This window comes from Suncus etruscus, chromosome 3, assembly GCF_024139225.1.
Source record: "Suncus etruscus isolate mSunEtr1 chromosome 3, mSunEtr1.pri.cur, whole genome shotgun sequence".
NCBI classification, from domain to species: domain Eukaryota; kingdom Metazoa; phylum Chordata; class Mammalia; order Eulipotyphla; family Soricidae; genus Suncus; species Suncus etruscus.
The window spans coordinates 90,989,720-91,111,615 of NC_064850.1; the positions used below are offsets into that span (position 1 = coordinate 90,989,720).

Below are 121,896 nucleotides of genomic sequence, written 5' to 3' on the forward strand. Positions count from 1 at the left end.
AATAAGTACATCCAAATGGCCAATAAACACACAAAAATTTGCTCAGTCTTATTAGTCATCAGAGAAATGCAGATTAAAGTCACAATGGACATTGGTATCTACACAGCAAATTACTAAATTAAATAAATAAATAAACACAAAGCCAACATGTAATTATGTGGAACACTAAAACAGTCAAATTTTTGGTATGGGAGGAATTGGTGTAAACTATGTAGAATTTTAAATATATATATATATATATATTTGAAAGCAATATATTTGAATAACCTATGACCCATAAGTTCCATACTTTAATGCATACCTATGAGCCTGTGGAAACATCTCAAAAGAACCTAAATGACATGGTCAAGGTCCTGTGTTCTGTTTCCATGTTTTGTTCCCAAGTACCCCACACCAGCACCTCAGGGTGCTGCTCTGGTGACTCCCAAGGAGCAGTGAACAGTAAGGTAAATACCAATAGGCTGTTTATAGACTAGAGTGGCCTCCAACACTGCTGAGTGTGGCCTCTATCAAAACATGAAAACCATCAAAAATATCTTTGTAAATACACTAGCATCACACACAAGAATATTCATAGCACCATTATTTATAATAACTAAAACCTGGAAATGATCCAAAATGTCCATCAATGTCCTATTGGGCAAGAAATTGAATAAGAAATAGTCACACGATGCAGCACAATAATGAAGTAGAGTGAATTATCACTAAATGAATTATGACTAAATGTCATAATTTTAAGAGGGAGCATCAAACTGAAAAATATCGTGCATTTTCTATGATACTGTTTATATAAAGCTTTAAAGGAAACTATTAATTTATGTTGTCTAATTGAGATTCATGGCAACCTCTGGGAAAAGGCGTGAGGTGCCTTCTTCTGGGTATTTAACTGTCAATTTTTGATTTGGGCTCTGGGCACAAGGGTGCATTCACTTCATCACTCTAGTACTTCCAGTGCAGCCTGAGGTTGTAGAGCAGAAGGGCTGGGAGGGAAGAAAATAGAACAGGAAAGGGGCAATGCGAGGACACATCCTCAAAAGGCACAGACATCAGCCAGACCCACAGGGAGTCACAGCAGGAACTGCACCATAAATGTAGTCTCAGCCTTGAGTAGAAGGACTGTTCCTGTATCCCTTGACTAGTCAGTGATTAGTGAGGAGGTGGAAGGTGTAACTTCCCAGGTGAGCTCTTCACTGGGACTAGGCAGCTCTCTGGGGCTAGGTGACAATTATAGGTATTAAACCACTTGAAATCCATGGAGGGAATGCAGAAATTGTGAGAGAATTGTGAGAGTTCCCTGAAGTCCCCACTGCATCATCCATCTGTACAGTCAGAACCCTTCCTTAAATAATGGATCATTCAATCCTAAAGTGTATTTGAAGACTACTGTGGAGCCAGCCTATATTTATTTCTTACCCTCTCTGTCTGTCTGTCTGTCTCTCTCTCTCTCCCTCTCTCTCTCTCTCTCTCTCCCCCACTCACCCCATATGTACTTTCCTGATACAAGACAGATTAAGAATCTGTTCTTTCCCTCTCTCTTCTCTCTCTCTTTTCTCTCTCTCTTTCTTTCTCTCTCTCTCTGTCTCTCTCTCTCCTATCTCGCTCTTATAGTGACTTAGGCTCCAAACCCAACTTCTGTCTCACCCCTCTGAGTAAATACAATAATGAATCATAGTATTCCTTGAAATTTAGCTCAGACTTACTTCCTTCTCTCTCAAAACCCTACAATGGCTCTGCATTTCATTTAAAGAGGAGAAAGGTCATCACCATAGACTGCAGACTCCTACAGTGTGATCCATCCCATGATGTTCCCAGTTCCTGTGATTCATTCATAACATCCATCTCATCTTATGCCCCAGCCATGGGGCCTCTTGGCTATTCCTGTAACATAGCAAGCCAATGCCTGCCTGGAAGCTTGGTTTCATTTGACTGAAAAGACTTCTCCCCAGAGAGCCACAGCACAAATTCCCCCACTTCCTTCCTAGAGAGCTTTACTGTAATACCACCCACACAGTGAACCCACATGGCCAATAATTAATAATCAGGTCCCACCCATCCCTGTGCACCCCTCCAGCCTCCTATTCCATGGACACTATATTTTTCCCATGGCACTTATTATCTTCTAATGGACTCCATAAATTACATAGAATAATAAACATGTAGCTCTTCCTCTCCCCTCACTCCACTCCTACTCACATACTCACTCATTTACACATATACTCAGATACACTCATATTCTCACACAAACACACTCATACTTACACATGCTAGTAGAGGCATTGGTCTTCTTCATGTCTGGACACCCAAAACTAGCACCTGGAAGATCTAGCACAATATTTGAGGAATTCACATGCCTTCTCACCATTTTAGTGGGCAATGTTCAGAACTAGGCCTCCCAATTAACTCCTGCAGCATGAGTCCTCTCAGCAGCAGACAGATGCCCCTGACATTTCATCCTCCAGCTGTATGAAGCTCTTGGCACTCCCAGTCTCAGTCACTCTGGTTCTGGAAAGGGTTATGCTTGCCAGTCCACTGAAGATATCACCTCTCCTCCCTCTGGCTTTAGCAGTGTTGGGCATAAAGCATAAGTGTGGTAAGCATTTGCGAGAAGAATGAACATTTAATCTGAATTTAGAATATACCTTCTGCAATAACTTTAAAAGAGCTAATTAAGGTATGTCATCTTCCTCCCTAAGGAGAACCCATAGGACTTCCACAAAATTCCCCCTTTAACTAGTAGGCTGAGGATAGTAATGATAATAAACTGATTGCAGCTCTGGTGAGTTTGTCAGCCCCTTATTGCTCACTCTGAGCGACCAGAGATAACCAATGGCCTGAAGCAGAGAGGTGAGGTCACTCCCAAGTCTTAGCAAAGGTGGATATAGTGTTCCCCCTTGCCTTGATGGATGGAAGCAACCTTCAGTTTTTAATTGCTCCCAAAAAATTCATGTATGACTCCAGTTCCAAATCACACATGAGGGAAGAGAAAGGACAGAAGCCAAGGCAAGAGGTAAAGTCAGCAGAATTGGAATTACTTGAGAAACAGGGAGGAGGAACCCCCATCTCAGCCTTATAAAAGCTTAAGTGATGAATTTTCTTCCCCTGGTTAACTTTTTGTAAGTGTCTCTCTCCTAAGTCATTAATAACTAATTTCACAATCGCTGCATCATGCGACAGTCATAAAATATTGCCTGCGCTTCTCCCAGCAAATTCTAGTATTGAGCCAATAATTGAATCCAAATTATCTATTAAGTTAATTCTTTAGTAGACAATATTTTACACTTGAAGTCATTTTTCACAAGTACTCTGGAATGAAGTAATTGTGGAATTAGCAATGACTTTTCCCCCTCCTGAACAAGTAAAAATAACATCCTGAGTTCAGCCTGGAGGGTGTCAGGATTCTTTTCTCCTAAATGTTTTCTCTTCTCACCAAGAAGTAGTTCTATGTCTTCACATGTCACCAACAGGCCTTTGTGAGAAGACTCTAGGTCCCCAGAAAATCCTGGATTCTCTAAAGTCTCACTTGAACAGGCACTGGTGGTGGGGTGGTGGTGGGATTGAAATGTCACATGCATAAAATTGCATTAATAAAAAACAGTGGGCCCGGAGAGATAGCACAGTGGTGTTTGCCTTGCAAGCAGCCGATCCAGGACCAAAGGTGATTGGTTCGAATCCCGGTGTCCCATATGGTCACCCGTGCCTGCCAGGAGCTATTTCTGAGCAGACACCAGGAGTAACCCCTGAGCACCGCCGGGTGTGGCCCAAAAACCAAAATAAATAAATAAATAAATAAATAAATAAATAAATAAATAAATAAATATAAATAAAAATAAAAAAATAAAAAAACAGTCCTGGGCCCGGAGAGATAGCACAGTGGTGTTTGCCTTGCAAGCAGCCGATCCAGGACCAAAGGTGGTTGGTTCGAATCCCAGTGTCCCATATGGTCCCCCATGCCTGCCAGGAGCTATTTCTGAGCAGACAGCCAGGAGTAACCCCTGAGCACTGCCGGGTGTGGCCCAAAAACCAAAAAAAAAAAACAAAAACAAAAACAAAAAAAAAACCAGTTCTGTAAATAATGGTGCTTCAAAGAAAAAAAACAACATATTAAAGTAAATAATATAACAAGTTTTTGAAACACTGGTGACGTGTGCAGTGGTTCTGGGGGTATAAATTAACTTAGATCCTATAATAAACAATAGTCTCTCAATAAACAATTAAAAAATAAGTTCCAGAAATACATCAATAAATAAGTTTTCCTGTAACCTGGCTTTTAGGCTTCTGTTGTATCTTGAAACACAGTGAAAAGACAACCCCCATGTTTAATACCACAGACCTAAAGATAAACAATAACTATGGCTAAAAGATCCCCTTTAGAGGACTAAGGAAAGGGGCCGAGCTGAGCAAGGTCAGATGCGTGTCTGATCTAGTTCACATTAGCCTTACCCTTCTGCTCTGTCACCACTTCTTCCATCCTCTTCCAGGCACTTCCTAGAAGTATCTGGAGACCGTTGCACCCTTTTTTTCATGAACCCATTGTCTCCACTGTCCCCTCCATACTCACAGGTGGTGAGGCCCACTCATTCTCACATATTAACCACACCTTTGGTGCCAATGGCAAGACAGATCCTTGTTCATACCTGCTCTGGAGCAAGAGGTACTGTCTGAAAAAAGGTACTTGTCTAAAAAGAGGTATTTTGAAGCTAGGGATACAATTTAGCTGGACACAAGGTTTGAGTGTAGGAGATCTGGTTGTGTCCCTGATTCCCAGCACCTTCAAGATCTATTAAGCACCCAAGAAAACAGTAAACTAAATTAAGAAGATACTGAGACTGGAGCAATAGTACAGTGATAGGAAGTTTGTCTTGCACTCAGTTGACTCAGGACAGACCCAGGTTCCATCCCCAGTATCCCATATGGTACCAGAACCTCTGAGCACAGAGCCAGGAATAACCCCTGAGTACCACCACCAAGTGTAGCCAATCCTCCCCCAAATAAAAGATACAATTTTTTCTGTCAACTATTTACAACCATGGCCCAGTTTCTGCAGTTTCTAAAGTTGATTTAAGTGAGTTTGGGTTATAGTCCAAAGATAAGGACCTGCTCCAAAGAAAATTCTAAGTATCGCATCCAACAGCATGAGAATTGGGGTCTGACCTGGTGCATCTTTTTTCAAATAAAATTGAGGGCCTGCTCTTCCCTCCTGTGGGGTGTCACCTTCTCAGAGTCAGGGCAGCTCCTTCCTAGTCCTTCCTAGTCCTAATTTACTGAGAAACTGGTTCCATTAATGGTTGTTGTTGTTCTAAATAAATGTTTAACTTCATCTATTTTATTATTACTATTATCTTTTATTATTATTATCCTTATAAATAGATATTGAACTTCATCAGAAGCTCTTTTGCAACTCTTGTGCTAATCATATGATTTTTTCCTGTTTTTGATCCATTAATGTGGTGAATTGCTAGACTTTGGTTTTATACACCTATGTTTTTCACATAAACCTAATATGATTATAGCAATTGTTTTTAATACAATACTGGATTCTGTTAGCTAATGTTTTATTTAGTATTGCTTTCATCTATTTTTGTAAGTTAAATGTTCCTATAATTCTTTTATCCTTGTTTGGTTTAAAAGTAACAATTAAACTACCTTCATAAATGCATCAGCTAGCTTTTTTCTTTCCCTATTTTGTAGAACAGCTTCTGAAGCATGGATGTTATTCCTCCATAAATGTTTTGTAGAACTCAGCTGTGAAGTGGAATGGGCCCAGGACTTTAAGCAGAAGGATTGGCTACACTTTTAACTTCTCTACTTATTTCTGGTCTGTTTGAGCTTTCTTTTTATTATTTGCCAAGTTTTTGGCTTTTCTTAGGAAACTATCTTGTTCATCTCATTGTTCAAATGTATTCATGTTTCGTAAGTTGTTCATAATACTGTTAAATTATTTCCTAAAAAGCTGTAGTGTCTGTCGTTTTCCTTTTTTATTTGGTTTTATTATGCTTTTTTAGCACAAATAATCTTGCCAAAGTTTGTCCATTTTATTAATCTTTTCAAAAGGCCTACATTCAACTTTTGCTAAGCTTTCATTATTTTAATTGTAAATTGCTATTCATTTCTCTCTGCCTTTGTAACTATCATTTTCTACTTTAGACTTGCTCTGCCACTACTTTTTCAATTTCTTGAGACAAATGCTTAGCTTCTTTATTTTCATATTCTTTGTTTTCTAATAAGTGGATTTAAGTGTTTTCCTACTTCTACTTTATCACAAATTTTTCCATGTGGCTTATTCATTTATTTAGTTCTAAATAATTTTTCAAAGAGATGCATTATTTCTCTTTTAATCCAAAGTCGTCTTATTAACATCATTTATTGTTTTTCAATTTTTTGATATTGCCTTTGTGACCTAATTTATGATGATTTCAAGAATATTCTACATATAATCAAAAGCCTATACATAAAGTTATATTTTTTAGTGTTTTTTTTTGGGGGGGGGCCACACCCGGTAATGCTCAGGGGTTACTCCTGGCTATGCGCTCAGAAGTCGCTCCTGGCTTGGGGGACCATATAGGACGCAGGGGGCTCAAACCTCGGTCTGTCCTAGGCTAGCGCAGGCAAGGCAGATACCTTACCTCTGGTTCCACCACGCTGGCCCCTAAAGTTATATTATAAACCTATTTAAACTTATTAAAATAATTGTTCCAATTGTACTTAAACTTAAGTTTTGTCCTCTATCAACTTGTATGAGGTGTATGTTGAAAAACATTTTTGATTTATCTCTTTCTCCTTACTTTGTTATGGCTACTTTTATATGTGTTCCCATATGTCTACATACCTACATCTAAGCAGGTATGTATATATTTTATGTAACATGTATATATTTTTCATGGTTGTTATAATTTTATGATCTTTTGTTATTTTTGTCAGATGTTTTTATCTTTTTTTATCAATTTTCTTGTGTTTATATTTAGCTACTATGTCTACTTTTACCCATTTATTGCCATCCTCTTAATTTTGTATAAATTTCTAAATCCATACATGCTTTTTAATCCAATTTAAGAGTGGTATTTTGTGTTTTGTTTTTGGGGGGTTGGTTTGGTTTGGTTTGGTTTGGTTTTGGGACACATCCAGCAATGCTCCTTGTTTAAATGTATTCATGTTTTGTAAGTTGTTCATAATACTGTTCATAACTCCTGGTAGGATTAGAAGACATATGAGATTCCGAGAATCAAACCGGAAAGACCTCATGGAAGACAAACACCCTACCCACTGTGCTATCACACCAGCCCCCTCAAGAGTGGGTATTTTGATTTATGAACTTGAGCTCATATATTATTGCAAGTTGATGTTATATTAAAAACTACTTTTCATTTTACTTTACATTTTACACTACCTAGATTCTTGCTTCGCACTAGGTAGATAAAATTTCCCTGTGGGAGGGAAAACTCTATGTTCTATTTGATGGACTAGTAACAATGAGTTCCTCTAATCTCTGAGGTCAAGTTCTCAGTCTCACAATTTCCTGACACCACCAATTATGTTTCCCTCCCCCTTTTATTGGCATAGTGCTGAGGAACATCTATCATTCCACTAGATGAGTTTGCCAATACTGTCACTATTTCCTTACTCCTAAGAATGAAAGCCTCTGTTCTTTGTTCATTGTGCCCATGAAAATGTGCTGCTGGGGTTCTCTGCTGCAAGATGGTAGTCAATCCCCAGTCTCAGCCCTCTGGAAGTCCCTCAACCCAACACCCACACATTTACTGGCTACAAGATGCTCTCAGCTAAGTAGGGCAGGTTCCAAGGCAGGAAAATGCAAAATCCTCTACAACCAATTTTCTTTGAGGACTCCCCCACCAGGTCAGAACCTCTTTTTTTCTTCTTTTACTCCCTCTGCATCTTTTGCAGCTGTCAGGCAACATGACAAGGTGAAGGCTATCTCTGCCTTTTCAAGATCCTGAGATACTATCAGAAGCCTTACTGCTAGGGAGCAGGCGGGCAAACAGGAGAGAGGTACATTGTTAGTGCTCCAAGAAGTGATTAACCAGGTGGTCATCCACTCAAGTGCTCCCTGAAGGGCAATGAGCATGATCAGCAGCAGAATGATTCTTCATGCTGTTAACTAAACAGAGTTAACTGAATAGAGCTAATGCCTTTGAAGCCCAGAGTAGAAACGACCAGGCCCTCCTACTGTTCATGCAGGTCAGATCTCTGACTTCTGGGTCTGCATGTGTCCATCCAGCTCCTCCCACCCAGTCTCAGTGTGCATGCCCAGTGGCATCAGAGCTTCCCAACCAGCCTGCTAGTGGTGCATATTTCAGAATCAGTGTAGGTACAGCACCTGAGACCCTGGTCTCAATGCCTCCATTGTCCATAGGAGGTTCTTGCCTCTGACTGTCCACTCCCATTTCTTCTTGAGGGTTCTACTGTCCACCCTGATGCTGAGAGGGAGGAAGCTGCAGGAGGGAAGGGAAAGATGTAGGGCAGGGCTCTAGATCAATCTTGCTTCTTCCCCACAACTAACATCCACCCACCTGCCATTCATTCAATCATCCAGAGCACGAGGGGTTAAGGGGATGTTACCACCTGCCAAACACATTTCTTATATCTGCTACAAACTCTGCTGCTGCCTATGGGGGGCATCTGTCACCCAGGAGCTGTCCAATGGGGGACCTCAGTGTCTACACACTCCCAAAGCCTGAACAATGTTATGTCAGGCCCCGGTACACATGCATTTTCCAGGATGTTGGAAATTAACAGAATGTCTACACTCCTCCCCAATTGTCCTCTGTCTTCTTCCTGCACTGTCCAGTGATCTGATGCTTAAAGTCTTTGGATACAATTTCCCAAAATTGACTTCTGGTCTCTAAGGTGTCAGAAGCTTAGCTTTGGGCTCTGAGAGGGACTCTGGTAGCCTAAATAAGCATTCTAGACCCTTCTTTCTTTCTAAATGATGCCCATTCAGATACTGGAGAATTCACCTTAAGGTTCTGAGGAGAGAAGAAGGAGTCCCACAGCAATTTCAAGGTGGGTGTCTATGGTCCGGGACAGTGACAATCTTGTTTCTGGAAGCAGCAGAGGTGCTTTTTTCCACATCCCATAGTTAGGCCTATATTTCAGGGGTGTCCAAAGCAAGTGAGGTCCCCTGAGGCCAGAGGTGAAAAGAGAGTGGCTGGGGGGCGTCTGAGACCCTCTTGGCCCAGGCAGGATGGGCACCTACTACTTTAAACCTCTGGGCCCAGAGCCCTTTCTGAAATGAGCTGGAATGGAGAATGTGCCAGAAAATGTCTGTGCCATGGTAGGACTCCCCAGTCAACCAAATCCCTGAAGATTTCCCTCTTAGGGACCTTTCAGCAAGCTTTGTCATTTGCTAGGGTGGGTTCTCCATATGGTCCCTGCATCTTCTCAACATTCTTCCACATGGTATCATTCACAGTTCACAGGGACTACACGAAGCTCTGCCAGCAACAACTCTCCTAACCAAGGGCCTACTAGTCAGCAGTGACCTCCAACCAAACCCTGTCCACACCCCTTCCACACCCCTTCCCATTGAGCCCCACACTCCACTTGTCCCATCACTGAACCGCACCATAGCCTACACCGTATATATCCCATCACTGATTCCTACTAGGCCTGCACACACCTATCTCATCAATGAACCCCACTAGGGCCTGCACCCCACTTATCCTAGCACTGACTCCTACCAGGGCTTTCAAGCCATCTGTCCTTACACTGATCTAGATCAGGCTACTCCCTTGCCCAGGCACTCTTCTCTTCAGCACCTCCTCTAACTGCCCTAATTTTGCCCAAAGGATGTGAGGCAACCCAAGTTCCTGTCAGGGAGCCCACTCAAGTCCCCCAAGGACCTCCTCTGTCTCTCTTGACCTTATTGTATAGCTCTAACTACCTAACAACTGCAATGTAATTACAACCCCCCTTGGAAGCAGCCTGGCTGAAGCTCCCAGGGAATTATGCACTACTTACAGGGAAAGTGCTGCTAATAGAAAACAGTAGATGAACAGGACTGTTGCAGGCACCTCGCTTCCTTCCCTTAATTTACAACAAACCTCTGTTTATTGAGCTGGTAACATATTTGAACACTGACTCATAAGAGGCCCTTCTCGCAGACACCGTATATCTGGCACATAATTCCCCTTCCTCTGAGGTGTGTATAGAATTCAGCCCAGGCAATTTACAGGGCTGTGTGAGGAGGGGCCTGCAGGGCACATGGAGGATTAGGACCAAACTGCACAGCAGCAGATACCCAAGCTGGTGATACTGATTTCTACTTATCCCGTGGGCAACTCTCTGAGGCCCTGTTCTCACACAAGTTGGCGTGGAGTGGGACAGAGCAGGAGGCCTGTCTGGAATGTGTTCCCTCACCCACACACTGCTGTTGGCTTGGTGCTTCCATTCTTTCCTCTCCCAAGACCATGGAAAGGTCAGGTCAATGTGATCATTGCCATTGTACAGATAGCAAGATCGAGACTCACCAGCCACACATAAGAGCAACTCAGAGTCAGAGATTTTATCCTTCATTCTGATCCACCACACCCTGTCTCCTTTCGTTAGATCATGCAGGAAGAAAAAAAAAACTTTTTTTGCCCTCTCCCATTGTGACTGGCCACAGGACACACAACAGTGTGGCAGTAACTGGCTGGGAAGGTGCTACAAAGATGGAGGATAGAGTGACAAAGGCTGCTGACTGACCTGAGAGAGTTCAAGATGGAAAGATGGAAGCCAGCTCTGGCCAGAGTATGGCCTTTAACATTCTTAAAAGACACCCCAGAGGTAACTTTCCTCCTTAAAATGATAGGATGAGAGGACATCCAGGTCCCCAGTCCTGTTTTCTATACACACACAAACACACTCACACACTCATACATACATGTACCCTCACATTGACACACAGATACACAGAGACATTCACATACCGACACTCATACACATATACCCACACCCCGACACATATATCCTTATGCACATAAACACTGTCACACACATCCTCACATAAACACACACAGAACCACTTGCACACACTCACAGACACTCACATACTCACATATACTCACACACACCCCTTCTGAGTAGAAGCAAGCACCGTAGGCTCATCTGTGCCTGGGGATGTGAGCTCACAGCTGCCTTGGCTCATGAGAGGCAATAGAAAGAGAGTGGGTCCCTTACTGGCCTCATCATCCTCTAAGTCATTTAAACTCTCTTCACTCTGCTGCCTCTGCCAGAGCAGTGGGCAGGAAGCCAGCAGTTTTCTAAAGAATTGGGCAAACTCTTAGAGAGCTAACACAGTGTGTACAGTTTATATTTACATACAGTGGGTGATTAATGACACGAAATCCCTCCTCTTTCCTCTTCTTTTCTTGCTGAAAAAAAAAAAATAGCAGCCCATTCTCCAGAATATTTTTCCCAAACCAAAGCTCCCCCAGACACACTTGATATTCTAGGCCAGGAAGACAAAGCAAGAGTACCTGGGTTGTTAGTTTCTGAGAAACTTCTAAGTCCCTGAGAAACTTCTAAGTCCCTGGAAAGGTCCCCTCAGCAGGTCCCATGGGGATATCCTGATGGTGACACCAAGAGCCACATCTCCACTTCAACTTACATGCTAATACCAAGAGCCAGGGGAGGACAGATGAGTCCTGAGCCCTAGGAAGCTTCTCTTATCTCCCAAGTTGCTCTCCAAGAATGGGATAAGAGATCTAAGCTAAGGCTGCAGTAAAGTTTCAGCAAAGACTTCAGTAATGAAACCAAGAAGAAGGTTCTGAGGGGGCATGGGAGGAGGGGATCCCTGCTCTTAATGGGGGCTGACCCATATTCCTAAGCATATAGAATGAATTTGTCCCTGCTATTCGGTGGGGACCATGCCAGATCCTGTTTGGCACTTGGGAAATCTCAGCTTCTCCAGTGATACTAGCAGGAAAGAGAGAGAGAGGCAGAGAACACAGTCTTTCTTGGGAAAGAAAATGAGGTCCAGAGAGGTGAGACAAATCATACCAGGTCACAGAACTAATTAATAGCAGCTTAAATCCCAGATTCCGGATTCACAGTACATGCCTCCTTCCAAAAATAGGATTCCAGTACACCGAATGCATATACACGCAGCACACACACACACACACACACACACACACACACACACACACACACACACACACACACACCATTTGCCAATCATCTCTAATGAGATCTTGTCTGCTTTGAAGGAGTGAGGTGTGGAATGATGACTCAAAAAAAAAAGAGACCCAAGAAGGTCTTTCCCTGCAGGACATGCAATTCTCAGGGTTTCTTTGAATGAGATTAGAGTGATGGCGGAGAGAACCATCTGGACTGGGACTTCACACCTCATTGTGAGTTTCTGCCTTTCCCTCCTCCAAACATCAGGAGAGACAGGGAAGATGAGCTTATTGGCAGAAAGCAAGACTGCACGCTCACTTGCTGTTTTATCCTTTCTTGTGAAGGCAAGTTGGAGACACACTTGGTGCCTGATCCTGGGGACACACAGACACACACTACATGTTGTTGTAAGCAAGCACATGAATATTGGCAGTAGTGATGGGGCCTGGGGTGCTGTGGGAACTAGGGCTATGTCAGCAGGCATGAGGAGCACAGCTGAATTTAGGAACAGACAGAGACCCTGAGAGGCTGTGAGAGAGGCACAGGGGAATAAGGGAGGAGGCCTTGAAATTATTCCTGTCAGTCTCAGTTCCCCTAAATACCATACCCTGTTAGATATGAGATACCTGTTAGGTATCACAGGACACTTCTGGTCTTCTATGAGCTCACCTTCCGGACCTTAGTTCAGCAATGGAGGAGAGGAAAGGAGACCCCCACATATATTGGCTGCATATTCTCCTAATGCTTTGACCTTGGAACCCAGAGGAGATGCTGTTCCTTCCAGGAAGAGGTGAGGGGTGACAGGAAGACGAGTTCTGCAGAACTTAAAGTAAACAGAAGAGGGAGGAAAGCATTTTTCACACCCAGGAGTTAGATGCTTGAAGCTTGTTTATTCTCCTTCGTGCTGCACTGCACAATAGTGCTGGGAACCAGCATTCCACTGGCAGCATCATGTGATGGCCTGGCTGAAGCTCTCCTCTACCCTCTCTACTGGCTCTCTTGAAAAGAGCAAGCCTAGGGACAACCAGGAGGAAATCCTATCACTAGTAATGCAACTTTGTCTCCCTGAGATCCTCCCTCCAAGCTCCCCAAAGTTCACCCCAGAGAGTCTGGGAGAACAGTAGTTCACTTACTAAGGGCAGCTGGCCCTGGTAAGAAGCCCTCAAACAAGAAGCATCATCTCAGTGAAGATGGAGGTGCAGTGCTGGGCCCCTGTCAGAACAGATAAGTGCATAATACTCCTCAAAAATCTGCTCTTGCCAGCACCCTCCAACCCAGACCTGCCCCATCACCTGGGCCAATCTAATTTCCATATGGTTCCTCCTTGTAGACAATCTATCAAAAGCCCCACTGCTTACTAATATATTTCCCTAAGGATACAGAAAGTAAACAGTGATGAAACAAACATTTTCCTCCTGATGCAAAAAAATAAAATAAATAAAATTAAAACTGACAAATAATGGCCAGTAATCAATTCCCCCTACTCCATAGCACTGAACTCCAGTGGCATAGAGAGCCTTGCTCGAGCTCCTTCTATTCCTCCAGGCAGCTCTCAGAACATTCAGGTATCATTTCTTCACCAACCAATGCCTAACTTCCAGAAAACAACCCTGGACAGGCTTTGCACAGCAAAGCACCCCAGAACAAATATCCTTGTACTGTGTCAATAAAGGAAACAGCTGGTGTCTCTAGGACACAGCCCAAAGGACAGCTCCAGAAGGAACATCCTCCAGGGCCAGTAACTACCAGGGTGACCCATAGCTGGTCTTAATATGCAAAGACAACAGAAAGTGACAACTGGCCTTTAGTTCTGGAAGCTTATCACTGTAGGGGAGTGGGGTTAGGAGGCAGACAATGGGACAATGGTGGGAGAAGCTGACACTCTGACAGAGTGTGTGATGTTGTATCAAACCCTGCCATTATCAATATTGTAATTCACAGTGCCTAAATCTTTTTAAATAAACATATACAAGTGCTTCCAGAAGGGGAGGACCAGAGAGATTGCATCACTTTGTGTGTGTATGTGTTTTTTCCCCCAAGGTATGATGGTAGGAGAGAACTATTCTGTGTGTGTGTGTAGATTGAGCTGTATTTTAGAATCCCCAGAATAACATGAGGAATACCATGGGGGGGGTTGGAAAAGATATTTCAAGACTGTACAAAGATTAACTCATGTCATTTCAAAATTCAAACTGTGATCAATCAACCCACTAGGATATTTGGATCTAAAAGTGTTGTGATTCTTTTTCAGGGCAGTAAGACCAACACCATCTTTGACAGACAGGATGCTCAGGCAGAGGAAAATATTTGCAGGCACATGGACAATGGTGATCCCAGGTCAGACTTTTACAGGGATGACGCTCCAGACTGACTTCAAGTCTCCACCAGGAAGGAGATCTCCTGAAGAAACACTCATTGCAGGGCCCCTCCACTCATAGGGACTGGATATATGTACTAGAACAAGCAGCCCACAGGTTCTTTGGATTTAGTTGCATTAGAGCACTGGTCCTCAAACTATGGCCCATGGGCCACGTATTGTATTTGTTCCTGTTTTGTTTCTTCACTTCAAAATAAGATATATGCAGTGTGCATAGAAATTTGTTCATAATTTTTGTTTTTACTATAGTCCTCCAATGGTCTGAGGGACAGTGAATTGGCCCCCTGTTTAAAAAGTTTGAGGACTCCTGCATTAGAGGATACAGACTTCTAGGACAGGTCAGGTAGTAGTACACCTGTATCCCACAAAAGCCCAACTAGATGAAAAGGTACACCCAGAGATACCTTGTTTCTATTTCCTCTATGCCCATAGCAGAAAGATAATCCTTCAAGCTGGTTTGTGTTTATTTTTAAATGTTTTTTATGTATATACAATGTAAATAAATATATGTTCTTATGTCTTCCCTTTCTTTCACAAGGAATATTATTCTATTTATGTACTGTGTACCCAGCATTTTTCACTTGATGAAAGTATCCTGGAGCATCCAACATATCCATAGCCAGAGGCAAATCTGTTTCTGTCCTCCCACAGCACTGTCCCACTACACTTCTCCCACCTAGGAGCTGCATCCATTCATTTGTCTGCACTCTGTTTCTGGTCCTGTTGCCAGCCTTTATACAGCCATAATGTCAAGACTGTACAGGTGTAGCTGTTGGCAGATTCCCTGGGAAGAATAATTAGCACATTTGTGATGTCCATCGCTCTTACCTTCCTCCTTAAGATGCTTCCACTTTACCCTTCACTAGCAACAGCAAGACCCTTTGCTTTCCCACCATGGGGTCAGCTTTGTGCTCTATTCATATTTGGAACTTTTGCCAATCTGACAGGTGAACAATACTTTCTCTCAGCCTAAGTATCAATTTCCATCTGACTCTTCAATGTGTTGAACATATATTGAAAGGGCAAAATATCATTTGCATTTTCTTTGAAGGAACACGGTGTTTTTGCATTTTCCCACTTTTCTATTGAACTAAGGACAGTCTTGATTCTATTATACTTAATATCAACAAAATTAACTCTGTACAAATTACAAATACCTTTCCCTCAGTTTGCCTTTTGTCTTTGCTTATGCTCTTTAGATCATGCATACATTATTTTATATAGAAAATGTATTATTTTATGTAATTTTATATGGCTGAATATATGTTTAATACACCTAAGTGTAATAAAATGTTGACCCATAAATATTGTATTTTAAGTTAGAAATAATTTCAAATTAATCTTTGCAGAAATTTTTATAAAAATAATACCTATGTGTTTATATAAATAAATAAAAGGAATTATATAACACCCTAAAATAATTTGTAAGTGACAAGAAAACTTCCTAAGTGTTATTTGTAGATGAGTAGAACAAGAAGACATTGCTGTACATGTTAGAGCATTATTCAGCCATGTAAAATCATAGAAGTGCCTGTGTGTACATCAAAAGATGGACATTAACTAGTAGACTAGTAAACCTCCAGGAAATCAAAGTAAATTTTATAATAAAGTGGAAACAGGAGGCGAGATCACAAGCCAACTATGGGTTCTGGAGGCAGGTGTATAATGAACGAAGTGCAGTGTGCTCCCCTGCCAATTCCTGCCAGCACACACCCCAATGTTGGTGATTCATTCTGTAATTTAGGATTTGGAAAGGAGACTGGGAGACTGATTAGATTCAGCCAGCCCCTCTAAACATGTCATCTTACTTCAGACCCTAAACATACATTTAACGTTGGCCATTGCCAGCATCATTATGAGGGCACAGGGAGGAGAACAAAAGCAGGAAGTTTCAAGTTTTGGGATACTTCTTCCTGTGTGCTGACTGAGGAGAGAATTTATAAGAGCTCTAGAATCTCTATTATCCACAAGTACATGTGAGTCTGTAACTTGTGACTTTATAAGGCGGGGCTGGAACATACAGCATTGATTCTGTATCCAAATAAACACAAAAAGAGCTATAAGATTGAAAGGCACTCAAGGAAAACTGAAGAGGGCTTCTGCAGGGTGCTGAGATCACAGACACCAACATGTTCTGCTGTCCTCAAATGCCTCCTCCCCAACAGCCTCTGTTGGTGTCAACACTATAGACTTACCACACTGGATTCCTCTGTCTGGGTATTTGCACACACTTTGATCCACTTGACTGCCTGGCATCCTCTACTCCTTTACTCAGACTTAGCTCAAGCACCATCAGAACCAAGAAGTCACCCTAATCATTTCCTGTAAGCCACAGCAATGGGTACTGAACTGTTATGACAGGGTCCTAAGGTTTGCCCCAAGAAGACTCAACTGCCACCTGACCCAGACTGTGCCAACATGCTGTCCTTCAAAGGCCTGCCCTCTGGACTTAGCTTCTCTCGAGCATGTTTCAGAACTAACACACAGAAAACTCAAAGTGTTCATTTATAAAAATGAACCAGGTAACCAAGCAATCAGCACATAGCCCAGGGTTCAAATCCCCAGCCCTCCACTACTCTTCCTTAGTACAACAAAGCTTGAATAAGGTAAGAAAAATTTATCTGCCTCAGTTTCCATACATATTAAATAAAGAGAAAGTAATTCTTTTTCATAGGATTAAATAAGTTGCGGGGCTGGAGAGATAGCATGGAGGTAAGGCATTTGCCTTACAAAGGTCGGCGGCTCGAATCCCGGCATCCCATATGGTCCCCTGAGCCTGCCAGGCGCAATTTCTGAGCATAGAGACAGAAGTAAACCCTAAGTGCTGCCGGGTGTGATCCAAAAACAAAAACAAAAATAATAATAATAAGTTGGCACATGAAATGCCTAGAGTTGTCATGAATGAAATTTGAGTTCATGAGGTTTATAGGATGAGCATTACATTTAAGAGTAATCTAATGTTTTGAGCTGATTACATCTACCACAATCTCTCTTTCCAATGAAAGTCCACATTTTAGTGGTGGCTGAAGCCAGGTGAGCTGGATTTGAAGTTTGCCAAGACAAGAGTTTTCCTGAGATGGGAGCCACTAAGCAGAGCACAAAAGCTCTCAAGTCTGGGCTGACAGCAGGCACCCACACAGTTTACAGTACCATGGCATCAGTACCGTACCACCATCAGAAATGCTTACTGAACAGTAAACTCTACTTCAAATGGTCCCATTGGAAAATCGCTGACAAAGGCCTAGTTATGTAACTGAGATGGCAAATAATTAGCACAAATGTTCCCAACAGAAGTGGAAGAAACACCCCCTAAGGCCTGAGTCATTCTTCAGAAGCGGACCTCAGAAAACATTTCTTGCATTAACCCAAGTATCAGAAAAGGATTTTCCTGCCTGAAACTGGTTTAATTGAAAAACTCTGGAGAACAGCCTCCATTTCCAAAGGAGATAAGGGAAGGCCTGGGATCTTTGTAGATAGGAGAAAGGGGTTGCTGCCAAGTCTTTCTTCACTACTTGGTAGTGGGTGATAGAGTGTGGGTAATAGGTGCCAGTACCCCTGCAGGCCAGAGCCTTATGAAGCCTTCCATGAAGGGCCATGTCAGCTTTGAAGAGCCTCTGGAGTATGTGCAAAAGCATCCTGTTTCTTCTCTAAACTCTGTGAGAATTTCAGCTACATGAGGATAACAAGCACATCACTTCCCCTAGGAGGGACCCCAGCTTCTCTGAGTTGTAGTAGTACCCCCAGACATCCTTGTCTCGGGGTAGTGAAAGTGAGATTCCCTGACCAGGAGAGATTCTTTCCCAGAAGGGTTAACTCTCAGCTCTTGCCCATGTGGTATGAGTTACCTCATAGATTATAAATCAGCAAGAGCTTCATAAAAAGCTGCTGAATAAATAGGCAGTGCTTTAAAAGCCCGTCAATGTGGATTTAATTTTATACTGTGATTCACATTTGGAAAGTTGCTAAATGCCAGCCTGTGCGTGTGTCTAGGAGCTGCTCAGAAAGGAGAAGGGAGCGTATTCATGCGTGTGTGTGTATATGTGTGTGGACACATGCACATGTGTGTACATGGCACAGCTTAAGAGGCCAACTCTATTCACCACAAACAGTCCCCCTTGCCAGGTTACTAATATTATCCTTGCAATGTTGCCTGTCAAAGCTTTAAACTTTGAATCCAGCTCCGAAGGCCTTCAAAGTTACCCCCCTGCTTCCCTAATGCAATCATCCCAGGTGAGCCCTAGGCAGAGGGGCCTCACCCAGAAGCCAGGCAACTGAACAGTGCTGGTGTGGAGTTGTTCTCCGACCTTCTTTAAAGCTAACTTGAGAGTATTCCAGGACTGAACACAGCCCTACATAGTCCCACCAGGCTCAACCCCAGGTCCTAGACTGTACTTTCCACCCCAGTTCAGAGGGACTTTCGTTCCATCACTTAGATTCTCTGGCCCTCAGCTTCTAACAGAAAATCCAGAGGGAAACAATCACCTGGCCTACTTCCTTTCACTCCCTCCAGTGACTGCTACTGTGAAATAGCATTGAGAAAGCACCAAATACTACTTCTGGGCTGCAGCACAGACACCATTACACTGAATGCTCTCTGGACCCATCTTCAACATCAGGCTCCATGGCCATCCCACACCTCTGCTGTGCCACAAGAGACAATAGAAAGGAGGGAAAGGTAGGTTTTGCTTGAGATATGGACTGAATCACTGGGGCAGATGCCTGGACAACCAGTTCTTCGCTGGTAAGAAAAGAAGTGAAACTGCCTAACCTTAAGGTCCCTCCCACATCTATGTGAGCAAGCCTAGAAACCAGGCTCCCTGTTTGCTCACCAGGGTGTTCAGAAGTTCGTATATGAATTTGCTGGGCTAAAAAGCCCAACACTGAACCAGAAAATCAAGATGATCAAAAAAGAGCATGAGGCAGAATCTTATCTCAAAGGACTTAATGTCAAGTTCAAATGTAAAGATATATCAGACCATCAGATCTCTGTGGCAGTATTGTGTTTGTACTCATCATACAAATTTGTTAGACACAGTCTATGTGCTATGTAACCTATTACACATTTAATTGCTTAAAACTGGACTTTTTAATAGAAACTCTGCTTTATAAGGAAAATATCATTTGCTCCCTTTTTATAAATAAAGCAACTATAGATCAGAGAGGAAAATAAATGTACCCAAGTTCACACAGCTATGCAAAAAAGTCAAGGAAATTTGCGTAGTCTAATCCCAAAGTCCATGTTCTAAACCACAGCCTCAAGTCATCAAAGATCGTTTCTTTGAAGAAGTAATAATTTATTCATTCATTCATTTACAGCCCCACCCCACACAATTTCAAAAAGCTCCAAAGTAGTGTTGGTAATAAGAGATGTGCAATGACTGCAAATTATCTAAATGGAAACATAAAAGCCCACACACAGAAGGAAGATGATCCCAACACCTGAACTTCATGCTTTATTTAACCATTCATACATCTCTTCATTTGTGGTGTATCTATTAGCAGTAAAGTTCCAGATCAAGTGTTTATGGCTAGATTGTTGAGCTGAAAAGAGTTAAAATTGTTTGTTTTGGTTTTTGGATCACACCCAGGGACACTCAGGGTTTACTCTTGGCTTTGCACTCAGAAATCGCTCCTGGTAGGCTCGAGAAACCATATGGGATGCCAGGAATTGAACCATCCTCAGTCCTGGGTTGGCCGTGTGCAAGGCAAACACCCTACCACTGTGCTATTTTGAAAAAGAGTTAAAATTATGCTTTTACACTAGTGTATGGGAACATGTTGAAATATGTGTAAACACATGTCTCTTACGACTTTCATCCATCTATATGCCCTGTGTCATGTGACTTGTGCTCGTGGGTGTGCGCTAAGAGGAAGGGAGTAAGACAACTCACCTGACTCTGTGAGAAGGAGCAGAGAAATACAGGAGTACTAAAGTAGTCTCTTTTCCAGACTTCTAGAATGAGGTTTTCTTGAAGAATAAATAAGAAAAGTTTGGTAGTGCAACTATTTCAGACATCATAGCCTCTAGAGCACATTTAATTGAGTTTTCTGGCAACCAAGGCAAAATAAAAAGGAAATATGATCTGCTTCATAGTAGTCTGACATCAAGAAAGAGTTTGTTTTCCTGTATTATCCTCATACTTACAGGATGTTTTTTATAATGGGCTGTATTCTCTAGAATACAAACCTTCATCAAACAACTGTGACTTCTAATGACTCCCAGAGAGTGAAACACGAGGCTAGAAAATCTTCAGCACCCAGGAAATCAAGCTAACATAATCCTTCCACATGACTTTCTAATTCTCAAACTTGGTGCCACAATTGAGCAAGAACAATGTAGGCAGGAAGAAAATAAGAAGAGATTTTGCTTTTTTATATTTTTAAGAGATCTTGCTTTTATTTTTTAAGCCTCCAGTGTCACAGATCCTGCACTAACCCATTCATGTACATTGATTCAGTCAACATTTCCGAAAGATCACCTGACCTCCCCATCCCACCCCATTACAGGTAAGAGATTGAGTCTCCCAGGAACTTTCATCCCATCACTTAGATTCTCTGGCCCTCAGCTTTTAACTAATACTGTCCTTGCAATGTGATTTTCCTCTCCTGGATACTGCCTTTGAGAATAGTCCTGCATAGAATTCGCAAGTGGCAAACATATGCCAGACCCACAGAAGAACACAGTGCCCAAGACCCCATCCATATTCTAGTATAAGACCTTCTCCACCTGAAGGAATTGGGGAAAATGGAAGGTCCTCCCACTGGCCTCTGCAGCAGCTGCTTCTCTTTCTAGAGGCACTTCCTTTAATCTCTCTTGGACTGTGTGTACAAGAGTAAATGGCATAACAGAGGCAGGTGGGGGGAGAGGGGATGGAGGGTAACTGGGGAAATTGGTGGCTGGAAATAAACGCTGGTGAAGGCATGGGTGTTGGAACATTGTCTGACCTAAACTCAATTATTAATAACTTTTAAACTCTATCTTACGGTGATTTATTAAAAAATAAATAAGTGTAAAAAGAAAAAGAGTGGGTGGCCTTTTCAAAATGAAGGAGGCATAGTGAAATTCTTGGCTACTTGAGAATGATAGCAGAAAGGAGGCTATGCCAGGGGCCACTGAGGAAAGTAGACTTTAATCAATGGGGTCAGAGGACACCCTGCAGAGTTCTTTCTTCCCATCCACTTTCAGAGGCTGCCTGAGATCCTGAGCAACTGGATCAAATCAGGACTACTTTTTGTAGCCCAGTTACATTTCTAACTACCTCAGTGTGATTTATTATCTTCCCACAAAGGAACTTGGGTTTGGGTTCAGAAAATTGTAAAAGATTAATCAGTTTTAATCATCCTGTAGATTCTGTTAAGAATCTCTCAAAGTTGAGGTGATAGTACAATGGGTAAAGAACTGACCTCGGATGTGAGCAACCCAGGTTCAGTCCCCAGCATCCCATATTGTCCCCTAAGCACAGCCAGAAGTGAGCCCTGAGTGCAGAACTTGGAGTAAGTAGATCCTTGAGCACCATCAGATGTGACTCCCCTCCCAAAAATATCTTTATTCCCCTACGGCAAGGTTCCCCAGGGCCAGTTTCCTTGGTGCAATTTCAAGGTAACAGTGTGAAGGATCCCCACTCCAACAGCATTTCCCAGAACCCTGCAAAAATCATCTGAGTTCCCACATTGTTAGGGAGAAAGCAAAGGCACACCAAGACCACCCTCCGCTTCAGATGTTAGTCATAAGCCCAGGCTGCTACCTTCTAACTGGCTCTGATTCAGAGGTTTCAGGAGCCTCACCTCAAGGGCAGCTCATTGAAGTCAGAAACCCACTGACTCATTAGATGACTAATTTATTCCAAAGCCTCAAACTCCAGAACAATCAGATAGAAGAGATGCGTGGGGCAGAGATAAGAGAAAGGTGTGGCCCTTCCTGCCCTCTCCAGGGGCATATTCACCTACTTACAAGTTCTTTGAAGGCCCACTTGGGGAGATTTCTTGGAGATCTCTCCTCACCAGGCACTACTGAGGAACTCAGTTGTCACTGACAACTGAACCCCTTCTTTCCCAAAGGTCCTAATGGAACTGGATCCTTCCCCCACAGTTGGGCACAAAACATCCACATTGGGCTAAGACACAACTTTACCACTCTTAGCACTTAAGAAACCCTGAAAGCAGAGAGCCAGAAACTGTGAATAAAGACCCAACATGTGTAAGAATATAATCTAGTCTTCTGAATAACAAAATATGGAAGTCACATCCAGCCTTACAGGAACTTTTCTCAGTGCGGTGCAGGACTCACAACCAGTACCCGATATGGAACCAGTGTCTGTCCCATGCAGGACAAGTGCTTAATATTGAGTCATGACTTAGTTCCCAAGTTTCTGTTTCTTCTCAGTACAGAATATGGAGGTGCTACCTACAGGGGGCAGGGTGCTGAAGGAAGGAGAGTTCTGGGATGGGTGTGCCAACTTCAAGCACAGGCCCTCATACTCTTCCTGGAAAAGACCCAGGGATCTGCATAAACAATGTAGTTTCCAAGTGGAAGACGATCTGGAAATTTAGAAAGACTGGGGGCAAGTATTCCTGGGTAACTCCCACACCCAATTCTCATTCACTGCAGCTTTGTGACCCCTGAGCTAAGGCAAGGATTATCTGAAACTTCCTTGTGTTCCTCTGTGCTTTTCCCACTGCTGGTGACTTCTGACCCACCCACCCTGGAGCCCTTCTGCTCCAGCACCAATGGCAAGGCAGATCCTATCATCAGGAAGCTGCTCTCCCAAATAGTCTTTTCATGAAGTTGTGTTTGTTCACCGGCACACATTGGAATCTTTCAATTTTATCGTCCTCCTGAGATTGTATCTATTTCCTCCCCATTTCGAGAGGCAGCTGTTGATCTCGGTTATAATGGCCTGGTGATTTCTAACAAGCTTCTCGTCCCTCGGCTGATGGCCTTTCTCAATCACATACTTGAACAAGCAAGACTTGATTTCCCCCTTTATTATCGGTAGCTCTGATTTAGAAAATAAAGCTGCCTCTTCTCACTCTGTATTTAAGGCCCTGCCTTAATCATGCCAAGCTCAGGCCTGCTGGGCACTGTGTGGGGGTAGGTTTCTCCTCCCCAGCCTCCCAGCATTTTTTCCAAGCCATCTGGCCACAGTTCAAAGCAAGCGCACTCTCTTAGTGAAACTTGGGAAGGCTGAGTTTTTAGAGATGGAGCATTGTTTTTACTGGAAGATTGAGGCTGGATAGCCCAGGACACAGGGGTGGAGAAGTCCAGCTGCCTTCAGCTTGATTCCCAGACAAGCTCCCTGCTCAGGAACTCAGCTGCAATTTGCTCAGACAGATGTTTCATCTCCTTCTGGAGCCATGATGATTGGCTTCAAGCATCATCATTCTTTCTGACCATGTCTAGATTCTGTGTCTGCTGATGCAGCCCAGAGCTCCCTTCCTCCTACCCACCAGAAAAAAAGTCTTCTAAGCAAATTCATTATTTTAACTAGGAAAGCAGGAGCTGCTTGGGGGAGGGGAAGGACAGATTAAGGCACATGTGTCAAGTACATCCAGCCCAGGTTCAATTCCTAAAACCATATATTGTCCTCCCACAAGCACCAGCAGGTAGCCCTGGTGGCCCACAGCACCATAGAACCAAAGCAACACTACACTCTTGTATTATAGCACCAAACCATGCCCCAGTATGGCCAGTGGTGACCACAGGGTCTCCTGAACATTATTTGAAAGATTGGGCCAAAATTAAATGAGATTGCAGAGAATGAGGGAACCACCTCAGAAAATAAGCCATTTCTTAGGGTAGGAAAAGGTGCTAGAAAAAGAAAAGAGAGATCTGAATCACCATCTCTCCTGAGAGAATTTCACTCCTACTCCCAGAAAGTCAGTCAACAAGCACATGCTAACGGTTCCCTCTGCCAGCCACTGTTCGTGGTACTAAGAAAATTGTAGTGGGACAGCAGTGTCATAAGCAGATGCTCCTATATCTCAGAGGTTACTTTATGGAGGGAAGCATCAGGTCATAAATTCTCAACACACACACAAGTTTATTGTCCTTCCAAAATGCTAAGTGCTTTGGAAAAGTTAAGTCCTCAAGTAGGAGGCAGGGAGAGGACCCTGGGCAGGAGGTCTCTAATTAGAAAATTCCACTGGAGTTGGAGTAGAGCTGCCCTACAATGACAGAAGAAAGGGGTCCTCAAATGCTACACTATGAGCATGGCTCCTATACTGCCTGCTTTCAGACCCCAGATAGAAGAACCTCTTTTCTACTTTGCTATTCTCCAACTGGTGTGTGAGCTCATCCCACTGTCATTAATGGCATCTCACTCTCAGGTGATTTTTGCCCCATCATTCCACTCCCTGGTCAAAGTGCTGCAATTGGAAGTTGGTTTCAGAGAAAGTTTGAAAAAATCTTCCAGAATGTACCTGTATGATCCAGGGTTGTTTTTATAAATACAGTTTTATGGGCACAGAACCAGGCCTAGAACCTCCCAACTGCTTTCAAGTCTCAATGGCAAATTGACTTAGATGGCCTAAAAAGTCTATATGGCATCTATTATTTGGCACTTCACCCTAAATATTGCCAATCTGAGAATGGTACAGAAGCCATGCTGTTTTCACCTGCCTGAGACTGGATTTCATCAGCGTTCCTGCAGGTGATCCTGCCTGCTTCAGAGGTGAATGTCAATTTTCTGGATGACCCTGGAGACCACAGTGAAGGTTTTGAAGGCTTCAAGCTCTTTCACCTTTGTCAGTAAGAGGATGGGAAGCCCCAACCATCTGAGGGGATTACCCATTTCAGACTAGGATTATATTTCTAAAGGATTTCTGGGAACTCAGATGCCAGCACCCCTATCTGCCTGTCTTCTGTGCTGTGCTCCATTTTTGGCCTGATTTCATCCTGTGTGTGGCTCATCTGAGGACTGCTTGCCTTCCCTGGAGCCTTCCCTAGAAGTGAGTTTACACGCCCAGAAAGGGAGGAGCCAGAGGAGCATGGCCACTCCGCTTTGCTTCCCGGCTGTGCACATCATTTAGCCAATGAATACAACCATAACACTTAGAAAAACCCACAATACAAGTGTGACAATGGGGAAACAACGCAGGCCAGTGCCAGACATAGAGAATGACGATGGCAACTCTGATGACTTGAATATGACCAACCAACTAGTCAGTCCCTCAGATAAGGAGTTTAGAATAACAATATGGAAGATGTTCAAAGAACTCAAAGAAAGTATAGAAGAGAACACTAATAAGAATCAAGAGAATATTAAGATAGAAATCAGAAAACTACAAACTGAAATTTCAAGTCAAATATCAGGTCTGAAAAACTCAGTAGGTGCATTAAAGAAAAACATGGTTGAGCTTTCCCATGGGTTAATAGCAGCTGAGGATAGAATTACTACATTGGAAGATGAGATGAATAACAATTTCATACAGCAGAAGAAATTGGAAAAAAGTCTTAAAGCAAATTATCAAACAATGGAAAATTACTCAAAGAATGGGAACAGATGAAAATAGAAGTCTATGATAAGTTCAACAGAAACAACTTAAGAATCATTGGAGTCCCAGAGACCCAGGAAGAAAATCTCCAGGAAGAATCAATGGTCAAGAACATCATTAAAGAGAAACTACCAGAGCTAAAGAATACATGCAATCAAATCCTGCATGCCCGAAGAGTACCAACTGAAAGAGACCCCAGAAAAAACACCCCAAGACACATCCTAGTCACAATAACAAATCCCACAGATAGAGACAGAATTCTGAAAGTAGCAAGATCGAAAAGAGAAATTACATTCAAGGGAACATCCTTGAGATTTACTGCAGATCTGTCACTGGAGACACTCAAGGCCAGAAGGCAGTGGTGGGACATAGTGACAAAACTCAATGAAATAAATGCTTCGCCTAGAATACTGCACCCAGCAAAACTCACTTTCAGGTTTGAAGGAACAATACATGGTTTCACAGACAAACAACAGCTCAGAAACTTTACAGACTCAAAACCATTCTTAAAAGAAAAACTGAATGGCCTACTTTAAGACAAGACTGAGCAACAGACACACCAAACTTTGATATAAAGATGGCACTAACTCCCAGGACAATTCTTTCTCTCAATGTCAATGGACTAAATGCACCAGTTAAGAGACACAGAGTGGCTAAATGGATCAAAAACCTCGATCCAACCTTCTGCTGACTACAAGAAACGCACCTGAATAGTCAGAACAAGCATAGACTCAAAATAAAAGGCTGGAGGAAAATCATCCAAGCAAACAACACCCATAAAAAAGCTGGAGTGAGCAGAGTGCACATGCCAGGAAAGGTGTCCCTTTTTTTTTTCTGGTATGTTAGGGTCGCTGGTCAGACAGCGGGCCACAGATCTCCTGGACTGAACACTTGGTCCAGGAGACTGAGACCCCCCCCACGCCAGGTGGGTCTTCATGGCCGGCCTTGGCAACTCAGGCCCTGGGGGGTGGGCGGAGGAGAGAAACCCCTCCCCTATGTATATTGGACCCCCTGTTTTGTTTGCTAGTAATACTATTTTTCAGAGCCGTGCAGGCGCAAATGCGCCCGCACGACAAACATACTTTTTAATCGTTATCCAAAAACGTTCCTGATCCTAGACTGTTCTAGGAATAGAATCAGGATGCCCAAGATTCTGATAAAACACTCAAATTGACCTTTATTGTCTAGTCTTTCATGTATTGCCTCTCCCCTCACCCATTTGTCTCTCCTACCTCCTCATACCCAAACCCTGAACCATTATCTTCCCCTTATTCAACCCTCCTTATCCTCAGTTCCTAATTGGGTAGACACCAAAACTGACCTTCTGCCCCAACACCACCATCCAGCTCCTCATTGAATGACACCCTCTCGGTCCCCAGCTCATGCCTACACAAACAACTACAACCAACATGCCTGTTGACCCATGCTTGGTGGCCCCTCATTGCCCATCAAACTATGGACTATTACATGATACCAGAATCAGCTTCAGCATAACCCCTAGTTCAAGGACAATATAGGGTTCCGTAATGCCGCAAAACATGTCTCAAACTCAACTATCACCTGTTGTCTTCAAATACCCTTGTTTTCTTTCTTTTTTTTTAAGAAACATAAAAGGGTCACATGTATCTCTTTTGTATATCTCAGATGTATTCCCTTAGCATTATAACTCTTTTCAAATATCCTCATTTGTGACAATTTTGCCCACTAGATTAGTTATTTGATTGTTTGATTTTCCCCCTGTGAGATCTGTTTTATAAGCAATACTGGTAGAAGAGTAACTCTGTATAGATTTCACGTTTATACCAAGTTACAGGAAATGTTGGACTTTATTCGTTGGCCCCCAGATGCACCAACAATATCTTGTGGCATTGCTTCTTTTTTGCATAGGCACATTAAAATGGGAAAATAATACATATGCAAACAAGTTCTTATCTAATAGAGACGGGAACACAAATTTGGTAATGTAATTAGGCCTTTTACCCTGAACATTGGCATAATGATTTGGCTCAAGCCCCAGAAGAATAGGCATCGCCCACACACACCTGATCTATGGAAACAACCACAATTGTCTTTAACATTCCCAGGATCCAAGCCTCTACCAGAGAAGACCTACCACTGCTTTGGCATTGACTTACTCCAAAGAGTACTCCCAAAACCCAGGCGACTCAGCAACAGTCTGCATGCAGGGCAGATCGCTCTGCATTTAATGATATGCTGAAACTAGAGGATGCTCCACATCAGCCTGACATCAACGAAAGAAATGCACAGAATCCAGAGTCTTTAAATATAAAATTCTGATACCAACTATAGCTAAAGTGTGAAAAAGTTTCACCGGGACCTTGAGAATGACTGGAGTTGGATAGACTGGTATGCCTGGAACCCAGAGTCTGTCTTATGCCAATAAACTTCTGGGGTGAGGCCTTTTTGTAATCAGGTCAAGGATTTTTTTTTCATTTTCTCCATTTTTCTGGACCTATGCAAACATTGGCGATTGCCACTATCACACCTTTACTATATTGTTTTACTCTTATCCTTTAAGGAAAAAAATACAACTTACTGAACTTCAAAACAAATTACTGTAGTAGAATGCCTGTCTCGAATACAGGCAGGGGATGGGAAGGGGGAAAGGGGGTAATGTTGCACTGGTGAAGGGGGTGTTCTGGTTATGACTGTAACCCAAATATGACCATGTTACTTAAATAAAAAAATATATTTAATAAAAAAAGCTGGAGTGGCCATACTAATATCAGATGATGCAAACTTTATACTTAGGAAAGTTGTAAGGGACAAAGATGGACATTTTGTATTAATCAAGGGATACATACAGCAGGAAGAAATCACTCTCCTAAACATATATGCACCGAATGAGGGGCCAGCAAAATATTTAATAAAATTGTTGACAAATCTGAAAAATAATATCAATAACAACACAATAATTGTGGGAGACATCAGCATGGCATTGTCAACACTTGACAGGTCAACCAGACTGAAACCCAACAAGAATATACTAGACCTGAAAAGAGAAATGGAAGAAAGAGGCCTAGTAAATATATACAGGACACTCCACCCCCAGAAGCCTGGATACACATTCTTCTCTTATGTACATGGGACAATCTCCAAGATAGACTACATGCTAGCACATAAAACATACCTCCATAATATCAAGAGGATAGAAATTTTGCAGGCTACTTTCGCTAACCACAAGGCCCTGAAATTATATGTGAACTACAAAGGGACACAGAAGAAAAACTTTAATACCTGGAAATTAAACAGCCTAATACTGAATAACCAGTGGGTCCGAGATAAAATCAAAAAGGAAATCAAACCTTCCTAAAAACAAATGACAATGGAGACACAAACTATCAGAACCTATGGGACACAGCAAAAGTGGTACTGAGAGGAAAATTTATAGTTTTGCAAGCACACACCAGGAAAGAAGAAGGGGCATTCTTGAATAGCCTAATGATGCAGCTCATAGAATTAGAAAGTACTCAACAAAAGGACCCAAAAATAGGGAGTCAGAAGGAAATAACAAAGCTGAGAGCAGAAATAAATGAAGTGGAAACCCAAAAACAATCCAAAAGATCAACGAAAGCAGAAGTTGGTTCTTTGAAAAAATAAAGAAGATTGATAGACCACTGGCAAAACTAACAAAAAAAGAGAGAGAAAGAAACTTGATAACTCATATTAGGAATGAAAAAGGAGAGATCACTACTGATATGGTAGAGATTGAAAGGGTAATCAGAAACTACTTTGAGAAACTCTATGCCACTAAAAATGAAAACCTGGAAGAAATGAATAAATTTTTGGACTCTTATAATCGTCCATGGTTGAATGAAGAGGATGTAGTATATCTGTTTTTTTTTCCAGGTCACACCCATTAGATGCTCAGGGGTTATTCCTGGCTAAGCACTCAGAAATTGCCCCTGGCTTGGGGGGACCATATGGGACCCCATGGGATCGAACCGCGGTCCTTCCTTGGCTAGCACTTGCAAGGCAGACACCTTGCCTCTAGTGCCACCTCACTGGCCCCAGAATGTAGCATATCTAAACACACCCATCACTATTGAGGAAATTAAGACAGTAATCAAATGTCTGCCCAAAAACAAAAGCCCAGGCCCATATGGATTTACTAATGAATTCTTTTAAACCTTTCAAAAGGAACTACTACCAATCCTGGCAAGACTCTTTCATGAAATCGAAAAAACAGGAACACTTCCAAATAGCTCTTATGAAGCCAACATCACCTTGATACCTAAACCAGACAGAGATGCTACCAAAAAAGAAAATTACAGACCAATAACGCTGATGAATACAGATGCAAAGATCCTCAACAAAATCCTGGCAAATAGATTCAATGTCTCATTAAGAAGATCATCCACTAATATCAAGTAGTGTTTCATCCTAGGAATGCAAGGCTGGTTTAACATCTGTAAATCTATCAACATAATACACAACATCAACAACAAGAAAAATAAAAATCACATGATCATATCAATAGACGCAGATAAAGCATTTGATAAGGTCCAACACCCATACTTGATCAAAACTCTCAGCAAGATGGGAATAGAAGGAATCTTTCTCAATATAGTTAAGGCCATCTACCACAAGCCAGAGGCAAATATTGTCCTCAATGGAGAAAAAATGAAAGCCTTTCCTCTAAATTCTGGCACAAGACATGGCTGTCCTCTCTCACCACTCCTATTCAACATAGCACTGGAAGTCCTTGCTATAGCGCTTAGGCAAGAAAAAAGATATCAAGGGAATCCAGATAGGAAAGGAAGAAGTCAAGCTCTCGCTGTTTGCAGATGACATGATACTCTACTTAGAAAACCCCAAAGTCTCTACAAAAAAGCTTCTAGAAACAAAAGACTCACATAGCAAGGTGGCAGGCTACAAAGTTAACACACAAAAATCAATGGCCTTTCTATACACCAATAGTAATAAGGAAGAAATGGACATTAAGAAAACAACCCCATTCACAATAGTGCCACACAAACTCAAATATCTTGGAATCAACTTGACTAAAAATGTGAAGGACCTATACAAAGAAAACTATAAAACTCTGCTCCAAGAAATAAGAGAGGGCACGCAGAAATGGAAGCACATACCCTGCTCATAGATTGGCAGGATTAACATCATTAAAATGGCAATACTCCTCAAAGCATTGTACAGATTTAATTTGATCCCTCTAAAGATACCCATGACATTCTTCAAAGAAGTGGATCAGGCACTTTTGAAATTCATTTGGAACAATAAACACCCTAGAATAGCTAAAGAAATCATTGGGAAAAAGAATATGGGAGGAATTACTTTCCCCAACTTTAAACTGTACTACAAAGCAATAGTTATCAAAACAGCAATGGTGGGGCCGGGCGGTGGCGCTGGAGATAAGGTGCCTGCCTTGCCTGCGCTAGCTTAGGACGGACCGCGGTTCGATCCCCCGGCGCCCCATATGGTCCCCCAAGAAGCCAGGAGCAACTTCTGAGCGCATAGCCAGGAGAACCCCTGAGCGTCACAGGGTGTGGCCCAAAAACCAAAAAAAAAAAAAAAAAAAAAAAAAACAGCAATGGTATTGGAATAAAGACAGGTCCTCAGATCAGTGGAATAGGGTTGGATACTCAGAGAATGTTCCCCAGACATACAATCACCTAATTTTTGATAAAGGAGCAAGAAATCCTAAATGGAGCAAAGAAAGCCTCTTCAACAAGTGGAGTTGGCTCAAATGGCTAGCCACTTGCAAAAAATTGAACTTAGACTCCCAACTAACATCATGTATGAAGGTTAAATCCAAATGGATGAAAGACCTCGATATCAGACCCTAAACCATAAGATATATAGAACAACACATAAGTAAAACACTCCAGGACATTGAGACTAAAGGCATCTTCTAAGAGGAAACTGCACTCTCCAAGCAAGTGAAAGCAGAGATTAACAGATGGAAATATATTAAACTGAGAAGCTTCTGCACCTCAAAAGAAATAGTGCCCAGGATACAAGAGCCACCCACTGAGTGGGAGAAACTATTCACCCAATACCCATCAGATAAGGGGCTAATCTCCAAAATTTACAAGGCACTGACAGAACTTTATAAGAAAAAAACATCTAATCCCATCAAAAAATGGGGAGAAGAAATGGACAGACACTTTGACAAAGAAGAAATACAAATGGCCAAAAGGCACATGACAAAATGCTCCACATCACTAATCATCAGGGAAATGCAAATAAAAACAACTATGAGGTACCACCTCACACCCCAGAGATTGGCACACATCACAAAGAATGAGAACAAGCAGTGTTGGCAGGGATGTGGAAAGGAACTCTTATCCACTGCTGGTGGGAATGCCGTCTAGTTCAACCTTTATGGAAAGCGATATGGAGATTCCTCCAAAAACTGGAAATCGAGCTCCCATACGACCCAGCTATACCATTCCTAGGAATATACCCTAGGAACACAAAAATACAATACAAAAATCCCTTCCTTACACCTATATTCATTGCAGCACTATTTACTATAGCAAGACTCTGGAAACAGCCAAGATACCCTTCAACAGATGAATGGCTAAAGAAACTGTGGTACATATACACAATGGAATATTATGCAGCTGTCAGGAGAGATAAAGTCATGAAATTTTCCTATTCATGGATGTACATGGAATCTATTATGCTGAGTGAAATAAGTCAGAGAGAGAGAAAGACACAGAATGGTATCACTCATCTATGGGTTTTAAGAAAAATGAAAGACATTCTTGCAATAATAACTTTCAGGCACAAAAGAGAAAAGAGCTGGAAGTTACAGCTCACCTCATGAAGCTCACCACAAACAGGGATTAGTTTAGTTAGAGAAATAACTTCGTTTTGAACTATCTTAATAATGAGAATGTATGAGGAAAATAGAAAACCTGTCTAGAGTACAGGCGGGGGTTGGGTGGGGAGGAGGGAGATTTGGGACATTGGTGATGGGAATATTGCACTGGTGATGGGTGATATTCTTTACATGACTGAAAACCAAACACAGTCATGTATGTAATAAAGTTGTTTAAAAAAATGTTAAAAATCTCTGATCTAAAGCAAGATTTCTGAGAAGTCTCATGGTTCTACTGGGATCACTAGATAATGAATGGACAAGTCTCCATTTCAATCCATGCTCTTAGATCCCCTTTCTATTATACCTCACACTCCTTTAAGAAGTAGACTGACATAGTCATCAAATTTACTCAAGATTCAGGTATCACACTGAGGATAGTCATGTCCCAAACACATTGAAGTGATGTGGAATTGATTCTCCAGTCTGGGTTTGGGAACCTAGAGGTCTGTCCCCAAGAGCCTGGTAATCTAAATTGCTCTGCTCAGGCCTCAGGCTCCACCAGGGTCCACCAGCTGGTATGGCCTCCATGCCACATCAACCCTGCTTTCCTGCTCCATACTCTAAACAGTGGGCAACTGTGTTCACACCAGGAAAGGGGCTGATCTGAGGGATTCTAGTGAGTCTGACATTTGGATATTCTGTCACCACTGTCACAGTCAGGTGGACTGTAAGTCCCTAGCAACTCACAGATTAGATGACTGCACTTTCCAAATACTAAGGCATCACCTCTCTGTATTCCAGTCCTACCAGCCACCCAGTTTCACTTAGTGATGCAGCCAAAAAGGATAGTCCAGGGCCCAGGAGCAGGCAGGGATTAATAAACCAGGGGTTCCAGAAAAATCTCAGGACAAAGGAAGGAGGAAAAAAGGAGAAATCCCAAGGGTGGTGCCCTCACAGCTTTCTGTCTGGGGCCTGGTAGGCAAAAGTACTTGAACTTCCTGATGTACTGGGAGGCCACCAAGAGTGGGGCAACATACAATGTGTAAGAAGCCAGAAGCATGAGTCCATGTTGGCATGATATCCCCTGGCCACTCCTGGGACACAGATACTGACATGGCATTTATAGGGAGAAAAGGTCAGGCCAGACATGATCACCCCATTAGGTAGTAGATTTGGAATCCAAAATCCAAACCAGGTCTGTCTGACTCCCACATATCTACATGGCAGCCCCAAGTGAGAGCAGTCCAGAGTGCATCCAGCTCCATCCCAGGCTGATTCTGCCAGTCACAGTGTCCCTCAGGGGACACTTCATCCCAGCAGGCAGGACAGCAAATACCCAGGAGAGAGATACACATGCCCAACAGCACCCAGGAGATGCACTGGCCCTTCTGTACTAGGCCTGGAGCTCAGCTCTGATGAGGGCATTTGCCAGTCCCTGTGTCCTGCTTGAGTCCAGTCTGTAGCAGGTTTTCTGAGTCACTTCCAGGACTTCCTGCCATGCTCTATAGGGCAGGAGAGCAGTCAAAAGCTCAGGCACTCTGATGACACCCCCAGGAGAAGGGTTGCTTTTGCCTGCACCATCATAGACCTTTTTAGGTCCCCAAAGATCACTAAAGATGAGAACAGACAACCATAAGCCAATATGGGCACTGCCCAACCACAGTAGCTCAAGCTGGGAAGTTATCTAGAGTCCCAGCGGTCCTCAGTTTTTAAACAGGGGGCCAGTTCACTGTCCCTCGAACCATTGGAGGACCGGACTATAGTAAAAGCTAAAACTATGAACAAATTCCTATGCACACTGCATATATTTTATTTTTAAATGAAGAAACAAAATGGGAACAAATACAATATGTGACCCAAGAACCGTAGTTTGAGGACCACTGATCTAGATAGTGACTAAAGCAAAGACCAGCTTGGGTTTGCATCTCAGAACTGACACCTGCCCTCTGTTTCATCCTGACTGGAAACGACTCTCTCTTCTTCAATTTTAATACTCTGAAACTGTAGGATACCACCACCCTATCTAACCCCCTGCAGGGAGCTCATGAGTAAATACACTTCACTCATCAAGGTCTGGTCACAGATGTCGTTAAGTACATGGTTTTTTAAATACCTGCATTTGTCCTCAGTGATGCAAGTACGATCCTTCTAAAATGTCTGCACCCTTTTCTGCTCTGGAAAGCACAGCACCATAGCTTCTCAGAGCAGTAGGCGCTGTGGCTCTTCTGGTTAAAGGGAGCTTTGCAGACCCTTTGTAAGGGCTCCTTGCAAGCCCTTTCAGTTTACTTTCTTGCTCTATTGTAGGTGTAGTGATGCTGAAGTGTGGCTGGATGCTTTAAAAACATATCAGAACTATTGCTGGGTATTTCAAAGTTGGTTGACTCCAACTTGAACTATTGTAATGAGACTACAACGAAAAGTGGTGTGCATATGTCCTTTTTGAATGAATCTGTTTCTGTCCTGGAGATAGAAACCCAAAAGTAGAATTGCTGAGCCATATGGCAGCTCAATTCTGAGTTTACTGAAAATCCTCCATACTGTTTCTGTAGGGGTTGAATCTGACAACATTCCAAACAGCAGTGAATGAGTTCTTTATCAGAATGGAAAGAGTTCCAAAGTGGCACCCTTAGAGCAGATGGCCCATAAATTCCCCCCATTCATCTGTCTCCTCACTGACCTCACTCCCCAGCCAAGGCACTTAGTTACCATCTCAGGAAGACAGGAGAGGTGCACAGGCTGAGCCTGGGAGTCAGAACCACCTTCCAATCACCTGTACTTGCCTCCTAAGATGTCACCCACCTTATTTACTAATTTAGTCTCAAAATGATTTGACTTTTGCTAAAAATTAATCTAGAGATAAATATCTCCCCAGTGAGACTTTCAAAGAATGGGCATTCTAATACTAGCCAGCTTGGTATGGAGGCCAGATTTAAACTCACTTCTGGAGCAGACAAAGCTGATGTGGAGTTTCTCCAGCCTGCCAGCAAGTTTTCCCTCCTGTAGGGGAGAGTGAGTTTGTGAATTCCTCAGTTACCTGTCTTGTATGAGGTGGGAAGTCAGAGCAGCCCATGCATGAACACCCAGGTCTTTGGGCATGAAGATAAACCACTGCGAGAGGACAGTTGCCCAGGGATACACACAGGGTGAGGAAGATGAACACAGTCTGCTGCTGGACAGGAATCAGTGAGAACTGACAGGGATGGAGTAAATCGGGGGTCTGAAAGAGGCAGGAGTACCTGGGAGACCAGTGCAAGAGTGGAATAGAGCAACTTCCGGGTGCAGGATTGAGACTGTGCTCTTGGCAGGATACAAGTGGCCCAGGCTGTATGCTTGAGAAGAGAGCAGAGGGGCACATGACTGGTGATATGTGGGAGCTGATGTGTCCTGCTTGAGCCTAACAGTCCATGCTGGAAGCTTTTCCAGTGAAAGAAAAGGCACTTTGTAGGGGTTCACATGGGGCTAGTGTGAACAAGTCTAGCCCTGAGGACAAAAGTAGCACCCAAATCAGGAATCCCCAGGAGATTATGCCAGAGAACTTTATGTAGACTTTTCTGACTGAAGCAAAGCCACAGAGATCTCTAACTTGCATGAGTTGCCTCTCCCAGTGGAATTGTAAATGAAGCCTTAATCTGCTGATCTGTTTCTTTTCTCTCACCCAGACTCAGAGTTTAAGTTCCAATTTCCTGATGCTGCTAAGAAACAACCAGTAGACAATCAGTGCACAACCTCAGTTGAATGCAGCCAGGAACCAGTTTTGAGAGGAATCGGGAATCATCTCCTCCAGAAAAGCACAGGCAAAGAGAGCTTTCCAGTGACCTGGTGAACTGTGCCGCAAGACACAATCAGGATGCCTGCATCCATTCCTCCCGCCCTCCTCACTCTATGCTGTCCAAGCGCTTAGATCCCATTTAGGGTACCAGATAAGACACAGGAATGGAGGAGGTGGTCACAAGGCCCCAATGCAACTGCTTGCACAACTGCTGCCACCCAGCTCTCCTGGACCTCCCGCCTCTCACTGGTTCTATGAACCCCAGCTTATCCCACCTTTGCTGCCTGCAAAGAAGAAACTTCCAGGTAGACTCAACAGCCACCTAGATCCCATCGCATGGTTATAGTGGCTGGGCTGAGAGTTGGAAGAACCTTCCACTTGAAGCCAAAACTCACAGCAGACCTCATCATTGACCACATGGCCAGAGATCCCTGTGTAAAAGCAACCAGAAGGGAATGTTCCTGGGAGGTAAAAGGGCAACCACGTAATGAAAAGTGACAGGAGAGGGTCATGGGAAGTCCCAAAGGCGTGCAAAGGGACATGTCCACCAGTGTCTTCCCTGGCTCCTCCCCTCCAGTGCAACATACACATTCATGTGAAGACACACAGACATGTGTAAATGCCCAGACAGAAGGCTTCTGCTGGTGCTCTCTGAGGTGACAGAAAAGACAGGAAGCCAGTGTCCCAGTGAAATCTGAGTAGCAAGTGGAGAAAAAGGAGAGATGAGGAGACCAAAAGGAGGTCTTGCTCTCTAGGGCTAAGACTGTTAAACCTCCAATTCTCTCTTCCCAGGGGTAACTCAGGAGACTAGGTATTGCCTCCACACCAAACTCAAGAAAAGCCTAGATTCTTATCAGGTACCCTAGACCCCTCAGAGCCACCCACATGTGACCAGAGCCATTCCCTTCTGAGTGGGGACACTAGGCAATGACACTGATGGGAAGAGGAATTCCAACCAAGTGACAGGGCCAGAAAAATCCCCACATGAAATCCCCCCAACAGGACATGTCACAGGAAACACACACATTTTTTCTTCTCTTCTCTTCTCTTCTCTTCTCTTCTCTTCTCTTTCTTCTCCTCCTCCTTCTTCTCTCTCTCTCTCTCTCTCTCTCTCCCCCCCACCCCCTCCCTTCTGGCAATGGCACTGATTGGTAAGGGGAATTCCAACCAAGTGACAGGACCAGACAAATCCCCACATGAAATCCCCCTCAACAAGGACATGTCACAGGAGGCACACACACACACACTCTCTCTCTCATTCTCTCTCATTCTCTCTCTCTCCCCCCTTCTCTCTCCCCACCCACCCACAAGTATCCAGGAGGCCCGTTGCAATAAGTACACATACAGCTATGGGCCAGAAACAAAATGGGCACAGGCACACCCCAAAACTCAGACAGCAGACTGTGTCCTATTATATTTATTGAAACCTTGGCTGAGCATGAACACAGATCAGAACCCCCTTCCACAGCCCGGTCAGCCAACAGGGCAGGAACACAGGGGCAAGTCTGTTTTCCCGCTATAAACAACATTATTAAAAAAAATAAACTTTACAATAATACTTTTTCGCTCATCTGTCAGGTATTTTGATCATTTTGTTTCTTAAAAAAGGAAATAAAGGGGAAAGCACGTGATATATGTATATGAATGTGTATATACATATATGCTGAGGAGCCTTGTTATGTACATATAGGGGTGTACATCTCCGAAACGAGGGGACAGCAGTGAAGGAGAGAGACAGGGAAAGGGGAAGAGACATCTGAGGTGGGAGCCTGTGCGTGTCTGTGCTGTCCCTCTCAACAGCCCCTTCCCACAATGGAACACCCCCAAATGGACCCAGAGAAACCGAAGAGACCACAAGGATCTTTTCACTTTGCCCCAAGGGAAGAGGCAGCATCTGGAGGTGGTGCCCAAGCTGCGTTCCCTTCCCCATAGGGGATCTCCTAGGTGGCTGAGCTCCCAAACCTCCCCCCACTGGCCCAGATCCCACCCATGTTAGTCAGGGGATGAACACTGAGCCCCCTGACTCAGCCAGACACAGACCCTCCTGGGGCAGAGGAGGAGGACAGCAGAAGTTCCCTCTTAAAGGGGTCCAGAAGATGCTAAAGGCAGAGGCCATGCGGTTCCATAGCCCTGCACTCTGCTGGACTTGCCAGAAGCCTGAGAAGGAATGGCCAGGGATCTAAATCAGCAGTGTAGCTGTCCTGCCCAAGCCACTTCAGGCACAACCTCCATTCCCCATAGCTGTAGGGGTTTCATCCAGGACTCTTATCAGCAGGGTCCAGAGACAAAAACACCAAGGAGAAATTGAAGGGTGTTTCTAGAGCCTTCTGACTGCCTCCTCAACATGTGACTTTCTGGCCAGATCTCAGGGCCAGCTCTTGGGTGGACCTGCCTGCTAGTCTGCTTGGTTTAGAAAAAACTTCTCCAGAGAAGAAACCTAGGAGGAGACAGTTTTGAAGACAAGGTAGGAAAAAAACTTTTTTTTGCAAGGTATGTATGTCTGTGTATATTTCCATATTGTCAGGAGTTTCCATTTCTTGTCCACGCAGATTCCAGAAAACTCCGTCACAGGTCCCAGAGCCTACAAGGCGAGCTTCAGCATTAGGAGAGCCACAGCAGTCAACGCAGCCGATGGTTGGACCCTGAGGTGGCCTAAGTTCGGTCTGATCACCTTGTTACTCCCTGGGATGGTGTTGGTTGTGAGCTGTAGCCCAGTCAAGAGAGGCAGAAACAAAGACAAAAATCATGCAAGTCAACAGGGCTATGGCCAAGCTGAAAGAAGGCCCTGGGGGACATTCCATGCAAAGGGCAAAGCCAGGCCTGGACCTGGGCTGAGTTCTGCTAAATGGGAAGCTGGGCAGAAGTCCCCAGGACAGCAGTCCCCAGGACAATCCTCCTTAGGACTGGCACTGCCAAGGTAGGAGTACACAGAACTCTAAGAAGTAAAGAAAGCCCCATTCCTAATATATGAGTTCTTCCTGCACATCTGGCTCTTGGCTCCTGCAAACTCTTACTCACTTCCCTCTCAGCTAACAAGCCTATTCCATGCATGGTCTAGCATTCCTAGTCCTGGGGCGCTCCTTTGAAGATGCAGAGACCTTTTCTGCCCTCCCCCCACACCCCGATCCCAAAGCAGGGACAGGGCAGGGGGCTCCGCTCAAATAATCCCTTTTCTCTTGTGACCCAAGCCCAGGGCTCTGTGTACCCATCTTCCTCCCCAGCAGAGCATATGGATACATACCCCATACTCCCACCCCAGACTGACATCCTGAAATATCTAACCCAAGTCCTTACTCACCTCTGTGAAGCACAAGCTAAACTCTTTGGAGTTATTGGCCTTCAGCTCCTGCTCCTGTAAAGGAGAAAGTGCAGCTCAGGATAGTCACAGTTGTTCACAGTTGGGAAGAGCACAGACACCCCATGCCCTGCCCGTACCATGGTACCAGGCATAAGGGAGGAGCATTGGTTCCATCACATGCAGCACAAGGACACCTGGCACCAGGCAACACCCTCAGCACTGTGTCTCCTGGGAGCTGCAGATGGTGCCAATGCTGCTTTCCAACTATAGCACAATAGTCAGAAAACAGCTACACGCTGTTCCAGACACAGTGCTACTCTCAAGAAGGCGGGGACTGCCTGTGTTTCCTCACGTTGAGCAGGGTCCAACCCAGGAAATGTCTTTCTAGTCACATGCATGAATGGATGAATATGTCAGTGAATTAATGTATGCATGCCACAGATCAGAATGGCACTCAGTGTCAGCTCCCACAAAAGGAGGAACTCTGGAGGGAGACATCAGTCATCAGGACCAGGTGTTGACCGCACCACCCTTAACAGGTATGTGGAGTCAGTACCACATGAAGTTTAACTTGGTGATGACTCAGGGGTCTCAAACTCCAGGCTGACCACTTGGATGCAAACGTAGAGGACATGGATGGAGAAAGTGGTCCTTTGTGCACATCATAGTGATCCATGAGAACCAGATAAAGGACCTGGTGTTTCTTTCCTTGCCTCAGGTGACCTCAATTTCCCAAAGCACTTGTGGAAAAGCTCTGGCCACTAGATGCCAATGGGAAACCCAAGAAGTGCAGTCTAAATCACTAGTCTTGGCCAAGAGTATAATAATCCCTGGGCCTTCACAGGCAATCAACTGCCCAAGGCATCTGGTCAGCTAAACAAGGCCCCAGCTGTCCCACTGCAGTCCCCGCCAGGAGCAGAGCAGAGCCACTGCCACATGGAGCTGTGGCTGTGTGCAGAGTGAGTTTGATCAGAAGGAAACAAGGAAAAGTCTGTTCAGGACCACAGCACTCGGGCTCCAGGGAACAAGATCCAACCATGACATGCCTCCCCTCCCATCCCAAAACAAGAGCATGTGCAGCTTCCACAAAATCTTTGGGGGCCTCTGCCTACTCCTTCTCAAAGGTTGTGCCATCACCACTGTCTTCTATCTGAATGCCCCTCCAATTACCTCCCCCAAGAAACTACTTGTTCCTGAAGCCAGGCTCCTGAGACACCATGTCCCATTCCCTTAGCCCCTATGACCCAGATGCTCCAGAACATCTCAGTATCTATGTTTTCTTCCAGGGGCCCCATCCCCATAGCACTTACTAATTTAGGTAACTCACAAGCAACCCCTGTGACTGTGAGATCAGCCCTGCTTTCATGTGCTCCATATGTTGGAGTTACACACAAAGTTGCTCTTTACTTGAAAATCAGTAAAGTTCTTGAAAAACCTAAAGACGACCTCTCAGTCTGTTCATACAAAAAGCCTCTTGTATAACGTGGGCCATACCTGCTAGCTCTTGGTGGTAGTTTCCAGGTTAACCACACAAGGAGAAGCCCACAAAGTTAGTACTAGGCCCAGAGAAAAAATAGATCTGAGGATGTCCCCTAAGAGAGAGAAAGGAGGCCCAGAACTCTCAGTATCCTCTGTCAAAAGGAGCACCCACCAGAGACAAGGGGACAGTAACAGGAGAGTGAAGAAGACACAGCAAGGATGCACATGCAGTCCATTGTCATAGAGCCCACAATTACTGAGCCCATAGTCATAGAACCCATTTACAGAACCCACAGTCATTAAGTCAACAGTCATGGAGCCCATAGACATGAGTTCATAATCATGGAGCCTTGTGGTCGTGGCATCCAGTGATGGAGCCCATTCATGGAGTCATCAGTCAGAGCCCATGATCATACAGTCATGGATCCCATAGTCATAGAGTCCATAATCATGGAACCCAGAGTCATAGATCTCACAGTCACTGAGTCTGTACTCAAGAGTCCACAGGTATGGAGCCAATGTCATATATCTCACAGTCATTGAGCTCACAGAAATGGGAACCAGCATCATGGAGCCTACCAGCCCGCACTCACCCAAACACTATCTTTTCCCATAGGGCTCTAAGGAAATTTGGGGACCAGAGTGGGGCTGCAAGTTGGAACAAGGATAAGAGAAATCCAGGAGCTGCCCATTCACCAGAAAGTAAAGTACTGAATACCTTCCTAACCTACAGAAAGCATAGGGCAGACAGGAAAAGCTGCAGAAACCAACCCCCCAGACAAACCTGGAACTCCATACCCAGTCTTGCCATACAAACAAAAAGGGGGTGGCCATCACTGATCTTTCCTGCAAGGGGCACATGGGGATATATGTAGAGAAAATACCAACCACCTAATGCCAAGCCCCAGCCTTCCTCAAAGGAAATTCTAATCCTCTGGTTCACCAAGCAATAAAAAAATAAAAGCAATAAAAGTTCTGGAGCCACCTTAATGAGAAGTATTCTCAGTCACCTCCATACCAGAAGAAACAGACCACATTTTCCCAAGTTCTCAGTCTGTCCCCTGATGAAAAACTCCAAGGATGCCCTTAGTATCTGCCTTCTCACCTTTCCTGGACTAGGGTAGCAATAAGGGTGTTGCTGGGTTTGAGTCTGAACCTCTCATACGTGGAGGCAAGGACTAAAACCACTGTGAGCCCTAAAAATTGGAAGACCCCTATGCAGGGACTCCAGGACCCCAATATCAAGAGAGTGAATAAAAAGTATGACTGTTCTTCCAAAAGTGTCCCTCAGCAAGTGAAAGGTTATTATCTCCTCCTGCCTGCTTTGGGCTCCATCTCCCATCCACTCCCTAGCAGGCTCCCTTGGAAACCTTCCTGTGTTCTCCGCAAACCTCCACAGTACCCTTCAGCTCTCCAGGGTCCTGTGCCATATTTGAACTTCCAGATTCAGTGTCACTGTTTGTCTACTCCTACACACACCTCCCCTCCTCCATGCCTTGCACCCCGCCCCCAGGTTCAAACCTGTTTTCTTATCTCCCACCACCTCCCTGTCAAAAGGATCTCCTGTGTTCCTGCCCCCAGTCCTTCATCCCAGCACCACCACTCATTGATGTCAGATATTCCCTTGGTCACTCTCCATTGCCACTTGTATTGTCCAGGGCATCCACAACTCACTCCATTTCGCTTGCCAGCTTCTCCCACCTTCCATCACGGCATGCCAGTGCTCTGCACTCTCCAGGCATCTCAGTCTTTACTGTTTCAGGCCACACTGATTGTGGAAAGCCAGACAGTCATTAAGGGAGCTTTGCCTTAGTGATGAGTGATACACACAAATGAGAGAATCCATGTTTCAACCTTCCTATGAGCTCAGGGATGGCTTCAAGGCTGAAGCTCATGCCTGGCATTCATTCTGTTGCCATCAATGAACCACCACACTGGGTACCACTGAAGAACCTGGGCCCCAGAAGCACTGAGAAGGTCCTAAAATGTATATCAGTACTTTATTCAAAAGGGTGGCCCTACATTTGCAGGGCAGAGCCTCTTTGTCTTTCCCTGAATTCCCATGCCCATACCACCTTAATTCCATCTCTCCCCAAACTCACTTCTCTCCATTTTTCCAAGCTGAGCAGCAGTATGTAGCTGAACTACAATGCTTCTACTTTATCTTATTTCAGCCCATTCCTGGGAGCACAGAGCATTGCTAACATTGTGAGCAAGCCTCTACCTACACAGGATCTAAAGCATGTGTATACATGTATCTGCATATATGTGTGTATACTTGTATTAAAAACACATTATGTACACTAACAGGGCCAAGGAGAAAGATTGGGGATACCACAGACTCATCTCCATTCCAGAGTACCACATAGGCGGAACTGCCAGACAGGACATATGAGCAAGAATTGGAAAGACTAAAGGACACCAGACAATACAAGGCTCTCCAAGTGGATGCACTGCAGGAATCTTCGGTGGAGACCCCATGAGACTGAACAACCAGAACCTATGGCATGACAGCCACAGGTCAGAGGTCACACATAGAGACTTCCCAAGTAGGCAGCCTACAGTCTCAAGATAACCACCACTGCCACAAAGCTCCACAGAGACCTCCCTGGCAGTGGGGAAGATGCTGACAGTGAAGTAGGAAAGACACATCTCCAGACTACAAAAGGATCTATGGTAAAGCAGCACAGAACCTCACAAGTAGTGGAGAAAGATTGTAACTCTGAAGTCCCAATCAGTACTAACCCTTTATATAATCTTTAAGGAAATACTTAGGATGTTTAATGGGACAGACTGCCAATATATTAAATCACAAGAAAATATGATTACAAAATGAGAAAACTATAAACAGAAATGACAAAAGTAAAAAACTTGGTAAGCAAAATGGTCACCGAAAGTAACAACTAGCAAATTAAAAACTGCTGAGGACAGAATCACTGAGCTCAAAGATGAAGAGCATAAAACCTCCAGGCAATAACAGTAAATGGAAAAGGCCTTCAAATAAATGAATAGCTAACAAGAGAACATTAGGATGAATAAAGAGGAAAAATATAAGAATCACTGGGGTCCCAGAGGGCCAATAAGACAATTGGTGATGGGAATGTTGCACTGGTGAAGGCGGGAGTTCTTTACATGGCTGAAACCCAACTATAATCATATGTGTAATCAAGGTGTTTAATAAAGATATTAATTTAAAAAATAACAATCCCTATCAAGAAGCAATAGTCAAAGATATCATTACAGAGAAGTTCCCAGAGCTGAATAGTGCAAGCAGCCACATGTGAAGGCCTGAAGAGTACCAACTAAAAGAAACCTAATAAAAAGTCCCTGAAGAGTACCCACTAAAAGAGACCTAAATAAAAAGGCCCCAAGAGGGGCCAGAGTGGTGGCGCAGAGGTTGACCAGGACGAACCGCAGTTCAATCCCCATCATCCCATGTTGTCCCCCAAGCCAGGAGTGATTTCTGTGTGCATAGTCAGGAGTAACCCCTGAGTATCACTGGGTGTGACCCAAAAACAAAACAAAACAAAAAAAGTCCCAAAGACTTATCCTAATGAGAATGATGAAAACTATTTCAGAATACATGAAGCAGAAAGATCAAAAAGGGAAATTATATACATAAGAGCTCCCTTACAATTTCCAACAGATTTACCAATGTAAACCATCTGAAACCTAGGAGAGTGGTGAAATATAGTGAAAAAAATTACTGAAATAAATGTTTCATCAAGAAGACTTTAGCCAAGCTGTTTAAAGAAACAAACACAATCTCAGGATCTTTATAGACTTGAAACCATCTTTACAAGAACTACTTTAAGATAAGGTGAACCCCACAAACACAGAAAAGATGGCACAGAAGTACATGACAATTATCTCTCTTAATGTCAATGGAATAAACACACCAATTAAAAGACACAGTGTCGGGCCCGGAGAGATAGCACAGCGGTGTTTGCCTTGCAAGCAGTCAATCCAGGACCAAAGGTGGTTGGTTTGAATCCCAGTGTACCATATGGTCCCCCGTGCCTGCCAGGAGCTATTTCTGAGCAGACAGTCAGGAGTAACACCTGAGCAGCGCCGGGTGTGGCCCAAAAACCAAAAAAAAAAAAAAAAGACACAGTGTCAAGATGGGTTAAAAAACTGAACCCAACATTCTTCTGCCTGCAAGAAACATTAGAACAGTCAAAAACTCAAAGTCAACTATTAAAAGACAATTATTCAAACAAGCATCACCCTCAAAAAGACTGAGGTGGCCATACTAAGATTATATGACATAGATTTCAAGTTTAAAAAAGTTATAAGAGGGGCCAGAGTGATAGCGCAATAATAGGGTGTTTGCCTTGTATGAAGCTGATCCAGGATGGACCTCAGTTCGATCCCTGGAGTCCCATATGGTCTCCCAAACCAGGAGCGACTTCTGAACACATAGCCAGGAGTAATCTCTTACCATCACCAGGTGTGGCCCAAAAACAAAAAAAAATAAAATAAAATAAAAAGTTTATGGGGCCAGAGTAGCAGCGCAGTAGTAGGGGCATTTGCCTTGCATGTGGCTGACTTAGGACAGAGCAATTTGATCCCCTGGCATCCCATATGGTCTCCCAAACCAGAAGCAATTTCTGAGTGCATAGACAGGAGTAACCCCTGAGCATCACCAGGTGTGGCCCAAAGACCAAAAAAAATTTTTTTTAAATAAAAAGGTTATAAGAGACCACAAAGGTCATTTCTTAGGCTGTACATCATTTTCACATACATCATGAAGAATTTATACCCCTAAACATATATATACCTAGTGAGGGACTAGCAAAATACTTAAAACATCTACTAATAGACTTGAAGATAACAAGACAATAGTAGTAGGAAATTTTAGCTCCACTCTATCACCTCTCAATAGATCAACTAGACTAAATAAAGTTCAGTAAGGAAATACTGACTTTGAAGCAAGACATGGAAGAGAGGGACTTAGCAGATAAATGATAGATTGATAGATAGATAGATAGATAGATAGATAGATAGATAGATAGATAGATAGATAGATAGATAGATAGAGAGAGAGAGAGAGAGAGAGAGATTTTCATCCTCAAAAAGCCAAATTCACATTTTTCTTTACTATACATGAGACATTCTCTTACTATACATGGGACATTTTGCTGGGATACAAAATACACCTTCAAAAAGTCTCTTAAGAGGATAGAAATCATACAAATCGGGGCCGGAGCGGTGGCACAAGCTGTAAGGCATCTGCCTTGCAGGCACTAGCCTAGGATGGACTGTGGTTCTATCCCCATATGGTCCCCCAAGCCAGGAACGATTTCCGAGCACATAGCCAGGAGTAATCCCTGAGCATCACCAGGTGTGGCCACCCCAAAAAAAACCAAAAAAATCATATTAATTATCCTGGCATACCATGATGCACTAAAAATAGAAGTTAATCACAAATGGAAATAGATTAACAGAGCAAATGTCTTGAAACTAAATAGTTCATTACTGAACAACTAGTGAGTCAGAGAAGAAATTAAAAAAAATCAAAAGATTTCTGGGAACAAATGCTAATAAGGATAAAAATTACCAGAACTGGGGCTGGAGCAGTAGCGCAAGCAGTAGGGCATTGCCTTGCATGCGGCCAACCTAGAATGAACCGCGGTTCAATCCCGTCATCCCATATGTTCCCCGAGCCAGGCGAGATTTCTGAGCTCATAGCCAGGAGTAACCCCTGAGAGTCACCGGGTGTGGCCCAAAAACCAGAAAGAAAAAAATAAAAAAATTACCAGAACCTCTTGAACATAGCAAAAACAATGTTGAGAGAAAAGTTCTTAGCTATGCATCATAAAAGAAGAAAAGGCCATATAAGTGGTCTTAACACAACTTAAACTGAAAAATGCCCAACAAAAGGAAAGCAGGTAGGAATAAGAAATTAGTGAAACAAAGCAGAAATTAATGATTGAAAATCAAAAAATATATACAAAAGATTAATAAAACTAAGAGCTGGTTCTTTGAAAATATAAATAAGAAATAATATAAATATTATGTGTATATATTTATATATAACATAAACATAAAATAAGAAAAATATAAATAGTACATGACAAACCACTAGCAAGATTCACAAAGAAAGAGAAAAGTCCCTGATAAATTGAATCAGAAACAGAAAGGGGGACATCACAACTGACACCACAGAAATTCAAAGATCATCAGATTACTCGAAGAACAGCTGTGTCGTGAAACAAGAGAATCTGGAACATCTGAGAAGACCTATCCCTTCAAAAAAAAATCAACATAGTAAACAAAAAAACTTGCACTACCCAAGTGCAAGTCCAGATGGATTCACTAGTGAGTTTTCTCAAACCTTTAAAGAAGATCTACTGCCAATCCTTTTCAGGATTTTCCCAGAAACTGAAGAAACAAAAACAGTTTCTTTTCAGAGGAAAAGCAGGCAGCCTCTGACCACCCTCCCATACTTCCAGAAGCTCTGGCAGCCAGTCACTAGTCTGACAGCTGTTGCTATGTCAGCCACAGAACCTGGAATTTCTGAAGTACTTCACCACATATGTATCTACATTATATCTCCTAATTTTTCAATACTGACACCCCAGTAGGAACACATGAAAATAGACCTCTAAGTAGCATGGAAGCCATCCAAGGTTAAACAAACAAAATTAACAGAATGACCAGCTAGCAATAAAAAGCTTAGTAAATATTCAATTACTTGGGGCCGGAGAGATAGCATGGAGGTAAGGCGTTTGCCTCTCATGCAGGAGGTCATCGGTTCGAATCCCGGCGTCCCATATATGGTCCTCCCGTGCCTGCCAGGAGCAACTTCTGAGCCTGGAGCCAGGAATAACCCCTGAGCACTGCCGGGTGTGACCCAAAAACCACAAAAAAAAAAAAAAAAAAAAAAAATATTCAATTACTTTATAACCCCATTGTGAAATATAATCATTTTCACATATTACCTTTTGCTAAAGTTTTTATAATTTCATTACCACTTAGTTGCAAACAATCAATATAAAGTAAATTATTTCATGCTTGCCAAGGGGACAGGCTTGGGTGGGTGGGACTATGGGGACAATGGTGGAGGGAATTTTATACTGGTGGTAGGATTGGTGTTGGAACATGGAATGCCAGAAACAAATGTCTTATAAGAAACTATGTAAACCATGGTGTTCAAATAAACTAATAAAAATATTTTAATGAAAAAGAAAATTGTATGCTAAAGAGGCAAGATGAGGACAGGAGGGAAACTGGGGAAATCAACGGTGGGAAATGAACACTGGTGAATGGATGGATATTGGAACATAGTATGATTGCAACTCAACCATCAACCATTTTAACTCTACCTTATGGTGATTTAATAAGAAAATAATTTTTAAAGGGACAACAGACAGTACATACAGACAGTGCATGTAACCTCTCTGGGGTTCATGCAGGCAAGGCAGGTACAGGGTCCTTCCCCTACAGTGAGGAGTAAAGGTATTAAGATAGTGGAACCCTGGGGCCGGGCGGTGGCGCTGGAGGTAAGGTGCCTGCCTTGCCTGCGCTAGCCTGGGACGGACCGCGGTTCGATCCCCCGGCATCCCATATGGTCCCCCAAGAAGCCAGGAGCAACTTCTGAGCACATAGCCAGGAGTAACCCCTGAGCGTCACCGGTGTGGCCCAAAAACCAAAAAAAAAAAAAAAAAAAAAAAGATAGTGGAACCCTGTGGTGTGCACACTTCCCTCTCTGCCAGATAGCTAACCCTGGTGGTGAAGTCATCTGGGTAGGCATATCTGGCCCCAAGAACACCCTGTCAAGCAGCCTCCACAGCCCCTGGAGTATGCCTCAGTTTCTCTGGGCACTTTCATGCACATCAGCCTCCACAAAGATAGCACACGAACTCTGGGAGTCACCCCAGCAGGTCAACAGACAAGCTGGTAGGGTCAGGGTGCTGATCAGTCCCTTCCACCAACTGCTAAGGGAAAGAGATGTGGCTGACCCTAGGGCCTGTGAAGAGGCTGTTCCCATAGACGGAATCCGGGAGAGGTCATTAGTGCTACAGAGTCAGTCTCTCCCCAAAAGCATTGGAATACTGAAGAGAACATATGCACACACCAGAGCATGGTCACCCTACAGGTGCCCATCCTGATCAAGTTGTCATCTTAACCTGAAACTGAACTGGTGACTGTGTTTGCCCAGCTTGTGCCAGGAAGCCATGCAGGTATAACTGGTATAAGAAGAAAACAGCCTCTTATACACACTGGTATATGGGTGATACAGCTCCTCACCCAAGTCTAAGAGTGACCTAATAAGGAGCAACATGCTTAGAAGTACCTCTGGAGAAATTTGACACAAGGGTTCTTGGAAGTCCTGATGCAGGAGAACCCACAGAGCATGACACTCAGCAGGTCATCGAGTCTGACCCCCAGCAGTCAGTGGCTGCACCCACAGCACAATGAGTGATGCCAGTCTCAGGCTGATATAGATCCTCCTTGCACTTTGAATGCCCACTTTATTCTCTTAGCTTTATTGAAATTTTAATTAACTATCAAACTACATAAGTAAGTATACAATGAACCAATAGAAGTGCAAGATGAACCATAAGAATATACAGAAGGGGACCAGAGTGATATACAGCAAATAGGGCATTTGTCTTGCATGTGGCCAGCCCAGATTCGAACCCCAGCATCCCAGAGTTCTCCCGAGACTGCCAAGAGTGATTTCTGAGCACAGAGACAAGAGGACTGCCTGAGCGCTGCTGAGTGTGGCCCAAAAACCTAAAAACTCAAAGAAAAAAATAGAATACACGAGCAATCAATAAATCAACAGATCTGGAACCATTACTTCACACCTTCACCTTTCCCTCTGGGGTGAAAACACCAAAGGCCTGCCCTTTTAGCAAATCTCAGGTACATGATATTGTCACCTACAGTCATCTGCATTCCAGATTTCTCTTACTCATCTCACATGAGTGCCCAGTGACTACCCACTGTTGCTTCACTCTCTACCTCCCCTACAGCTGTTCCCCCTAAAATTATACTTCAGTCCAGCCTTCCTGTCAATATAACTCCTCTGAAACACCGTTCATAACCATACTGTCCTTCTCTTGTGCACTCACTGTTGGTCTGCACTAGGTGTGTGTGTGTGCGCGCGCACATGCGCACGCGTGTGCGAAGATATACCTAACTAGAACTAGAACAAGCCTTCTAAAAATAAAGGTTATGAATATAGATAGTAAAAAAGCAACAAATGGCCTCAGGCAATAGAACTAGAGTTGGTTCAAAGAGCTGAAATTCCCTGAAGGTGGGAAGTAGTAGACAGGAGGGGTCTTTAGGAAATTGGGCAAATTGGTAGTAGCTGTGATGCTGGAGAAATATATGCATAAGATTATTATTAATAGAAATGTAATGCACATAAATAAAAATAGAGGGGAGCTACTATAACAATTGCTGTAAAAGTTTGAGGGTAGATCAGCAGAAAAGTCATGTGGAGAGCTCATTGATAGGCCTCCATATGCCACAAGAGCCCTTCATGGCTCAGATCAGAGTCTATCAGATGCTTAATGAATTGTCTGACTTTCCACAAGACCACAGGACTACAAACATGCAGACTTCTGTCAGCCTCATACACTAATGCCTTACTAGCATCTCATAGAAAACTTGGCACACATTAGACACAGGATGCATGAATGGGCAGGTGAAAAGTAGATGGTTAGATGGATACATGGATGAATGAATGAATGAATGAAAGGTAGATGGGAAGATGGATAAGGATGGAGTAAGGAGTTGGTGTGTTGGTGAATTGATGAAAGATGGGGAGTTGATGAGCTGGTGTCTGGGTAAGTGAGATGGATGGGTGGGTAGATAGAGAGGGAGACAGAGGGCAGATAGGAAGATAGGTGGTTGGGTTGATAGAAGGGTTGAGGTAGTAAATGGATAAATGGAAGGATGGCCTAATGGATGGACAGGCATATAGGTGGATGGACAGACAAATGACCATCATAGGTATTAGAGTCAGAGATCTGAAATCTCACTGTACATTAACCAGTCATGTCCGTGGTGTGGCATGGCTCTCTGAGTAGGTGTGTGGACAAGAGGTACACAGCTCATTACATGAGGCAGGTAGACAATTCACAGCACACTAGCTGGCAGGTAGTGGCCATTCCATCTCTGGTGATCTCATGGTTCCAGTTCCAGCCTGTGACAGAGCAGAGACTTGCAAGGTAGGTAGCCTTGTGAACGAACATATGAAAAATGCTCCCCATCTGTTCTCCCCTGGCTCTAGGGTTCCCCTTCAGAGGAAGGAATGTGCAGGCCCCTTTCCCAGGCTATGTCCCATTACCTGGACAGATGTGCAAGTGGTGATGACACTGGTACCCAGACTGGTGCTGTCACTGAGGTCATCTGGCAGAGAGGGCATCTTCTCCAACCGAGGGGCCTGTGTGGCCTGGAAGGAAGGGCTTTTAGGGGACAGGTTCACATCGGTGCCATTGCCAAAGGCCTGGATGGCATTTCCTGTGGGAGAGAGCAGAAAAAGTAAACAGGGAACTTGATGGTCACTTCTGTTCCTTACCATCCCATCAATTGGCCAGAAACAAAGGAGGATAAATGGCATGTCCGGGATAATTTGACTGAAGCTCCCCTTTATACACCCTTGAGAGATAGGGGCAGGCAGCACCCTCACTATCACCTTGTCCTGTCCTGTTTATGCCTCATTCCCCCTTAGAAAGTGCCCTCATCACAGGTTCTCCCCTCTCTCAAAGGCTCTCTCAGAGGCTTCTAAGTCCCCCCACTGGTACTCCAGAACCCCTACTCAGTCCCACTCCTTCTCATAAATCATGCCCTTACAGTGGCCATGCCCATACCCACACTACCAAATACTGACTAACAGAACCTCTTGAATGAAATTTGTTCCCAAAACTTAACCATCTAACCGGTACCTAGAATGATTTCAAACATAGCCCAGTCTCAAACTCATCACATATGTTTCTGAGAGTCATTGCTATGCCCATCGCTACTAGTCTTTCTTTAGACCCTGGTCCTAAAGTGGCACCATCCACCCTGATTCCTCAGTAGACACCCTGCAGACCAAAACCAAGCCCACAGTCTATACTTGCTCCCATCTCTCACACTCCCTGGTCTGCAGGGTCATGGTCTTTCTCCTGAGCACCAACCTGTCCTCCCCATGGACTTTGCTTTGGGTCTGTGGTCAAACCCACATCCCTCCATGCTAGAGAATGAACGACTTTTCCGAAACATCCCTGCCCACAGCATCATCACTAACCCTTGTGGGCACTCACCACCTGAGGCGAATGCAGGGCCAGCAGATTCAGGGTGGGAAGGACACTCTGCCTGTCCAGGTAGGACCCTGCTCTACAGCAAAGCAAGTGGTCTGCACTACACTAAAGTGTCTTTTCCTGACGGAGATGCCTGCCTCCCTCCTTCAGCAGCATGATGCCCAGAGCCCACCTGTGAGATACCTTCAAGATCTCCATAAGCTGATGGGCATCCCACACTGAAGCCCTTAGGAGCCCTGTGCAGAAACCCTAAAATGATTGTGCTGGGACCTGGGGCCCAAAGGGCAAACTTCCATCAGAGCACAACTCCTCACCGAGGCTCTCTAACTGTGCCTGAACCCATGTGACAGGTCCAGGGGACAAGCAGGACAGAAAATGAGGAAGTTCAAGGAGGGGTGTAAGCACAGGTCAGGGCAGATGGGGCAGTTAGCCCCATACTCTCACTCTCTTGTTTCTCTGCTTCAGGTAGGTTTCCAGTATAAAATAAGTCCAAGAAGAAACAGACCCTTCAAGGAGAAAATGGCTATCATCCTTATAGTGCTGTTCCCAAAGTGACCCAGTTAAAACTTCAAGGTGGGTCAGAGCAACAGTGCAGCAGTAAAGGCACTTTTCCTTGCACATGAATCTGACCCAGATTCAATCTCCTGAACAGTGCCAGAAATGACTTCTAAGCACAAAACTAAGAGTAAGCCCTAAGCACAGATGGGTGTAACCTCCCCCCAAAAAAGAACCTCAGATACTTATGGACCTTGACTTGGCCCAAGTTCTCCAGAGGTAAACTGAGGAGAGGCTGCTGCCAGCTCTGAACTTCCAAGTGCACAAAGCCCAAGGCCCAAGGGCTGTGCATGTACTGAAGAGTCCTGGCAGGTGCTACGTTCCAGATGAGACAGTGCCTTGCGCATTGTGGGGGCACTCACGGAGGCATGGGTTCTCAGTGAAGTCCCTGAGGAACTTCTCACACTCCTCCTCCATGTTGCCACTCCCACGACAGCTGCACCAGGGGGATACCACGATGTTGGTGGGGCTGGAGTCCACGTAGTTGGGTGTCATATCAAACCCTGGGCCAGAGAAAGGGGAGCAAAGAGACAGACATAAGAGACTTGAGCATGAGATAATAAAGTTGGGCCCCTCCCTTTTGACTCCCCCAATACACATATACCCCAACTCACAGTCTAAACTGCATTGTACCCCAACAACCATGGAGACCAGTTAGGTAGAGATCTGGACACAGAAACTACAAGGAGAGCAGAGAAAACACTCCGGAATGCCTCCCTCACTCTTGGCCTACTCATGTGTTACATGGCAGCCTTCCACATTATGTCGTGGGTTGAAGCTGGGCCCAGTGCCCACATGATCCCCAAGAACCTATGCAATATCCCCAATACCTCATGAAGCCTCAGTTCTCCTGTGAGACAGATACCCATACCTCCCCAGTGTGGGAATTCATGTCAGAATTAAGATTCTCTCGATTAAATGATTAATGATAATAGTAAGGCACATATTAAATAATAGTCACTAAATCACAGAAACTGCTTGGGGCAGCTCCTAAAATGTGGGAGCAAGCAATCATCAGTGTTACCCCCCTACACACTAGTTTCTAAAGTCCTGTGGCTCTCCTCCCCATGGGCCAGCACTAGCCTCTTTGACAGCTCATCAGCAGCATCCAGACCACTACGTTCAGCCCACCACTGCCCACAGGGATAAAGCAGCTGAACCCCAGGTGATCCGAAATGCAGGAGGCAGCTTACCGATCATGCCAGCATAGGAGCCCAGGCATGCCTGGTAATTGTCTGCAGGGCAGCTAGTGAGCGTCTGGTAGGAGGCACGACAATTGGTGTGGAAGTCCGCCAGCCGGGACCTGAGTAAGAGGAGACCCCGCGAGAAGAGTTTACTTTGCTGCCTTTTGCCTTCACAGTGTGAGGGAACCCCCCAATCCTTACTTCACAGCCCTTGGAAGCCAGGAATGAGGTAAATGCAGGAAACCAAGCCCTGGCGCTATAAGTTTGACATGAGTGTGCAGCTGGGTCAGGAGTTGCCAATTGGGGCAAGTTTGTCCATCGGACCCAGAGGGAACCAAGGTCTGTCTTCTCCCCAGCCACACCCTGCATAACTTTGTCCATGTCTGTCCTGAGCACGCTGGTCTTTCCGCCTATAAACATATTATTTTCCCTCCGTGCCCAGCTACCTGCCTGGGACTCACTGGGGTTTACAGAAACCAGTCTCCGGGCACTAGAACGAGGCAGGGGTGTTGGGAGAGGAGGATGTCCTGTGGGTATTCCTGACCAAGCTCAGAGTCTCAGACTGGACCAAAATATCCCCAGACGGAATCCAAGGCAGACTATATCACTGCCACCATTCCTCTGCAAGCAGAGACAATGCTGTCACCTCCCCCACATTCTGCCCAGAGGCAGATGCTGTTGGACTGGATCTGATCTGGCACAGCTCCCCCCATACACACACAAAATGAGATGACCAGGTCCCAGGAGGCGAGGGCACCCATGTATGATCCACATAGCAACTGCCCCCCTCCCACCTCTCTCCTGCCTGCCTCACCCTGCCCTTGCCCCTGGGAAGCTTGTCTGTCACTTCGCTTCTGTCTCACAGCTACTGTGAGCAAAGAATCTGGCAAGTGGCAGAGAGCAGGCCTCAGGCCATCAGAGCCCTTGCACCCAATAGGAACTCTTTGGCGACTCCAGACACTGCTAGCACTCAATCACTAATTTCTACACCATGATGCTGGTCCAGGGGTGCACCCCACACTCCACTGCCCACTCTCCTCTGGAATCCCATCCACTTGAAAAGGATCAGGAAGAGACCAGAGGGTTACACTGACACCACATGGGCCAAAGGGCCTCGGTGCAAGTGGCTTTGTCGCACCTTCTAGCTCACACTATGCTCTAAAGCATGGGTTTTGTAGAGAAAAACATCCCTCAAGACTGACCCCTTCAGCTCTGCCCCACCCTAGCTGAAGATCCTTGTTTCATGTGTCATGGGTGCTGGCCCAGGGATGGGGAGACAGTGTCATAGAGGGGGACAGTGGAGAAGGTGGTTCGTGTGCAATCATGGAACACCTGAATGAGGCTATGAGCACCACAGTGGTGAGTCTGGCAAGTGGCATTTGCCTTCATAGGAACTGATCTGAAGAAGTACTCCCACACCCATGGTTTCTCACCTGATCTTATAAAGACTGTGCTCTAAGGACAGTGCTCTCCCACTGGGTAGAGGCAGCTGCTCAGCCTCAGAAAGGATCAAGAATGTGCTAAGGTCACTGAGTCACAGAGATGCCCTTCAAGCTGATCCCTTTGCCTATGCAAAATAGGAGGACAGAGCTCTTAAAGGCCCTCCCAGACCCAGATCAACATCTGAAATTTCCTGCAGCTCTCACAACCCAGCACACCCTCTGCTCCTCAGCCACAGTTCACAAGGGGGAAGTACACAACCAGTCAGCAGGGCTGATTGACTACGTCTTAAATGAAAAAACCAGCTCATCTCCCTCCACAGCCATGCAAATGAGAGAAGGAGAAATTGGGAAGAAATCTGAGAGCAATGGAAAGGGGTCAGACTTTATAGACTGTGTGGACAGAGAGGCAAACAAAGCAAAATCTCTAAGCACCTGCTGTGGGATGAATTGTATCCCCAAAAAGAAATGCTGCAGTCCTAACTTTGGGAACCTGAGTTCCAGGAACCTGTGAAGGGCCTTTATTTGAAAATAAGCATTTTGTGATGGAAAAAATATTCATATTCAACATATCAGTCAAAGGGCTGATATTGAGGATGTTAGTACAAGTATCAACTCCAAAAAAAATCCAAAGCCTTTATAAAAAAAAAAAAAAAACATGGAGAGAAGAAATAAACAGACACTTCTCAGAAAAAGGTGGATAGCCATCAGTCACATAAAAAAAAAAAAAAACTTCAGCATTGGGTCCAGAGCGATAGCACAGTGGTAGGGTGTTTGCCTTACAAGCGACTGACAAGAAGGACCTCAGTTTGATCCCACCGCGTCCAATTATGATCCCCCAAGACAGGAGTGCATAGCCAGGAGTAACCCCTGAGCATCACTGGGTGTGGCCCAAAAACAAAAGAAAAAATTTTTTCAGCATCATTTATCATCAGGAAAATCTAAATCAAAACAATAAGATATCTCATACCAGTGAGAATGTGCATGTACATAACAAAAATCGTAGAAAATCTGTGCTGGCTGGCATATAGTGATAAAGGAACTCTCATTCACTGCTGGTGGATATGTTTTGTTTGCTGGTTTGTTTGTGGGACATTCCCAGCAGTGCTCAGGGGTTTTTCCTGGTTCTGCATGAAGGATTCACTTCTGGCAGACTTGGGGAATCATGGGACACCAGGAATTAAACCCAGGTCATTGTGTGCAAGGCAAGCATTGGCCCCAACTGGTGGAAATGTTGTCTGGTAAAAAACAATATGGAATCCTCAGTAATCTTAGAATTGAGCTGCCATATGACCCAGCAATTCCACTTTGGGGCAGCTACCCCCAAAACAAAAAATGCATTCATTCAAAAGGAGGTATGCACACCATTAGTCACTGCTACAATTAGTGCAATAGCTAAGATATGGAATCAATCTATGTTTCCAATAACAGATGGATGGATTATGAAAATGTGGCATATATACATAATCAAATATACGCAGCTGCAAGGAATAATGAAACAATGCAATTGGCTGCAGCCTGCATAGAGACACATGTTGACTGAAGTAAGCCAGAAGAAAGACAAACATAGGATGGTCCCACTTGCTTGTGATATGTAGAATAACTGGATAAGGAAGTTTAATGTAGTCAAGGTGGGAATACATATATCACCCTTGACCTCAGAATTTAGGAAGGAGAGGATAGGGAAGAAAAGAAAACAAGGGGAGACGGAAGATAATGAAAGAGAGAAGGGAAAATTGAAGGGCTTCCATTATACTGGTGACATGGGAGAGTGGTATAGTTATACGTCTAAGCACAGACTCAACAATGCTGATAAGATGAGATCTAAGCTGTAGCCACTTATTCATATCATCTAACCCCTAGATGAAGGAGTTAAGGAGAGAACAAGCAAATATCTAAAGGGTCCTCTGCACAGAGAGGCTTTGAGGCAGATGAGCCTGGTGGCACTGCCAAGGTCTCACTTGCAACGTCCTACTCCTGACAATCCCAAAAAGTTCCCACTAGCTCTGTGCTTAGTAAGTCATAACAAGCTCACTTAGCCAAAGTATATTATGTCCTGTTTGCCTTTACTGAAAATCTGGAGGAAATGCTAAGGGTTAACATGCATGCAAGCCTTTTCAGAGCACAATAAAAGACCTGGAAAGAGGCAGTTCAGGGCAGCAGATCTGGGATGATCTGTAGCCCTCTGCTTCTCCACAATAATCATTCTGGGATTGTTTGAGTCTTTGAGAACCTATATACGACAACACCAACAGGCAGGCCTTAAGAGCTGGCAATCCCTTCATCCTGTCCTTACGTGACTGACACACTGAGGATGCCAGTGACAAACAAGTCAACACAAAAGCAGAAAGCAAAATGTAGGGGATAAGGAGGTTGGTTAAGAGGGCTGTGTGGGTGCTCTACAGGCAGGATCCCAGGCTCTTTCCTGACCCAGCATTCCCCCAAGTGTCCCTATAAGGTAAAGCAATGCACATTTACCTTTCCATGGTTACATGAGCTCAGGAAGAGAAGGCCCTTCTCCTGACCTCCCAGATGGTCAATGACTACCTACTCCAGTGTCACAATCCATGTTACACTGAAAATACAGGAGGCACACAGGCTCCTTAAACCAGGCATCTGCCACTCAACTTTGCCAGGCCCGTGGGAGACCCCCCAGAAAAGGCCACTGTATTCCTGAGCTTGGGGCCTACTTCCTTCCAGCAGACATGATAGTTTCTCAAAGCAAAGGAGGAAGGGAGCAAGGCAAGACTCAAAGGAGAAACAGGTTACAAAGGGAAACCTCTGTGTTTCCATTTCACTTTCCACATCTAGTGGACTTAACAAGAGGGTTACATAGGGGTACATTTTAGGAGGTACCACATTCAAGTCTCCAGGATACATCTAACTACTCAATTTCTGCCACCTCTTGGGTCATGCCCTTAGTAATCATGTCCATTCTTCCAGTAGGGACACTCCACACCAGAGAAGGGCAAGACTGAACAGGAAGGCACTAGCAGTCTGGTGGTGTATTTTCCAAGGCAACTGTCCTCCAGGTCTTCCATGGCATCCTGCTCAGTGGGCCATCTGGTAATCACCTGCCAGCTCCAGGCTGAGGCCATTATTCCTGATGCCACTGGAAGGTCACTGGTCTCCTGGAGCTACTCTCACTGCAACAGACCTTTCCTGGCCCTGCCCATGCCTCTGCAGACCTCTATTTGCAGAGCCCCAAACAGTATGAAAGGAAGCATGAAATAAAGGGAGCTGACAGACAGACAAAGGGCAAGATGGAGAACCATGGCGGTGAAGAGCTATTACAATGAGGAGGGCACTTTTTGCAAACAACTGACGTAGGTTCAATCCCCAGTTTCAACTATGGTCCCCTGAACCCTGCCAGGACTGATCCCTGAGTGCATAGCCAGAAATAAGCCCTAACCAGCTCAGGCTGTCGCCCAAATATAAAATAAGAGAAATAATATGAACAGCAGATGAGCTGTTCAAGTCCATCTCAGCAGCACCCGGTGAAGATTGCCAAATGTGCTCAGGGCAGCAGGTGGGTCTGCCTGAATCACAAATCCACTCTGGGCTTATTTCAGCAGCAGCTGTAGCCTGTTCAGTCTCAGGAAAGATGGATGGGGGGAGGATCTGAACCCCCACTAAGTACTATATCTAGTTTATGTGAATTTCAGACATACCATGATTGTTTCTAGTGTAAGTATGCCCATGCAGTATCTGGGATCTATTTACAAAAACATATTTTTATTGTTCATTAGAATTTCAATGTAAGTGAGCATCCTGTGGTTTAGACCTCTGGATTTGGCAACCCTATTTGGTGGGCAGATGGACATAAGAGTCAGGGCCACACGTACACAGATAAACCACACAGCCGAAATCATCCAGACTGCACTGCAAGAACTTCCTCAAGAAAGCCATTCTCAAAGAGGATCCCCAGACCAGTGGCATCAGCAGCCACCAGAAACTAGTAAGGGTGCCACTCCCCTCACCAGTTCCAGGCCCGTGCCCAAAATCCAAGGTATGCCATTGAGGGGCAAGCCCAGAAATGAGGGGGGCTTTCCTAGGCTCTGACAGGTCACTCTATTGAACTTGGGGATCCTTACCACCCCATTTCTAACACTAAATATATTTTATATCTCAGCTGTGGAAGCCCAAAGCATTCTACACGGCAAAGAAAGCAGAACACACACACACACACACACACACACACACACAATCACTCTACATTTCTAACTTGACCAGGAGAAGCAGACACCTGTTACCCAGAGTGCCCTGCCTTAATGCCAATTGAAAACATCTCAAACACAGATTCTCCAGTCCATCTGATGGAGAGTGCCATTCAGTGAACCCTCCTGATGAACAAAAATTGCCAGCACATGCTCTTTTGTTCTGAGTTCTTAACAATTTCTAAACATTTCCATTGAACAATTGCACCTGTTATGTTGCAGCCACAGAAACCAGTGGGTGTCTATGACGAGAGAAGTGGCCAAGGCTGTTATGTCCTTCAGTTTCCTGAGCAGACCACAATGTTACTGTTTTCCAGCCAGGCACAGCAGCTGAGCTGCAGGTCACACACCCCACCACCCAATATTACATGACATCAAAATAAATGAATTTTTGTCACAAGGCACACTTTCTTTCTGACACTGGCAAGTGTGACACTGGGAATCACCCTCAGTGGACAGTCAGCCTTCTCTAAGGAAATCAAGCACCATTTAGCTTGACTTTGCCCCTAATTTCACAGTGAACATTTATTCTTTTTGCCTAAAAATAGCAGCTCCAAAACCCTTGGGTGGGCTGGGTGAAAGGCCCCTCTTCGGCCATCCCCATCCTAGCTGTGGGGGACATACAGCCCGAGGCCAATAACAGACCTCTTCTCCTGGTCACACTGATAGCTCTAGAGATGAGAAAACAATATAAAGCAGGCTGAGAGGCCCCTTTCCTGAAGTTGTCCTCCTACATAAGGAGACACCAGACACAATAGGGATGAACCCAAAGAATGTTCTAGTCTAGTCACAATAGTGAAAAAACAGTGAATAAGGTGTAGGCTGGCAGGGTGAGCGAGTAAGATGTGGGCACCAGAAGTGGTCTTGCAGAGAAAGATGGGCTAGTCCAGACTATGCTTATGACATCCCTCTGAAATTTGCACTATGCTGCAATGTTACTTTTAAGGAAGAGGGGGTTAAAATAGGAGGAGATAGAAACTAATTTGTATTTGAACTCAGGAATACATTCCTGCCCTTTCTCTAATAGATTGTAAACCAAGTTCCTTTTTATATTTTCTTAAGCTAGCTGAGTCTCTTAAAACAGGAAAAAATAGAACTTTGCTCTCTGACTTGCTAAGATCATTATCCAAGTTCAGCCCATCCAGAAAAGGCAGGACACTGAAAAGGACACATGCATGCAGAAACAGTCTGTCTCACATGCAAATGATTTCAGAGTACTTCAACAAGAGCACCTGGGAACAGATGATGACAGAAGTCAGGTGGAGACAGAACTGGCCTTGAGTTTTCCCCACACAATTAGAGAAGCCTAGCACAGATGGATGCACCCCAGAAAACCTGAGTGGCTGTTCAAAATGACAATGATGTGAATTGTGCCAATATTAGAAAATTTATGCATGCAATCATCTTAAGGAATAGAAAGCAGGAAATAATGCCCCTCACACACTCTGATTACAAGTGGAGAGCAGTAAGTGTACACACCGAGTCCAGAGCAAATCTAGCAGATAAATAGAATACTGGGCCGGAATGGTAACACAGAGGTATGGCATTTACCTTGCATGCAGCCAACCTGGGACAGACCCAGGTTCGGTTCCCAACATCTCATATGGTTTCCCGAACCTGCCAGGAGTCATTTCTGGGTACAGAGCCAGGAGTAACCCCTGAGGACCTTCAGGTGTGGCCCAAAAACAAAACAAAACAAAAAAATAGAATACTATTCCTTATGTTCTCTTTAATACAGTTGCTTCAGGATGGTAATTATTTCTTTGAGTTTAACTGAACAATGCCTCAGGAATCCTGTGATTTAAACCATTATTTTTCTAAGATTTCAGTTTGAGAATCTTATTCGTTCTAGAAATTCAGCAAGCAAATACAGAGGCTGAGAGAGAAAAGCTATCACCTAATAAACTGGCTCCTTCTCAGGGCACCTTAATTTCTGGAGCCTGAAGCTGGAGACAGTTCGGACTGCTTTGTTAGGAAGCCAGTCCCAATCTCCTGAACTTGACCAAGGCCTCAACATAGGATGCTGTATGAATAAATGTCTGATATCTCTGATAAAAAAAAAAAACCTCTAAATTCTGAAATTACTCCTCTCCAAGCATGGCTACCATGGCTATGGCCTAGTAGTCCATTTCCTAGGCGATAGTCTGGTGCTGACCCTAGCTCATCCACTTATTCCTAGAGGACCCTGAGTAGGTCATTCAAGCCCCCAAAGCTCTATACCCTCATCTGAAGAAAGAAAATAACTAGAGGCTACTCTAAGGGACTTCCTCTGCCCATGGCCAGTGTTGTCAGATAAACCACATCACCACATCTGACCAGAGTCAATGCAGGTTCAGGGGCCTGCACCTTCAGGGATTCTGCCCAACCACTCCCCAATACCTGACTGTAAGACATGAGTCCTTTCCTTTTAGGTCAACAGGACCTAATATGTTTCATCTAATAACCAGCATCCCTGCGTCAACATAGTATCACACGGAGAGCTGCCACTATTCCACCATGTTGCATCCTGACCACCATCTCTGAGGTTAGCCTCTGACCCTCATTTTAGGGGTAAGGAAACAGCAGCCTAGAGAGGTGAATTAATGACTTCACTTCAAAGCCCTACAATTGTTCTTCTTCTGCCCCAACCCAGCTGTCCCTCCTCCTCCAGCATTGCGAAGCATAAAACAGGGAGATAATTTCTCTCTCATGTCACCTCAGGAGACAAATAAGGTCCATCTTTGCTCTAGTTCCCCTTTCTATTCAGTCTAGAGCTTATTCCTCTCCCCTTCAGGTGAGTGACGACATGATCCAAGGAAATGGCCTGGGATGCTGAACCAGGATACTGAACTCCACTAACCAGAGACATAAATCTGAGCCAGCCACCATCAAGAGAACATCAACCAAGTATGCTTCCAGAATGGGTGAAGGAGGCTGGATGAGCCAGAAGCCCACCTGATCTCACAAGGATCTGCCAACAAAGGCCAGAGATGATCATTGGGTGGGTTCCTTGGGATCCCATGAAATCCCAGGCAGATACCCTTTCCCCCAACCTCTTCACCTGTGTCCAAACCTATTATTAGTCCGTAAAAGGAGAAAAGAATTAAATGTATGCATCATTTGATTTTAATTGAAGGACTGTTCTATTTCATTGAACTGCTAAGTAAGCTGAACAAGAGATTGTGTTTACATAAGCAAAGCCCGAGTCACTATAGACTTGCTGTCACATTAAGTCAATACTTATGAAGGCTCTCTATTTAATTATTCAGTGAGGATTGACTTATTATTGTGTTAAGAGTGTGGTTAGCCTTGAGCTAGGTAGCCAGCCAGCTGAAAGATTTCTTTCAACTTTGTCTGAATGCAGATATGGTTCTTGCTGCTAGTAAAAGGTTAGGTTTTCCCACACTCCCTTCTCACCCACTCCTACCCCTCTCCTGATACAGAACAAAAGAGTCCAGATCCACAGTCCTTAATTCAAGACATGAAGTAAGAAAATGATGCCAGGAAGTGGGCAAGAGCAGTTACCAGTGCCTTATTTTGCCAGTCTTCCTAACCCTAGTCATTCGTCCTAGGATTCCACCCACTTAGTGTTTCCTTAGCTTCAGGTTTGTCCTCAGTTTGAGCAGCCTTTATTCCTGCCATTCCCAACAGTAAGGCCCTCCTACTCAAAGACCAACTCCCTCCCAGCATCTGCCTGATTCCAACTCTTCTGAATGTACTTCTCGCCTTCGCAATCCATAGAAACCCCATTATTCTAAAGCTCATTGTTTGAGAGCAGTCAGGTTCTGACATCAAATCACATTCTCTGAAATCATACACACAGAGGAAAATTCAGAAACAGAAACTTAGCTAAAGTGTAGACCCAGGAGTGAGGTGGACCATGACCTGTCCAAGAGTAAACTCTCAGGCATCAAATCACCTACTTCAAATCCTAGGTCTGCTGATGACAGGGGTCTTTAAATCCCAGGTCACATGGATAAGTGACCTCCTCTGTGACCATCTTCTTCGATCAAAAAGGTGAAGCTATTTCTGAGAAGTCACTGCCATTCCCACAGAGCACCTGTGTCCTGCAGGCTCTGCTTCCAGAGGAGATGATTTTTGAGACTGACTACAAACTCTGGATTGAAAAATCCTTTCCTTCCAAGCCCATCTCCAGCAACCCTGGAATGGAATCCTTCTCATCTCTTTCTTTTTTTTTTTTTTTTTTTTTTTTTGGTTTTTGGGCCACACCCGGTAATGCTCAGGGGTTACTCCTGGCTATGTGCTCAGAAGTTGCTCCTGGCTTGGGGGACCATATGGGACACCGGGGGATCGAACCGAGGTCCGTCCAAGGCTAGCGCAGGCAAGGCAGGCACCTTACCTTTAGCGCCACAGCCCGGCCCCATAAGGACGCCTTCTTTTCTTTTTTGTTTTTGTTTTTGGGCCACACGGTGCTCAGGGGTTACTCCTGGCTGTCTGCTCAGAAATAGCTCCTGGCACGCACGGGGGACCATATGGGACACCAGGATTCGAACCAACCACCTTTGGTCCTGGATCGGCTGCTTGCGAGGCAAACGCCGCTGTACTATCTCTCTGGACCCTCTTCTCATCTCTTTCATCTTCACCTTCCTCACACTTCTCCTCTTGTCTCCCACCCCAAAGCCTTGTAGCAATATCAAATGACAAACATTCCCCAGTCCTGAGGTTCCAGAAATCCTTTTATGTGGCAGTCCTCCTGATAGGCATGCCTCCTCCCAACTAGTTTTTCATTACAATCTTTCCAATTCACCCATCCTAAATAAGCTCACGTACCAGCTCTTGTAGAACATTTTCTTACCCCAATTTTGAACAAGGTGTACATACTTCACTTTTTGTTCTTGTGTCATGAGCAACATAATTTTTCTAATCTATTTCTCCTATTAAATTCTGAGTTCTCTCAAAACAAAAAACTACCCTATTCAAGTCTGTTTCTTCAGTGTCTATAGTGTATGAAACTGAATATAGACTCAAAAACTACTAGATGAAAAGATAAAGGGAGAAATAAAAGAAAAAATGGATGAAGAACTGACTCTTCGATGGATGGATGGATAAATGGATGGATGGATGGATGAATAAATGGATGGATGGATGCATGCATGCACGCATAAAATGTGATTGGATAAGTGTTGGAGAGGTAGATAGATGAATGGTGTATGGATGCATCAGTGGGTGGGAGAGTGGATCAATGATAGGTAAGTGGATGTACAGACGTATGAGCAAATGGATGAATTGTACATTTAAGGTGAAGAGAAGAATGGCAGCGGTACCTGGATACAAGGATGATTTTCCTTAGGAGAAAATGTCGTTTTTGGCCCATCCTAATAGGGCCAAAGTGATAGTACAGCAGGAAAGGCATTTGCCTTGCATGGTAGCCAACCCAGGTTCGATCCCCGGCATCTCATATGATTCCTCTGACCTCCGCCAAGAGTGATCCCTTGGTAAAGAGTCAGGAGTAACCCTTGAGCATTGCTGTGTGTGGCAAAAAGAAATTCACAAGAAAATCTCCATCTGAGAGCTCAATAAAACATATCAATGTTGCAGTAACTTGGCAGCAACTTAACTCAGTTTCCCAAAATCCCCTTCAGTTGATCTGTCTTCCTCCCCTCTACAGATCCTCCCTGGGGGCTGTTAGGAACTTGGAAGGGATCCTTGCTATCTCTGGTAATAGCCATTCACTAAAGGAGGCCCCAGTGGCCTACAAGAATTAACACACATCCTTAAGCACCACACTTAACATGAAAAAGTACCTTGGGGACCTGCAGTGGAAATTCAGTGGGTCCTCATGGAAAAAAGACAGAGTAAATTGTCCATTTTCATATAGTAAAGGTAAAGGTAATCAGCAATAAGGCAGAATATTCAGGCCAAATCATCTGCATATTATCCATAAATTCTGGAAATGCCACTACCCCCTCTGTACTGGCCTGACTCTGCTACCTGCTCAGAGGAATATCTGGACTTTTTTCTTCATTTCTTTTGGGTTTTTTTTCCCACAGTTTCAGAGACCATAACTGTAAAAGGACAGATGCAAAACAGAGCTCACTACATTCCCCAGAGATAAAAAAAAAAAAAAAAAGAGCATTGAGAGATTTTTGCACCCAAATTGTCTTCCACTGCCTGGATTGAGAGCTGCCAAAACAAAAATCGGAACTGACAGGAGGCAAGTATGGTACAGGGCAAGAGTCATGCAAGCAGCAAGCCAGACCCTACAGGAAGAAGTTGAGGTCTGTTCTACAGCACAGGGAAGAAGGGGGTTTACATATACATGCACATGCACACACATATATACATGAACACTCCTCCGGGCCTTCCAGAATAAACTGCATAGACAAATATTTTTCCTATCAGGCAAATGTCTGGGTAACTATGCCACCACTAGGAGTCTTTCTCATTATATAGACTAATGAGAATGCTGAGCTTCTTGGGAGCAATTTATCAAGGCAACATCCATTATAAATGACATTTTTCCTGAATTAACAAAGGATGGGAAGCTGGGGAAACTGGCCAAAAGAAATGTTTATCTGATTCCAGAAAGCATTTCAAATTAATAACCTTACCCTTATTGGCCCTTCTGAGTACTGCTCCCCTCCCCACTGCAGAACCCCACTACCCACTCCTGGTTGCAAGGCAGAGACTGGGAAACAGAGAGGGTCTGTCTCCCAGGAATGCACTGCCTTGGGAAGACAGCAAAGTCCTAAACAGCGGCATCAGTGAAGCATATAAGACCAGATTATTTGTGGTCCCAACTTGCTGATGCAAGATGAAACTACAGCAAACTGCAGCTGCTGAACTCAGCTTGTTTTTCCTTTTCTTCTTTCTCCTTCGCTGAGGTTAGTGCTTTACAAAAAAAAGGGCTTTAAAAGAATAAAATCTATAAAATGGGGGGTACCAACCTGTCAGCATAAGGTCAAGCAGCAGCATTACCACGGAAGAGCATGACTGTCTCTCACTCCTACGATCCCCACGCATGCCAGAAGGGTCTGCCCCTGGCAGCCGCCCACCACACCACCCACCCACTGTCCCATCACGGCTTGACCCTGAAGTCCTGGCTGTGAATGGGCCCTCCCATTTCCATCCTCCAACACAAAGCAAGCAGCAACTCCAGGTCCCCCTTGGCATGAGAGGGCAGGGTGCCAGCTCCCCACTGGCTGGGAACCAGTGAGACACAGCATAGACATTACATGGCCTCTGTCCCTGAGACCCACTGTCACTACCCACCTAATCCACAGAAAGTCAAACATCTGAAGCTTCAGAAATTTGAGCTGATGCCACCAGTTTCATTTAAGGAGAGGATGAAGTATATGGCCCATCACTCCAAGGGCCAGAGCGGTGGTGCTAGAGGTAAGGCATCTGCCTTGCAAACGCTAGCCTAGGACGGACCACATTTTGATCCCCTGGGTCCCACATGGTCCCCCCCCCCAAAGCGAGGAATGATTTCTTAGCGCATAGCCAGAAGTAACACCTGAGTGTCAATGAGTTTGGCCCAAAAAAAAAAAGCCAAAAACAAAAACAAGTTTCCCATGAGTCTTCTATGTAAGGACTAATGCCAGCCAAGGAGTGGCATTAGCTCACCAAGCAGGGTTCTTCACTACTTCCACTGGCCATCCCCAACCAACATGACTCTGCCAAGATAAGCGGGGAAGCAGGACAGTCCACAGGCATGTGGGAGGAGAGCAGGAGCAGAGCGATAACACGGAGGCATGTGGAGGTTCTGGCACAGCACCCTGCAGATCTAGAAACAAAGGACAGAAATCTTTCCAGGCACCTGTGCTTCAGCCTGAGCAGAATGGAGTCTGAGGGGTCAGCCAGAGGCTGAAGGTTCACAGGTAGAAATTGACTTCGCAGAGTGATGGCACAGAAAGTGGGACTCCATCATGAGGTTGAGGCCTCCCAATGAGATTAATGCCCAGGGAGCTCTTTTGCCCCTTCCAGCCCTCGGGGTCATAGGGAGGAGGTAGGTGTCCATATCAAGGCCCCCTGTAGAATGACATTGAGTCTGCTGATGCCTTGGACTGCTTGTCCCAGACTCCAGCTGTGAGAGTGCATTTTGGTCACGTCTCAGTCAACCAGTCATAAACCACAAGGTCCATCACCATGTTCTCGTTCTCTCAAGACTCCCAGGTTTATTGGCAAAGCTTAAAACTTCCAAAGGAATTCTGAAGTAAGGGGGGTGCCCAAGATGGCTCCTGCACTGTGCTCTCTACCATGGCCAGGCACCATGAAGTCCAACCCAGCCCTTCCTGCCAAATTTTGGTTCCTATGTTCTGATGGGGAGGCATGGGGAGAAGAAAGGCAGGCAGGTTGTTTCTACCCAGGTTGTCCCACAACATCTGGCCTGTGACATGTTTTACTCACTAGACAGGCCCCAGTGAAAAATCGAGCAGAGCATAGTATGCCCTTCAAGGTCAAGTCTCTCAGCAGGCCCTAGAACATGACTAGTAAATGTGTGGCCTGTAGAACCCCATGGCATGGTTCTGGTACATTAAGAGACAGGAACAGATGCTTATTGTGAGATGTCTGCAGCCCATTTGCCTATATAGTGGTATTATAAGCATCCAATGTCCTTGGAAGAAGCAAGGTTTTCCACCTCTACTATCAGACAGTATTGCTCCACTTAAAATTACTGTTACAACAATAGTGGTAGACACAAGTCAGAGAAGAGCCAGGCTGTGTACAAACAGAAAGCCAGACACTACAAGTGAAACCCCATGTTCATCTCCCTTTTCTTCCCTGAGTATTCAATGTCAATCAGCAGCCTGATCCACTGGAGACATGGGGCATGTTAAAACATTTATAGACTCCATTAAACACTACACCCGAGAGACCCTCTCTCCCTACATCCTCTGGGACTCCTGTGGCAGACACAGCTCTGCACCTCCACAGAAAACAGCAAGAGGGGTCACTAAACCAGCATTAAGAGGTGACAGCAGGCATAGTGAGGGGCACAGAAATTCCAGAAAAGTAGAACATAGTAACAGAATTCATTGCATCAGGGATGAGGATGGCGGTCTCGGACAACCGAAGGACTGCCACTGCCATCTGTGTGCTGAGCCAACCACTGCTCTGCTTTCGGTGACCTTCACAGTCTGCACAGGGACACAGCAAGCACTCAGCACCTTGCAAGCACTTGCTGCAGCTGTTGGTGTGCAGATAGGGAAGAGACACAAAGGCCATTGTGGCTGTGAGAGGAGCCAGACAGGAAAGCAGGTGGGAAGGAACCTTGGTATAGACTCCTGTAAGCTCTGCCAAAGGGTTAAGATGATAAAGGTTGAATGTATTTTTCTTTCCAGAAAGCCAGTGGGAATTTGAGGCTTATTTCATGAAGGCAGGCCCCTCTGACCGAGTCTCATCATCAAGACTCTGTAAGAAGGTAGAGGAGGGGGCAGAGTGTACCCCAGATTGGGGAGAATCTGGGTCCCCTGTCCTAGCCCTGAGGAAGGGCTACTGGTTGTTGTGAATGGGACTTTGAAGAAAGGGCCAACTGAGTCCCTAGACAAATCTAGGTGCTTCTATTTAATAAACCAAGAGCAATTGAGTGCCCAGATGTTCAATGTGGGGCTGAAGACCAGTCACACTCCTATCCAGGCTCACAGGCCCAGAGAACACACACGGATTGTGTGTGTTACTGGGGAGCTAAGAGAAAAAATTGGGAGCTCACCATAGAGCTTTCAGGAAAACTAAAGGCTTTCCCAGTGCAGAACAGTCTGACAATATCTGCTAGGGCCACTGGGTCAGTGTCCTGGAGTCCAGGACAAGAACACACCCTAACCCCGAAGGACTTCTTGTATTTGGGGCAGACGGAGAGCTGATATTGCACCTGCAAGAACCCAGATGCAGGAAACCAGCAACCTGTTACAGGCAGAGAAGGAAGCTGAAGTGCAAGCACCTGCCTGGAAGGAGACAGTTAAGGGGAACTGTGTGGGTGGAAGGAGAATCCTATGGAGGGTGAATCCTATAGAGCAGGGGTGGCGAACAAGTTCGACACAAAGAGCCAAAATTTTAAACTGTGAGAGTCAAAGAGCCACAGCACGCAGTGACCTGCCAAAACAGACAAACACTCACACAAAAGCATATAATTTTAACAATAATATATTAAACACATATTGTATTTTGCCATTTTGAGTGAGGGGCAAAATCCTGCAGTGATGGTGAGGGTGTGCTGCATCCTCCACACTAAGAACTAATGGCAAAATGGGACACAACATGTGGCACACAGATCCCTCTGCTCGCTGGCCTGTGCAGTTGTTTCTGAGGGATGGAAGATGGGATGATGCAGCCTGGGTCGGGACTAGGTGCTCGGAGATCTCTCCTCAGAGGTCCCTCCTCAGAAGCAGCATAACAAAAGCTAAACTTGGCAAAGAGTCACAGTATACAAAATAATGATAAGGGCCGGGGTGGTGGCGCTAAAGGTAAGGTGCCTGCCTTGCCTGCGCTAGCCTTGGACGGACCGCGGTTCAATCCCCCGGTGTCCCATATGGTCCCCCAAGCCAGGAGCAACTTCTGAGCACATAGCCAGGAGTAACCCCTGAGCGTTACCGGGTGTGGCCCAAAAACCAAAAAAAAAAAAACCAAAAAAAAAAAAAAAACAAAATAATGATAAGAGGCAAAGAGCCGCATTCATTTTGGCTGGGAGCCGCATGCGGCTTAAGAGCGCGTGTTTGCCACCCCTGCTATAGAGCCAGAGGTAGAAGGTCCTGGGGGCTGGAGCACTTGCACAGTTTATCCCGAGGATTTATCTGATGACCACTTGCTGCTGGCTGGTTTGATTGCAAAATCCATTTCTGAACAGCCTCCTTCCTCTCTAAAAGCAAAGCCTCAGCTGCAACAACTCCTGCTCCTCCCTGGGGGCCCAGCCTATAGGGTCCTATTCCCTCACCACCCCCAACCTCTTCCCAAATCTCTAGGCACCACCATGTGCTCTGCCCTGGCCTGGATCAGACAGCAGAGTATACTTTCATAAGAACATGAGACTAGCAGCCTGAACCCACGTCCCTCTGCATCTAGTCAACACAAAGACCCACTGTACCACTGCCTCTGCCTGCACCCTGCATGTACCCTGCCACTGCTCCCAGGACCCGGGAGACAAAGGAAGAGAAAGCCTGACAGCCTCCTCCATTTGAACCACCTGGCAGGTGAGGCCTGCAGCTGAGCTGGGGGCCAGTAGAAAGCCTGCTCTAGTTAAAATACATCTATCTGCAGCATTCAGAAAATAGCTATCTACAGTATTGCTTTCAGCTATAATGGAAAACTGATGGCTTTTATCTCCCCAACTTTATGACTATTGATGGGATAGAGGCTGAGGTTTGATGACCATTTAATAGCCGACCCTGTGCAGTTAGAGGAGCATAAGAAAGCAATGAAAGCGCCGAGATGATTGTCTGGCAGAGAATTCTCTGCTGAGGTCCAGGAAGCAAAACAACCACCCTCCCCAGGCTCCAACAGAAGAAGAAAAAAAAAAAAACAAAGTCATCATCATTTCTGTTTCTTCCCCTTCTTTCTGCCATTGACCTCTGGGAAGATGAGCCAGAGGGCAGGTGGGGGTGACAAGAGCAATGCAGGCATGAGCCCTAATGGGAAGAGAGGGGCAAAGGGAGAGCTCTGGACTAGGGACCCCAATGATGGACACCCACATCCCCCAGTCCTTTCTGCCCAGTCTCTGTGCACCAGCTGGACTTCTGGCAGAAGTCAGCATGCAGGACTATCTCACAGGCTCCTGGGAAAGAGCTGGAAGGAAAGAGAAAGACAAAGTCTGGCCTAGCTCAGAAGTCAAACAATCTTAGACATCACCTCCTATGCTTAGCTAGCAGCCAAAAGCTACTGCAAAAGCTTAAGCCACCCACAAGCCTTCCTGCCATCTGCATCTCCCAGGCCTGGGCTTCACAGCCCCACAGCCCCACCTCTTCCGCTTTCTTCCTGGCCCACAAACTAGTCCCCTCTGGAAAAACCAGATTTTAAAAATGCAGGGGAAGAAGGCAGACTTTTTGCTGTATTCCAAGTACCCTTTACAAATATTCTCTTGTTACAGCCCAAGGTGGCCAGGATCAACTAGTTTTCTATGCAGTTTTTAAGAGAAGGAAACAAACCACCAATAACAGTGTCATAAATTGCAGAACTTAAGTCAATAAAAGTACATTTTTAAATAAATAAATAAAATTTTTAAAAATCTAAAATAAAAGACAGGTATATGCTTAGTAGAGATGCTTCATGTCCCAGATGTGAGGCCTTCATTTTTGTCTAATTTGCTCTCTACAACCTCAAAGACAGGGTATTGTCCAGGGAGCCTATACCTGACCTTTTTGCCCAGGCCTGACTCCCTAGTTACATCCCTTTGAGCAGATGACTTCATTTCTCTCTGTCTCCATTTCTTCAATGAATAAAATTTTGTTGAGTTGAGCTTTAAGATTTCCCCTGGCTGTGTTTTAAGATAAAACCCTAGCTCTATGGACTTGCATACAGACACAATTCAGACACAGGCCACCCACTCTGCTCACAGCCACTGCCTTTCCTAAGAGCTCACCTGTCCCACCGAGATAGGACATGGAGCCCACCTGCCAGCCCTGAGCTCACCTGCGGGATCTCCAGCCCTACAGCCCCTGAGGAGTACGAAGACGGGGCCCTCAAGGCTCAGGTCCCTGGTGAGTCCACAGCCCTCTACTTTAGCACCCTGCGCTTTCTCTCAGGGTGGCCAATCTCCTCCTAAGCACAGGCCTTGGTTAGAGCTTCCAAATGCGAAGGGCTAATAGCAGGAGAAAGTGGCAGAAGGCCTCTGACTTCCTTCTCTCTGTACCTCCCTTCTCTTCTATACTTGAGTTCCAAGTGGGATTATGGAGGCAAGTGGGGCTGGAAAAGTAAGCAGGGTTGCCCTGACTTTCTTCCAGCTGGTAGGGTCGAGCAAGGAGCTACATCTGTGACTAGAGCACTGTCCTCACAGGCCAGTGAAAACTAGTTGACCCAGTAGGGATTTCTAAACTCTAGTTTAGAAACTTTAGTATATGAACTAAGGGAAGCAGCAAACAGGACTCATGATCATGGTTTTGTTATTTATGACTCTTTCCAGAGAAACAAGCACTGAAGAAAACAAAGAAGTAAAGTGCCCCTGCCTCAGACCTTCCTTCCAAACTCAGTCTCAACACCCTCCAGCTTCCTCCAACGGCCCATGGGTCCTCAGCACCACCAGCCATCTTTAATTTTTTAATAATGCCAAATGCCTATAGTTCTCCCACACTGCCCCAGAAAACAATGTTCATATTTGATATAATACAGCAGATTATTTCCGGGGATGTAGAAGTGACCAGTAGCAGTATTTCCAAACCCAGAAATTCATATACCAGGAAGGAATACACTGGCTTTGGATAGTGGATGTAGGGGGGGGTGCGTGAGGGGGAACCTGCACTGATTCTACCCTCCACCCTGCACAGCACCTTCACTTAAGGAGGCTTGCAGGGCCCATCCAAAGCTCTGAGCAAGTCTTCAGCCCTCAACACTGTCCTATAACATCAGAAGTGACCCACCCCAGAGGGGAACAATTTGAACCCATAAATGGAAACTACCAATGTGATGAGGCCACTCTGTTCCAGTGCCTGTGCTTCACAACCCTGGTGGATGAGCCTGTCAGAAGCTAGATTTCCTACATTAGCTCCTTCTCCTATACTACGCCACCCTGCCCTCATCTGCCTTGCCCTTCTCTCTGAGGACTAAAAGGTACTGATCCCCAGCAGGCACGGGAAGACTCTCAGACAGGCATTTCTGTATGACAGTGAAGCGATGAAGACAAGGAGTATGTCACCATACATAACCACATAATTTTTGTGTGATAAGAACTTTTAAGATTGACTTTGAGCAACTCAGACAATGTGGTACAGCCAATACAGCCCCCATTCACACCCCTAGAGAAAACTAGGCCACCTCTAAAATCCAGTAAACCTGCAGGACTGAGATGGGGAATGTTAACAATCTGTTTAAGGAAGCAGAACAGCTTACAAAGCAGCCTATACTACAGAACTGCCTCTTGTTAAAGTAGGTGAATGCATACTTTAAAGGTCGACAAGTATACATTCCCCCAAATGTTAACTGTGACTTATTTCAGGGTGCTGCTGCAGTGTGTGTTTCTAAAGTGAGTGAGAATTGTTCTTAAAATCAGCAAAAGCAGTCATGAGCATTTCATTTTGAAAATATGGGAAAAAAGGAAAGAAGATGGGGAGATTCAGACAGCAGAAAAGTGGAAGGAGAGGGGGCAATTCTCCCACAGCTCTTAAGCCCTTCCAAGGTTGGGACCCCAGACATAGCAACTCACATGGTAGCCTGTGCCCTCTCAGAAAACACAGAAAGGCCACGAATCTGACACCCAGCTAAAGCCTGCAAGGGCCTCTGGCCTCTGTTCTCTCCTTTCGGAGGCTGGGAACTCACTACTGCAGGCCTCTCAGTCGGGCCTCTGTGCCCTCTCAGACTGGTCAGGCTGATCAACAGAGGCAGGGCCAGGAATTCAGCAGTATTCAAAGCATTTTAACTGGTGAGTAATTAACATATAACATCATTTTAGCTTGAGAAGCATAATATAATTTGATACTGGTACATGTTGCAAAATTATTATCACAATAAGTCTAGCTAATGTCCATCGCCACACATAATCACATAATTTCTCCTGTGATGAGAACTTTTAAGATCAACTCTGAGCAACTCTTAGATATACAATGTGGTACAGTCAATAAAGTCTCCCAGTTCACACTTCAGGACCCAGATTTCTCTTATATCCCATATTCCGTGCCTGTGACCTTTTCTCCCATCACCCACTATACCCCACTGCAACACCATCTATTCTCCATACCTAGGAGGTGGAATGGGGCTTTGATTTTGGTAAGTTCTGGTCTTTAGATTCCACCTGTGTACATGATCACATGGTATTTGTCTGTCTCCAACTTATTTTATTCAATGGAAGGCCCTCAAGATTCATGCAGTATGTTGCATATTGTGCCTTTTCCTCTTTTTCCTCTTCCTGAGGTTGAGATCACATCACGGTATGCATCTACCACAATTCTTTCTCCATTCTACCAAATATTCCATTCAGTGCTAAGCCTGACTCTTCTTCCAGCTCTACTTCTCCTCTTAATAAGCCATAATTTAAGTCCTAACTAAGTCCTGACCTGCTGAGACCCACAGTGCAAAGCCTAGACAGCCTGGGGGCCTTTCTGCTCACTGTCTCCCCAGGGTATCCAAAGCTCTTGTATCTCTCACCTGCACTCTCAGACCCACTCCCCTCCCTCACTGGCACCTTCAGCCCTGAGCAAGCTGTAATGCCCTGCATTTCACCCAGCCTGTTTTCTTCCTCTCCAGAATCATGAAGGAGCCTCTGCCCAAGGGTAGCCCCTCTTCTCCTAGATGTAGGACCCAAGCCCCTCGCCACCTTCTGAGGTTCTTCTGGCCACACAGGTCCCTCTGAGTACCCACAGTAAGCGGTTTAATCCTTACAACACTTAATTAAGCAGGGCTTCCTCCTCCTATTTAATGTTTTCACACGGGTGAGCCCTGACTCCCCAAATGAGCTTATAAGCTCTTTGAAGGAACTAATATTTACCATGTGCCTGTGTGCCAGGCCCAATGCTCACTGTTTTTCCTGATTATTTTATTTAATCCCATAATCTCCATCTCAAACCCCGGCTTCTCTCCTGAACTCCCACATACAGAAATACTACTCAGTAGCAAGTTCCAAAGGTTTTAAAACAACTGAAACCCAAACATATTCCCTATATCCTGACCTCCCTCTCCTCCTTCCTTGAAGATATCAGCTCCCAGGCCAGCTTTTGGCTTCTCTCCTGCCCCTCTGGCCACAGCGAGGGAGGTCCATTACACATCCTCAAGGTCCTGGCATCTCTAATCCTCCTCTTCCCACTCACCCCAGCCTCGACTTGACTCAGGCCCCATCACAAGCACCCTGTTGTCAGCCTCATTCTCCGGATATGCCAGGCCCACAGCAGCACACAGACCTTCTTAAAGATTTGTAGGATCATGTATGTCCTGTGCTTCAAACAGCTCATGATTCCTCATGGTCTTCAAAAGAAAACCAGCTCCTTATCACACACCCTTGGGGTTCTATGCTAGTTCCCACTTGCCTCCCTCAGTCCCCCTTTTCCATATAGTTGCCCCTCAAAGATCATAGGGCTAAGAGCAGGTCTCCTCTTCTCCTTCTCAGTGCAAGAGCATCACCTCCAGTCTTCAGGTAGCCTAAGATTTACTTTACCTCCTGGGTGCAATGCACCTGGAAATGGCTCATTGGAACTTCTGGCTAGGATTGCCATCCTACTATGACAAGGACCAAAGACAAACAGCACTGTTGAGTTCACAAAACTGTGGGTGAGGCCTGAAGTCAAGATTCCAAGCCTATGAAGAATACTTTGAGGAGTGTCTTGTTGAGCCCCTTAAGATGTTCTGACCAGACTCCCTGTGTTCAATCTCATTGGGCCAGGCCAAATTACATCTAGTCAGGTAATCTTAGACTATCCTACCCCAGAAATAGTGTCTCTAGGCTCACCAAGACAGCCTCCAAAAGGTCCGAAGATGGGCATCTGGCTCCAGAACATCAAGCTAATTCCACTTTTGAAGAAGGCATGCAGGCCTGCCTTATGAACTTTATGGACCATAAAGACAAAGGCAAATCCTGCTTACCTGAAATTATGGTCTACCAAGAAAGGGAAGCCAACCTGGGATCCCTGATGACATATCTCAAACCCTCCTTCAATGAAGAGGGTGGGGCAATGGGGCTCCCCTAGCTGACACCGGCTGTTCTAAGACTTCTCAGAGCATCACTGTCAATAGCCTCACCCACTCAAGAACTCTGAGCCATGGCCCCGAAGCTGAGTCCACAGCAACCATATCATGACCCCTCAGCAGGTCTTCAGGAAAGGAGCATGTCTGGGGTCCTAACCACACTGTACTGTAAAAGTTAGCAAAAACCCTAAGGCATGAGTAGTTCAGACTGACCTGGAAAAGGTATGATCCTAAGGACCACAGGACCCACAGCAAAAAATCCCAAGTTGCTTACAATGGCAGACATCCCCAGTCTGCTCTCCCCAAAGTCAAGACAGAATCTCTGCAGGTACTTCCAGACAGCCAGAACAAATGAGCAGCTCCTCCATGTTAGATATTCTCCCTTTTCAGGGACTTTCCCAGAAAATTCTGACCAATTACCTGACAAAGATAGATATCTGTGGAGCTACTTTGCAGAACTTTGCACCAGAGCTACTTTGCACCAGAACTGAGGTATATCAGAGGCCAACCCAAGGGATAAGACTTTCACTTTACTGAAATGTAAGACCAGCCTATGGGGCCTGCAGAGGTTCCCAAGCCCAATGACTCCTGAATGTCCTCATCTTGCTGAATCTCTCAAAAGCATCTATCACAACTTCCATGCCTTTTTTTCTTTTCAAAAATGTCTTTTTGACTCCTGAAATGCCATTATAACACCACCATACAGTAACACTCAGAGGGGCCACCACTTGGCTTTCCTGACCCTTTCCCCTCACCTGAAACACCACTAACATGCTAATGAGCCCCACAATTCCTTAGTTCCAGTCAAGCTCCAGATAGTAATGTTCTACAGGCATCTCAAAATTACTGTGCCTAAAATGCAGGTCCTGCAGTAGCTCCCACACTAGCTCTGCATCATCTCAGAAAATGACCCCATCACCTATATTTGCTTAAGTCGGGAGGAGCTTTGGAGCTGTCCTTGAGTTTCTAAGAAACCTCATTCCCACATCAAGGACTATCACTGCCATCACCAAAATGTCTCAAATTTATCCACTTATCTCTCTCAGTACCATGGCTCAAGTGACCATCATCTAGTAATGCTAAAATAATCACCTTCTTGGTTGCTCTGAGAACATCTGGTTTCCTGCCCTGTTCCCCACACAGTAACCAGAGTCACCTTCATACAATGTAATCTCGACATAGTCATTCCAAATATTCAGAAGATTCCTTCAAATTCTATGTAGGACAAGCCCAAAAGCCACAGAGTTGGCAACCCTGCCACACTCCATCTGCTCCAATACCTTTCCATAAGCCTAATTATCCCAGACAATTGCCCTCCTTTCACCTTCCCAGCAGATATGCCCAAATTTCTGCATCTGCCATCCCCTCTGTATGAAGTATTCCCCTCTCTGCTGCCTTCCTCTTCTCCAGGTCTCAGTCCACGCATCAATTCTTCCTGATACTTCTGTCAGCTCTCCCCTTTCCCTGCTATCCAGCCTGTTCTAAGAGAATGTTAATACTATGCTGTTTGTTCACATGATGATTGTTCATCATATTGATTGTATTCAAGGGGACAAGGACTAACTCTCTTTTGTTCTGCAATAAAGTTAGTGTCTAGAGAAATGCCTTCTTCACTGAATATCAGAGAGCTAATGGGGAGAGAAAATATAAATGGAAATCACATGATCAGCATCATAGGATACAGCATGTTCTAGGAAGCAACAATGCATGAAGTATGAGGAAAGGACTCAGAGAGATGAAGGTAAAGAGACTGAATGAAAGGTAAGCACTACAGACTGATGTTTGTGTTTATTACACACCAACACCAACACACACATACATACACACACATACGCACACACCACCACCACCACCATTACTACCACCACCACCTCTACCACCACACAATGACATTATGAAGTCCTAATCCCTAAGGTATGGTATTTTTGGATGGAGCTTTTGAAAGGTGATCTGATTATGAGGGTAGAGCCCTTCTGAGAAGCCAGAAACCAGCCCTCCTTTCTTCTCCCTCTCTGTGTGGCCATACCAAGGAAGAAAATACAATCCAGAGAGCCCTTGACAAGAATATGACATGCAGACACCCTAGTCTAGGAACCCTGATCTAGAACTTCCAGCCTCCACATCTAAGAAGGGAAAAAAAATGCTTGTGGTTCATGTATCAAAATACTCCATCACCAGCATATTTTGTCATAAAAGTACATCTGACAAGGGCCAGCCTATGGGTGGAAGCAAAGAAATCAAAGAGACCATAGGGCACAAGGCAAGACGAGGGTTGTTAAACAAAAAGCACAAATTGCACAGGCAACCCCTCTTATCTAAACAACACTCTCTAGCTCACTGAGACCTGAGACTTCATCCACGTTGGTAAATCACCATGTGGTTAGTTTTTCTGCCAACCTCCCAGTGATAACAGGACTCTTACAAGGATGCCACAATTAGAAAATTTAACTACATGGCCCATCTCCTCTCTCTGGAGTAGGGGATTTACAGAACACAGAGGTCAAGAAGACTCGGTGGGGCATGCTGGAGACATACAACTCAGTTGATCCCTGGAGTGGCCAGACCAGGAAGGAACATAAACCCTTCTTGTAAACTTGGTGTCTAGGTAAAGGGGTCTTTAGTAAAGGGCGATTCCATGTCCCAGCCATGTCTCAACTTATCACAAAAATTCCAGGGAAATGGGGCCGGAGAGATAGCCTGGAGGTAAGGCATTTGCCTTGCATGCAGAAGGACGGTGGTTCGAATCCCATATGGTCTCCTGAGCCTTCCAGGAGTGATTTCTGAGTGTAGAGCCAGGAGTAACCCCTGAGTGCTGCTGGGTGTGATCCAAAAACAAACAAACAAAAAATTCCAGGAAAAGTCAGTTGGGCATCCTTGTACCAGTTCAGGGTAAGCAGGACCCCTACAGTCAGCAGCAAATACAGTGACTCCAAAGAGAAAAGTAGGGCTCCAGTTCTCTAGCAGGACCAACACCCCAGACCCCCAGGTTGAGTATTCTTCAGGAAGGTGGTGATTTCTCACCCAAGGATTTCCTGGAGCATCTTTATAGATGGGGCTCCTGCAGCTCTGAGCAAAGAGTGCTCCCTAGACAGGAAGTGTCGTAGGGGCAAAGATCTCAGTTTGGGGCATGAATTAGCCAATTCTAAACACCACACCTGATCCAGTATTGGTGTTTAAGAAACAGTTATCAACTAAATAGAACTGTCCCCATGCCTAGAGAAAGCAGAGTTCCCAAGCTTTGTGAAGTCAAAGAACCCTTTGAGAATGGGAAAAAAAAAAAAAGACAAACAAGTTTCTCTCCAGTAATCTTCCCACAAATCTTCCAAGATGAATATTCAAGGAGCAGAGACTGTAAATGCAGAACACATGCCTTGCTTGCATGACTCTGATCCCAAGCACTGCACATCATCCCACAGAACCACTGGCAATAACCTTGGAAACTTCACAGAATTGCTGGCCAGAACTTGAACCTTCAGGCCAACACCTCATGGCTAAGTATCACTGGAAGAGGTCTGTAGACCCCAAAGAACCACAAGGAAGAGTCCTACTTAAGAACAGAAAAGAGGGGCTGGAGAGATAACATGGAGGTAAGGTGTTTGCCTTTCATGCAGAAGGTTATTGGTTCGAATCCCGGCATCCCATATGGTCCCCTGAACCTGCCATGAGCAATTTCTGAGCATAGAGCCAGAAGTAACCCCTGAGCGCAGCCGGGTGTGAGCCAAAATCCAAAAAAAAAAGGGGGGGGGAAGGCAGGAAAGAATTACAATGGTTTTTAAACATAAAGGCAGCAAAATCCTGAAAGCCAAATCCACTTACTCCTTCATAAATGCTCACTTATTGAGAAGAGGAACAGGTAGGTACAGCAGCTAAGGAATTAGCCTTACAACCCTGATGTGGGTTAAATCCCTTGCACCCACATGTTCCCCTGAGCCCCACCAGGAGTGATCTATGAGCACACAGAGCCAGGGGTAAGTCCTGAGCACAGCCAGATACAGCCCAAAAACAAATAATTGCTTGTTGGTGTTTTGAGACCTCCTTTAAAGTCACCAAAAAAAATGCTATAAAGAATCTAAAAGAGGGTATCAACGAGGCAAGAATTAAAAGCAGACCTGGCCAGGCACTCTGCCTGTAGATATCAGACCTGCCCCTAGTATGGAAAAGGGGGCTTCCCGGGGGATCCCACACCCGGTGGACAGCTTTGAGGAATAGGACCCCAATCCCTCTGCCTTCCTAGGTGTGCTCTCAAACAAGGACAGTGTCCACTGTACAAAGGGGCCTGGGAAGACAGAAGCCCTGGGGTAGAATCTATTTATACACACTGTCAGCACCCAGAGGTTAAATTACAGCCTGGGATGTGGCACCATGCCAGCAGAGCTATTTATATTCTCTGGGCAGACCAACAGGACATGTGGTGGCCCCTTCCAAAAGAAGCCTAGAAGGGACACAGTCCACAGACAGCAACGGCAGCATCCTGTGTGTGTGTGTGCGCGCACACACACACACACACACACACACACATGCATGCACAGACACAACACACACTAACAACACATATTGCACACATGCATATGGACACTCACACAAACAACACCCTGAGAAGGAGAAACCTGAGACTGTGTCTTAAAGAAAACAAGTAGGTCCACTGGGGCAGGGTGAGAAAATCCAATGGAAGTCCATGGATTCATTCCAAGAGACTTTCTGTGCTTTCCAAGCTTCCCATCCAAAGTTCTTTTCAAGATAAAAACCTTTGGGGGCTTCTCAGGATCCTTCATTGGCCCAAGCACATTCCCCTAAAGGCTCAGGGTGGAAAGGCAAAGCACAGATACTGGGTACAAGCAAGCACAAAGATGCAACCTCACTTCAAACTGAACCTGAACCAATGAGAGGGGGGCTGGCTGGAGGTGTCTCCAGTAACTTTCTAACAGGATTCTGTCTGACCCAAAGCCTCTTCAATCCAATTGCTGAGTGACAGTCCATAAGTCAGCACAGTGGCATCTGCTCAATATCCCAGCATAGCTGGGCAAGGCCTGTCACCCATGGGCTTCACAGAACTATTGCAGTAAGGTGGCCCCGAAGGATCATGGCTTAAGACTCACTTGGTTTAGTTTGTTTTTGTTTTGTTTTGTTTTGTTTTGGGGGAGTTGCTTGTCTGTCCCCTGTACCTGGCTCTTTGCTCAGAAATTGTTCCTGGCAGGTACAGGGGACCATATGGGATGCTGGGATTCAAACTACCATTCAGCTGCTTGCAAGGCAAACACCCTACCACTGTGCTATCTCTGGGCCCTCAAGACTCACTTGGAAAGAGGCCTGAGCATATAGATGGAAAAGCTCTCTAAACAAGAGAATAGAGGGCCAGGTTGGTAGAGAAGGTCCAGCTAAGTACCAGAAGGTACAGTACCAGATATGAGCATGTTCTAGAAATAGAAAAGGTCCTTATTTCCAAGGAGACAGTCCCCTAAAAAAACTTTTCCATGACTCTCATGAAGGCTGCTTCATTCATTACAATAAGAAGCGTTGAGAGCTCCAGTTTCTGCCTTAAATACCATGACACAGGACTTGCTCAATGCTACAAGAAATATTACTACCTGTGGCACCCACTCTGGCAGCTTAGAGGAAATTAGGCCAGGAGGAGATAGGAGTGGCTCCCTTTGAGCCCAACGAGCAACTAAATCAGGATCCTACATGTTCTCCATTTAGCCCTTTCTGTCATTTATCTAGCTGCTCGTGTACTCTGAGGCAGTGTCCATATGAGCAAGTCTAAACACGAGAGCAAAGAAGGTCCTTCAACTCCACCCACACACTGTCTACCCAAAAAAGATGCCCCTGGTAAATACCCTCTCAAACCAAGAGCCCATCTTTCTGGAACATAACCAGTACAGAGGTCAGGTTCAAAGCAGCAAAGAGTCAGCTGATGGAACATCTGTTGCCACAGAGTCAGGCCCATAGGCCCAAACGTGTCCTTGGTGACAGAAAGTGTCCTTATGGACTATGTGAACAAAGGGTATGATGAGTGAAATGGTATAACTAGACCCCCAGGGAAACAAGACAGAGGGCCCCTGAAGCTTAATATATGACCTGGCACCTCTGCAACCATGCCAAGGCCCTCAGCTCCCTTCAAGGCCATTCTTCATCCAGCCTGTCCTTCCACTGAGTGCACAGCCCAACAAGGACATTTTATCATCAAGGACAGTGAAAGACTAAACTCAGTTCAATAACTCAGAGTCACATTTCAGGAAATATGTGGCCCATCACATGTCTACCTTACTCAACCACTAGGAAGCTCTGAGCTCTGCCTCAGTGTCCCTCCAGTCTGCACACTTTTCCCCTCTGAGGGTTCCTGGTTCTACTTCTAATGTTGCCTTCCTGAATACCTTTGCTTTAAATCCTCACCATTTGGTTTTGGAAATATTTGTGCATTTTTTTTAATTAAGCAAAAAAAGTTCCCTTCCTGCTTCATTGCCTTGCTGAGCCCTACACTCACTTTGTGAGTAAGCAACTCCCCCATGCCCCAGCAGGGTGCCCTCAGGATCCAGCATTCACGCTTCCATATGCAAGAAAGTCCCCATCTCTGCCTAGTCCTTTTCATAAGACTGTCTATGTTGGAACCAGAATGATAGTACAGTGGGTAGGACCCTTGTCTTGCCCATGACCAACCCAGATTCAATCTACCTCATGGTCCCCTGAGCTCACCAGAAATGATCCCAGAGTGCACAGCACATCAGGTGTGGCCCCAAAAAACCCAATAAAGACTGTCCATTCCTCCTGCAGGACTGCACCCACTGCAATGAGCTTCCTCACTATCCACTCATACATGCACAATACATTGTCATTCACACAAGCACTTGCTCTCATGTACATTCTGCCACATCACACACTGTCAGACTCATACTCTACTTCTTTACTTATTACACAACTTTATTTTGCATCTATTATTATTTCAGGTCAACTCCTCACACAGGAAATATATTTTAACTCTTCACATTATCATAACAGTCTCCCTACTAAGTGTTTCTCTCATTTCCAAAGCAAACATACACTTAATATGACACACACACCCATGCTCACACTCCATAACATGCACAAACACACTGACACATGTCACACTCTTCATCTCTCATTCTCACACATACAGACACTTAAATTCACACCTGCATGCCCTGCTAAGCTCTCTTACACATAGAATTGGGGGTACCATGTCTCAGTCACTCCATCCCTCAGAAATTTTCTTTCTAGATCCTGGTGACCCCTCTCCCTGACTGACTTCTCTTTCTTTTTCTCTCCCTGAACTGGGGTTTCAGCAGATATCTATCTCACTGTCTACACAGCGTCCTGAGGACACCAAACATGCAGGCATCTCCACTCTCCCTCCTGAGCTATTCCAACCTCCCCGCACTGGCTCAGGCACTGCTTGAGCTTTAATCACCAATCCCAGAAGCATGTAACTCTCCAACTCCAGACCCTTTGTTGAGCTCCAGACCCAAAAACCCCACATCCCACCCACAGACACTGGCAAAATTTGGCGAGTCCCCAGCAACACACTGATCAGCTCCATCACTACAGTGACTGGGAAGCAAGCATGGCCAGCTCCTCCTCTTCCTCCTGCAGCCTGTGTCTGGAGTACACAGCAGGTTCAACAAGCAGGGTTGAGAAAAACTAGAAATGACTATTTTCAGCCTTCCCTATCCTCCACCCCACAGGGGCCTCAGTCCAGCCAGAACATAATCCACACAGAAAGAAGAGCAGTTTGAATCCAGCTCTACTCTGCAGAGGTGCATGCCCTCAGGCAAGTGTTTTCTCTGTGCCGTGTCCTGACTTGGCAAACACAAGGCAGCACTTCCTTCACAGTCTGGTTGCAAGGGATTCAGTGAGATGAGTTGTAAAAAAGACCAGGCTCCAGCAGAATGAGGACCCTGAAACCCTGACACCTTTTGCATTTTTTCCACACTCTGTGCACCACTGGATTCCCACTATCTAGCGCTGCCCTCTAGCCCTGCTTGTTTCTGGTTGACCCAGTCCCTGGCTTTCTTTTTTTCTGAGGTTCATCTCTAAACTCCCACTCTGGAACCTCAGGACACAGTCCCTGAGAGCCCACATCCTGCTGTGCTGTTCCACTGTTCTCTTTGACCATCTCACCTCCAGTGCTCCTCAAAGAGGAACCCTCCACCCACTTAGGATTTTTAATAAAGAGCTGAACACAAAGCAGCAAACGTATGAAAATTATGAGAAAGAAAATTTCTACTTACTATACCACCAAAAAAGTTCAAACCATATCTTTCTAATATGTAGCCACTTTAACTATGTGTATGTTCTGTGCCAGATTTTGTGCATATTCCATTCTATCTAATCCTCACAAGAAATAGGATCTAGGTGTTTTTATTTCTATTTCAAAGGTGAAGAGATGGAGACTCAAGGCATTTTTAAAACTTGCTCCAAGTCATTCAGCTAGTAAGCAATAGAGTCAGTATTTAAATTCAAGACTGACCAATTCCAGACACATTCTCCATTCACCCCAGAATAGATATGAGCACACCTCTTGATGTGACAAAAGCTGCCTTAATGATTTATGGAAACTCTTTCTTGAAGACTACATGACCTTTGTTGGGATAGTAGATGGACTTTCATTAGGGGTCTGTTAAATGATAAACGTTTTGGCTTACTAATCCTAGTTTCCACAGAGCTTAGCATGAGGGTGGGTACATAGTAAGCAAATCATAAACTGTGCTAAATGAGAGTGAAGGAAGGGGAGAGTGAAGTAGAAGTGGAGTGAATGGAGGGATGAATGAGAGGATGGAGGAACGCATAGATGGGGGATGAATGGATGAATGGGAAGACGGAGGAATGCCTGAATCATAGAGTGGATGGAAGGCTGAAGAAGTGGAGTAAGAGCTGAACAGATGGAGGAGATGATATAAAAATGATGTACATGGAGGAAGAAGTAAGTGGAGGGGAAAAAGGATGACAAGTGGATGGAAAGATGCATGGATAGATTATGGATGGGGAAATATCTTTATTTTGCACTTGCCCAGTCATTCTCCTTGCTAGGTTCAGAATCATATTCCAGTGGATCCGGGAGGTGGACCAAAGAGATTACCTGTGCCAACTTTCCTAGAGCTATGGCAGCACTCACCGGCAGAGGTGGTCAGTCCGACACACACTGCGCAGGTCCAGGCAGTTGGGTTTCTCTTTGTCCTCATAAGAGCAGACGGGCAGGATGGTCTGTCGGCGGCGCTCAGCACAGGCCTGGTCCTGACAGGAGCAGAAGAGCATGCGGTAGGTGTACTCGCTGGGCACCCGGTCAAAGAACTGGCGCAGGGCCTTGTGGCACTTGCGGCGGTTGCAGCGCTCAGTGGGCGAGATCTCACGGTTGCAAATGGAGATATAGGAGGAGCGTAGCTTCTTGCAGTTTTCATTCAGGTTGCAGGCCTTGGCGGCATCCAGGCAATGATTGCTCTTGGTGCTGACCAGTGGGTCCACTCCTGTCCCTGGAGCAGAAAAAGAAAGCAGGTCAGAGAACCATGTATGCATGGAGACACCACAGTGCTCAGCACCCCCTTTTGGCTAGGGCCATCTCCCAGCATTCAGTATGCTCTTGGCCTTAGTTTCTTCATCTGCCTACAAGAGTCACTGGACAGCCACTGGCTGCTCAGTGTTCGTGAGCATCAAATGATGCAGGAAGTTCATGCACAGGTTGACATGAGGGACCTGGACTAGTCCTCATTCTGAGTGAGCTATTACAATGCTGGTCATTAATGTGAGGTCTAAATTCAGATTATCACAAGCGTAAAGGTAAGCAATGAGGTGTTCACAGTCCTACTCACCAATATGGGAAATGGAAACATAAGTGACTGGCTCAAGATCACACAACTTGGGTCTGTGACAGAGCAAATGCCTCAAATGTGAGAGACACTAAGTTTAGAACCCATTCTAAACTTACATATGCAGGCAGCAGCTCAACCATAATAGACCCACTCCTGCACACCCATCAGCAACACCTCCGAGCAACCATTGCTAGGGCACCATAGAATCCATGGATGCTGCTCAGTGTCCTGCAGTGTTCAGGAGGAACAATTCTCATTCAGGACACAGCCAGGATATCAATACACCTTTGCCACCAGCCTCAGTCCACCATCACAGAAACCATTACCACACATTTTAAAATGCCACTGTAACCCCCACAGTAGGAGATGGGGCCCCCCTCCCCAACAGGACAGTGTCTGCCTTGCACTACATCCTCCCTGTCCACTATCATGTTGTCTATTGGTAAGAAAGAAAAAAAAAAGGACCTTAGGACCATGCCCCACATCACGGAGCTACCACCATGCACTTTCCTATACCTGTTCCCCAGACCAAACTCCTGGGGCCAGAGAGAGTTCCAAGGGTTATTAAAGCTCTGATACATGTACATGGCCCAGGTTCCACCCACTCACTGTCCCAAGCTTCACTGAGAGGAATCCCTGATCACCGCCAGGTAAACCAAAGTAAATAAAAATGTGAAAAACATAAAGCAAAAGCCCTCCAACAAGCCTCTATGCTACCTCTTAGCTGTCCTTCCTGCTTTTCTGAATCCACTGAACTGGAACTACTACAAAATCTTTGTGTGTTTTCCCTTCCCTGAGACTCTGGCCTCTCCTGTTCAGCAGTAGCACTGGACACAGATGGTCACCCCCTCTAACCCCCACCCTTTGCAGGCCTCTCTGGTATCCATCCCCACGCCCTTTCCAGCCTGCTTCTCAGGTTCCTTCATCTCCAGAAGCAGTCACTCTCCTCTCCCTAGGCACCCACTCTCCAGAGGCCTCAGCCACCTTATGATCTTCAAAACTATCTACTGGAGTTTCACATCCTCAACCAGGACTCTGTTCTGAGCCCACAATCCAGTGGCCACTCCCTAGCTCCACCTAGAGGGCTATCCCTATCACTCAAACTTCTCTCATCTAGGCAAAGCAGCCCCACATGTGTCCAGGTGGCCCCCAACCTACCCACCTTTGAACCCCTAATCAGTACCTGCACTATAAGTCTTCCTTACTCCACCATACATCAATCAGTAAAGCCTGCTGGTGTACCTGAAAAACCCACATGAAAGTCACAACCAACACTGTCACTACCCTCCCTGCAGTCCCTGGACCAACACCACTGCCCTATCCAGCACCCCCAGCAACTACAGGCCAAGGCCAAGTCCATGCCTAGGCCCACACTTCCAATGACTCCCTACTTGTTCAGAGGCCTCTACATGGCCTCAGGGTTCTCTAAAACAATTTCTCTTTCAACATCTCCTTTCTGCAGCCCCCTGTCCTTCTGATTGTCCCCCTAGTGCCATGTCATGCCCCCATTAATGTGAGTTTTACCTGCCCATGGAGTATTCTAGGCTGAGAAACACTGCTCAAGTTCAAGATCCTTGAACTTGAAACAAGGCTAGTCAAAACAAGATGCGCACATTTTCTTTGAAAATACACCCCAGATTTCGAAAGCAATAGGAATAATGTAAAGTATTTCATTAATATTTTTAACTTTGATTACATGTTGAAGCAATAATATATTGAATATATTGTGTTAAACAAATTTTTATAATCACTCTCATTTGGTGCTTTTTTATTTTCTGAATGAGGCTATTGAAAACATGCATTTACATGTGTGAAACATCAACATTTCTGTTTGCCAGTTCTGCTCTCAAGGATATCACCTCCTCCTCTGCAATCCACTCATCCCAGTCCTGTCCAGACTCTTCTGAGAACTTACCATACCCAAGTCTCAGCACAGCCTCCCTCCTCAGTTAGGGGAGGTCCCCCTGTGTGCAGCCCCTCAGACTCCTGGCTGCTCCTTGCTTTCAGGTTTCAGCTCACACTAACCTTACCCTTATAGGGTCCACACCCGCCCTACATACACACAGGCATTTCTCATTCCAACTGACTTTCACCACACTCACTACTACCACGTACACAGACACTGTGGACACAGCAGAGCTCCATCAAGTGCTGATGGCTCAGGTAGCTATTAATTTGCTATTAATTTCCTATTAATATGCTATTAATTTGCCTTTATGTTAGCAATGGGATTTCTTATAATGAGCTTTACTAAGAGGTAAGTAAATTTGCTAACATCTTAGAATTTTTCTTTTATTTTTAAAAGTTCTTACAAGAAATTTAACTGGTATTCCTGCTCATTAAAAGAAGATCTCAAAGATTTAAAAATAAATAAAAGAACAAATGTGCTAGAACAATGCTGCATTCCTAAATAATGCCTCCACCAGTGCTTGCTGGTATTATTGAGGCAGCACAGAGCAAGCAGCTATAATGTCCAATAAAGGATCAAGGTGGGTGCCCAGCCAGAAGGGTTCATTCCACTAGCCCTGCCAATCAACAAGATCTTGTAGAAAGCAGAAGGAAAAATTCCCTACAATCTGTTGTAAAAGTCAAAGGAGAATGAAGGAAAGCCAGGTTTGGTTACCTGTTCATTCTATGACCAAATCTTACCTGAGAATCTAGCGTGTGAGACTTAAGACCAAATCTTAACTAAGAGTCTAGTAGACCCTCTGCAGAGACACTAAGGATAAAAGTGCAGGCAGCTGATTAAGGAAAGAGAGCAGAGTGTGCGCACAGGATCCACTATGGTACACAGCACTTTCATGCACCTGGGGATGGATGCAAAAGAACCAGAAAGAGGAAAATGTGGGCCTCTGGCCTTGGGCTGGCTCCTGAACCACAACAGGCTGCTTGTGCTGCCCCCAGTAACTATGGACCCCTCTTGGCTTTCCTCCTTCCCAGCAACTGAAGGGCCATAGTCTGCATAGCCCCAGGCCCTAGGCAGAGAGCAAGAGCAGCAGGACCCCAGGGAAGAGCAGGGTGTCAGCCACCAACAGCACAGCAGCTAATGTAGGCCTGAGGCTGCTTTTAGTGCTCCAGGTGCTGGGTTCTTACTCCTCTAAGTTAATGCTGCTGTAATAAAAAAAAAAAAAAAAAATTTTAAAAAAGGTGGTAATAGTAACAGCAATTATCAAGACACAAAAGATACTCCTCTGATCACCCCTAAAGCGGTACCAGCTGCCCTCCCAGGGGATGGTCCTGCTTCCTGCAGGTCCCTCTTTCCAGCAGGCCTGCACTCCACTGCCCTCCAGTTGGGAATGCCCCTGTAACACACGGGACAGCCCCACCAATCCTGTAGCCCTAGGTTTGTTTTCATCTGCAGGAGTAAGACTTTCACCAGGCCACACCCAGCACAGGCAACAAAGCTAAATTTAGGTATCCAAAGGACAAAACCCCACTCCCAATGCCACCTCACATTACTCCCCAACTGTCTTGGTCCACAACAAAAGTACCAGAGACCTCCCAAGGCCTGGAAGGAACTCAGGCTGGAAATGTACCCCAAATCAGAACCAATGGCCCATGCGCCAAACTTTCTCCTACTCCCACCCAGATGGGTCAGAATAAGTGGTCCCAGCTGCTGAGGGGAAGGTGGGGGGACTAGTCAAGGCTGGTACTTCCAAACCTCCATGAAAGCTTCCCAGTTCCACTCCTGGGGACACTTCTGCCTCCTTAAGCCTCATGAGGAAAGGGGGAGAAGGACACACATAGCTAGGCTCTCCTGGGGGAAAAGGAAAGACCTGAGGAAGCAGAACTAATTTTGAACTATCTCCCCTCCTCCTTCAAGGGGTTCTGCCTGTAGTCAATGATCAATCTTCATACTAGTCACTGGAGCCATCTGCTTGACCCTTACACACAAGTGGCCCAACACGGGCACCCAAAAGTACCACCTACCTCATCTGGCCACATACCTCCTATACCAATACTTAACTTCTTTAAATCCTTAATTCTTAAATGGATTTTTAAAATTTCTTCCATTCACTCACTTTTTAAATTACTCAATTCCTACCGGATGTGTCCTAAACAACAACATCTGCATTGGTTTTACATTTTCCTAATGTGCATTCCAAAGCACCACTATTACAAATGAAATCCTGGCTGCTATTCCGATTGCCCATTCCAACTGCAGTACACATATGCTCAAAGGGGGGAGGAGAGACTGTTTCACCATCGAGGTTCTTTAGGGCCTCTAGCTGCCAACACACACAGGAGCACAAGCTGCCAAACTGGCCACTCCATGACTTCCATGCAAGAATCAATCTCGCAAGCACCCATGATTCCCAGGATGCTTTCCAAAGGTGGAGAAGGATGACACAGAGGAGAAGCTTTGCTGCCTGTGGCTTATACCCCAAATATGCACACACCCTACTCAGCACAGAATCCACCAAATGCACCATGCACAGAAAGTATATGCCCTTCCATGATTACCATAGTCCTCCCCACTATACTGTCAACCCACACTCTCCCAGCTGACTTAGGCCTCTCCTGCAAGAGCAGAAATGAGAAACTAGAGCTTCCAGGCTCTAGTTCTTCCGAGCTAATGGGCCCAGAGTTTCAGCTTCCCTCTGGCCTTCCAGGAAACTGTCCAGCTACTGTTTGCCTCTAATGCTGTGATGTCAGCCCCCAGTCCCCCCAGTCCCCCATCACTATGATCTGCAGCTTATCCACTGGAGTAGCAGTCAAAAGATAAGCCTAATTCAGTCTGCCTGGCCCAACCATTCAAAATCCCCAATCTGACCCTCTCTGAGTTTCTCTTTCCACATGACAATAATATGTTTTTAATTAAATGGTCACCTATATTTTATAATTCTCCCATTAAAATACAGGCATGCAGTCACTAGTACACATATATATGTGTGCATGTTTACACACATACACGCTAGTGCAGAACTTTGGGGGCTGGAAGCACAATAAAGCAACTGTGTCCCACCCCATTTCCCCAGGCAGGATACAAGGAGTCTCCCTTGGCTCTGTGAAAACCCTGCAGGTGTGCACAGAGCACACGTGGACACAAGAGCAATCATACCTGCCTCTTCCGAGCTCACACATCCCTGGCAGTTAGCAACTGAGCAAACAGCTGTCAGTCAATCGATAATTTCCTGTACTGACTCTAGGTCCTACAACTGCAGCTTTGAACTGCTCTCCAGAAGCCTTTATTCTTGTGAAAGGGAAATGTAATAAACAGAGAAACAAATGTGTAAGATCATTTAAAGGGCCAATAAGTTCCAGGAAGAATAAATAAGGGAACTCAGAAGGCATAAGGAGGACCCTACCCTAAGAGACAACATCCAAATTAGGACTTAATTAGCAACAATAGTGAGCCATTAAAATCTAGGCCAGAGAGAAATAGCACAGTGGGAAAGCACAGTGGGCAGGGTGCTTGCCTTGTAAGATCAAACAGGTTCAACCCCTGGCATCCCATATTGTTCCCTGAGCACCACCAGGAGTGATTCCTGAGTACAGAGCCAGGAGCTACTCCTGAGCATCGCAGGAGTGACCCAAAAGCAATGCAAAAAAATTTTTTCTTTAAATCCAAGCTAAGAGAATCCCAAGGGGTAGAGGTGGGGAAACAGGTATAAAACCCTGTGATTAGCTAGAGTTTTGCATACTAAAGGCATGAGGAAGGATGAGGTTGCTGGAACATCAGATAAATAAAGCAAAGTAAAAAGCAGTATAAAAACTCTAGGATTTTATTCTAGAATGCAAAGCATGGGAGGGGCTTATAAAGAAGGGGATTTTACATAACCCCCTCCCTTTGGATAACCAGATGAAAGATAGTATGTGCAGGGGAAAAAAAGGTCTAGTTAGGAAAAGAGTTATAGGCTGTTAGCAATAGCAAGCAGATTATGTGGAAAGGGTGATGGACCACAGGCATCTTCAAAAATGAACCCATCCTGCATTTAATTTAAATATAAAGTCAGAGCTGGAGAACAGAGTGATAGTACAGTAGGTAGGGTGCTTGCCTTGTATGTGGTCAATCCAGTTTGAACCTCAACATCCCATATGGTCCCCTGAGTCCCACCAGGAATACCTGAGCATAGAGCCATGAGTCTACACTGAGCACTGCTCGGTCTAAACAAAACAAAAAATAAATAAATACAAATAAATCCAATGAAATAGAATAGACACTGCAAAGAAAGTAAGAGAAATCAGGTTTCCAGCTCTGAACACCAGGTAAGCAATGGAATTGGATTTTGGAACAGGAAAGACTTAAAAGGAAGAAGAAAGGAGGAGTGGGGCTCAATGAATAATTTCATTTTAAGTTTCAAACATCCAACAGGAGACTATGAAAAGCAGAAAGAAGAAGAATTGTAGACCTCGGGAAAGAGGTTTGGACTAGACTCGCAGGGGTCTTCAAACTACCGCCCGCGGGCCACATATTGTATTCATTCCCATTTTGTTTCTTCACTTCTAAATAAGATATATGCAGTGTGCATAGAAATTTGTTCATAATTTTTGTTTTTACTATAATCTGGCCTTCCAACAGTCTGAAGGACAGTGAACTGGCCCCGTTTAAAAAGTTTGAGGACCCCTGGGAGAGTAACACTATTGGAGTAACCAGTTCTCTTAATCAGGGTATTCCTTCTTTGCATGTGCTTGTCCCTCCTAGATAGGAAGTACCTCTGAACTGGCTCCCTTCCCATACCTGTTCTCCATGAGGGTGGTCCTAGTCTTCCTAATAAAGGCCTCGGGTCAGAGAGACACCTTCCGGTTTGGCCCCACAGCTTGCTTGTCTGCCTGCCAGTGCCCTTAGCCTACTGGCAGATAGCTTGTAGTGGAAGTTCCTGAACCTGTTTTATCTCCCTAACCTGGTGTGGATTATTTCCTGTGTCACTTCCAGAATCTCATTCCCCAATCCGCCCAGGGCACCATCACTTAGTGACTTGGGGAAGAAGGGGGAACTCTGGAGAACATCAAGAAGTGTTGGTTTCACAAAAGACAAATAAGGGGCCTAGCAACAGCATATCGGGGTAAGGTACTTGCCTTACAAGCATTCAATCCAGGTTTGATCCCCGGCATTCCCCCATGGTCTCCAGAGCACTGCCAGGAGTAATTCCTGAGAACAGAGCCTGGAGTAAATCCTGAGCACCCACCAGTGTGCTATCCCCTCCCCAAAAGACAAACAAGTGTGTCTGAAAGGACGGTCAACTCAATGTCAATGATAAAGGGCAAAAGAGGTAGCAGAGCAGCAACCAGCAAAAAGGCACTACAGGTGACAATACACAGGCTGAGGCAAACTCAGAGATTCAAGAGGATCCCACCTTTCCTACCAAGCCACAGCCATGGAACCCAGCACCTCTTAACCCCTCATTCATGGGACTCCATGCATGACCAGCTCCCTACCAGGTTTATTTATTCTGACAATCATTGCTTGAAGGAAAAAGTCCAATCAGGAAACAAATGGAAACTTGCTCTGCCCCAGCCCCTGCTCTGACCATAATCACTCTCACTCTCTGGCTTCTCCACAGCCCTATCACCCTGCTCAGGGCTGGGCTAGCAGGCAAGAGCATGACTTCAGTTCTGGCAGAGGCATGGAAGTGGGGTCCAGTCTGGACACAGCAAGTTTTGTGATGTTTTAGTGCCAGAAGCGACCCTTATACAGAGTTGGGAGGAGCCCACCCAGCAGTGCCTCCACTTCCCCAGAAATTGCAGAAGATTCCTGTGTGCCTGGCCTGCTAGTCCTCCAAAATTTCTCAAGGCCTACAGGTCCCCAACCTGCCTGCCCCATCGTTCAGATGGAGGGGGTCCATTCTCCTCAAACAGCTCAGCTAGGAGCAGTGGCGCAGCAGTAGGGCATTGCCTTGTATTCAGCTGACCCAGGATGGACCTCTGTTTCTATCCCCCAGCGTCCCATATAGGCCCCCAAGTCAGGAGCAACTTCTGAGCACATAGCCAGGAATAACCCCTGAGCATCACTGAGTGTGGCCAAAAAACCAAACCAAAACAACAACAACAAAAACTCAGCTAGCGCTGAGCCAAGCTCCATACACTTCACTTCTATTTTCTCTGAAATTTTCACCTCATGTCCAGACCTGAAGGTCACTCTCCAGGCTCAACTGTATTTGCAGAAGCCAGCCAGCCCACAGCATTGCCTGAAATTCTATTCAAAAGAATCAATTGATTTTGGGCCCGGAGAGATAGCACAGTGGCGTTTGCCTTGCAAGCAGCCGATCCAGGACCAAAGGTGGTTGGTTCGAATCCCGGTGTCCCATATGGTCCCCCGTGACTGCCAGGAGCTATTTCTGAGCAGACAGCCAGGAGTAACCCCTGAGCACCGCCGGGTGTGGCCCCAAAAAAAAAAAATCAATTGATTTTGAATATCATTTTACATTATGTCAAATTTTAACCAGCACCAACCAAGGTTTCTTTCTCCAATTTCTCAAGAAACATATGTTTTAATTTTGTGGTTCTGGTAATTAAAAAATTGAAAATTGGGGGCCGGAGAGATAGCATGGAGGTAAGGCATTTGCCTTTCATGCAGGAGGTCATCAGTTTGAATCCCGGCGTCCCATATGGTCCCCCGTGCCTGCCAGGAGCAATTTCTGAGCATGGAGCCAGGAATAACCCCTGAGCAGTGCCGTGTGTGACCCAAAAAAAAAAATTTGAAAATTGTACTATTATATATTTGAAGGATCTTTTTCAGCCACTTTGAGGGTTTAATGACTTTTTATTTTAGGGGAGAGAGCTTATAATAAATTTAGGATTTTTACCATTCTCATACCAAATCCCACCATGATGAGTCTGTTTTAACTCTATTCTTAACAACTTGATAAGTAATATAAAGAGAAAAGAACAGGACCATTTCCAGCTCAGTCAGAACTATAGAGTGTAGAAATGTTGAGGGGTTGGTTCCACATACACACAAGCACAAAAGCAGGTTGAAGCAGGCCCAGATACCTGCACAGGGCTGGAGATACAGTAAGTACTTTGGTCTGGGACTTCATTTATGAGCAAATGACCTGGGTTCTATCCCTGTCACCACATATGGTCCTAGGACAGCCAAGAGTGATCTGTGATCAGAGTCTGGAGTAAGACTCAAGCATCTCTGGGTGTGAGTTTAAAAAAAAATCAAATGTGTACAGACAGGTAAAAGTACAAAGACCTCACAGGGTTGAAATTCCACCAATCAGAACTGTATTACATACAACCCCCCCACCGAGTCCTCAGTCCCCTCCTCCTGGCAAGTACACTCCTTCCCACCTCTTGCACCTTTTTCAGCCACTATACACCACTATACACCTTTCTCTGTTGATCTTTTTGTGGTCTCCTAACCTCTATTCTTGCTTCATACTTTATGACAAAAGAGATTTGAAACCCCAATAGTTTCTCCTTATTACACCACAGCAATACCAAGCCATGCCACTGGTGCCCCCTACTTTGACAATCTCTCCAGAGAGAGAACGGGCCCTGCAATGTGCGTGATCACTTCTGCTCAAGGACATCACTCCTAAACTCAGCATTTCCTTTTTGCCCTCCAATTCTCCCTCTCCAATGGGTCACTCTGCATTGTTTTCAACAGGTTGCCATCATTACAAAGCCTCCCTTGGCACACACCCTCTTCTCTGATCCCATCACTCCCTGTATAGAGAAATATAAAAGTCATAAGATGCTCTTCTTATCTTCTCACCTCTCATCCTCTCCTTCATCCATGCCCCCAAATCAAGCTTCCAACCCTCACCCATCAAGGGCATTAGGAGCCTCCATGTTGCTGAATAATCTGGCTTCTTTGAACTCTCACTGAGACTAACCTCAGTCTTCAGCCAGTGTTCCTTGGAGTCACAGACACCCCATTTGCTTTCCTCTCCCCCACACTCAACCTCCCTGGATAGTTCCAATCTGCATGGCAGTCCCAGCCACCCTCTGTCTACTCACAACCCTCTGTCAATGTGCTCCCTCTATAAGCAAGTCTATAAGCAACCAAAGGTGACCTCATGGCTCCAGTGCCTTACATGCTATCTATATATTAATAACCCTCAATCCGTCTATCATTCCTGATCTATCCAAAGCTCCAGGCTAATATCCATCTGCCTACTCAGCATTTCTGGGGAAAGTTCTCACTACTATCTCAACCCCAATATGGACAAGAAAGGATCTTGGATCTCTGCCCACTGTTCCTACCCATATCTTCACCATCTGATATATAGTAGTTCAAGCCTTAAAAAGCAGTTATCCGGAGCCGGAACAATAGCACAGCAATAGGGTGTTTGCCTTGCACATGGCTGACCCAGGACAGACCTGGGTTCGATCCCCAGCATCCCATATGGTCCCCCAAGCCAGGGCCAATTACTGAGCACATAGCCAGGAGTAAGGGAAAAAAAAGCAGCTATCTTTAACATCAGTCCACATTCTCTTAATTTACCCCAAAACTAACCCCAGATTTGTACTATTCTCCAGCTGTTGTCTCAGTGCCTGGGCCACAGCGGGGAAACTCTAATCAGAAAATAATGCCCTCCCCCTGAAAATTGGAAATCAACCATTGTAAGAGAACAGAAAACATCCCCCTAATGTAACTGTCTACCACCACCGCCTGGATCATTCCAGCACAGGGAGTGGGAGGAATCACCCACTTTAAGAAACACTAACTTAAGTCATTCATCAAGCATCTTTTATTTGAAGTGAATGAACTGGAGGCATCAATCATAAACTAAGTTAACATCTTGTTTACTGATCCAGAAACATCCGCATCCTCCTCTGAAACATCTATATCAACTACTGACCCTCAGATTCTAGTAAAAACTTAATATATCATCAAATAAAGTTAAAATACCCATTTGTAAATTCACTCACTTTGCAAAACACTTTTGGGATTCCAAGCTCCTGCTTCTGCTCTTCCCCCTACAACTCACCCCCACCCTGAGGTCCATAGCACCAGACTAATCTGCTCAAAAGTGCAGATCACAGTTTGCTACTCGAGCATAGAAAATCCTCCATTCTGGAAATGAAACAAACTCCCAAGCTTGCCTGCAGTCTCAGTGATCCAACCTCTGCTGGCCTGTGCCCACCTCCATGTCACTAACCCAGCCTGGGGCCCAGCCACAGAGGTCTCTGTAGGTCCTGCCTCCCACACAAATGTCCCTCTGCTGTGCCCAGGATGGCCCTTTGGATGGGCATTCCCTTCACCTCTGTCTTATCCTATTTAAATCCTTGCTTAGCATTCAGCACAACCTTACATTGTTCTTGCTAATTTGTTTGTTGGCTAATTTTCTATTTTCCTCTGTCGCCTGCTAATTGAACACAAACTCCAGAAGGACAACAGACTCCTCTGTCTTGTTCTCTGACAGACTCAGCACTTTGAACAGGAGTGGCCTAGAAGGTTGGGAAACAGGGGGCAGTAGTTAGGAGGGAGGAATTCAGACACATTCTTTCTCTAGCTACAGAGGACCCCCAAAGTGTCCAAGCTCCACAATACAGCCTCCAGCTCAGAACACAGAGAGTGAAGCCACTTATCACTCCTGTTGCAAGGCACAGCTCCCCTCCTATGTCCCAAGGCCCCTGTACTCACAGGAAAGGGCAGAGGCATGGCTGGCTGCTCTCCTAGAGGAAGAGGAAACACTCCAAATATACACCTCACTACATGTCCCATACACACACAGCCACAACACACAACACATGACACTTTTCACAATTCTAATCCACAGAGGCCTTTTAAACCTCTGCTGTTTCCTTCCCAGTCCATCAGTAAACAAAGACCGCTAGCCAACAACCACAGTCACACACACACACTCCATGCACACACAACCCCACATACCACAAACACACCTCAAACACAGATAACCCCTCATACACCACACCTACCCACATATCACACACCCCATTCATACACACACATTCACAGAATATACCACAGCCCACACAAACCCACAACACACACAACCACACCTACAAGCCTTATACACACATCACCTATACAATCCACACAAACCCCATCCATAGACACACATCCACAACACATATCACATCCCACACACGCGCACGCACACACACACAGCACATAAAGCCACAAACATGTCACCCAGACAACCCACAAAAGCATACAGGTCACACTCACACTACCTCATGCACATGCATCATACATGCTTTATACATGTATGCATGAATCCCACAGCATACATTCATGTGTACCATACATACCTGTAGTCTCCTACACATTGGGGACACACTCTGGCTGTGTATGTACCTCTTGGGGCCTAAAAGACACTGCTGGGATAACTCCTGCCGGACAGTCCTTCACACCACCCTTGATCCCAATGAAGAGGTGAGCAGAGGTAGTGTCTGAGCCAGGAGCATGCTCAGGGATGACAAAACCAATTGTCAGAGCCATTTCAGGGGCTCTAACCCCATTCAAGCAGCACCCCACCCTGCTGTTGGCAAAGCCTTGCATTTCTTTTCAGGCACTAGGTAAAAAAAATACTTTTATCTCACTCAACCGGAAATACTACCACCAAAAACATCTTTCTTTGAGATTAAATTTCATTTTCTCCTGTTTTGTCTTGTGCTTTTAGTTGCAGGAGACTTGGCCACAAAAGAGACCAGCTCCCTTCCACCTTAGAGTCAGCAGACCCCAGCAGATCCCAGGTGTGGGGAAGAGGATGAGCCGGAGCTTTCCCCCCACCCCAGACCTCCCTTCCTGCTTCCAATAGGCTGAGATCATTGGTCACCTGACACCCCCTCCCACCCCTTGCGCACACATTCCCCAAGCAAGGGGAGCACCAGAGCTGCAGCTCAGCCCAATTTTCATTGACACTCAGACAGCTGTTAGAAGAATGTGATTTTTGAAATTTAAATAACACCCTTCCACAGTATTCGACTCAGGAAGACAACCTGAAGATAAGCAGTTTATCTCCAGCCACCACACAGGGGGAAGGGAAGGAGTTTCCCCCTCCCTCAAGCCCTAGAATCCTAGGCACAAAGCTGGGAGGGTCTCCCAGAGGCATCAGCCCAACCTACCAGCCAGGCACAGCCTGGGATCTCCAGTCTGCTCCAGGGATCTCTGGAGTAGGCCAAACAGGGAAGGGACCTTCCTCTGGCCCATTTCCCTACACTCATGATGGACGTGAACTCCCAGATTTGCTCACCTCTAGGTATGCTCTTCAACCCAGTTGGGTCAGGCCTTTGAGCATTGAGGCTGCCATATCTCACTTGTTCCTCCTCCAAGTCCTTCCTGGTTTCCAGAGGCACTCTCAATCACATCTTCAGGACTCTGGGCACCCCTCCCCACCATCTACACTACTGTCCTCCTACCTATGCCCCCCCCCAGTCTACACAACTACCACCAATCGACTAGTAAGTGAGTATGTGACCACCCACCAAGCCCCTGACTCACTCTAAAGCAGTCTTCCATAGTTTGGGAACACACTAACCACAAAACATCTCTCTACTTTTCCATAAAGTGCTCAACCAGTCAAGATCTCCTAGCACCCATGGGCAACACCCCTCAGTGTGCTGGCACCCATAAGCAGCCTTTTCTTGTGTAGTAACACCTCACAGGGAACCAGGAAACCTTTGTCAAACCCAGCAAGAGGAATTGGTCATACTTCATGCCCAACTGGTGGAGCTGGGGGACAGTAACCAGTGCTCTGCTCTCTCAGAGACACCACACATTCCTTCTGCTCTTCTTTCACGTACCACAGCACTGGGCACTGAGAATCACAGAGGACTGGCCCCCACACAGCACCCACCATGTAGGAAGAGCGTGTGGTGACGAATGACAGGTGCTGTGACCCCTGAGGCAAGGCATCTCTCAGGGGTCATGCATAAACTTTTCAACTGCAGTCAGTTTCCCTTCCAGCCTGACCCCTTCCAACAAGAACATCTCAGGAGCAATCCTGGTTTCCTTATTTGCTAAACTGGACAGGGAAGACCCCACAATCCCTTCTTCCTCCAATGCAAGGCCCTGTGGCAGCTTCTCCAGCCTCCTACTGGTTACACCAGCCACCACCATGAGCCCCACACTGGTACGCCACATACTCCAATCCCTGAAAATGGAATCACCTTTCACTCAGCCTCATCCACACCTCAGTGGCAAGAACCACTGCTTCCCAGAGGCCAGTCCCCCATTATCTGCCATACAGCCAAGAGAATTTGCAACAAACACATTTCCATTAGCTATAGGCCTGTATATGCAATTCAGGTCCTCACCCATAGCCACACACCAAACTTACATGCACCCTTGGAATGGGGAACAAGAAATTCGAAGCATACCTCTGCCTGCAAAGCACATTGAACCTGTTTAAAGGGGGTCTAGTCTAGCCCTATCCTGCAGGTCTCTGTGCCCTCCTGTTGGTTGAAGCAGGGCTAAGGTGATTACTAAGTTCCCTCCCGAATACAGCAAAAGGAAAACGTTCTCTACATATGTTGTAAAATCCATGTGCAAGATTTTCCCTGGTGTGGGGACCCTGTGGATGATCCCACACAGCCCAGAAGTGCCAGGAAATCATGCTGATTTCAGAAGCCAAGGCCTGTCTCCAAGCCCTGGGCACTGACTGCTGTCCCATGTCCTCCTCCTATGGTTGGGGCCCTTCTGCCCCCCTCATGCCCAAATCTATCCTCTATGTCCTCCGTATACCAAACTGTTCCTCAGGTCTCTGCTCTGCCTCATGCCCTTCCTGCCTCCCAAACAAGAGCGTCAGGCTCCTGAGCACGTTCCCAATCCCACATACTCTAAGGCACTCTCCTCTGAGCTTTCTCACTTCCTAAATGACCTCCACAAACATCCTGCCTCTTCCCCATTGGCACAGAAGGGCGAGCCTTTCTTCTGAGCCCCCTCTACCGACCCACATCATGGGCAATTCTCCTTTGCCACAACACACAAAGCCTCTAGGAGGCCACAGATCAACAAACCTTGGTGGCTAGCCAAGCCAGGATGCACACGCAGGGCTGCAGAGTCAAGCCCCAGAAAGCTGTGCACCAGCTGCCCCCTAAATCCCCATCATGGTTTCAGGGGCAGACAGAATCAACAGGAACTCCTCCAGACACCCTTCACAAAATAGCACCTCCCGGAACAAACCAGAACAACTGGACACCATACCATGCGGTGGTATAGGGCAGAGCCTGGTCCTCAGCCTGAACCCTGGACACAGCAGACACAATAAGCCCAGGGAATGGGTGAAGAGGAAACACCTGCCCAGGCCGCTGTGTCACAGGAGTGGGGTGGAGCCACCACTATCCCTGTCACAGGATACAGAGGCAGCAGAGACATTCAGGACACAAGTCTACTTGAAAGGCTCTGCCACAGTCCTGACTAATCAGACAGCAGGAGAGACAAGAGTAGCAAGAGCACCCCAAAGAGATAGCAGCACCAGCCAGCGTTATTTACAATAGCATCCGGAAATAACCCAGATGCCCAACAACAGATGAATGGCTAAAGAAATTGTGGTACATCTATACAATGGAATATTACACAGCTGTCAGGAAAAATGAAGTCATTAAATTTGCCTAAATGGACATGGAGACTATTATGCTGAGTGAAATGAGTCAGAGGGAGAGAGACAGACATAGAATAGTCTCACTCATCTGTGGGATTTAAAAAAATAAGACAATATGGTAATAGTACCTAGAGACAATAGAGGTAAGGGCCAGAAGGACCAGCCCATAATATGAAGCTTACAACAAAGAGTGGTGAGAGCAGTTAGAGAAATAACTGCACCAACAACTACCGTGACAATGATAGTGAGAGAGAGAGAGAGAGAGATAGAATGCCTGTCTCGAAGACAGGCATAGGGTGAGGGAAGAGGAAAATAGGGACATTGGTGGTGGGAAAGATACACTGTAAAGGGTGATTGATGTACATTCGATGACTGAAACTCAACGATGAGCATTTTTGTAAGTATACTGCTTAAATAAGGTATTTTTATTAAAAAAAAAAAAAGAAAATATTCACTGGGGAAGGGTTTTGGACATTGTATAACAGGAACTCAATTATGAACAACTTTGCAACTGTGAAAAAAACAACCATACTATGAATAACCTTGAAACCATGGTGTTTAAATAAAGTAATTTTAAAAAACCTGGAAGCTTTAATTTATGTTAAATCAATAAAAGATTTACTTCAAAAAAAAAGAGAGAAAGAGAAAGATAGCAACATCTTTTCCACTCTGGGAAGTGCACCATGGAGGAGGGAGGGCCCCACCGCCTGTCCTGTCCACACAGAGATGGTATGAGGGGAGACCACAGTCAGAGTATGGGAGAGTGGGGTGAGGCACCCTGACACATCAGGGAGAGGCACCCTTACAATACTAGAGCAGCAGGCAGGATTCAGGCAATCCAGGAGCCCTGAGCAGAAACCCAAGGGCCTGTGTGCTGTCTAGGATCCCATGTACTGTTACTGTCTAGTGGGAAACAGTGAGCCCATCCCTGGGCCCTTGTATCCACATTAGCATAAGAAAGAACATACCAGAAGCCCCCCGAGGTAATTTGAGATCAAGAACACACTCAAGTCCCAGCCCCATGGCCTTTGTACCCCCTTCTATTATATGCCCTGGACGAGCCCTTCCCTGGCTTCCCAGGGGCCAGGCCAGAGCCTCCCCACCCTACAGCATGCCCACATTTCCCCAAGGGGTAAGTGACTTTCCCCTAGGGTGACTTTGGGGAAATAATCTGACTGGGGATGTGACCAGCTGTATCCCCCAAGCCTTGCTCCCACCACAGAGAGTGAATCCCAGAGCCCAGGATCCAGCATGGCTTGAGACCCAGCTGTGCAGTGGCAGCAGGTAAAAGAAGCTGATTCAAGGAGCTGAGACCCAGTAATTTCCTCATTTGTCTTGTCAACATCCTTGTCCTGCAGCGTGTCAAGTTCATTAGCTAAAGATTTTCTGCTAAGAAGTACTTAGTGCAGGCCCAGGAAGCAGCAGAGGCCCCAACTAAGATGAGGACCTCTGACCTCCAACCTCCAGGGAGCAAATCCAAGCTGTTTCCCCACCAGACTCAAATCTATGGCCTGTCAGGCATCTAGCTTAGTGCTGAAGCGCATGCACTGCAGGGTAACAGCCCTTCATGCATCAGCAGCATCATCAATTTTTTTAATTAATAAAATAAATAAATAAATAAATAAAAATTAATAAATAGGGGCCAAAGAAATAACACAGCAGTAGGGCATTTGTCTTGCACGAGCCAATCCAGGATGGATGGTGGTTCGAATCCCGGCATACCATATGGTCTCCTGTGCCTGCCAGGACCAATTTCTGAGCTCAAAGCAAGTGTCACCAGGTGTGACCCATAAAACAAAATAATAATAATAATAATAATAATAATAATAATAATTAATAAATAAAATAAATAATAATAAATAAACAAGCCTTTGGTTCGCTAATGCAGTGCTGCTCAACTGGTCCCTGAGCTACTGGCAGGGGCAGAGTATTCACACCCTGACAGCCAACACTGTCCTCAATGTCCTGTACCCTCTCCCTCTGGGCTCACATGATCCAGGACAGATTCTTTCCAGCAGCAGCAACATAAGTGCCTATGCTACAAGGGTACTGGCTGGTGATCCAGTCCAGCCCTCTAGACAAGCCCACTCAAGAGCTAACCCAGCGCCCACAGGTACAAGGGGCAACTTTGGCATTTCCCACTGCAATTCATAGAAGAACCCAGGACAAGGCGCTCAACACAAATGCTACAACCCAAGTGAAGTGTGTTCAGCACTGTAAGGTGGGTGAGATTTAAAGTGCTGAACACACATACAGGTCACCAATCAAAATAGATAATGGGATGGCTGGGGTAGAAGATGAGGTCAGATCCAACCCCCCCCATCCAGCCTGTCTCTGTCTCTGTCTCTGTCTCTGTCTCTCTCTCTGTCTCTGTCTCTCTCTCTCTCTCTCTCTCTCTCTCTCTCTCTCTCTCTCCCTCTCTCCCTCTCTCTCCCCCTCCCCATTTTTCATCTCCCTCCCCCACCAGGCAGACTGCAGATTTGTGTGCAGGTTCATGTGTGGACACTAAGGAGAGCTGTGATGGGACAATAAAAACTGTCGGGCTACAGTTCAGAGAGGCCCTGTCACAAGCACAGACAACATAGGCCTTGCCCTAAAGCAAGTAGAGGCAGACTTCAGACTAGGAAAGCCAGGATAAGATGCCAGGGTGCCAGTCAGGGAAAGGTCCAGAGACATGATTTCAGATCAGGAAGGCAAACACTGAGCAGATAATAATGCAGGGGTGAGACCTGGTCCTCATACACTGGAGGAGAGTTGACTGAGGAGTCAGGACCAGGAGGTCATACATGAAACAGGCAGCACAGGACTGGAGGAATGACATCATTTATGGGTATAGGAGAGGCCTGGACATTGTGGGAGAGACCCGACCCACTTAAATTGTACAATAAACTCTTTTAATCTTCCAGGTTCTGTATGAAAGTCTTTCATATAATTCTCAAGGACCCACCAGCAGAGGAAAATCTACTTTCATGCTAACACAATGACCACCTCTGAAGTTTCCATTCCATTCAACCACCACCACCAGGATTGACCCTCAGGATCACCATTTGGTTGATGCCTTCCTTCACATGAGGGTCCAAGATACCCCAATAGATACATGTATATTATATGAATTTAAAGTCTCAGGGTATCATCCCTAAGGGAACAAAAAAAAAATGATTTGGGGGTAGGAAAATTCAATTGTACATAACAGAAACTTGTTGGTATCCAAAATTTAATCTTACCTTCAAATTTGTTTCCTCTCCCATTTCCCTTCTCCCTCTATCCTAGCTCCCCTACCAGGCGATGCCCAGTGAGAACACAGGAGCATGCGTGCCTTGCATGCACACAGCAGGAAGAGGCCTCATGAGAAAGCAAGCCTGCTGGGCCTCTGAAGCTGTGAGCACTTCTGTGTTTGAAGTCCCGGTCTGTGGCATCCTGTTACAGCAGCACAAGCTGACTGAGATAGTATTTCTCAGTTACAATTAATTTTTCTCCTCAGGGAGGTAATAATGAAAAAGGAAAACGAATGGAAAGCATGGTCCTAGAGAATCCTTCACCTTCTAGTCTCAATGGAGAACACTTTGTTTCACAGCTTAGAGGCACTTCTCAGCCAGCAGCAATTGTGTCCCAGAGGATATTTGGCAAGGGAGATATTTCAGATATTTCAAGGTAGGGGTGGGTGCAGGTGGAGCTCAGGGCTGCCATTAAACCTCACACAAGGTACAGAACAACTCACCCCAAGACAGATTTGCCCAGGTCAGGATGTCAATAGTGCTTCTACTGATTTAGAGCAAAACAAATATAAGAAATGAAACACCACCATGAACTACCTGAAGACGAGGTCCTGCTCTCACAGATGCCAGAGAATGAGCCCTCCCAGGTAACCTAAACCAAGGGTACTCTGAGAAGAGCATTCAGTCCTCACAGATCAAAGCCCAGAACCTAAAACCATACCCTAAGACCAGCAGGGCAGAGGACCCGGGGTCTCTGGAGTCCCAGTGTCTGAGAAACAAGCAAGCACCTCATTTCCCTGTCTCCTCTGCAGAACCTGGCAGCATGGTCAGAGTTCTGTATGGGCAAGAAGATGGTCTTCAGAATACGTCCAATGGGGTTCTGTAAAGAATGCCCTGGGGAGAGGAAACCTGAGCTGAATGGATGCTGATCTAACACCAACAACCAGATAATGGTTCCTGGCTGCTCCAAGGTAGGCAGCAAGTGGACCACAAGCTCATGTAGACCTCAAGGCAAGCGAGGAGGTGCTGGCACTCTCCCCACACAACTGGGGAAATCAAGGCAAGGCATAGTGAAGCAACTGGAAAAAAGAACCAGCAGGGTGCAGTGCATGACAGGAGAGTGGCCTATAGTTTCAGGCTGACTCCTCCCAATGTTTAATATACAGCCTTGGTGGTGGTGTCGGGAGCATCTTTTCCTACGAGAGCCCAAGGCCTGAAAATCCAGGCTTGCTGGAGAGGGTAAGGTAGGCCCTCGTGGAAGCAGAGCACCACTAGCTACTTACCTGAGAAGATAGAGGCAAGCCTGAAGATGTCCGAGAGGCGGGAGGTGACCAGCTCGTATGGCGAAGCTTCATAAAACTCCTCCCCTGTGAGAGAAAGCAGCAAATCAGCCACTCCCCCAGATGTCCAACAAGATGCCAGTTCATTCTCTTCCCCTCCATGACCTCGCCACTGCTCCTGCCCTTTACTCAGGACTTCCAACTGCTTCTACCTAGAAAGCAGCACTCAGAGGGGAAACATGCTCGCCCATGGAAGGTGCCCCCACAGTCATTCTATTTGGGGTTCTATGGCATACCAGGGGCAACTGGATGTCATTGACTCTCCATAGAAGAGAGGCAGCAAGCCTGACATCACACAGATCCTCACAGAGACCCAGACTTCTTCCCACCACACCAGAAAGAGAACTACTTGCTCCTGTCCTCTTACTGGTGGAATCTGACTAGGGGGTTAATGGGCCTTGGATTAGAGCCTGACCCTCCTTCTGCCCTAACTACCTGCCTCTCTACCACTTGAGAAATCTGTGGGAGTACCCGAGCCTAGAAATGAAAGAGCAAGTGAATGTGCCCGCCCTCTGACAAGGCCTCAGCCGCAGAGGAAACATCCTCCTCTGTGGGGAGAAATCAATGGGCCATCACTCAGCTGTGTGTAGGTGTCGAGGGGGCAGCAGACCCTCAGCCTCACATTGATTTTCCATCCTCCTCAGCCCAGCCACAGACCAGCACTCCTGGGGCCTCTGCAGGAAGGAGCCCCATGCAGAAGAGATGCCCGAAATCATCCTATAAGGGGTTCCTCCTCTAGACTGTGACTCTCGTGGTGGCAAAACTCCAGTCTCAGCCACCCTCACCAGTTCACTCAGCAGGTCTGTCTGCAACAGCCCAGAGAAGGGGACAGATCCCAAGGAACAGGGAGTTGACTGAGACACAGTCTATGCTGATGGGCCTAAATCAAAGATTCCCTTCCACTTCCAAACCCACCTTCCCAGGGCCCAGTGCATTCATGGCCTATATGATCTGTCTCCCCAACACTACCCATGGGCTCTGAAAAAACTCCCACTCAGCAGGTCTGTCTGCAACAGCCCAGAGAAGGAAGACAGATCCCAGGGAACAGGGAGTTGACTGAGACACAGTCCATGCTGATGGGTCTAAATCAAAGATTCCCTTCCACCTCCAAACCTACCTTCCCAGGGCCCAGTGCATTCATGGCCTGTATGATCTGTCTCCCCAACTCTACCCATGGGCTCTGAAAAAACTCCCTATAGTTGGGGTCTCAGCCACTGATATTTGTTGGGACCAAATAATATGAGCTTAGGGACTACTTTCAAGGAACTGTAGAGAAGCAAACCCTTTTCATTCTCTAGTTTTAATTCTCTATAGATACCACAGACCCTAAGAGCTTGGGGACAGATTTTTGGAACTCAGCCACTCCCCCAGGTGTCCAACAAGATTCTTTTCTAAAGAAAAGAAAAGCAGGGGTCTGTTGTTCTCAAGGCACTGAAGAAAAGGATCTTCCAGCCTGAACAGTAGCCCCCACATTCCCAAGAGCTAACACCTCTGAAGTGCAAAATATGTGGAGAGATGCTTATCAAGGGGCCAAGTTTAGGATCAAGGACATGTGTGTCATGAGTTCAAACCCCCATCACTGGTGCTCAGAGTGGACACATCCACAGCTCCAGCTGTGTGTGGCTCCACACAGCTCCTGTGTGGCAGGTCAGTCCCCTCAGGAGTCTACAGAGCACCCTTCCTTCTGCACTTCCCACACCCTGTACTGCCTTAGGATTATAATGTACAACACTCCCACATCTTAAAAGGGGAAAAAATTCCTTTTCTCTCTTCACAAGAAAGTTTCAGAAGCTGTTACCATACTGTTCTCTTGTTTTGGTCTTGTCTTGTTTTGTTTTGTTTTCTGCTGGAGACCAGTTGTTTTATAGCCAAAAAGTCTTCTACTCCAGCCTTCCATCCCCAGCAACCACCAAGCTGCTTACCTCCAGGCAGCAGGGACACTCCCCTTTGGTGGGACACTGAGCCCCTCTGAAAGTACCCTCAACAAGGGTAGATCCTGCCCTTCATCACTAGCTTCTTTTCAGCCTAAACTCCAACCCAAACTCCCCAATCCCGGCAGGCGCAACCCCAGAGGAGCTCACCATTTCCTGCTATGGCCTGCTCAGGCCCCAGAAATTCTGGGGTCACCCATCACCCACAGCATTCCCTGTCAGAGAAACAAGACTTCCTGGACTCTCCACCACAGACCCTTGCAGCCACAGCCCAACTTGCTACACATTTTGTCCACACCACAGGGGTTCCTGGACACCCCATGTCCTTCTTTCTAAAATGGAGTCCTCAAGGAAGGCCTCTCCTGGCACCCCTGCTGGAATCCCCTCATCTCCTTCCCACAACACTGATCTCAGTTCTCTCTGGTGACACATCACACAACTGACCACAGCTGAGGGGCTGCTTCCTCCAAGGAATGAGGTTTCCTTCCCTGGTGCTTTCCCACAGTGCTGCCACCACTCCACGAGAGAAATCCCTTGTCTGCTAATCTGCCTCCCCTTCCCCCAACTCCAGCTGGGTTTTGGAAGGCAAAAGGCTACCACAGTTTGTTTTTGATGGTTCCCAAAACTCAGCCAGCAGCTGCTGAGTGAATAAATGACCAACTGGCCCAAGTGAGGCCTCCCTCTCTACACAGGGAAAGTTCTTCTTGAGGGAAGGGGGTGTCATTTGCTTTACTGATTCTACTCTAGAACTTGATGGCAGGCTTGGCAAGAGATGTGGGGTGCTGCTCACTCACCACCCGGCCTTGGGAAGGTGCCAGATTGGCCATGGGTCAGGAAGGACCTGCCTGGAACTGCTGTCTGGAAACTCCTTCCTACCCTGTCCATTTCCACTGCCGGACCCTCAGCCACCTCCCTTCCTGCAAACTTAGAACCCACCCTCCACTCCTCAGCCCTTCAACCTCCTTCTCCAACTGTGGCTTCCCTTCTAGATGAGCAACTACTTCTCCTAGGCTATCCTGAAAGGTGCCCACCTCCATGGCCCGGGTGTGCTCCAGGCTTACCCTCAGTGAGCCCCAGGTGGATGCTCCAGTAGATCTGCAGGCACTGCAGTTCCTTCTTCATGCCCCGCTTGCAACGGCAGTCGTACAGTGGGCTCTCCTGCAGGACCTCCAGGGCCGCTTGGCACTCCTTGTTGGCCAGCATAGTGTTGCGGTCCCGGCCTGCCAAGCACTGCCGCAGCGTGCGGTAGCGGGAGCTGCAGTTGGATTCGGCGGCACACAGCTCATTGGCCCGAACACAGTCCACTGGGGGGCGCCAGCCGTGGAGCTCGGGGCCCTGCAGGGAGGAAGGGCTGGCCAAAGAGCGGAGGGTCTCGTCTGGGTGGTGGGGAGGGAAGACAAGTGTGAATGAGGACCGCCACCATCTCCCACCCAAGATGGAGGCTGGAGACTGGGGCCCTTCGGGGAGCTTCACACCCACCTGCCTCCAGAGTACATCAAGGAGGCCAACACCACCATGCCCTGTACAGCTAAACCAGAGCAGAACTCCAGCTGCCTCTGCACTGTCTCTGGAATTCTTGCCAGCTCCCCACTTTCCTACACAGCAAAGAAAGTCAGGAAGGTCTATAGCCTACTGGAGTCTATAGTCTGGAGTCCAGAGAACTGGCTGCAGCTTCAGCAGAAAGGGACTATAGGGGCAACTGGGTGAGTGGGGCTGGACACACCCTTTCAGGGGTCCAGGCCTTCCACAACCTTCTTCCCAACCAGAGGCTCATCTTGGAAACAGCAGAAAGTCCCTAAATATTCTCAAATTATTTGGTTCTAGAGTCCAAGTCTAGACCTATGCTCTAGCATGGAAAAACGGAGGACCAAGGAAAGAAATGACAGCTCAAGGTCACTCATAAATGGAGAAGACCCCAGACCAGACTATTCATCCTGAGTGCCTGGACTCTGGAAGACACGATGCGCAGAGTGGTCTGAGGCCTACCAAAGAGAAGAACAACCCCTTTCCCAGCCAGAGCATCCACACCTTCCAGTGACTCCATCTTCTGAGACCTCAATAGACAAGGAAAATTCTGGAGCTTTGGTTGAGGAACACCTCACCTTTCCCTGCCTCTCTTCTCTCCTCACACTCCCGCTGAGAGGTTTGCTTCTCGCCTCCATTACATTTCCTTCTGATGGCCTTGCTTCCTTTTTCTTTCAGTTCTTTCCTATATTTTTCTTTCTCTGCTCTCCCTTGAAGCCCTCTCAATTTCTCCTTTTCAAATTAAAAAAATATATATCTTTCAAAAATCAAAATCCTACATCAACTGCAGCAGGGAAATGCCCCTTCATGGACCCTGTCCTGGCACATGAAGTCACACTTCTCCACAAGCACAGATTAATTCACTCTTCTCCTCTGTCACCCCCAAAGTCGTAAGACCCATGGATGGCAGAGGCCAGGGGTTGAGGGGTGGAAGCAGATTAAAGGCTCACTGAATCCTTTCAACAGCAAGTTCCCAAAATGGACTCCTCCAGACAAGAGGAGTTGGCCTTCCTGTGTTCACCAAGCCCCTCACTCCAGATCTGCCCCGCTAAATCCTGTGCCAAGGCCAAGAGCAGAACTGCCTAGCACAAGCCTGAGAAGCAATCATGGAGGCATGATCCACTTTATCCAGCCCCCAAATATAAGAGCCTTGTCCAGAAGCCCCTCCTCAGAATCCCTGACACCCCCACACCCCTTATTTCTACCCCACTTCCCCCAAGAGGCTGGCTCAGGAATTTACTACAGGAAGATAGCGACACCTAGAGGCAGAGTACAGCGAGGGCAGGAGATCTGCTCCCAGAGGGCCCCTCAGGCCTTGGCAGCAAAAGACACAGAAAGAGGAGCTTGGGGGCCTTGGAATGAACAAGGTCTTGCAGGCCAGACGAAAAGACATGTCCTTAGGCCATGGACCATATTCTGGATCAGCACAGAAAAGCTGATGTCTGTGGTCAAACCAAGACAAAACTCATGAAGAAATCAGCAGAGTACAGCATAACCAGTGGACATCTGCCCGCACCGGCTGGAGAGGGACCCTCCATCTAAGCCAAGGCAGCAGCTTTATTTCCCAGATTCAGCACATCCTAGGTCCCTAAGCAGAACTCAGGTGCATCTGGGCACCCAGGAACAGCTGAGCTGACTGGCTTCATATGCCTGTATTCCCCCCCCCCCACCCTACCCCACCCACCCCTGCCCCAATCTGCCTGCTGGAGTCTCAAGACTGCCCAGCTTCCCACCTTGGCTGCACTAGAGAGGTAGACTGAGGAAGGGATCAAACTCTAGCCTTGGGTTTAAAGGCCAAACTCTAGCCTTGGGACTGGGCCAATGAGGACACTTATGCTGCCTAACCTGCAAGGAAGTTAGATGATTCAAGATCAGGCCTCCCTTGCCAAAGACAAGGGCTTCCCCAATCAGCCAAATGGCAGGCAGAAGCACATGCAGTAGAGGGGCTAGTACATCCCTTCCCCAAACTCCCTGGCTGTTCTTAGACTTCCTGACCCCTAGAAGCGATCGAGACCAGCCTGAGAAAGAAACCATGGCAACTCAGAGCCTGCAGTAAGAATTCAAGGGAGCAAAGGTTCAAGGTACCCTGGTGATGAATCCAATTCAACTCATGAAGGAAAGACAAGGGAAACAGTGTCTAGAGACAGACTGAGAAATTCAGTCACACTTTCTCTGCCTGTGTGGACTGTCATTGCAGAAACTGGTCAACAACCCTACCCCCAAGTCACCTCCCTCCTCTCCCCCATTCTCCATTGTTTCAGATGCCACCTGGGAGTCAAAAAACCTGGGAGAGCCTCACCTCGGATACCTGGCAGGGGACTCTGAGACCTCAGCTCCAGAAACTGCCACCAATGTCTCCAGCCCCAGAAAAGCCCAAATGGAATTTCCAGCCAGCTCCCAGCATGGGCTCCCTGCCAAGAGGGGAGCCTGGGGCTCAAGTTTCCCAACCTGCTGGCTCCGGTTTCCCCTCCAGGGCAAGAACTGAAAGGCTATGACCCTGTTCCCTAGGCTGTTCTCTCTCCCACAGGGCATCTCTGACCCTAGCCAACCCCACACAAGCTCACACAGTCCACTGCTCCTTCCCTCTTTGGGGCAAAAGAAAGCCCTGGGGTGTCTGCAGCTGGCACCCAGGGGGCCCCAGAATGGAGCCCAGAATGCAGCACACAATCCAGGGGCTCCTTCAGAATCACTTTCCTCCCTTCTTGGCTCTGCTAATTCCTTACCCCTGAGAGCTGGCAGTTCTAGCCAGCTATGGGAGAAAGGAACCCCTGTGGAAGGAGTCCCTGGCAGCCAGGTACCAGGCAAGCCTGTGGGCACAGGGGCCACACCTTCCCAGCCTTCTCTCAGCCCCTCCCACCTAACAACAGCTTGGGGGACAAATATGAAGGCCACACCCTTAGAACTATGCTCCCCACATGCCTGAAGGAGGTGGAAGGGGAGGATGGATAAAAGACCACAACCTGATCAAGGTATCTCAAATCTCTCCTAGGCAAGAGGACACTCACTGAGCCACCCACATCTTTTTGTGGCCAACACAACCTCCTCCCCCAACACTCCCTCCTCCCTTGTACAGGGAGAAAAAGGTGCCCTCACCACAGCTAGCCAGCAGGCCAGGACCATTAGGCCAGCAAGGCCAGCACCTACAATGAAACATAGGAGAACTCCACACAGAGAGACACACACAGCCCTCTCTCTAGCCACACACAGAAAGACACGCATACTGTCCATCTCCTTACACACATACCCCCCTGGGGCACCAAGCCCACGAAGCAGTCTGTGTTGTGTTGTAGGTCCAGGCACATAGCCTGGCAAACACCCCCTTCTCTCCCCTCCACCCAGCACTATCTCTATCCCTTTTTCCAGGCAGCTAAGCTCTCCGCATAAATGGGGCCTAGGGGAGAATTCTGGGTTCAGGGCACCTGCCACCCCCCAGTGGGGCAGTGGGATTACAAATCCAGCAGAGATGGTCTTTGTTCTAACAGTGGTTTTCTCTGAGCCCTCTCTTGTTCACCCAGGGAAGCAAACTTTAGCCTCCTTCCCTCCCTTTTCAGCCAACGGAAGGATGCTAGGCCAGGAGAGAACAGGAAAGCAGTAAAGAGCTGCTGGTCACCCTCCAGTCCTGTTCAGCCATCTGGCTGGGTCTGGACAGAGGAAGGGCAAAGGGAGGAGAGAAATAGTTGCAAAGTCTTCCTGGGAGAGAAACCCCACAGGAAAAGGGTTGGGGGAGCAGCGGGGAGCTCCGTGCAGTTTTCCCTAGGCTGATAGGAAGTGGGGGTGTGACCCAGCGCTCTCCATAGATGTCCAAGGAGGTGCTGGAGAAAACCAACCCTCACCAGCCACCAGGATTGACTGGGCGCCTACTGGAAAAGGACAGGATGTTTTCCTGCCCGCAAGCCTCACCCCTGACTCTGTCTTCAGGAGGAAGAGTTAGGTGCTTGCTATTTTCTCCCTCAAATTGCTGCAATTTCAACGCATTATTTTGAGAGAAATGGGTGCTAACCTGTGTGTGCGCGCCGGAATGCTTTGCTATTTGAAGTCTCATTCCCCATTCCCGGTGTCACCAGCTAGCTGGCTGTGTCCCCACCCGAGTCCCCGTCACCCCAGCCCATTTCGAGGCGCGCTCTCCCCTCCAGTGACCCCCCCCAACCCCAGCGCCCAGCTCAACCTCCACATCCCCAGCCTCTGGGATGCGCCTGAACGCTCAGCCCCCAGGAAAGCTTACCCTCACCAGGAGCCCGTAGGTACTCACCTAAAAAGAAGAAGAGGCAGAAGGCGTTTGCCAAGATCATGTTAAATAAATCCCAGTTTTGTTTTGTTTTGTCTTTCTCCCTTAGGTAAGATTAATATAATAGTAGTAATAATAATGGTAATGAGCACGCAGTAATAATATGCCCCAAATCCAAGGTGGCAATCCCAGCTAGTCCACTGGATGAAGCTCTGGAGTCAGTCCCGCGTTCCTCCTCTCCGTCTCCAGCTGGGGCTTTTGGGGGGCGGTGGGCTGTTCTCGACGCCCCCCACCCCGTGCCCGCTGAAACCAAAAGGCACGTAGACGTGTACAGAGGCGCTTCCTCCGCGAAGCCGGTCTGGAGGGCTGCCCGAGCCGCCGCGGATCCTGGCTGGTCCCGGGAGGCGCGAGTGAGTCCCCGCGGGGCCGATTCCACCCCGCGCTTCCCAAGAGGGGGCCGGCGAGTTGGGGTGGGGGGAGCGACTGGCTGCGCCCGGAATGGGTTGCGAGGAAGCGGCGAGGCTAAAGGGTGAGAATAAAACGCAAATCAGAAATGCGCCGGCGGATTCTGCGCCCGGGAACCAAACAATCCTAGTGGGAGCTTCGGGGACCGAGACCCGAGTGGCTTGTCTCGCACCCAGACCTGAAGCGATCAGGGGCGATCTCTACCTCTCTCTCTCTCTCTCTAGCTCTCTCTTCTCCCTTAGCTAAGCCTGGCTCGCCTCACTTTTCTCCTGGAATTCCAGCGGCCGGCTGCCAGCGTGCGTGCGTCTTGGCTCCGCGCTCCCTCCCGCGCCTCTCCCGCCGCTCGCCTCGCCTCGGCTCCCGCTCCCCTGCACACACGCACACACACCCCCCTGCAACTCTCCCCGCTCCTCCCTCCGCCCGCCCCCTTCCCCTTTCGCCGCTCCCCCGCCGCCACCGCCGCTCTCGCGCCCGCGCCCCTCTTCCCCCGCCCGGGCTCGGCGCGGGGCTCCCAGGCGCAGGGCGCGGGGCGGGCGCGGCGACACTCGGCCACGGCGGTCGGTGGCCAGCTCCGAGCACCGGAGAGCTAGCTCCGCCGCGCCCCGTTGCTTTGGAGGAAAACTGACCGGGCTCGGGCCCTCCAGCACCCCCTCTTCCCCGCACAGCGCAGGCCTCGCCCCTAACCCCCTCCTCCGGACCCCACAACCCCGGCCCCAATCCCCTCGCTGTCGGGTGCCGGGGCGCCCCAACCTGACCCACGCTTGGTGGATGGGAGCGCTGGAAAAACCGTGGTTGGGTGGGTGGCCGGGGTCCAGGGAAAGGGCGTCGCTGTGTCTTGCAACCGGGGAGACAGGCGGACCCCCCCCCCCACCCTCCAGCGCCAGCCTCCAGGGTCCTCGAGCAACCCCGCGCGTGTGCCGGCACTGTGTTCTCCGCGAGGAGCTCGAGAACTTTCCCCACACCACGCCGAGGCCTCGCCGAGGCTCCTCTTGCCCACGACTAAGCCTCCCGCTCTCGGCAAGGGATGTAGGCTCGGGCCGGGGTGCCCTGACCTCCCCCCCATCATCCTACAGCGCCCCAGAGAGCAGGCTGGGCCTCGCCCCCCGCCGCCGTGGGAGTACCCCCAGACCGACCCGGGCCACAGCTCTCTGCTCCAGGCTCGCGGCTGGCTGGGCTCCGGGAGCTCTCCCGACACCGCTACTCCCCGCTTCCAAGACTAGGAAGGAGAATCCTACTGGGGGTTCTCCTCCCCTGCCGGGAAGGGGGCGATTGGTTCATCTGTCGTTTGGCCGGGCTCGCCAGAGTGTTTAAGTCACGGAATAGACAATAAACACCCAGAAGCACCGAATGGAAGCGCCTGGTTGGCAAAGGGTGGCAGCAGAGGTGAGGCCGGTGCCTCATTCCAGCAAGAGGGCAGGGCGAGGCGGCTGGACTGTGGGCATCCAGGGCACCCTCCCAGGGCCGTTGAGCCCCGAGTCCTCCAACTTTACGCTTCCTCCTTCCTCCAAATACAGCTTCAGTTTTCACTCACTCAGCCAGCTTGGCACACCTGCACCCTGTGCCCGGAAAAGGTCCGCACTCAGCCTCAACTTTCCCTAGCAGTCACACCTACACTTACACCTACGCTGAGCAGGAGCTCAGATGTTTCTGCCTGTGCCTTTAAAATGCTTTTTCTCTTTTTAATAAACTCAACTCTAGGCCAAGTGTGACCTCTGCAAACCCCTCAGACACCAAGGGAGGGGTCATCCTCAAACCAGCTGGAGAATGCCCCACTAGGGTCTGTCCTACATCTTGATGGAGGCTTCCTGAAAGTTTCTCAGGGCATGAGCAGCTCATCCACTATTGCCCTGCCACCCCTCCACGTAGTTATCCAGAGTGGCCCTAGTGGGCTAAGGCAAGGCCTGAATGAAGCTGGAGAAGCTCCTTTGGTCATCTAAGAATGGTTCTGGGAAGTGGCTACACATCCGAGGTCTCCTAGCTCAGGCTAGGAACTGGAGAGATGTTGGTCAGGATGAAAGCAATAAAAATCTTCTGCCCTTTTGGGCATTCTTAGGCCAGCGGCAGGAGCCCAAGCAAGTCAATGGCCTTCTCCCTCCCTCCCCTCCTTCGAGGGAATTAGTCACTAAATACCAGCCTTACACATCCCAGACCAAACAGGCCCCAGAATTATTACTGGGCCATCCCTCTCCTTTCCCTTCTTCCCCACCGACACAAAACTTAAATTTTTACTCTACGCAAGTGAACTCTCTAGGACATATGTGAGCTCCTTTCCAGAGAAGAGGCTAGAAAACAGTGTTGCATCCCAGAGCAGCTGCTGCAGGTGGCCCCTGTGGGAGCCCTGTCCAGCAGCAGGAGGTTGTGTCTGTGAAGGTCTCCTGGTCTTCTTCGGAAAGAGCCACAGCAGTTATCTCATCATCCAGACTGCTGCAGCTGAGCTGCTCTGTCCCAGCCCTTTCTCCTGCCTGCTATAGATGAGGCTCTCAGTACACCCCAGTCTTTAGCCAGGGCTGCCCTTGAGAAGGCTGGACCAGGGCTCACCCCGTTAATTCCCGAGCATCTGCCTGTGAGGCTTGCCTGTGCCAGCACCTGCAAGGAAGCCAGAACCTCTGCTCTACCAAATGGGAATTAGAGAAACAATCCTGCTGAGATGAGATGAGATACAGTATGGGCAGCTTGTCAAATAGCCTAGCTCACAGAATCGGCTTTATAAAATGCCCCCTGTTGGCTGGGGGAGCCAGAAGAATTAAGAACTTATGACAAAGCTCTCTACCTAAGTGGCAAATGAGAAGCCAAGATTAGGGGTGACTCCCTCCCCAAGCCAGAAATGCTCTAGCTGCAAACTGGCCCCTCACAGACCCAGGAGCTTTATTGGAGAGGATGTGGGGTAACAATGAAAGTACTTAGCATTTCTTACCTTCTTTCCAGCAGAGCATAGAGGGAAGGAAAGGACATTGGAAGAGTAGGGCTGGTGGGAGGCCTGGAAGACTGCTTAGGATGCATGATGAGAGTCAGGTCCCAAAGGCATCCAACTGGCTCCCCAGGCGCCACTGTAAGCTTCTGAGCAGGAGAGTGACTTCATGAGAACAGTGTTTCAGAAAGATTGATCTGACACCTCCATGAAAGATGACGACAGGACAGAGGCAACAGCAACATCTCTGAGGTGATAGTGGTCCCTCCCTGAAGGAAATGTGGATGAACAGGAGAAAGCAGTTGTGAAAGGCATTATGAAGAGGAATCAGCAAGATATAGGTGACCACCTCCCTAGATGGGACATGAGGAGATCACTAGGGGCATGAGAAGGTCACCAGCCCACATAACATAAAGGCACCAGCCCTTCCAACTCAGAATTTGGTCATGAGGAACAATCAGTAAAGCACCTGGCTTTAGAGTAAACACTTGCAGATGTTCCTTCCACTAGTGTAGTGACTGCAGGATCAGTACTGTCATAGTCTCTGATCAAACTAAGTGTGACTTAATTTACTGAAGGTCCTAGTAGTGGGACCAGGCCTGGAGCCCTGCCAGTCAGAAGTGAGCCCCATTCCCCATCACCTCTATATCCTAAATAAATAAGGAAAATGACAGCTTAGGGCTATTTCATCTTAAGAAGCCCCTGTATGGCCTTGTATGGCCTATACTTGGAAGTCACAGAGGAACCCTGTCTGGCAGGGTGCAATCCTTAGCACCCACTTCCTCCATGCCCCAGCCAACACTCTTACCCTCACCAATATCTTCTCCCTGCTGGGCCACTGCAGATCCCCAAGTCACAACCTGGATGGAGTCAGTGAGGCTGGGAATGGACACCAGCAGGGATTTAACTAATCACCTGATCCCCAAAGAGTGAGCAGGACTGTGAGCCTGTGTGTGGGACAGGGAAGAAAGAAACGCACACAGCACTCAGGGGTATTGATTTCTCTAATAGATTTCAGTCAGTGAGCTCTTGCTTCACACTTCTTTTTAGAGACAGGCACCGCAGGAGGTGGGAATCTGGCTTCATTTAGCCTCTTCCTGTCACTCCACCTATGCCAGGGAGCCCCATGCCCCAGATGGCCCGTGGGGGATAGAGGGACAGCTGCCGCAGCAGGCAAGCAGCAATGCAGCTGGGAAGTTCCCAAGGCAGGAAACACTCAGTCCCACACCAGCCCTCACCACATCCGGGAAGAGGTGCCACAGAAAACCTTCCAGGTGAGCATATTCGGGCTTGAACATGGCTAGGCATGTGGCCCAGGTCACAACATGGCCAACAAGAGGCAAGGGTTCTCCTGGGCCTTTCCTTTGAATAGAAGCATACATGCAGCTCTTGACTGCATTGATTCTTAGGAGATGATGGATGAGAAGGATAAGGCACCCCCAAACACTCTGTGGTAATGTCTTTGTTCCTTCCAGGACTGTTTCTCCAAAACCCTCTGTCAGCAATCACAAAGGTCCTGAGCAAACTAAAGCCCCTTCCTCTCTTCCTTCTTGGCAAGCAGAAGCGACCTGGAGAATGGCCTGGGTGGTGAGCCTGTCAGCTTAAAATCTTCCAGGCTCTGCAATCTTCTCCGCACCAGCCCACTGGCATGGTCTTTGCTGGCAGGGTCCTCCTGGCCACGCCTCAGCCTGGTGACCCTGCCAGCATAAGGAACGGCTGTCCCCCACTGCCTGCAGCCATCCCACCACTTCTCTCCCAAGAACATGCCCCCACCCAGCTTTCAGGTCCTGGCCATCAGCCAGGTTACCCAAGGGCAGAGCAAAATGCAAGGAGAGGGCAGTGATTGCTTCTGCCAAGCTGTGGGGAGTCAGCTCCTGCTGCTTAGAGCCCCCAGGAGAGCTCTCAGCCCTAGCAGCTCCCCACAGGGACCATGTCTTTATTTAGCAGGCCTAGCAGAGTGGGCGGAGCACCAGGCTGGCTTGAGTGGACCAGCACTTGGGGGCCCTGTTCCAGCTGCAGGGCTACATGGCGGCAAAACACTAGCAGGGGATTCTGAACCTGGTGTTTGCTTGCATGCTCACCTCCCTCGCAGTCTCCAGTGCTGAGAACTTCTTTCCTGTCACTCTGAATGCTGTCTCCTACCAACATGTGCCTTCCTGCTGGCTTTTCTTACCAGAAAGAAAAGAAGCTGCTTGGGGGAGAAGAAAGTAAGGGGGAGGGTGAGATGCAGCACTTGACCCCAATGAAAAATTGCTGATTTCAGTCATCACTGCCTTCAGCTTTCTAGAACCTTCCAGGACAACAATAATATTCAGTCCTTCACACAAAGCAGTCTACAAAACTGCTTCCCAAGTGTGTTTCCCTCAGGCATTGCAAACACCCTCTGGGTAGCCCGGTTTCTGATGAGAAAACAGGGGTAAGCCTGAGGTCTTGTCTGGACCATACAGTCTGTTGGAGTCTGAGTCCATGATTCCTCTCTCTCTCTCTCCTCTCTCTCTCTCTCTCTCTCTCTCTCTCTCTTTCTCTCTCTCTCTCTCCCAGCTCTCTCTCCCTCTCTCTCCCTCTCCCCCAGCTCTCTCTCCCTCTCTCTCTCTCTCTCCCTCCCTTTCCCCCAGCTCTCTCTCCCTCTCCCCCAGCTCTCTCTCTCCCTCTCCCCCAGCTCTCTCTTCCATCTCTCTCTCCCCCAGTTCTCTCTCTCTCTCTCTCTCTCAACAGTTCAAACCTTTGAACTTTAGAACTCAGTGCTCACTTCAGCAGCATATATACTAAACTGGAACGATATAGAGATTAGCATGGCCCCTGCGTAAAGATGACACAAATTCATGAAGAATTCAGACTGGTCTGCATTCAGGTTATGATGCGATTCTCTATGGCCCCCATTCTATGCACCCAGAAGCATAGAGAACTGAGAAATTCTTCCTTATACCAAGAATCCTGAGAATGAGAAGGATGAGAAGATCTCTCTGGAGCCCCACAGACCCTTCTCCCTGTAGGGTGAGCTATTCCAGATTCTACCTGCTTCCAACAGAGCAGCACCCATCTAAGCCATCAGCTCAACTCCAGCTCCCAGGGAAGAAGCCCACCCACCACAAAGGCAGGCTCCACCCAGGCCATTGTAGGGTCCAGGAACTTACTGCACAAAAGGCAAGTTCTGGCCTGCCTAGCGAACAGGGGCAGGGGTCAAAAGGGAGTCTACACTTCTTTCTTTCTTTTTTTTTTTTTTTTTTTTTTTTTTTTTTTGGTTTTTGGGCCACACCCGGCGATGCTCAGGGGTTAGTCCTGGCTGTCTGCTCAGAAATAGCTCCTGGCAGGCACGGGGGACCATATGGGACACCGGGATTCGAACCAACCACCTTTGGTCCTGGATCGGCTGCTTGCAAGGCAAACGCTGCTGTGCCCAGGGAGTCTACACTTCTAACAACAATGGTGAGTCGAGATCCTGCTGTCTCCCTAGCCCAGAGGCCTCTCTCTACCTAGCTCCTGGGGCAACTGCCCAACTGTCAAATTGCAGTGTTGTGGGAAGAGCCAGATCAGGATTCGAGCTCCAGGCTTGCTTGCTAGTAACCTAGAAAAGAGTGCAGCTGTATTTGGGGGTTTGCATAGTTCACAGAGGTGATGCAGAAAGAATTTTCTTGTTGAAAGAAAGAACAAAAGAGATGAAAGGGAAGGGAGTGCCAGGGGAGTGAGGAGACCAGCATGCTAGTAGCATCTCTGTCTTCTGTGTCTTTGCTCAAGCTTTATTCCCGAATTCACTATCCACCTGCCACACAGCATGGAGCATGCCAGTGTTGGGTCCTCAGTCTCAGCTGCATGAGTGACCATAGGTCTTCTGGGAGAACAACCCCCACCCAACACCCCCATCCCCACCCTGCAGCTGCAACTGGAAAGAGACAAAGTTAATGAAACTGCCTAGACCTGGCACTGCAGGTGAAAGAGGCAGTCACTGCATTTGGGATGTTCCACACCCTAAAGCAAGCTCTAAGATGAGCCCCTGACCTGTGCTAGGATCAAGTCCTGAAGTGGCTATGTAGCAAAAGGAACAGTCCCTTCTCACCTTCTCAGGAGAGCAGAGGCTGTCTGCCATAACTCAGCACTTAGATAGCATTGTCGAAAATGCCTACAGGCTTGTGTAGACTCCTGCCTGAGACCAGACTCTCCAGCTAGAGCTTTAACCCCACCCTTCAGAGCCTCTGAGGCTGTACTTAGTTAGATGACCTCAGCAAGGAAGGAAGGAAGGAAGGAAGGAAGGAAGGAAGG

General features: G+C 46.4%; 1 protein-coding gene and 1 non-coding gene across 2 annotated transcripts; one reads left to right on the forward strand and one right to left on the reverse strand.

Annotated features, from left to right (window-relative positions):
• Nucleotides 1–37,966: 37,966 nt before the first annotated feature.
• Nucleotides 37,967–115,051, reverse strand: GFRA2 (GDNF family receptor alpha 2). The gene is made up of 9 exons (XM_049770705.1): nt 114,291–115,051; nt 109,579–109,893; nt 106,530–106,613; nt 85,880–86,234; nt 54,351–54,460; nt 53,520–53,660; nt 51,648–51,820; nt 39,863–39,916; nt 37,967–39,268 (listed from the first exon to the last, which is right to left on the reverse strand). Exons 1-9 carry the CDS (start codon nt 114,328–114,330, stop codon nt 39,146–39,148), a joined length of 1,395 nt encoding a protein of 464 aa, XP_049626662.1. The 5' UTR covers nt 114,331–115,051; the 3' UTR covers nt 37,967–39,145.
• Nucleotides 115,052–120,380: 5,329 nt separating this feature from the next.
• On the forward strand, nt 120,381–120,483 carry LOC126004893 (U6 spliceosomal RNA). Its single transcript, XR_007494117.1, has one exon. It is a non-coding gene; the product is annotated as a U6 spliceosomal RNA (small nuclear RNA).
• Nucleotides 120,484–121,896: the final 1,413 nt, after the last annotated feature.

Excerpts from the sequence above, each read along its gene's own strand:
- GFRA2 (XM_049770705.1), bottom strand. The coding sequence starts at position 114,330 with ATGATCTTGGCAAACGCCTTCTGCCTCTTCTTCTTTTTAG. Across the intron at positions 109,894-114,290 it reads CTGCCTCTTCTTCTTTTTAG|ACGAGACCCTCCGCTCTTTG; the intron begins GTGAGTACCTAC and ends CCCACCACCCAG. Across the intron at positions 54,461-85,879 it reads CGGACTGACCACCTCTGCCG|GTCCCGGCTGGCGGACTTCC; the intron begins GTGAGTGCTGCC and ends CCTCTTACTCAG.